Genomic DNA, 141,550 nt, shown 5'->3' with positions numbered 1-141,550 from the left:
ATCTCTTGAGGATTCTTTCAGGGTAAGCGAGTTATTCCATATTACTAGGTTTTTAATGAAATATTTATTTCTGAGTACGAACAAAATTGCTTGACTCATTTTTGAGAAAACCGTGGAGGAAAAACACCCACAAGAGTAAACTACCCCTCGCATATTTTTTCAGGACAAACGAGTTTTGCCATATTGTTCGGTTATTAACGAAATATTTATTTTTGAAATATGAATAAACTCTTTTGAGTCGTTTTTGAGAAAATCGCCCAGACAACACTCTACCAAGAATAAACTACCCCTCGCATTTTTTTAGGACAAACGAGTTATGCCATATTGATAAGTTATTAATGAAATCTTTATTTATGAAATATGAACGAAAACATTTGAGTCCATTTTGAGAAAATCACTGAGAAAAAACTCACCCCCTTAGTATAAACTACCCCTTGTAGATTTTTCTCAGATAAATGCCTTATACCACAAAATAGGGTTGCTAATTAAATATTGATTTATAAAAAAAAAGAAAACAAGATCGTTAGAGCCAGTTATGAGAAAATATCTTTTTTATTTTCATCGTACAGGAAACTACCCTTGTTTTGGGAGTAGGAGGGAAATTTAAAAAAACTATAGGAAATACTATGAAAATCTTAAACTAAAATTTGGTGCAGATAAGTTGAACGGTATGGCTTCTAGGCGAGTGCACAGAAAAGTGTAGCGAACGGACGGACGAACTGATGGACATGTATCGAAAAAGAACTTTTTCGGTGTTAGGGGCTATAATACGTGTAAATTCGTTGAAATCTCAAATTTGATTTTTTTTCGAACACCATACTTTCTTCTCTCATTTGTCACTTCAAAGTAAAAGGAACTCAGAACTACAGATAAAAGACACCTACTTTTACACATAGACATTTATTGATTTAAAACTGTTTTAGTTTGTGTCATTTCACTTCCAATTGAAAGGTTTTACAATGATTAACGGCATACCAATGACAAGACGGAAGTTTTCAGGAAGTAAATGCATTCAGAAGTCTAGACTGCATTACAGCCTGTTTTTATTTCTGCAATTGTTAACAGCTGTAATTTCGTTCAAACGCTACATGAAATAATTTTTGGTTGACGTCATTGTATTACTATTTTAGTATTGTTCTCTTCAGACTTGGTTGAAGTTTTGTCTTAACGGTTATACATTTTTTCTTTCTTATTTCATCGTTACACATAAGAACAAAATGTTATGGTGAGTGGATAGATTCGAACCTACGAACATTGAGTTTATATTCTTCCAACACTTTACCAATGGACCAAGCTTTGTCTTCACGTTAACGCCCGGTTACAGTGTTTACTACGATTTAAATAAAATGGATGGCTGTTAGAATTCCCTGCTCACATATTTCGATAAATAATTTTCATTGCTTCGTAGATACCTAGAGCAATGTTTAGATACACATTTTAGGAGAGTGAATTTTGGTGTATATAATAATTTCATGCCAGGTAAAAGCTAGATAAGTTTTGATAAAATGTTTCATATGTAGTTCTCAATAATAAGCTTGCTGTTCGGAGTGAAGTTCCAAGGTTCAGCATTGCCTAGCAGTTTTTGCTATTAATATCCCTTCTAACAATATTGGCAGTGGACAAAAGTTAGCCCGTGTTGAAGCTTTTTGCTCCTAATTTAGTTATTTTACTTATTTAAGGAATATATTGAAAATTGTCAGCAGGCACGTATGCAGTAATTTATTTCGGGAGAAGTCCGACTTCAATATTAGGATAAATTATAATAAAATTTCAAAGATAATCCTTAAATTTAGGCTAAATTTACAGAGAAGTTCGGATTTCAGAGGGGAGTCCGGACCACCTGGACCCACCCCTAAATGCGTCCTTGTTTGTCAGTAACGTTTCCTCATTTTGAAACCCTCAAAAACTTCGGATATATAAAGGAAAACGAGTTATTTTCGATAAAATATCACTTCAGAAGACGCAACAGTTTTATTGCACATCGTGGTATCCCAAGTTCACAAGGGCAAGAATTCATTAATTTTGATTCTCTGTCATTGTGCTCTATGGAAAGGTTAGGTTTGTAACATATTACTCCTACGAACAAGCATGACTGGCAGATAGGAATACTGAACACAACTCCAGAGAAATGCATGATGAACTTACGTTTATAGCTACGCTTTGGTGATTTGCCCTCAAGGTCAATCGAGTGGTAATTCAGTTCCGTCTCTGTTCTTAAGCCATGTTCGTATTACTTCGAACAGTTTTGATAATGAAAAGCATGCCTCTTAATATAACAGACTTCTTTCGCGTAAGAAATCGAAACTCAGTTGGTCAGAGCAACTAGTCTGTAAGAATTAGGTTGTTAGTTAGTTAGGAGCCCAGTACGAGTAAGGGTTTTTATTACTATTGTTTTTATCTTTTTTATGTGAGGAAAAATCAAATTGTGACATCGCGATATCAAATGTATTTGATTAGGTAGCTTTGTCTTAGCTAAACTTTAAACATCAGTAACCGTCGAAATTATTTCACCAACTGATCACTTACTGAACATTTCAAACACGTCAAACCAGTGGCATAACATGAAGGTTAACCTCTCCTCCGCAGTCCTTAGTTATGCGTCCGTACTTTCAAGGGCGGACTAAGGGCCGGGCGACTGCCCGGGGCGCCAGAGAAAGAGGTGCACCAAAACGAGCCTCAAAAAGTAAATTTTATAATGTGCTTTCTACTGACGTTTTTGGTTTATATTCTTGTAAAGTAGTGGCAATTATATGATCTTTTTCCATTTCACTATGGAAGAAGAGAGTTTCATAGTACTAAGGGGGCTGTATCGAAAAATTAAGAGATGGCATGTAGAATAAAGAGTGTTAAATAATAATAATAATAATAATAATAATAATAATAATAATAATAATAATAATAATAATAATAATAATAATAATAAATATGAATGTCTTTGGAGAGCCGAAATTATGTGAGACGGACAATGATATGTAGAGGTTTAAGATGGGTGGTCATAGAGGAGGAAAAACCAGGATTTTTCTCTCTCTGACTCTCTAACGTTAAGATTATGTGCTGAAGGTAAGAAGCATCATCATTCTACAATAGGTTGCTTTTACGTAGAGTATCTATTACTTGAGCTCTCCTCCTTCGGGCAACTTTGCTTATGTAGTAAATTCAAAACAATTTCAATTTAAGACAAATATTTATAGAGAAAATTAAACATTTAATAGGGAAATCTGTTATCAAAATATCCAAACACGTAGATAGAAGACTATGTAGTGAGAAACATTGTGAAACTATAAAATTCTCCAAATTAGAATTAACATTTACTGGAAAACATTCGTTATGCATCAGTGAGCACAGGGGAAATAATTACGAATCTGTTTGCAAACAAAAATTAGAGACACTAATGCAAATGCGACGATATTTTCTCTCTCTCTCTCTTTTTTTTTTTTTTTTTTTTTTTTGGTATCGTCATGAGTTTTACACATATGTTACAATTTGATTCTTTCCCAAGTAAAAAATAAATAAAATAACCTTAGTGATAAAAATGACAACAGTACTTCCACGGGATTCGAACCGTCTACCTTCGGTATACAAACTCGTTGCTTTATCTAAGTGAGCTATTTGCTCTCTTACGTAAGCTGAACCTGTTCTACAGTAAAGACGATTTTTCATTACGATTGGGCTAACAATTCGTCTTTTTCCATAGGTAATTTCCATTATTTGCACTATCTATACGTTAATACTTAGCATAGATTCATATATTTGAGTTTGCTGATAATGCATATAATAAGACATACTAGAAATATTTCGTTAAAATTTTCGTTTGTAGATCTAATCCACGCTTCTCTCAATGACATAGATGTCGCTGCTTCGTGTTGAACTGCAGAATTCCCTCGCGTTCTTGAAAATTTCCCACTTTAGCAGAGTTGGTAATTCTCGAGATTTCTGTCGATTTAATGTTTTTTGCTTCTAATTTCTTTATTTTAAGCTAATATCTAACACAAATATTAAAAACGGGTTTGTTATTAACCTGTCCTGCTGGGGAAACCTTCCGAAATTTCGAACATATAAAGAAAACGGAGATATTTTCAAAAAACTTCAAAATAAAGAGACGCGTCATTTATTTTGCTCATGGTAGTACATTTTGAAAAGAAATAAATGACACTCACAGACAATTTTTTTTTAAAATCAACATAGAGAATAGATAATAGGCAACGTCCAAACAAGTTTCAGATCTGAGTACCATAAATACCATATACTTTTTTTTTGAAATTTTTAAATATTGCAATTTTCGAAAATCCAGTATTTTCAACATCAAATATCTCAGGAAGCACACAAGTGAAAAACCCTAAATTTGCACAAAATAGACGATACTTGTGCAGTAACAAGTGAATAAATTTGCTTAACTAAGACTTGAGTAGTTTCTGAGTTATAAGTAGTTGCAATGATGTGAAACTCGCGATTTTAACAGATGAACAGATGTACAGGTTTTGTGTTGATAGTATCTCAAGTATACAGTTTATCGATGTTTCATCAGAAGTGCAATAAAACAGCAAGAAATCCGAGATTTGCTACTTCAATACCAGATCATATCATAGAATTGTATCTCTGACACAACCACAAATAAGATGTTATGAATACTCACAATCAGACGAATTTACTGATTGCAGTACTTCAGTACTTCCAGAATATAGCATGTTGTCATTTGCACCTAATGATACTGTAGCCTGTATTTACGCCGAGAAATGGTGGATTGGGAAAACTAAAGACATCAGTCAGGAAAATAACGATCTTTTTGTTCATTTTTCCACCCCTATGGCACAAGAACCTCTTTTAAACTATTTACGAATGACTAAGTGTGGGTGCCAAACACTAAGGTTCTCTAGAAACTCACAACCACAGAGTTCACAATTCCTACAGATCGTACTTTCAATATCAGTGCCAAACTCTGGACACAAATTGGTCAACTGTTTACCTTACTGCTGTCTTAACAGGAGTACTATAGGCAGAAAAGAAATAACAGACGCGTTTCGTTTTTTGTACAAGATATGGTTCATAAATTATGCAGTTTACCCATTTAACATTACTGCTGTGTTATTATGACTTTTGCTAGAAAGTTTATATTCACGCCTCATGGCGCTTCATGACATTAAGTCCTATTGAAGGAAAAAACTTATAACTCAGAAACTATTCAAGTCTCAGTGACGCAATTTTACCCACTTGTTGCTGCATAACTATCGTCTGTTTTGTGCAAATTTGTGATTTTTAACTTGTGTCCTTCCTGAAATATTTGATGGTAAAAATACACGATTTTCGAAAATTCGCGATGTTTAAAAATTTCCAAAAAATCAAGTATATGGTTCTCAGATCTGAAACTTCTTTGAGACGTTTTCTATTATCTAGTCTCTATGCAGAAAAAAAAATGAAGGTGAGTGTCATTTATTTCTTTTCAAAATGTACATTCCAAAATGGCCATTTCTAGCTTTTCAACCTCAATATTTAGACCTTTTTCTTTCGACGTTCTAAAGTACGTCTCAATGTGCACAGAATACAGAATGTTGTCCATTCCATTATCTTTCATATGGTTTTGGTTTGAGCTCATTATCTTTAAAACCTAAAAAGTTACAGCGTAAAACGGAATCCTCTGAAAAGTGCAAAATACGCTCAGGCGTCTATACAAAATGGCCGCTACGACAAAACCTGCGCGGCTATAAAATAAATGAATACTCGTTTCCAACTCTCTGAATATAGTACAAACTTACGTAAAAAATTAATGAAAAACTAAATTTTGTCAGTAACCATCATGGGTCGATTTCATTTGGATTGCTCCAATATGCGTGAGTCATAGCTTGTTGCAGATAAACTTCAGTGTGTAAACTATTATTTTCTCAGCTAAAATTCCAAAATGCTCAACCTGTAATGTAATCCCTTGGCAAAACTTTTAGACAATAATAATAAACAGCAATAATGATTCAAAGCACCTAGAAAACGACTCTGCAAAAACTAATCATGTCGGCTTTGCCAGCTAGTAGGTTGTTGTGCATACCAAAAGGTTAAACAAAACTGTTTACCATGCGACTCATCTTCATTTTACAAGTCTAAACATAAACTAAGTTGCGTATTGCCCAAATATCTATAGCCAGACTAAATGTTGGAACGCTACCTGTTTTACTACATAAAGCAAGCTTTGTGAACTACCACGATGAATATGCACTACGAATATACATGTTGTGAAACACTACACCTGCTCTTACATGTCACAAAAGAGTAAGTCACTTGCATTTAGGTCCGACCAGGAAAATGGGTAGGATTACAAATTCTTTGCACAATCCTCATATATGATGCAAAGAAAACACACAATAACAATTCTCAACTTTTATTTGGAGTCTAGTAAACAGTAACAGGAAAAGAAATTATTTACACATAATAACACGCCTAATCTATGTTATATTAAATTACGCCATGTTACTCAGCTCAGAAAATATCCATTATTATTATCCTACAGTTTCACCATCTGAGCATACACACATTCAACTTCTCTACACGCAAAGGATTACGTCCAATGGACAATGTTGATCCTACGTGCAGCCTGGTTATAGGATGAGTGGGCATAATAGGAAAGAATATTGCTGTCAATTAAAGTATCTGGAGGCAGAGTCTTGTATAGTGGTTCTCCGTATAAGGTACCAACTTCCCATCCTTCTACATTAGCCATTAACTTCTCTTCCTCTTCTCTGTTTCTACGTAACTGCTTCAAGAATCTAAGAAAAAAAGCCAATAGATAATGAAATACAGCGCAACAACATAATAAAAAGTGGAACAATGAAATACAAGGCAATAATCCAAAACGATTTTCTTAACATGTTTTAAAATGTATATCACTTTCCTAATTTTTAGATTTTGTTTGTATTTGTTGTGCCTTTCTTATACTTAATGTTTACACACGAACATTTTTATGTATTGCGAGTCAATCTGATTTGTTACTGCCATATTCTACGATAGACATTTCGAACAAAACTTTTGGTATTATTTAAGTATATAACCAATTAAAGAGCATACAGGATTTCACAAAATAATGCACATATTATTTATAATACAAAACGCTTTAAATAATAATAAATAATGCATATATTATTTGTACGAATACAGAACATTTAAAATAATAATAATCTCAAGTGAAACAATGATCCAAAGCAGACCAACGTTTGTGAAAAAGAAATTCATTCTGAAATCGTTTGGAAGTTTCAAAATGCAGCCGACGTGCAAAGACGGCGTAAACAGCACTTCGACAAATATTCAAATCCCACAACCACTCGTATAGAGATATGTATTTCGAAGTATATAAAGCTATGCCCGATAGGAGTAATATTCTGGAGGGTACAAATATATCGATGCGTCCACGGAGGAAGAAACAATGGTCTAAATGTTCTGCTGTTCGCCGACAATGTCAAGCGTTTTGTGTAGCAGGTATATCAGAAGACAACTTTCATCGTATCCTGCAACACATAAAATGAAAAAATTAAATTCCAATATTGCAAACTCTGAAAGATTTTTAATCTCTCTTATTGATGTCATTTATTTGAACCTTCTACAGGTAGCTATTATTCCCAGCCTACGTGTTCTATTTGGGAATAATGTTCGGTTTTATCTACAACAGGATCGGTTTTATCTACCTATCGCGATGTTAGGACGTTAAAAGCTGCAACAATGAACAAGAGAACGTATCAGCCTAGCTCCTAATATGAATACAGAAATTTTCACACACACACATTGGTTACAACCAACCTTGAAAGATTACTTAATGCAGGACCGTAACCAGACTTCAAGCTTTAGTCGGACAGGCATAATTTCGTGTCGAGCTCTGAGTGTCTTCCTCGTAACAAGATTGAAAAATACACATTGATGCTTTAGGAGTGCAGAAAAAGTTCAAACACAAGAGTTTTAGTTATGATTTCTTTAGGAAGCATATCGGTAACACTTTTAAGACTATTGTATATTTAACTAGTATCTCTTAGGTCTCTTTCACGTCAGGTATTTTTCGATTGGTTTGACACAGCTTTCCACTCTTCTCTATCCTGAGGCAGACTTCTTATTTACATGTACCTTTTTCTTCCCTACATCTTATATTATTTGGTCCGTATTCGCGGACTACTTCTATATAATTTACCTTCTACCATTCCCTCCATAACTAATAGGATGATTCCCTCATATCTCAGAATGCGTCCATCATTTTATCTCGTCTTTTTCGAAATAGTTTTTGTGTACTCCTCTTTTCTCCTTCCATTTCCAATATTCTTTCCCTTCATACCTTATTCACCCACCAAATTTTCAACATCCTTTTATCGCACCACATTCCGAAGGCTTCCATGCTCGGTTTTCCCCTTTTAGAGTTTATCCCACACCCATATAATGCTATACATATCCTGTCATTATCCTTGAGTTTTACGTCGTTGTTCCCGGTTAGAAGCTTTTGATTTTCTTTGAATGTCTCATTCGCCTGAGCTAGACTTTGCACCTTGGTTACAGCTTAATCTACTTCTTAAATAACAGAGTTCCTGCACCTCTTTCACCAGGCGACCTCTTGTTGTTTCTTCTCTTGAGCATCTCATAGCTAACGTTTTGAACTTCTGATCCTGGTGAAAATGAATTTGCTGCTAAGCACTTGTTACATTCCATTTAGACGTGCCTCTACTTTTCTTCTCACTATCTGACAACAGCGCGAAATCATCCATAAATCTAAGCGCCCATATTTTCTGTCTATGAATAATTATTCCTGAGCCACGAATGTCCTTGATTCATTACACTATCGAAAGACAGTAGTGCGTGACAAACACCCATTTCTATACATATCGTTCGTTCGACGGGAAATTTCGGTACCACAGCACCTTCCACCGATAAAAATTGAATTACTGCACGTTGTGCTTGTTTCAAGGAATATATTCCACCATCACTAACAGTTATCACGCTCTTGTCTCGGTCATACACACACACACTGACTGGGCGAACTGAATACCAATTATTTCCTAATACTCACTGCCATCTTCTGTGAAAATTTGAAACTTCTACCTCTTAAATTAACGACGCTCAATTCTCAGTCCCACTTTCCGGTGAGTGAGCTTTATAGTTAGTAACTGCATTAGAAATGCGAATGTTAAAATCTATAAATAATTTTTGCTTCTGTTAATTGGACACTTTTCAATGGAACTGGTGGTGGCCAACAGTTTTCACTGTATTCCAAATACAGTTTTCACTGTAATTGGAAATATCTGCACGGAATAAATTACTACTATTTTGCTATAAGTTAAGTAGTCTCTTATTTGTGTAAACGCATCAAAAAAGTTTAAAATACTATTTAAAAATATTAATGGAGGGTCATTCCACGTCAGTTCATCCAGCGAAAAACTGAAATGTCACCTACCGACTCGGATTTTAACGATATTTGGTACGCTTGGTCTACAATCACTAAAACTAACTTGTGCGAAATTTCAGACCTCTCGCTTAACCCGTTCCCGTTATAGTCCATCAAAATTTGGACATGGTAGGCAAAAAATTCTATTCGCGACAGCCGGAAATGGTGCATCGAAGTTTAAACTTGCCCTAGTAACATGCTGATATGAATCCTTTGAGGGAATATAAATATCCATTCTGATGCAGAATTATCTGTAGATTTCAAATCTGTGGTTAGATTTGGCATAACATCAACCTAAAGAGCACTTTTGTACAAAAGAAACTAGTAAAAAGTATGCTTGAAAAACAGCCTCGGCTAGGAGCACAAAAATAGCTCTATTTCAAAAAGTACCAAATTCACGGAAATAATTCCTAGATATTCTGAAAGAGTATGAAATTTACTATAAAATGAAGTGAAAATCGTGTCGGGTATTTGACCATGTAATGTACTACATTCAAAAATGGCAAAATAAACACTTGTCTGACGATACACAACATTTGTTGTCTGATGATACAGAACACTTGTTGTCTGACACCAGTGATTCGGATTTAAGTACCAGTACAAATGAAGTAAAAGAAAAAGCAACACACCTGTTGTAACAGACCGATTACCGGTTTGTTTACATTGGATCCGTATTGTTATGTGTACCGGTTAAAGTCGAAGTTGGTTCCCGCATAATATTACTGTGCCCAGTTTTGTTACGTGTAAGTTTACACTAATTTAATGTTAATTCGTTTTATATTGTTAGTATAAGGAATGGCACAAAAGAATACATGTACTCAATCCTGATCCTGATATGAAGTACGCACGTAAACTCATCCGGAAAGTTAAATTAAAACTTTGAGTATTATTATTTCACTTCAAACCATGTAACCGTTTCTTCACAGTTTATATAATGTTTTGGAACAATTAATATAAATAAAACTGAATATTACTGAATTTTTTTAGCTTAAAAACTTACCGAATAATTTAAAATAGCTGTGTTATTAGATTTTATTCATTTGTGAGTCATCTAGACGTTCACTTGTTACACTATATTACTGCTGATATGGCGATCCCTTTAGCTATTGCCACAAGAGGGCGTTCGAATCGCTCTACGTGAAGCTGACAATTCAAACATGGCGACTTGACAGTGATAATAATTCTTCCGTCGCCATGACGAAAGCTAAACAATTGCTTGGAGGAAGTAACCTCCTCTTTATAATTTATCGCATAGGATTTTCGGTAAGTTAGATATTAAAAATAGATATAAAGATTCATGATTTTTACGGTTAGGTTCTTGTATTGATATGTATTTATGGTAAAATTATGCGAATTATAATCAAAGAGATAATAGTAGAAACCGCGTTTATAGAGGCCTGGCTACGAGTGTATGATGACGCAGTGAATTGATAGATTTCAGTGTGGAAGAACGATGGCTTGTTAGCTCCTCCAAAAAGTTAGAAATTCTGTAACTAAAAGTGTAATTCGGCCTGTAACCTAGTCAAAATCGTGATTTAGATTAACCTGAGATGTTATTTGGAAGAAATAGATACGGAGGAGTCTAACAAAAGTCAAAATTTAGTGAAACCTTTTTCGGCTACAAGCCATCGAATGTCGTCTCCGCCATTACTAGACATATGCAGTAATGGAGTGGGAGATGTAATTTGTCGAAGTTGATTGCGGCGGCATACCGGAAAGATATTCTACGTTCGTGGAGTGTGTAGCCGGTGTACCGAAGGAGTCATCTCTCGATTTTCAAATAAGCAAGTAGATGAAATCTACTTTGCAAAGTTGGAGTTTGATCACCCAGCTCAACCTAAGGACTATTCTGTGAAACCTGCGGATAACCGGGTAACATCTTTTCTTATTTTTCTATAAACAGTATAGCAGTTCAACAAATGGCATCTTTAAGAATCAGGATGGGTAACTAAGTTAAAGGGCGTTACGCGTCTCTAAACTTGTCAATCGTCATCATCCACTCATACTACAAGCATGTATAATTGAATTACTAAATCTTATGTGTGTCTCTACGTAAATTTGAAAATGTGTATGTTGATATTAGGGTAATACTTTACTTTGTACGCACCTTTCGATGGCAATGTACCTTGAAAATTTTGAATATTTAGGTTAAATAGGTTATGTTAAACACGTTACTGAATTATGTCTCGTGATGATGCCTTATTTTGTGAAATTTTTGCTGTAGGTTAGGTTAGGTGTAATTTGTAAATGTGTGATCCATAGTATTTATGTCGATTAGGTTAGGAAATTTAATTTTGTCCGTATTTCGGTTAGGTTAGAGGAATTAATTTTGTCCGTGATGTCAAATCGAATATGTGCCTTTTGTTTTTGTTGTGTGATATATTTTGTTTTGCCGGGGTGAATGTTACTTTGGACGCACTCATGATCACTTGACGGTTTATGTTAAAATGTTAAATGCTCAGTGACGAATGTCATTTGTAAGTGTTAATGATGATGAAATTTCTTTGAGAGATATACTATTTTGGTTGGGAAACCTTTACTATGAACGCACATACGAATATTCCGTGTCTGAGAATTTAAGTATTTCGTAATTCATTTCATTTGATTCAATATTGCTTCATGATGTATGTCAGTCGTAAACATTATGATGAAAATTTCTTTGAGAGTGCTGTAATATATTAGTCGTATTTGTCTTTTAGTCGTATTTGTAATACATGCATGTAGGTTAGATAGATAAAATTTCCATTTCTTATGTATAGAACCGTTAACAATTATGATTTGAGCGTGCTTTCCTATATTTTTTTGTCGTGTGTCCCTTTAATATTAATTTGTAATGTATTTTGCATCCGTGCTTGCCATATTTTGTCGTGTGCATATTAAATACGTGTAATGTCGGTAAAATTGTATTTCGAACGTGTCTATTATTCTTATTTTGTCGTGTGCCCTTTTATAGTATCTCTTAATACATTAGTGGTTTAAAGTCTTCTTTCGTATGTATGATCTCATTGCGTTGCACCATATATTTAGTTTTGTAGGTTAGGAAAATTTGAATATAACATGTCCTCCGATGTTAATATCGTATCTTGATGAGTGCGAGTAATAGATCTGTGCCGATGCGGGAGAACTTCGCTCTGGACATACCTCCGGAGTTCGACATTACTATTTATAAAATACTATTTCGTGCTATGTTTGTTTATTTTCCGTTAGGTAGATATTTACTTTGAACGTGCCATAGTTACAGTGCGTAATTAACTGTTCGTGCCTATATATATTTGCCTCATCGAAACCGATAACATTAAAATATGTCTCAACTTGCTTTGCTCTTATGCGTATCCATCCCTCTAAGTTTAATTAGTTGTAAACAAAGATAAAAAGTTAAAATGATAATAATTCTTTAAGAGGCGTTTCAGTAATTGGACCCTGTCGAGTATATGTAGAATTTTTTTTTTTTTTTCGTTCTCGCTAGACATTTGTAAATATATCACTTTCATTAATAGTAGTGCTTTCATATTAAATGTGTTATGCGAACAATGCATAGGTTAAAGTAAAGTAATGCATGATGCTACTCATTTTTTTTTATTATTAAAAATGGAGTTGTAGTAGCGATGATATTGCCTATGGCTGAATAATTTACATGTTGTTTGATGAACGACAGGAATATGATAAGTGATGAACGCCTAATTAGAAGGGATGGATCGTTAATTCTTTGAGTAATAATAGGTTCTATATGTACTAACGAAATATGTTTGAGAATCATGTTGAAGAATCTGGATATGTTAAAGCAATATAACAATGTCATTTCATAAAGATGTTAATGAAGTATCATAGAGATACCACGATCGAGGCAAATGTTTAATGACGAATTTTTTTTTTTTTTTTTTTTTTTTTTAATCTGTTACGATGTAAATTGTTAACAAATTGGCACGAATAAATAGTCATAAAAATTTAGCTCTATAATTTCAAATATAATCTATACAATTAGAATTTATGAAAATTTTAAATTTTTTTTTTTTTCTTAAAAGCACTAATTAAGCTGAACAAGAACAATGTTGACTCTTATTCTTGGTTGGCCACAAAACAAGAATCTGGAAACTTCTGATGATAAATAATAGCTTTATCGTTGTGTCTTTCTTTTCTTTTGCTAAAGCTAATGCAACCTGAACATTAAGTCTAATATGACCTTGATTTTTTTTAATACCCTGAAAACGATTTGTTATAATTGGCGATACCATCCAGGATCTTTGATTTAATTTCGAAATGTTATCATTCCTGGAAACACATGTTTGTTATACTGTATCGCCTAGTTCTATTAATGAAGCAGAAGATAGCAATAGCAAATAGACGTGAAAAACTTCAAATTCTCACCATTGCTCCAGAGTCATTGTCCTGCAAAAAAGTCTAATGTTTTTAATGTTAGTGAATACATCAATAGGCAGGCTATGCCAATACGTAGAAGCAAGGGTACATGCTCCGTACCAGAACACAGATTAGGAGAAAAGACTACCTGAAGAAACGGTTACGTTAGTTCAAAATTTCTATCAAGGTGACGACTTTAGTCGGATACTTTCAGAAAGAAGAAATTTTGTGAGTGTTAAAAGAAATCTCCACATGCAAAAACGACTAATATTGTGCAATCTAAGTGAGCTTTATGTTGCTTTCAAAGAAAAACATCCTGACATTAAAATTGGATTTTCCAAATTCTGCTTATGAAGGCCTAAATGGTGTGTTGTGACAGGTTCAACAGGTACAGTGTATGTGTGTGTATACTGCTCATCAAAATGTAGATTTATTGTTGCATGCCATTAGTTTAAAAAACGAAGATCTTAATAATTCAATTTCACCGATGGTGTGTGATAAAAGTAATAGAAATTGTATGTTAGGAGTGTGTGTGAAATGTCCCCAGGATAGCAGTAAAATAACAGAATTTCTCCACAACAAAATCGAGGAGTACCGGGATGACGAGCAAGTGAGCTTTGCAGAGCGGTTCAATATTGATCGTAGTCAGTTAGTAGAAAGAACACTACCAATCCCAGAATTCATTATCATGTTCAGAAGCTCCAAGGATTAATACCTCATTCTTTCATTGCTAAAAGGCAGACAACTTACCTAAAGGAACGTAAACAAAATCTCTCTCACGATGAAGCCATTATATTGATGGACTTTGCAGAGAATTATGGTTTTATATTGCAAAATGAGTTACAGATTTATCATTGGACTCATGTGCCATGTACCTTACACCTTGTTGTACTTTATTTTATTCAAACTAAACGTTTCACTGAGAAATCTGTTTTATCGGATGTCTTACATCATGACGTGCCTTGTGTGTATAAAGTCCAATCTCATTCTTAACATGTCATTCTTAAAGAATAAATGTCCACATATTAAAAAAGTTGAATATGTAACAGATGGTTGTGCTGCACAGTATAAAAACTTGTCTTGTTAAATCGGTGCAATCATCTCCAAAACTTTGGCTTATCTGCTTGTTCATCTTTCTTTGCCATCAGCCACAGCAAGTCACCTTGCGATGGCATCAGTGACAGTATGAAACACTGTGTTACAAAGGCAAGTCTGCACAGGTCATTTCAAAACCAGATAACAAATCAGAAACAAATGTATGACTTTTGCAATCATCATTTTTCAAAAATTACATTGTTTTTAACTACCTGAAACTGAGATTAACAATGTAAGAAAGGTGTTAGCAAATTGTTTCCCGATTGCTCAGACTGTAGCAGAAATAAGAGCTTTTCATAAGTTTGTACCACTGCCAAATAGTTATAACAGAATGATGATTGAGTGCAGATGAAACAGCAGATTTAGAGCTTAACTTTGCACCAGTATATGATCAGTTGGAAAAGTTGGCTTGCCAGGACATTACAGTTAATTGCTTTGTAGCATGTATCTATGATAATAAGTGGTATATCGGACTAGTAGTAGAAGATGCTGACAATGCGGTTATAAATATAAAATTCATAAATCCAGCTGGGCCTGCAGCATCCTTTTATTGGCCTAGCAAAGCTGACACATGTTGGGTCCCAGTACAGCACATTTTATGTTATTGAGACTCCATCTACTCGTACTGGTAGGCAGTACCAACTGAGTAATAAATGTAAGTTATTAATTGAACAGAAATGGAAAACTGTTGCCAAAAAATGAAATGTATACACTGAGAAAAAAAATGTAGGTGGCGTTACTTAAAACGGGTACGTTACATGCGTAATTCCTGTAGTTTTTGGGCTTAACATACAGCAAACTTATAACTGAAAACGCATGTTTTATAATACTTTCCGTATAAGTGTTCCATCTATACTTATTTTTCGTATGAAACAATATAGACGGTCAGGATCTCACAACATAAATATATGAATGTGATATACGGAAAACTGTTAGATGTGATACATCCTGCTACGGCATGATGTAACATTTAAGAACAGGGTGTATGTAGCATATGGATAACGTATGGTCCATACTGATTTCTCTCGTAGTAAGCAAGAGAATTCCGTATATTTGTACAATATATCGCTGTCCGGAGAACAGATTTTTCTCAGTGTAAGCCTATATAAGTGTGTTTTCAGTGCTGGAAAATATTACAATTACCTGTACATTGTGGAAAACTGCATTTTTATTTCTTGTTTAGCTCTAAGCCAAATGCCCAAAACGATTTTCACTTCATTTATAGGAAATTTCATATTCTTTCAGAATATCTAGGAACTACTTCCGTGAATTTGGTACTTTTTGAAATATACCCATATTTGTACTTCTACCTAAAGCTTGTTTTTCAAGCATACTTTTTACTATTTTTTTTTTTTTTTAAATACAAAAGTGCACTTTAGATTGATACTATGTCAAATTTGACCACAGATTGAAATCTACAGACAATTCTGCATCAGAATGGATAGGTCTATTGCCTCAAAGGATTCATATTAGCATGTTACTACGGCTAGTTTAAACCTCGATGCACCATTTCCGGCTGTCGCGAGTAGAATTTTTTGCCTACCATGTCCACATTTTGATGGGCCACAACATGAAAACGGGCTGAGCGATAGGTCTGAAATTTTGCACAAGTTAGTTTTGGTGGTTGTAGACCAAGTGTACCACATATTACCAAAATCCGAGTTGGTGGGTGACATGGCCTGGATGAACTGACGCGGAATGACCCTGCAGGGTGTCTACTAAAATTCCAAAATGAAATTTCGTGACTTTTTCGTGGCCTTTTCCTTGCCACATCATAAAATTTCCTAATATTTTTAAAAGCGAATTTGAGTGCGAATTAGGTCGAATTTTCATCCATGCGATAGAAACGTACTTTGCTTGCGATTTGGTAGCGTCTAAAGCCGACGATCGACATTTTTGGTAGTGAACTTCGACGTTTTATAGAACAAAAAGTTTCAATTTGTACAGTTAAAAAGAATTGTGACCCAAAAGCTAAATTTCGTGACGTTTTCGTGACTTCCATGACCGTTTTCTAATTTCGTGACTTTCGTGACCGATAGACATTCTGCCCTGGAATGAAACTGTAATTTGACTTACATTTGCACATTATTTCAGCAAATAAAGCACATCAAAGTTGACTCGCATTGATCTGAAAGTATGAGTTTCCGTAACCAAATGCTTTATACAAAAGGACATCTTTCAAAGGAAATTACTTCACAACAATACTACTTTCTATCTATGAAGTGGTTATAGCCAGCGCCCTTCAGCACATTAAATGCTATGGGAGTTACTGTATATTTAACTCATCCATATATGTAGATTTTTTCTTCTTTTTAAAAGGCGTGGCACTCAATGTGTTAACGAAGTACAAAGATATCAACAGAACAGTATTCACTGCTGTAACTAATCTTGGTATCTTCTGGGTTCTACCAAAGCATTTCTGAGGACTAATTCGTTATAACTTTTATCTCTCAGTGTAGTGAAATATGTGTCACCAAAATCATGAAGAGCTTGGTAAGTATCTCGAAATGCACATTACACGCTCCGAAATAAGCACTTCTTTCGCTGGCAATGTACAGGACATAAACTGATACCAGGTGATACTGAAATGGTATTGATCTCCACTGGACATTACCTCCAAAAGAAGGTTTCTGAGCACTGGAGGATTAACGTGCATAACACGTCTCCTTGTTTTACTGCATCCTCTTATTGTTGGCAAATAAAGATTGAGCTGATTAGAAGAATGCAGATCAATAGTTATTCCAAACAAAGAGAGGCATCGTAATTAGGAATATATTTCGCATATATTCATATGTGGATCAATTGATTTGAAATCACCCAGACACTGTTCCCGACATTTTTTCCTGATTTTTTATCATGAGTTCCCTACAGGTAGATAGTCACAAAACACTGTTTGAAAAAAAAAATATATGTCAAAGTTTCTTTTCTGGCAGCCATTTTTAAAACGACGGTTGGGCAAATTTTAATAAAAAAGGATGGTTTCCGGAAACTTTAATTGCCAAGCTATTTTAAAGATATCAGAATAATTCAAAAACCAGTGTGTTCAGCATGAAATGAACTTCAGGTATACATCATTTTAATTTTTCTATCATGCAAGAGAGTCAGTCACACTCTTCACTGTAAACACTCGGAAAAAATGTATCAATCGTTAATTTTGAAGACCATTAGTCTTATGAAGGAGAAGAGACTCACTACTATGTTATTTCTGTGTTGAATTCTTATATAACTACCTTCAGTATAAGTTTTAGTCCTGAGAATCTACTCCTATTTCTTCTAGAGCTTTTCCAAAATGACCGAAAGCTTTTAAACGTCAATTTCCTCAGGTCAATATTTAAAAAGGAACTGAATGAAAACAACTAAAAATTTTACAGAATGCTGTTTATATAAATAGGAATATCTCATAAAAAAGTTATGACTGCGAGTTAACTACATTTAGAGTATTAGAGCAGTGAATTTCTGTAAAAACGCTACCCTTCTACACGCTCGAGCAGTGCCAAAGTAGCAAACTAGGACTTAAAATTATACATCTAACGACGCTTATACCGGCTTGTAGCGGGTTCCTTAAAGGCTCGATAGATGGCGGTACGGTGGTTATCGCGTGAACGGGCAAAGGAAGAGGGACAGTTGAGAGTCAGCGTTGTCCAAATGTACAGTAGTGTGTTTTCAGTTGAAAAACAAACAAGCTGGTTCGCGGAAAAAGGAGGCCAATAAAGTGGAGCTGCGTGCCGTTATACGTTTCTTGCAGGGTTTGAAAAAAAATCTGAGCCCATATGGATTTTTCGGGTTTAATTGTTTTTTTAAAGAAATATTTCAATGTCTTTGGGGTAAAAGTGTTAAAATGTGATTTATATTTCAAGATTGGGACAACTTGCAGCAATTTTTTATTCACGGCTGTTTTGAAAAAAAAAAAAAAATGGCCGTCATTTTGAAATTTTACATTGGATCGCCGAGAAAATTTATGCAGCAAATTTAGAATGTCTCGTGCTTCTACCCTCAGAATTTTAACTTGAAAGATCAAAAACTCCACCCTGCAGCGTGGATATAAGCCATTTTGAAATTTTACGTTAGTATGCCGCCAAAATCTATACAGGAAATTTAGAAAATGAAATGAAATGATCTTTGAGTTTTACGTCCCACGTGTATGTCGGCTAGGCTAAAGGAGATGGTGATGATGACACAGAATGAAATGGTGGAATGAAGAAAGTGGGAGGAAACGGGACAATCCTGAGGAAACCCACGCACACGGTGTTTGTCCACCACAAAATTCACTTGACGCGAGCTGGGATCGAACCAGGAACCCCATACACCAGAGATGAACGCACTACCACTGAGCCACCGCAGCCCTTACAGAAAATTTAGAGTGTCTCGTGCTTGTACAGTCCGCAGCAAAAAACTTGCAACATAAACATTTAAGTTTATTCTGAAACGACGAAGACTTTTGGTCCGAAATAAGTGTACAAGGGAGGATGCCGAAGTTTCTCCTGGCGTGATTCGTGCCACTTAGACGTTACGTTGATTCCCTGCGCTGTTAAGCGTAGTTTCAAAATAAATTTTCATGTTCATGTTGCAGGTTCTTTTGCTGCGGACTGTACCCTGAAAATTTCAACAAGACCAGATAGTTCACATTTTATAAAGTAAATGTTTCAAAATGTCTTAAATGAAATTTAATATCTTCCAGCGTAAAATAAATGGTTTTTTGCTGAAGTATTTACTTCCGATGCTTTGTGCGTTCAATTGCGAGAATTTCCCGAGCACTTCTTCCACGACGGTTTTTTCCTTGAAAATGCAGCTTTCTTTACTGTATACCGAAACTTCCATTAGTACGGAAGTTTGAATTCAGCTCTTGAAATAGTAAGCGTTACGTAGTGTTCGGAACTCCGAGCATTAAGCCTCTTAAATTTGACAAGAATTTTTACACTATTGGTTGTTGGAAAACCAAATTTTACTGAAGAATACTTGTGTTACCATCAAAAGAAAGAAATAATTCTAATAATTTTACTGATGTATTTACATATTTACTGGTAGTACCGGCACCTGTGACCTTAAACCCGTAAAACGTATGAGGAATAACGTTCCACGGCGTCGCCGAGTACACTATTCACGTAAAGTATTTCCTAAAATATAAAACTGCATATTTCACTTCAAATAGGCTATAAGCATAATCCATACATTAATTTGTTCTATAATTATCTCAACCTAAGGTACGATTTTTATATTCATTCAGTGTATTCAGAACTTTATAAAGGTCTTATGTTGAATTTTGTTCTATACTTTAACGTGAAAGCATCTAATTCGTTCAAGGGAAGTCCAAAATCTTATAAAAATCGCTTTCAATATAATCACCTTAGTCGTACCAATAATATATTAACAAAAGCTCAAAAACCCAGGTGGGTCCAACCCGAAAAAAACAGACGGGTTTTCCCGGGCTGGGCCCACTTGGGCAAACTCTGGTTTCTTACCGCCGAAGGTGTCGGTGCATGGGCAATGCACAGACGAATGGTGGGTATTTACGGACAGCATGCATTGTCACTGCCAGCAGTCATCAAATGGCCCAAGCAGTTTCAAGAGGGTCGAAAGACGCTTAAAGACGACGTTCGTCTGGGGCAACCCGTAGTGGCAACGCCACAAATTAATGTGCGAGTGGACGAGATCATCCGCCAGAACCGGAGAACTGCGGTGGAGGAAGTGGCGACGAAAGTGGGCATCAGTGACGGATTGGCCCACTCCATAATCACAAGCATGCTTCATTTTCGCAAGGTTTGTGCCCAATGGGTGCCCTACAGCCTTCGATGCTCAAAAAACGGAAAGAATGGAAATGTGCCAGTCGCAACTGGACAGATTCAAAGTTAAAGGTAAGGCATTCCTGGAGAAAATAATTACAGGGGACGAAACATGGTGTCATCACTACGACCTGGAAAGCAAACGTCAAAGTTCGTAGTGGCGTCACCCCACCTCTCTCCCTCCAAAGAAATCCAAATCGATTCGAACCTCAGCGGGAAAGGTCATGGCCTCCGTGTTCTTCGATATTCGAGGACTATTGCACACGGACAGTGAACGCCGCCCGGTACGGAGAGACGTTGCACAATCTCCGCAAGTCCAAGTCCAAAAGCCCAGGGAAACTGTCGGTAGGTGTGCTTTTGGTTTATGACAATGCCCGGCCGTATACAGCCAACGTAACGCAAGGGACTTTGACGTTTAAGTGGGAGCTTCTCCGTCACCCGCCCTACAGCCTCGACCTCTTCCCTTTCGATTTTTACTTGTTTGGGGCACTGAAACAAAGCTCTACGTGGACACAGTTTCCATTCGGACGATGAGATCATACAGGAGGTGACGTCGTGGCTTCACCGGCAGCCCAAAACCTTTTACCAGAAAGGCATCCAGCGGTTCTGTTACAGTGGACCAAGTGCGTCACCGCCAAAGGTGAAAAATTTCCCATACTTGTGCAGGGTGACTACGAATTAAATAAATGCTCCTTAAACTTTGAAATCGAAGATTATTAAGGTATTTGTTTATATAAATTGATCCAAAACATCCCTCACAAAAGTGAATTCTATCTAAACAACTCAATGTATGCTTATTGTACGTAACATTGACTGACGTAATTTGTTACGTATTATTTTAAAAAGTAGAATTCTATACTTTACTTGTCTTATGTTTGTCTAATATTTAGTGATGGCACTTCAAGAGTGGATAATATGATACTTTACACTTTTGAATACACCTTTGAAACAATAGAGAACCATGCGATAAAAAGTGACAATTTCAACTAATTAACCAGTAACTGAGATAGGATGGAAAGTAAACACTGTAATGTTATCTGGCTCATGTACACAAGTAGTACAAGTAGTATGATGATATGGAATTATTAGAAACTAGTTACTGTACAATCTTACATGCTTGGAATTATGTAGAGGTAGGATGTTCTGACCATTTTTTTCCGGAACTAAAACCACAATAAATAAAATAAATCAGAGGACATACAGATAGTTCTCAAAATAATGGGAAAACCCAAAATCTTAGTATTTACCAGATTAATACCTCGTGGGACCACCACAAGCCTACAGAACAGTTCTAATTTTTCATAAAATGCAAACATATAAAAGGAATATTGTATCATAGTACAGGGGACAGAGGGCACCGTAGCCTAGTGGTTAGAGCGTTGGATTCTAGTCCGCGTGGTCCCGGGAGTCACGTGAATAAAAGACGTGACGGCTACTAGGTCTAGAAAGCTCCCGATACGCCAGTTAGTGATAGGGCGACGCGGCGCACTGACCACGCGTTAGTCGCTAGGCTGGACGTAGTTCCACCAATTGCTAACAGATGGCGTGGAGCGGCTCAGGCCCACAACTTGGGCCGTCACGCCAAGTAGTTTTTATTATGCAGTAGGACATCAACAAGGAAGCAGGAGGACACCTGCTCCGGAGTCTAAGCTCTAGAACTGGTCACAGATTTCAATAATGTTATGGTCTGGAGACGTGGTGGGCCAGAAGAGATGTTGATATAAAATCACGCTTCAACAGTTCCAGCAAGGTGAAACTGTGCATCGGCAATTCGAAAATTGCGTCATAAGCGAAAACATCTGGACTATAGGATACACGTGGTCATCACCTAAAGTGTTTAGCATCACAAACGCGATGCCGTGTGTTACGATAGGGAGGAGACAGTTAGCAGCATAAGCTTCTTTGGGAGTCCACCGTACATAAATACGGTCTGTTGGAAACAAGATAGACAGAGGGCACATCGGACATATGAAGCGTCTCCACACATCTATGGTCCACTTTGCATGTTTTCGATACCATTTTATTCACGGTGGTGATCAGCTGTTTGGAAATCGCAATGCAGAAGGACGATCAGGTTATGCAACTCGCGTCTGACTGTGATTGTCGAAATAGACCGTTCCAGATAATGATACAGTTCCACCGTCACTTCTGAAGCATTCGCTCTAAGCTTCTTAGTGACAATTCTCTTCAATGCTCGCTAATCCCTGTTATTAAGGCTTGCTTTTCTTCCGTACACTATCCCTTTTTGCTGATATTGTTTTGCATGAGTTATGTAGACCATCATTCATTCTGAACATTGTTCCTCGCGACACACCTAACACACTAGGTACCTTATATATACTTGCGACACCTAACCGCGCACCGACAAACAACTTATCATCTTTGAACTAAGAGGTCACTATTTTGTATTACCACCATCTGCTCGCTTCTACATATGCATTTAATTTTATTTGATTATTTTTTCGGGGAGGGGGGAGGTGGCGTCCCCTTCAGCATCGAAGCTACATGACACGTGAACATACAGCTTAACGTGGGATCCGAAACAGGGTCTCCCACGAGAAAACATATATCTTCGGTTTATCCCTCCAAGCGTACTATAGACAATATCTAACACAGCACTAACAATTGCTAGAAGTTCAATATACATTCTAAGTGTTACCACTTTATGCATTGCAAACTACAGGTGTTTCCAATATTGTGAAAAATGTGTTTTATTTTATACGATTTTATAAGGTCAACTTACTCTCTGTCTCGTTCAGCTAATAACAGTGGCCTCAGAGCTAATCTTGCACTCCTCATTTCTACTTCCTCCATTCTCCCCCTTTTGTATTGAACATAATATGCATACATAGCTCCTACGGTCATGCCAATGAATCCTAAGATCATTTGATACCCTATAAAAAAACATTGCATACAGATAACAGTATACTCTTTCATAAAAGTTTACAAAAGCATACTACTTAAACACTGTTCTCCATTAACATTACCATCTTTAAATTACAGAAAATAATATAAATTTAAAAAGTCAAAACATAAAAGCATATGAAGGAAGGCAGATGTGTGTATCACAGAAGGAATATCTTGATGATCATTCATTTTAATTTCAATTTTGCCTTCATGCATATGACGTACATAATTCAAGTCACAACTTACTTTAAACTTACGTGTCCAATGATTACTGATGAAATTAGATACTAACTTCGGTGAAATGAACAGAAATAAATATACGTACATAAAAACTTAATGAACTCCTCATATCAATGATAATTTGAAACGGAATATACTAAATAATACCAGAACAGAATGTATGTTTCAAGTTTTGATCATAGTGTCTTAGTTTAATAAGTAATAATGAATACCAGTACTCCATTTACTGGTATTTGAAGTAAATTTACAATCTCCAGTATTTTAAAGCAATGTTTCGTGGAACTAACAATGGTAAAGTCAAATGAGTTAAATAACTTGAAAATTTTTGAAACAATAAAATTTTGGAGACATGTTTAGACTTTTTTTTTTTTTTTTTTTTTTTTTTTTTTTTTTTTTTTAAAGGACAAGGTGTATAAGCATGTAGAAGGATTAGTCAACGGTAGCTCTCTCTATCTGTCATAAGCTAACTTCATTATAAACCACTTTAAATGCAAAATTTTGGAAAAAGAATAATTCAAATTCATAGCTCACACAACTGAAGAATAATGGCAGAGTCATCTGTAGGATACCCAAAAATCAAACTCAATGTTCAGCAGAGTTGGCTGGTTTAAACCAAACAAAAAAAGAACAAAAACTGCTTTAAATCGTGTGAACTTCATAGTGACGTCTCCACATATGAAACCATCTGCATTACGTTTATCTACTTTTCACCTTTTAATCAAGGGGTCTCGTGTTCAATTCTCGGTCGAACCACAACCCATCTTTCAAGTGTAAACCAAGTAGCGATTCGAGGTGTCCCTTTAAGCGAAAGTCTTCTCCGAAATAACCTTGGTATTTCATAAGGATGTTAAGCCTAAACATACGAAACGAAACCAAATTATATATTTCTACTTGCCTGAATGCCTGTTATTTTATAAAGAAGCCAAGGTTGCTTAAATATATTGATAGAAATTGGCAAAATTTATCAACTGCCTACGCAGCTTCCAACATCAGCTTGGATTTGACCTTGTTTTAATTTTATTGAATGATATTTACATACCAAATTTGTAATTTAATACCTGTTTTAGCGTAGTAATTATGGTACGTTGACCTTAAAATTTTATATACAAATACATTTAAAGTAATAATAGGATTTTTCCAATGGCTAAGGCGGGAATTTCCCGATTTATATACAATTGTATAATGTTTTTACTTGTGTAACTGTTTATCTTTTTGTCCTTCTGAAATGACTCTCGACAATTATATTAACAACTAGGCCTATGTAAAGATCAGTACAACGTATTTTTATCAGGAGTCCTTCGTGAGTGAGTCGGCAATCGCATTTGTGACCAATTAGTCCCGGTTTCGTGTCGAAATGGACAATTTTTCTTGGATGAAACCGAGAAGCGGTCTGGATTCCGCTTTAAGCTTATGTGATCCCTTCCAGCATAACCTTGTTGTTGCATAATAACACCAAGGCGAAACAAACTAATTTTTGTCCATATCTAATATAAATACATAGAGTAAATTATTTAAAAAAAAAAAAAAAAAAAAACTAGTTAAAAATAAACGTTAAAAAAACTGGTTTAAACCAAAAAAAATTTTTTTTTTCAATAAAAACCATGGTTTATGTCAACCCTGCTGTTCAGTATGAAAACCATATCATGATGCATTTTCTAGATTTGATGTTTAGTAGACGTAATAAATTTTACATCTAAACTAAATGGAGAACAACAGCTTGTGACTTTTACATGCAGAAATAAAATGCACGGCCACCACAATACATTTTTATTGCTTCAAATTCTTAAACTAAATCATTTTATAAAATACAAAGAGTGAAAACGTGACTGACTGGACCGGGACTCGACGCGGGACCTCCGGCACACGACGCCAATGCGTTAATCACTACGTCACCCAGTCCGCTTTTCAGAGCCTCTCACTCTCGACGTCGATGCTTTCATCTCGGACCACGTGGCTTGCACCACAGATCCTTGCTGTGATTGGACAATCCTGTGTCCATATACCGAGCACCTTATGACGGTTGTAATTTCATATATCGTATACTAATGAAAGGATGAAACACCGATATTTTATACACCAGATCCTCTATAGGTTCGAATTCTATAGCACACAGAGTGAAAAAGTGACTGACCGGACTGAGATTCGAACCCCAGACCTCCGGCATACCATCCTGATGCGTTAACCACTACGCCACCCAGTCCACTTCCCAGAATAGCCTCTCACTCTCGAAGTCGGTGCTCCTATCTTGGACCACGTGGCTTGTATCACAGACCTCTGCTACTGCAATTACTATTGAAACATTTATTTATGAAATACTAACACAATTATTTTGAAAACTTCCTTCGAAGAAAATTAATCCTCAAAAGTAAACTATCCTTCGGGAACTTTTCATGAGAAATTACCTATGCCATATATTAGCGTTATTAATGAAATATTCGTTTATGAGATATTAACAAAATCGTGCAAGTCATATTTGAAGCAATTGAAAAAAAGAAGTTATTTATGCAACATTATAGGGTTATTAACGAAATAAAATCACATGAATCGTTTTTGATAAAATTATCCAAAAAGAATCTTACTCACAAGAATAAACTATCTTTTGTGAATTTTTAGTCTTAAAAACTATGCCATACACAAGTACGGGAAGTTTAAAAGAACGTCATTTTCCGTCCATCTGTGGAAGAAAAACAGTAAAAGATAACAAAATATGAATATCTTGCAATCGATTCAGCGCCGTCCCAAGAAAAGCTTCCATCTCCGTTAACTTCCTACTCAAACCAGAAGTAGTTCAAATTACTCATTTCCGGTTTCAACGTTTATCGCCATAAAACGGAAACGGTTTTCTGCAAACGATTCAGCGTCTTAGGGCAACGCACTATGACTATCCTGAACACTACCAAAGCCAGAAGTGGTTCAAATTTAACATTACTTCCACTTTCAATACTGATTTCCACAGAACAAAAACATACCGTACGAGATATCGCGATGTTGTTAATTGCAATTGATCCATTGTCCCACTTTTTTTTTTAACATCTGTTCAAACCTAAAGTAGTGCAAAATTAACGACTTCCGGTTTCAACACTTATCGTCACAAAACAAAAGTAATAACAGAGAGCGACAAGCGGTTTTCTACAAACGATTCAGTATCTCAAGAGAGCACATCGTTACAACCCGCAATATTCTACCAAAAATGGAAGTGGCTGAAATTTACTACTACTGCTCAGATTTTAATATTGAGTACTGTAAAGCAAAAGAGGTAAGATATCGAGATGCGTTTTTTAGCAACTGATTCATCTTCCCAAGAATAGGTTTCATATTCTTTATTAACCTTCTACTCAAACCGGAAGTGGCTCAAATTAACGATTTCCGATATCAACATTATCGCCATAGGGCAAAAATGGCAATAAATAGCGAAAGTGATTTTCTGCAATCGAATATAATATCACAACCCACAACACAGTACCAAAATCAGAAATTATTCAAATTTACTACACTTCCGGTTTCATACTGATTTTCGTAGAGCAAAAACGGTAAGAGATATTGAGATACAGGTTTATTCAATCAATTCTGCTTTCCTGAGCCCATCCGTGGCTCGGATTCCACGTTAATCAGTAGGTCCACGTCTCATATAGCCTCGCTGCTGAAAGGGACGTTAAACTCAAAATCAACTCAACTCAATTCTGCTTTCCATGAGTAAGTCCCATATCCTCCGTTAACCATTTATTCAATTCGGAAGTGGTTCAAATTAACAATTTCTGGCTTCAATCTCTATTACCATAGAACAAAAACAGTGACGGATAGCGAGAAAACTTTTTGGTAAGGATCCAGAGTTCTAGGAACAGGTTGTATTTTTGATATTAATCTATTGCAACCAGCAGTTATACATATACTACTTCAAGTTTTAGTACTGAATTCTCGTAGTTTGGAAATTTGTAGTTTCACACCGTGAAACGAAATCCATTTGCTTTTAGTACAAATGAGTTATGACATATTGTGAAACTATTAACAATATATTACTTATGAAATACGAAAACCATTTTTTTTTTTTTTTTTTTTTTATAGAAGAGAAGAGGGGGAAAATTTAACTATCCCTTGTGGATTTCTGAAAGAGTAAGAGATTGAAATTGGATGCGTTATATGGAAAAGATCTTTTTACATCCGTCAATGTGTAAAATTCAGTATTGAGTCTGCCACGAACGACATGAACTTTTAAAAGACAAACTATTTACGCAACAATGTAATGTTGTTAATAAAATATATATATTTATGAAATACGAACAAAATCTCCTTAGTAATTTTTGAGAGAACAGTTCAGAAAGAACCAACTCGGGAAGGTTCTAGAACACAGGTCCCCTTTAATAAAACTAATTCAATATATTTTACATATCTTGTTTTGGTTCCTTATTCTTTTCTGGTTATATATATATATATATATATATATATATATATATATATATATATATATATATATATATATATATATATATATATATATCCAGTTTTTGGATCTTTGTCTATCGTTGAAATATATTATTACCGAAACTAAGAACACTGAACTTCAATCTTTGAACAGTCCGCTATCATATTTGTTTACTTAGCCACACAAGTTACATGTAGGTGGGTTTTATACATAAAGTAAGAATAACGTTTTAAGTAATTATAATTTTAGATAAATGAAGCTGTTCTTGTTATTTCTTTGATTTTATGTGCATAAATTTTATTTTAGTTTGCCTTTTATTTTATCGAAATTCCTTTTAAATTTTCTTTTTGTAATCGGAGTCGCTGTTGAATTGTTTACTGGCGGTACGTGGTGTGTATTTATATACTGCAATTTACTGCTTTACACCTCGTTTGTTCTGAGCAGCGACGCACCTACGCTAGCTGTCGCCCGGGGCAAGAACTCGCCTTAGTACCTCCCTGACCAACTAAAAGGAAACGCTTCCCCAAATATTAGCTCAATTTTGCGCCATCCCAATGAGGGCCGGGGCATAATTCCCGTTTGCCCCTCCCTTTAGTTACGTCACTGGTTATGAGTACATTTTATAGTTTCCTTTAGTGTTCTGTTTCTTGATTCTATTGTGTTTATATGTATGTTTGGGCTTTATGGGTGTACAAAATATTTTTTTGTGGTATACAGGCGTGGTGTTCTTTGAAATTCATTTGTTCGAATGAATATATTGTTATGCATGGCCTGATGTTATTGATAGTCCTGGTTACTTTTGTTTTTAGGAAAGGTGAATTACGACAAAATAAATTATTCGAAGAATTATATTATTAACCAAAATTCATCTTGCATTGCAGGATTTATTCTACTAACATATATTCTAAAATAATATATGTCGACGGGGGAGGCTCTGCCCCATTGTTATTGTATAATGTAGATTATTGGAAGAAATCCTTTTATGCAAATGATATTTTAGTTAGTTAATAGTTTGAAATAGTTTACTTTGTCGTAATTTACCTAACTTGGACTCTGGGTGGTGAACCTGTGTTCTAGAACCTTGTCACTGCATATTAAGTGTGCTATCATATGTTTTTGTTTACCTGTTATCACACTATTGTAAATAACTCACGTTCTCACCCTCTGATGGTCGATAAGGAGTCCACGTATTAATGGCATACCATGGAGATTAATTTAGGGCCGTATTCCCCAATATATCTTGACTGACAACAAACTACTGAACGCCCACAACATTGTGACATACCTGTTAGGTTTATTCTTATTAGTTATAAATCATAATATTGTAAGCCTAATGTTCCTACAAAAAAGTATTGTTTCTGGCTACTTCAAAATTAAGCAATTATTCCATTAACCCCAGCCAGCTTTTCGACATGACAATAATGAATTACCAATAGGTTAGGTTAGGTTAGTTTAATCATCTTAGAACTTGTTTTGGCTTGGCGGGACTAGTCGGAACATAATTCCAAATTTGACTCAAACTAAGTATTAAATATTTCACGATTTTTAAATTCTAAAGGTTCTCGACACATCCCAGGAGACATCGTGACACATTAGTGTGTCGGAATGGCATTCAGTATCTTCCCAAAATCCATCGACGGCTCCGGTGGTGGCACTATGGCTTATATAGACGGTTTCAGAACAAAAGAACCTCGATTCTTAATTTGCACAGAACACCCACAAGGCTCTATCCCTTGTCAACAGGTCATAAATCTTAAGAAACAATAGGTGACCCTTGGTTAGGTACAAGAAAGGAAGTTGCCAAACGTCCTCTTTAGTCCAGATTTTTCTTTTAGATCTATCACAAAAAGTAATAACGTAATATACCTTCATTTCTCAGTTGTTTTCCTTTTTTTGTTCTTCTTTCTTGTTTCCTAACGACATCGGCTATCTGCCAACATACACCAACCACCTTATTAACAAGGGGGGTTAGGTTTCCCATTTGGTAATGCTGTGAGACAAGCTTGGTATGTTTTGAAACAGACAATATAGTGACCTATTGTAAACAATTATTAGGAATCAAATCTAAGCTAACCTAACCAGTACCAAGTGAGCCAAAGTCACAACCAAGTGATTTGATTTGGGAGAGAAACTAAATAAAACCTGTGCGTCGCAACACACCAGTTGGGAACTACTAATTTCAGGTATGGTACACTAGGATAGGATAGGTTAGATTACATTTGGACGACGACTTCCGTTAAACGTAATAACTCTGTAAACATGCTCTCTCATTTCTTGTATCCAATATTTAATGCACTATGAAGTGTAGTGGGGTAAACTCGGGAGTCACGTGACGGCCACTTGGTCTAGAAAGTTCCCGATAGGGCGTCGCTACGCTGGATGTAGTTCCACCAGTTGCTAACAGATGGCGTGGAGCGGCTCAGGTCCACAAATCTGGCCGTTACGCCAAGTGGTTTGTTTTTGTTTATTTTTACGAGAAAATTAAAAAGAATGAATGGATTGCCAGTGAGTTGCCTAATCTGCTACGAAAAGTCTCGGAGAATTAATATTACAGGCAGTACGTTTACAAACTATTCTAAACATGCGTGTATTCAGATCCGTAAATAATTAATCCGGGTTAATTCTGCATTTGGGGGGAGGGGAAGGAAAAAACTAGGTTAAAATGGAAGAATGTTTACAGAAGAAACGAGTTTTTACGGAAGGATAATTATTCTGTGGTGAACAGTATAGAAAAGCAATATGTGTAATGAAGGAACACGAAATGTTGCTGGGAGATGGCCAAAAGTAGATAAAATAATAATAAAAAAAAAAAAAAAAAAAAAAAAAAAAAAAAAAAAAAAAACAGAATCCGTTGCCGATCTATACAAATCGTGGAGTTCAATTGACCAGACGGTTATGCAAAATAGAAAATTTATGGGTAAAATAAGATGTGAAACATTTTTTGTAACGGAATGAGAGAGTGAATATACTGTAAGTAATTATTGTCAATGCACAGCATATTGAAATGAATTTTAAGTGATAGTGAAAGTACTGCACGTATGAGTAAGTGATCTTCCACTATCCTCGTTTGCGTTTGTCTAGGTCGCTAACGCGCCTGCCCCGATTCGGTTAGATAGCATTCGTGCTCTTTAGTGGCAACTTAGCATTGGAGGAATGGTTTGTGTTCTATGCACTGTAGTTTTTACGCCATACTCCCACACTGTATTTAAACTGAGCCCTGAAAGTCAATCTGAAAGTAGTAACGCAGCTCGTCATTTAGCGAATGCTCTCTAAAAAGAAATACGAAGCTGTAACCTAACCTGAAAACATAAGAAATGTCAAAATTCGGTAGAACCATCTGCTCGAGTAATGCCTTACCGCAAAGGTAAGTATAAAAACCAAACCAAAATCAGCCTATATTTAGCAAAATATAAATTTTTAGAAATAAAGTTCTTCCCCTCCCAAAAAGCAGAACTTATCCATCAATCTCTTTGTGTTTCCACCTGCCATCTATTCCTCAGGCCCTTGCATTTATCGATTGATAATGAACCAGATCTTGTGCAAGCATCTACTAAAAGTTTTTTTTTCTCTCTCTCTTTTCACGCGCTTAATCTGCATGTAGCAAATTACGGCTAGAGTGCACTTTATGCCGAACAAGCGATATTGTCACTGGATGTGGCATTGGAGGAATGGAATCACTATCACTGGAACAGGTACGGCATCGGTGTTTTTGTTCCCCCTGTTGAGAATGTTGGGTTTTGGTGTTTTAGCGCTTGATGGCGCTGATATTGTCTCCTGTGCTGTGGTTGGTTCATTTTGTTCATGTCGCTGATTGATTGTTATGTGTTCTTGACAGATCATGCTGTATGTTATTTATTTATTTTTATTTTTTTGTTCAAACATGTTTGTGATACTGAAGTGAATTCCGCAGACGCAAATTCAATGTCGGTCGAATGTGCCGTAGAAGTGGATAGTAGGTGGTATTTGCTGTTAAACTAATGAAATATTTTTGAGTGAGTGTAGCGAGAACTCTCGCAGTACTGATTCTCTTTTAAAAATTATTTCTAAGCATAAACATCCTGACTCCATTATTATCAATGACTGTTGGAAGGGGCACATGGGTTTGTATAAGGGACAGTGGACTCATACAACTGAGGATGATTCGCACAAATTTGTTGATCCCGCGAGTGGTGCACATACACAGTCTATCGAGAATGTGTGGTTGCATTTAATGAAGAATTTAAATTTAACTTATCGTTCCGATAATTTAATCCTTCATTTTGCTTATTACTTACGGAAGAGAGGTTTGCTGCTGGTCGTTCCATTGGTGAAACGTATTTCATTTTTCTTCCTCATGCTGGGTTGATTTAAAATTAGTGGTGAGTGTTGCTTTATTTTTTGTAGTTATTTTTTCCTTATTACGTTTGATTTATGGTAGTGCTTTTATTATTTATTGCTGTTTTGAATGTTTTCTTTACTGGTTCTTAAGCGGGGGGGGGGGGGGGGGTAAAAGGCAGCAGTCCCCTATTTAGATCTCAAAATTGATTTCTCGGAATAGTTGAGCATCAGTTCTCAAGGATATTTCCATTATTTGTTGCAATTGAAGAGTAAATTTTTGGTGAGTGTGGCAGATCATTTGGTTAGCAATCGTAATCTATTGTCCCTGTTGTGATACACCTTAGCTGGTGCGAACTTAGATTACGATTGCTTATTAGTTGGTCTCCAGATTTTACTTCTCGATTGCTTTGATTCATGGCATTATTTTTGGGAACTGATCTCTGAACTGCTCCGAGGAATCTGTTCTAATGAATGTTCGGCATAAAGTGCACTCTTACCGTTAATTACTTGCTGCACATTTTTTTTTTTTTTGGGGGGGGGGGTAACTTTACAATGACCGCTTCAGCTGGTATACTCGCTCAGGAACAACGAATATTATAAAATGAGTCAAAACTTACCTAACCTTAAGCTAGCACGTTCCTACCCTACCCTACTATCTTACACTACCAACTCTACGGGAAGGTTCTAGACACAAGTCCCCCCATATAAATTAATAGCTAAGTTGGTTCTTTTCTGTAGCAACGTAAAAAATTTAATTAACATAGTAGGCTTAAGTTTAGAGTTGCCCTTCCAGTTTTAAACCTACAAAAAAGCAGTAAAAACATTAAAATGTTCAGTTTTATTATACAGATCTATAGTATAAGTAGTAGTAGGAGGAGGAGGACGAGGAGTAAGGGTAGGGGTAGTAGGAACAGGTTAGAAGCCCCGCAGGGGTTCGTTGGGTTCTGTTGTCGACATAAAATGGGCATGCTGCTGAATCATGAAATCTTTCGCGTCTTGCAAATAGTACCAATTTCCACACCCCTTTCCTAACTTTACTACCAAACTTCCACATCTAAACATCATAAGAATTCCAAATCATAATTCCTTACCTCATTTCTCCTGTAAATTTTCCTTTTTTTTCATAAAAAACGGAGGGGTAACTCTAAACTTAACCCACATAATATGCCGAGCGAGCGTTAGCGAGTGTTCTAGAACCTTGCCCTACTCTACTATAGTACTTTTTTTTTTTTAAGTATTATGATGTAGCCAAAACCCTCCATTTTCATGTTGGGCCAATCATGACCAGAACAGAGAGAGCTTATTTTAATGAAATTATGCGGGAAGGTTCTAGAATACAGTTCCCCCTTTCCTAGATCACTAGATTGGTTTATTTCTGTACCAAAGTTTATTTAATTCACATAGTATTGCCTAACGAGCGTTAGCGAGTGAAGGAGGGTTAAAGCTCCACAGGGCACATTGTTTTCTATCTTTATTACAGCTAATTGGGAAAGGAGACATGTGTTCTAGAACCTAGTCAAATTATGCACTCTCGGTGGGAAGGTATAACAGCTTTTTCAGGCCATCCATGGAGATGAGGTTTTTCATGCGTTTTCCTCATTCATTCCAGATAAATACCGGAATGGTTCGTAATATAGTAGCCCGAAGCTGCATTCTTCCATTTTCATTTCTTTCTAGTCCCAATTTCTCGAGCAGTATGATCGCCAAGGATCACCATACGTAACGGGTAATCATGGCCATAGCTGCCGAAAGCTCAGAACATAATTCCAAATCATAACGAAATTATAACTAACGGATCAAAGTAGTAGCCAAACGTTATCAATATGTGTAATATATATAATGCAGGGTGGAAAAAAATCATGATTTTTTTAATAAAAATCATTTTTGTTGATTTTTTTGATTTAAATCGATTTTTTTGATTTAAATCAAATCTTTCTCCTGGTATAATACAAGTCGCGAATTGAAGATAAAGCATTAGGAATTAGTATTAAATGCTAATTATGCCATTTAAGTGAAAGTATTGGGGTTGAATTTTGAATTATCCCCAATCGTTAACCTATATCAATCCCAAACAATGTTTCTTAATCCTTTTAAATTATGGCTCTTTTTAAAGGTAAATTATAGACTTTCAGTCAAGCAGCTACATCACCATCCCTATTTATCCTGGGATCATGGTACATGCATCACTCTCTTTAGAATAGAACAGTCTTTGAAACGGTAACATTCACATTTCCTTATCATGTCCCTGAAGCGGGAAATTTTGGGAGTAATCGGAATTTTTTTAAACTTTTTTTTTTAAATTTGGTCCCCTCTGGATACCCCTGTGTTACAGCACGGATCTCAAAATCAACTGGGAAATGCTAAGGGGTGTATGTGTGTACAAAATTTCAAGCTTCTCTTTTGAGTAGTAAGAGTGAGGAAACTTTTTAACAATGAGCTAAGAACATTCCCACAATGCCCCAGATGACCCGGATTTAATATAAAAAATTTCTCAGACATCCCTATTTATTGTAAGATCATGATTTGTACATTATTCTCTTCAGAATAAAACAAATTTTCAAACAGTACCCTTCAAATATCTCCATCATGTATCTGGGGTGGGTAAATCACGAAAAAAGGAATTTTCTGTTAAAAATGTCTCTTTTTTTTAATACCTCTGTGGATCCCTTCCCCTGTTTTAAGGCAGAGATCTGAAACAAATCTGAAAAATACTGAGGGGTGCACTGAGTAAATGTGCAAAATTTTAATCTTGTAGGTGCAAAAGTAAGCCCGTGAAAAATAATATTCCCCAAATACCCCAGATTCCCGTATAAAACAGGATCTCAGGTAACAGTTTCCTGAGACATCCCTATTTATCCTAGGAGCATAGTACGTACATCATTTTCTTCAGAATAGAACAGCCTTTCAAACGGTACCATTCGTATGTCTTCATCTGAGACGGGAAAATAACGAAAAAAGCTATTTTTTGTTAAAAATATCCTCTTTTTTTTTAACTTTTTGCCCCTCTGGACCCCGCTGTTTTCACGCAGAGATCTGAAAACATCTGAAAATTATTAAGGGGTGCACCGAACGAGTGTGCAAAATTTCAGTCTAATGAATGCAAAATGTAACCCGTCAAATAATAATAATAACACCCGTAACAAAAAATATCTTTTTAAATTTATGACATCATCACATACTATGCCTCAACGCAGAAAGGCATGGCAGGGTAGGCAAAAACCATTGTTTTTATTGAAAAAAAAAATCAGTTTTTTTTGTTTAAACCTGTTTTTTTTTGGTTTAAACCAGTTTTTTTTAATTAAATAATTTACTCTATGTATTTATATCACATATGAACAGAAATAAGTTTGTTTCACTTTGGTGTTATTATGCAACAACCGGGTTGTGCTGGAACGGATCACATAAGCTTAAAGCGGAGTCCAAACCGTTTCTCGTCTCTTACATCCGAAACATATTGTCCTCCATTTGAACTTGAAAACTGGACTAATTGGCTACAAATACGATACGTCTGCCGACTCACTCACGAAGGACTCCTGATACGTTGTACTGATCTTTACATACTTTTAATATAATTGTCTAATTGTCAAGAGTCATTTCAGAAGGACAAAAAGATAAACAGTTGCACAATTGAAACCATTATACAGAATTACATATGGACAGTTTCAAAATACTGCAGAGTACAGAACTAATTTAGTCCAAATTAGTTCACTACGACTTTGATTAGTCCAAGTTAAAGAAATACAACGACTTAATTTGCATATCAGTAAGAAAAGTGAATAAAAATTATAATTGAATCGGTGAGTAGAAAAAGGAGAACATTCCAAAAATAAAGGATAACATTCCACGATAAAAATTTATCTATAACTAAATATCCAATTCCATTACGTTTTTGCAATTTTGGGAAATGAGAGGTCTTAACCAACGTTACAAATCTCCCATACATATATTTTACGTAAGCAATGGTATTTCTGGTAAACAGTTTTACTTTTCGTTTTTCAAAAGTAACGTGTTGGGGAATATTCTCTTTCTTCTACTCACCGATTCAATTATTTGAGTCGACTTTGGCTCTGACCCATTTATACATAAATAGATACCAAAGATATTTCTGATTTCAGTAAATGCCTCTCGGGGAGGTTGTATGACCCCCCTTCCCCAAAGTACGATATTTTGATGTATATTATCAATAGTAAACATTACTAAAACGATACAATATTTAGAATTTTCCTTTGATTGCAATTGCATAACAATAATAACAAACTATTTAAAAAATCACAAAAGAAACATTCATAACCTTACAAAAAAGTTGCTTTTATAGTATAGGGCTAATTTCTTTGAGTAATGAATGGGGAATTTAAATTTGAATATAAGAGGAATAATATGCGGGAGTGACATGCGATAACCCACTAATGTGTGTGTTGAAGATTTTACGAAAACTTACACTTTTACAAACATTTTTCGTTTTTTGCATGGTTTAAACCAGCCAACCCTGCGTGAAAGCATGTGTTCTAAAATGCCTCCAGCCTTACAGAAAACGAAGTAAAATGCCTTATTGGTACTTTTTAAATTGAATAATGAAGATTCTACCATATCACCTAAAAATAGGTGATATAATTTAAAAGGTCAAGCATTAAGGAAAAAGTACAGCAACGTTTATCAAAAAGACACTTTTTTTTTCACAAAAGTTACTGATATTTGGCAGGGCCTATTTTTAAAAACTCAGAACCAGCTTGCGGCATGAAATACATAAATTTCGCCTAAAGTTAAAAAATTACAAAAAAAAGGGGGATAGGACTCCTCTAAATACGCCCTATTATCTGAAGACAAACAAACCGACACGCACAAAAAAGAATTTTCGTCTTAAATGTCAATGGTGATTTCCCCGTTGGAATAGTTAACGATTTTAAAACCCAAACCCAATGTTACGAAAAGAAGAAAGAAGGATTCCTCCGTTACCTGTTCAAAACGGGATTTTCCCTAATCATCCTCTGCATGACACTTGTTTTCATACTATACTGTACATTTGAGTCTCATTGTATTATGATTATTAACTTCCATAATCGAAATAACAGAACAGAAACGGGATTTTACTTATTTTCATTTTAAATTAATTTATTTAGGAATTCGATTTAAATCAATGATTTTTATTTAAAAAAATCAAGTGATTTAAATCTTGATTTAAATCGTGATTTAAATCTTGATTTAAATCGTGATTTAAATCAGACTGATTTAAATCAATCCACCCTGATATAATGTATAGTGCAAAATGTTAATGAACTACTCTCACCTGTAAAATATGTTTTAGCTGGTATTCTTGCATATTGGATAGGTGAGTAACCTCCTTCCGGAGGTAGTTCTTGCGTCCTGGCAGCTGTTGACATATTCATTTTCCATTTTGCTTTCCGAAATAAGGGATAAACACACTGCCGTAAAGCTGCAGACATCTTGAATAACTTTTCAGCAGTATTGCCAGATAACATTAGCAGTGTGCCTAATACTCTCCTACGGAAAATTAAATGCACAGAGTGGTCAATTCCATAAAGGATTGCGTTAACTCAACGCAAAAGCTGTGCAGTTTTACTATACGGATCCACAGATTGTACAATGTCCCCCAAAATTAGGCAATCTTTAATTTGCCCATTTTATGTCTATAACAGAACCCAACCTACCCCTGCGGGGATTCTAACCTGTTTCTACTCCTACTGTAACCCCTACTTATACTACTACTTAAACTATGGATACGTGTAGTAAACTGCACGGCAAAATCTATGTTATAGTTTGGGATAATAGAAAGCAGTTACAAATGATATTTTAAGTTTTGAGTTGCGTTGCGCTCCGCAAGGTTTGCGAGTACTAATGCGTGAAAAACTCCTAGGAAAAGTAAAAGATATGTGTGATAATATTTTTCTTAATAACTCATCTTTCGTGTCCAATGTTAAAGGTCAGATTTAGGCAATTTTAGCGCCTTGTTCAATAGCAGTATTCTTTTATCCTCTAAAAAGATAACAGGGCTTATTCTGCTGCATACCTCATAAAAACTGAGGAGCGTAACCATGCCCAGGCTGGGATACTAATGAGGGCGTTAGACAAGTCTACCAAAAGGGGACTCATAGAAACGAGCAAACATTTCATATATCAATATCACCAAACTTGTTTTAGTAACACAATTAGCTAAGCTGTGAGAACCTCTTTACATCAGAAGCACTTTTCAGTTCTTGTAATAACATTTTTGGCAAACAAGATGAAGCTAATTATACCAACAAACCAATATAGCATTTTATAACACAGTAGACACTGATTATCCTAACACTGCTCTAAAATACACAGAAACAATCAAATTTATAAGTAAAGATTTTTTTTTAAAAAAAAAGAAAACTTGAATTGTTTAAATTGCATCATAATCGATTGCTCTCAGCTTCTGAAAAGTTTTTTTTTTTTTTTTGCAATAAATGAATAGCGGCAAGAAATAAGCCCTATTTTATCTTACCAAATAGACCTACATGTTAAGTGCTTTACTGACAGTAACCTACTATAAATGTTTTATCTTATAGGTACCTAACTTTATACCATACTTTTTTAAAAGTAATTGTAATCTTTACCTGTTCACTGCCAGTAGTACCTGCACGAATTTATTATTCAAAACAGGTTGACAGAAGAATAAAAAAGAAGTAAAATATCTATAATGTGGTGTTTCATAAGGCGCCTTATATATAGGGCGCACTGTAACATTCACAGGTTCTTTTCCAACAGTCACAATATAAATTTATTATACAAATCTGGTATACGGAAGAATTAAACCACTTATCTATAATATGATGTTTAGCAGGGCGCACTGTTCCCTTCAAGGGATTTTACTAACAGAAACTGTATGCATTCATTTTACAGAACTGTGATATACAGAAGAACAAACAAAATTATTTTCTTTAATACAGTTTCGAAAGGGCGCACTATATCTTTCACGGGTACTTTATCAACAACTGCAGGAATTTATTTAGATTTGATAGATAGATTAAATCTTTTAAGATTTGAATATTAATACATGTTTAACCGCATGTTTAGTCACCTAATAATCTAATTGGGTGTATTTGGTACAGATTTAGTTGTCCTTTTTTTAACGTTTGTTGTTTATCTTCTTTAATAATGTATGAAATAAGCATGTTAATATTGTCAGGCAGTATGTCTGCTCGATCTGCTATGGTTAGGTGAAGGTGATCGTATAATTGTATATGTTGACTCTGGCCTGTGTCTCAAGGTGACCGGAATTTTCACTTGCGAAAACGGGACGCATACAAATCGGCTAGGGGGGGATATCTGACTTCCAGATTAGATTTTGGGACTCAGCAGTGTTCTCAATTTACAAAATACACAAGTAAGAGTGATAACACACCATTTCTAACTTTACGATGTGACAACAAATAATGGTTCCCGATTGCAAGTTCTACCCAACATTTTTTTTAAACTAGTTGAACACTCATAATTCCCACTCAATTCCCACTTGAACCACGAACACTCAATTCCCATTTGAAAATCCAGAAGTTCTAGACACGGCTGACCTTCCCAATGAGTGTTGGTACGGAAGAGAGTAGAATTTTGCATTGACGATTTATATTTTGAATAACAATTACGAGACACCTTGGTCATTTTTACTTAAAAACGGGACATTTAGGCGTCCCGTTCGAGAATCAAAAAAAAAAAAACAAAAACGGGACAACGGTTGGAAAAAAGGGACTGTTCCGGCTAAAACGGGACGTCTGGTCACCTTGCTGTGTCTCCTCTCCTGTTCTTGATCACAAGGCCGATGTGTTGAAATTTCTTTTGGAAGTGTGTTGGTTTCTGTAGTGGTTAGTTGTTGGTTGTTGATGATGTGACAAATAATACCCTCTCCTTATTTCTTGTGAAATTTTAAAACTATATTCCAGAATTTCTGTGGAAATTGTCTCGTATACATGTTTAGATTATTTCGTAGCATTTGAATTTTTACTCTTTGTAGTTCATAATGTCCTTTGTGATATATGTATTGATAGGGTTTATTTCGCTTTTCGTATGTGGGTTTTGTCTGTTATATTGTTTCGTTAGCTATTGTTTTTATTGTATTTTTTTTTCTACTACAGGGTGATAGTATTCCTCCAGTTGAATCTATTCTCGTGAGTGATATGAATTTGTGATGTGTTTTAAAACTATATATATCTGCCAGGAATAGGCTCTTTACTAACGAAGTATAGTTCTAGTATAAAGGGGTAGTTATAAAATATATCCCCCTCCACTTTCGTTTCTTTGAGGTACAGCAGACACTTTCATCTTGGCATTCGGCTACTAGATTTTTTTTATTTCAGTTGAAACCTGTCTGAGCGGCATATTTTTAACCACGCTCGACCCTAGCCATAGGAGATAAATACGAGGTTCTGATTGGTTGAAGTTACCCGTTTCTCATTACGTAACGTACATATAGCAGAAATCAAACGCCTGCTGCCGGTCCTCGTGGCTGAGCATGCTAGCGCAACAGAGTAGTAATGATAATTACTTTTGGCGTGGGTTCAAACCCGGCGCAAAGAGTTTTTTTTTATTTTCATAAAACTTTTATCATTAAAATAAGATGAAAATAATACTCATTTGCCCTTCTACGTAATATATAATGCATAAAAAGTGATTTATTTGCGTTATGAAACATAGCTGAGCAAATGGCAGCGAGCGAAGAGAGTTAGAAGCCCCGCAGGGCTCGTTTTGTTCCACCTTTACCCCATGATAATACCACGTGACATTACGTCACACTTGGATGATCCAACTGTGACCAAAATGCATACTTTTTTAGGGTAGCTCTTGAAAAAAGCCTCATGTTGTTACGAAATGTAACCCAAACATAATTACGTTTTTATTTTTTTTATCAACACAAAGTGACAACTTTCTTCTATTGCTATAATACACAATGCCTGGACCACAAGGTTTGGACAATGGCAAACTGCAACCAATCAGAAACGTGTATTTATTTCCTATGGCTAGGGTTGAGCGTGAAAAATATGCGTCTGAGCGGCTATCTCGTGTGTTTGTCTCTTCTCACTTTACTACTTGAGGAAGGGAGAGAGTGAGTAAAATATCATTAAAAGAAATGGTTCAGCAATCGGAAGCGGCATGCTTCATAGGCGGGCTATACACTATAGGATAGATCCTAGGAAATCTCTTACGATTTGTCCTAGAGTCAAAATCTCAACGTGTATGGCATTAGATCGCATGTCATTTCCTGTGTTCTGAACAATCCTATGAGATTTCTCTTGTTTAGAGCATGCTCTATTTCGGAAAGAAAATTCGTAGGATTTCGATTTAAGCGACATCAGGTGAGAAAAAGTGAAAACACAACTGATGAGGTATCGTCTGATCGTACAGGTTAACTTTAGGTGTACCACTCGAAATAATTGTTGAAAAATTATAATTTATCACTGTTTCCTAAATTATTGACGTTAACCGACATGAAAATTATTCACATAGCATAAATAAAATCCCTCAAGAGAACCATCACAAGCAGTTGATGATAAACTACAATTCTTTTACGATTTGCGTACAAATACGGGGTCCGGATATATAGCATAAAAACTATAGTGCAAAAAACGCAAACCAAGTTGTGCTAGGTGGCCTCTTGAAACTTCGAATGCTATCTAACAGTCAGGGCAGGGCGAAGCCGGGGCCCGAGCGTCAGTCAGGGGGTGCGAGCGAAGGAAGCAGGCGCGTCAGTTAATGTAGTGAAAACGAGTGGGTTTCGGCAATGATACGAGTTTGAATAGCAATTGTCATGATATCGTGGTGGTAGCGCTCCACTTGTAAACATAAACTATAGCTTCTGTAAACTATACAGAAATAAACCGGCGGTGGAAAATAGTATCACCGGTCATCTTTCATATGCATTCACTTAGGTAAATGTTTCGCAGAAGGGATCCAAAAGTAGGCAAAACATACAAAATTTACAGGAGAAATGGAAGATGCAAGTACTTAGACCTAACCATATCTAACCTAATGAAATTAACTAACTTAAACTAACCTAATATTAATAGAAGTATGCGAAATTCTGTCACTTTTTGAAAATTAGCTGGAACCATATACTAATATAATCTAACGTGACATAACCGTAACTAACCTGAACCATCCTAAACTAAACTAATGTAAATAGAAACTACCGAAATTGCAACATTTCTTAGAAAAATTAGCTGGACCCTTTCTGCTAAACATTGTCTCTCACCTATTTTATCCGTCGTTAAAACATTTATAATAATTTTACACTAATAACCCTACAATTGTAAACAATATACAGCTGTTTTACTTTGTATTTAATTCTGTTGTCTGCAGAAATTTGATCCTTATAAATATATCTTTCCATGCAAAGTATTAAATTTTATTTGTAAATCTTGTAACAAGTGGTACACCAAAAGCATTCCAGCACCCTTCTGACATTTATGTTCTTTTTCAGAGGTATCCAATTTAAAAATATAACGCCTGTTATTAATATCAGTGGGATGTGCAGTATGGTTAGCATAGTAATTCTTCAATTTTGTACTTTTATTAAATAGAACTATTTCACAATGTTGATAAACGTGATTCGGTCAGACAGGAAAACTCTTCACGTGTATGGCACAAAAAGGGTAGGATTTCCTACAAGATATGTCATAACATTTTTCCGAAGATAAATCCTAAGATATTTCCTAGGATTGATCTCGTGGTGTATAGCGCGCCATACATATTTCTTACAAAGGAAATTCTTTACACAAAGTATAAATTAATACTGGCTCTGCTTCTTACTTGGTAGTGCAGAGAATTGACTCTTTTTGTGAATATGTTCAGATAAATATTGCAACGTTTCTTACTTAAATCCCCTTGAAACAGGGGCGTCATTTCAGACTTCGCTTGAGGGGGGCAAGAGCACCACCGACATAAGACTTTCACGTTTTGTACTGGTATATTAGTAGACAATCAGTTAAAGTATATGCAAGGCCGGATTTAGGGGGGTTCAAAGGTGCACGTGCACCCTCCCTTCGTTGTAAATATACACTACCTAAAATGAGAAGCTGGCAATGAAAATAGGAACACTTTCCGAAACTTTCTGCCATTATTTTTCCGTTTGGAGCGTAGAAGAAAGTAGAGCTTTGCAAAAGCTATATATAGTTTAAGTGTTTTTTCTAAAGGTTGAAGGAAAAGGATTCACCAAGCAAAACAATATAACATTTGTCAAGTACGAAAGAAAACAGAAGCCAGGAGGAGAGAACATTTTTTCCCCTGCATAACACTTGCGACCCTCTTTGAAACTTTCCTCCGTTCTATGTATCAGTGTTCTTAGGGGTAAAGAATATTGTCACATGTCACTTTGAAGAATTTCAGTGTGATTGGTTATTTTGGTAGTTATTGGTGTACCCCCCTAGACAATCCTGGATCCGGCCCTGAATATATATATTCCTCAAACTCTTGGGGGGGACAATTGCCCCCTCCTGTCCCCCTAAATGACGTCCCTGTCTTGAAACGAAGTGTATCATGCGCGCCGACTATGTGGGAGCTCCGGGGATCAGTAGTAGTGGCCCCCGTATGCCCGAATGACTCATCCTCACTCTCTTTTACGACCGGGATTTTTGAACTTCGTTCCCTTTTACGGCTAAGATGAGTGCTTTGGTACCTCGATTCTGATTGGCTGAGAGAGGTCACGTGACGTTAGGCCCCGCCCACGCGGGAAATTCAAATTTTCAGGTCACGTGGTATGACGTCATGAGTCACCCTGCGGGGAAATCCCTCATTCTCTTTTATGACCGGGATTTTTGAAATTTGTTCCCTTTTACGGGTAAGATGTGTGATTCTGATTGGTTGACAAATGTCACATGATCTTAGACCCTGCGATATTTGAAAATTCGTTCCCTTTTACGGGTAAGATGAATCCTTTGGTACCACGATGCTAGAGGTCACGTGATCTTAAGCCCTGGGATTTTTAAAATTCGTTCCCTTTTATGGGTAAGATGAGTGGTTTGGTACCTTGAATTTGATTGGTTGATAGCGGTCACATGATCTTAGACCCTGGGTTTTGAAATTTGGGTATCCTCTTTGATGAGTGCTTTGGTACCTCGATTCTGATTGGCCGACAGAGGTTACATGATCTTAGACCCGCCACACGGTGAACAGGTCACATGGTATGACGTCATGTTTTACCCTTGCGAGGAAATCCATCACTAATTCGTTTCCTTTTACGTGTAAGATAAGTGCTTTGGTACCTTGATTCTGATTGGATGATAGAGATCACGTGATTTTAGGTCCAAGGATTTTTGAAATTAGGGTATCCTTTCTGATGTATACTTTGGTACCTCGATTCTGATTGGTCGACAGAGGTCACATGATCTTAGACCCGCCACACGGTGAACAGATTACATGGGAAAACCCCTCACTTATTTGTTTTATTTTATGTGTAAGATGCGTGTTTTGGTACCGCGATGTTGATTGGTGGATAGAAGTCACATGATCTTAGCCCCCACCCCCAATGCTAGACATTCAGAGTGCTATGACGGCGATCCATCCTAGACCGGGATTTTTTTTTTTTTTTAATGGTTATGCGTAAAGTTCCCATGAAGGGTTCAACCTCCTCCTTAAATAACCCTTTTTTTTGGTATCATGATATTGTACTGAAGTTTACATTAAATATTATCGTTCTCTTTGGCAGATAAGATGATTCTTACCTTGATGGAGATCCTGTCCTTGAATTAGTAGCCTATGTTTCTGGAAGTAACAATGGTGAAAGAGAGGTGTCGCTTGTAGATTTCTTATAACACATTGTTGTGAGTTTAAGCGATTTTTAAACGCTCAGTAAGCGCTTCATTAATGGAAACAGTGTTGCCAGATTTTTCTTACCTAAACTGCTCCGATTCTTTTCGAAACGGTTCCGCAGAGTACAAGAAATTTTAAACGAAAAAATTTTTCGAACTAAAAAAAATTTCAAAACTAAAAAAAAATTTTAAACAAAAATTTTCAAACAAAAAAATTTTGAAACAAAAAAGTTTCAAACAAAAAATTTTCGAACCCAAAAAAAATTTCGAACTAAAAAATTTTGAAACAAAAAAGTTTCAAACAAAAAATTTTCGAACCCAAAAAAAATTTCGAACTAAAAAATTGAAACAAAATTTTGTCGAACTAAAACATTTTTTAAAACAAAAGTTTCGAACTAAAGATGTAAATCACATCTAAAAATTTTCAAATCAAACTTTTTATCGAACTAAACTTTTAAAATTTTTCGAACTAGAAATTGAAACCAAGTTTAAGAAAAAATCCTAAGAAATGTTTCTCCAGGAATCGAACTCAGGTCTTTCAAACCAAAGATGTGTATGCTAACCGCTTAAATGAATTCGGTTTTAATCGATCTTGGTGGGTTTCGAACCATGGTCCTTGAAAAGGATACACATATACTTTAAGAAAATAAATCTGACAGTGTAACGCTTCTCAAATCAAACTTTTTATCGAACTAAACTTTTAAAATTTTCGAACTAGAAATTGAAACAAGTTTTAGAAAAATCCTAAGAAATGTTTCTCCAGGAATCGAACTCAGGTCTTTCAAACCAAAGATGTGTATCCTAACCGCTTAGCTATGAATGAATTCGGATTTAATCATGCTTGGTGGGTTTCGAACCATGGTCCTTGAAAAGGATACACATATACTTTAAGAAAATAAATCTGACAGTGTAACGCTTCTCAAATCAAACTTTTTATCGAACTAAACTTTTAAAATTTTCGAACTAGAAATTGAAACAAGTTTTAGAAAAATCCTAAGAAATGTTTCTCCAGGAATCGAACTCAGGTCTTTCAAACCAAAGATGTGTATGCTAACCGCTTAAATGAATTCGGTTTTAATCGATCTTGGTGGGTTTCGAACCATGGTCCTTGAAAAGGATACACATATACTTTAAGAAAATAAATCTGACAGTGTAACGCTTCTCAAATCAAACTTTTTATCGAACTAAACTTTTAAAATTTTCGAACTAGAAATTTAAACCAAGTTTTAGAAAAATCCTAAGAAATGTTTCTCCAGGAATCGAACTCAGGTCTTTCAAACCAAAGATGTGTATCCTAACCGCTTAGCTATGAATGAATTCGGATTTAATCATGCTTGGTGGGTTTCGAACCATGGTCCTTGAAAAGGATACACATATACTTTAAGAAAATAAATCTGACAATGTAACGCTTCTCAAATCAAACTTTTTATCGAACTAAACTTTTAAAATTTTCGAACTAGAAATTGAAACCAAGTTTAGAAAAATCCTAAGAAATGTTTCTCCAGGAATCGAACTCAGGTCTTTCAAACCAAAGATGTGAATCCTAACCGCTTAGCTATGAATGAATTCGGATTTAATTATGCTTGGTGGGTTTCGAACCATGGTCCTTGAAAAGGATACACATACACTTTAAGAAAATAAATCTGACAGTGTAACGCTTTCGTTCGTGGATTAAAATAAAATGCTGATAGACTTCTTTGTGTGACGACATAGAAGCACATATGATTGAAAAAATGCAAACGTCAGCGGATCGCATTACTTTTTGTTTTACTACGAACGTGTCAGCATGATTCATGGAAAAAAGCAAACATTGACATTCTCGTATGGAATATGAGGAAAATGAAATGTCGTCACAGTTACGACAAGTAGTGACATGATCCTGGCAGAAGGGAATTGGCATCGGAATTGCGATACTAGATGTTGTAACTATTGAGAAACGTGAATGACGTCACGATCGATTGTTACACATCGTTTTGGTTCGTGATTCATGACAAAAGCAGCGAGCGTTTTGATTGGTTCGTTGTGATGTCATTTTATAAATTTCCTCGTTTCTGATTGGCTGACGGTGACATCGTTTTCACAACGACCTAAATAAAAATCTAAATTTCATTTTTCAAATCCTACATCGCTCTCAACTGTGAAGTGAAGAAGATCTGCTTTTTTAGAAGTGTCTTCATTTAAGCTTTACTGCACCGACTTTGTGTTCATTGAATTTGAGGTAAGTTCAGTGAGATTTTATTTTTCACACAAGATTCGAAAATCATTTTTATTTTATATTTGTGGGAATGGATCACTCATACACTGTTTTACTTTTAGTACGAAATATTTAGACTATGAAGAAATTAGTGGAATGGGAAAGTGGGAGTACGAATCAGGAACCTCCACACATTAGAAGTAAGCACGATAATGATATGGTTTAGCGTCCCTTCAGCGAGCACCCGTCGGGAATTGAACCATGGCCAGAAAAATGTGTGCGCTTAGTTTTGAAAAGAATGCATTACAAAATTTCTAAAACTATGCCTGAGAATAATATGGTTCGATTCCCTTTGAAAGCATTAGCGGCCCCTTCAGCTTAACGTGATATTCGAGCAACCGCCCGGGATTGAACCAAGGCCAGAGGCGTGTACGTCAACCATTTAGCTTAGTTTTGAAAAGAATGTATGATAACGCATGAGAATATTAAATTTCAAAAAAGACTTGACAGCGATCCGATGTGGAAAGCAAACCCCACCGAGGATTGAACCAGGACCTTCCACGTTAGAAGCATGTACGCTAACCGCTTAAATAAAAAAGAGTGCATGAATATTTGGTTAAAAGATTTACGCTATACAGATTTTGTTTTGACAATTACGTATGTGTAACGTTAATGGTTGGTGAATCTCTTCAACTTGCAAACGCATCATTTAAAGGTCGTTGTGAGTAGAAAAAATGCTTACGCGTACTTTATCACATCTCAGCACTGATGAAACATTCATTCATTTCATGCATTCTTTTTATTACTATAGAATCGTAGGTCAGTTACATGCTGATGTAATGGTCTCGAGTTTGTTTTCCAGTATGACAGCAATAAAACACTCATTTCAGTAACATAATTATTTAAAAAAAAAAACTTTGATTTCTAGTACACGTGCTTTCATAATGAGATTCTGAACGTCACCGCCAGGGAATCAAACTCAGGACCTTTACATGAATTGTTTAGTTAAGAATTTATCATGAATGTTATGATTTCCCGTTTATCAGGTGATTAAGATTTTTCTTTCTTCTTTTCTTTTGTAGTAAATTCACGCTGCTCAATTCCTTTTTCCATTACACATTTGTTTTACCGTACCTGCTTGTTTGTTTTCTCCTTTTATTAACATGGCCGAATCGGGTTTTATTGTTCGCAATGAAATCACTCGCCATTATAGACGATTTAACATTGAGGGCAGAATGCTCGAAGTTCAATTTAATGCACCGCCCGTAGGAACCGATATCATACAGTATGTACACAACAGTTTCCAAGCAATGCTAGACCATTTGTTAGCCAATGTCGACGATGAGGCGATGGTTGGTTTATCGGTAATATCGCCACGTAACACGAATAAACCGTTTTGGGTGAGTTTTCGCCAAGCACGAAACTTGACACTGGAAACGATGTGGGCCTCGTTCGAAAGAGTGTTACAAAGTAACAATACATTTCTCCTGCACGAACCATTCACGGTTCATTTCCATCGTGTCGATATTCCACGTGGCTATGGCGGTTTGCGGCAAGGAGTACTTCAAAATGAAGAATTGTTACGTTGCAAAAAAGGGATTGTACGTGTACAAAATCAAGATTCAAGGTGCTTGGCGTACGCCCTTGTTATTGCTATTGGCCTGAAAAAATACAAGAATGTAGATGTGCAACGTTATAAGCAGTATCAACGCCAATCGAAATGTGTTGTGGACCAAGAAGTCGATGCGTTATGTGCAAATGCAGGAGTGAATTTGGATCATGGTGCCAGTGTAAATGAAATTCGACAATTCCAGGCATACCTCAAAGAATATAAAATTACAGTGTATACTAGTTTCACAGGCCGTGACATCATGTACGAGGGACCGAACGATGAAAATCGCACTCCCATAAATTTGATTTGTTTGGCTGGCCATTTTGACATCATCCAATCTTTAACTGCTTGTTTTGCAACCAAGTTCTACTGTGAAGCGTGCCATAAAAAGTATGATCATCGTAACAGACATGTAAAAAATTGTCCTGTAACGTGCTCCAAATGTTTACAGAGACCACTATGCGACAAGAATCAAACGCTGATATTATGCAACGACTGCAATCGGCAATTTTACGGCGAAGAATGTTTTAATAATCATCGTAATATTGTATATCATCAAGGGGAACCTATATGCAAAATGGTGAAGCAATGTACTAGATGTTACAGAGTATATTCTTTTGTGCATACTGGACAACGACATCATGATTGCAATGAGATCTTTTGCAATGTTTGTAAGAAGATTGTTCCGGGATCCCATCAATGTTTTATGCTTCCTGATCGACAATGTTTGAAACCTGGTGTTCCTTCACTCATGCACGCAAAGAAAGCCTTATTGATATTCTATGATATAGAATCTATGCAAGACACGAATATTGGCGATAATACGTATGTACACATTCCAAATTTATTGGTTGCAGAACAAGTATGTTACGCATGTGTTGAAAACAATAATATCCAGCAGTCTTGCAGTACGTGTGGTCAGCGCCAGCATATTTTCCAAGGAGAGGATCCAGTTTATGATTTTCTTCAGTACTTGCGGGAACGGCGTCCCAATATAAATAGGATTTTCTGTGTCGCTCACAACGCTAAGGGCTACGATGGACATTTTATTTTAAAGGCTATGGTAGAACAATGCCAATGGAGACCTGACGTCATATTAAATGGAACCAAGATACTGAGTTTAACCTTGAATAATCTGACGTTCATTGACTCGTTGAACTTCCTACCTATGGCATTAAGTAAATTGTCAAAAGCGTTCAATTTACCCGCAACCAAAGGCTACTTCCCGCATTTCTTCAACACCAAGGAGAATCAATCGTATATTGGACCACTTCCAGAAACGAAGTATTATGGTGCAAATGAAATGGCCGTCGAAGACAGAAACAAGTTCATGCAGTGGTACAACGATCATCGTAATGACACGTTTGATTTTCAGAAAGAAATTCTCAAGTATTGTATTCAAGATGTCAATGTACTGCGACAAGCATGCGTTTCGTTTATGACGTCATTTGAAACAGAAACCAAAGTGAATCCCTTCTTGGAGACGATCACGATTGCCAGTGCTTCTAATTTAGTATTCCGCCGGAATTTCCTTAAACCCAACACCATAGGAATTCTACCGGCACATGGCTATCGATGGAGAAGTACCCAATCGATCGCTGCAATGCAATGGTTGGCCTACATTGAAAAAACCGAAGAAAAACAAATCTTACATGCGGCCCGACAAAAAGAAGTGTTTATTGCGGGATTCCATGTTGATGGTTACTACCAAGATCCTGAGACGTTAGAGGAGCACGTCTACGAGCATGCCGGCTGTTTTTACCACGGGTGTAAAGTATGTTTTACTACAGGCCGTAATCAGCCCATCTACAGCAATCCAGAAGACACCATGGAATTCCGTTATGAACGAACGCAAAGAAAAAATGCAAGACTGCGTGAATTGGGGTACATTGTACATGAAATGTGGGAGTGCGAATTTAATCAGTTCTTAAAACAAAATCCTGCAATGGCGATGTATCTGAAGAATCACCCGTACATGAACCGCAGACCATTAAATCCAAGAGATAGCTTTTTTGGAGGAAGGACCAATTGCGTGAAATTGTACCACCAAGTCGACGAAAAAGTTGGGGAAGTAATAAAATATTTCGATATTGTCTCGCTTTATCCTTATGTAAATAAGTGTGCTAAATACCCTGTAGGCCATCCACGAATTTATCTACAGGGTGATGAAAATATACCACCAATAAATAAAGTCAATGGTCTAATCAAAATGACGATATTACCAAGTCGCCATCTTTATCATGGTCTCCTGCCTTACCGATGTAACAAGAAACTACTCTTTCCACTGTGTGCTGCGTGTGCCGAAGAAATGAACCCAGACCCTACAGCAACGTGTACGCACAACGATCAGGAGCGATGCCTCACTGGAACATGGGTATCATATGAAATCCAGAAAGCAGTAGAATTGGGATATCAACCAGTGGAAATTTTTGAAATTTGGGACTATGACATTGAACAATATGATCCCACCACGAAAACAGGTGGCTTGTTCACGGAATATATCAATACATTTTTAAAATCAAAAATGGAAGCGTCTGGCTGGCCTAGTTCCTGTGTGACCGAAGAAGACAAATCAAAATTCATACAAACCGTCCTGGAGCGTGAAGGTATTGCATTGGATCCGACCAAAATTGAAAATAATCCTACACGAAGAAGCTTATCTAAGCTTTGTCTTAATGCTCTTTGGGGAAAACTTTCGCAAAGATCAAACTTTAGCCAGACCACAATTATTGATCGGCCGGAAGAATTTTATGAAAAACTCACTTCCCCCGACATTAAACTCCATCAAATTGTACCCATCAATGATACGATGTTGTATGCGTTCTGGGAGTACAATGAACATGTGCCTGTTCAAAACCGAAACACCAATGTCGTGTTAGGTGCATTTACAACATGTCAGGCACGTCTGGAATTGTACAAGTACCTGGAAATGTTGCAGGAACGTGTTTTATATTTCGACACGGATTCTGTAATATTTACGGAGAAGCCCGGGGAGCCAACCATTGAACCTTCAACGTACTTGGGATGCTTATCGAATGAGATAGAATCTTATGGACCACGAGCATACATCAAGACATTTGTCAGTGGAGGACCAAAAAATTACAGCCTAGAAATATACAATCCGGATACCAACGTCACCAGTTACATATGCAAAATTAGAGGATTTACATTAAATTACAATGCAGGACAACAATTAAATTTCAACACGCTAAAAGAAATGATTACAAATCAATGCCGTGGACAAGTCACCATCACTATCCCCCATAAGATATGCAGGACTAAAGACCATACCATCGTCACACGAAAGGAAGAAAAAATGTACAGTATCCAGTACACAAAACGTCGATTTAAAGAAATCAATTCCTATGATACGGTTCCGTACGGGTACGTTAAAAAACAAAAGATGGAACTGGAAAAAGAAGATGAAGAAGAAAAAACTGTAAACACCCAATAAGGCCGCCATTTCTTTTTTTCCTTTTCCTTTTTCCACTCCTTAACCACAAAGCAGCAACACCAAGAAGAAAATGAAGTACCCACAAGAGTTTATAAACCATCAACACAACCATCAGTGGAAGAAAATGCAGTTATCTCGTATCCAAGGAGGAACCTTGACCATAAAGGAGCAACACCAAGAAAAATGCAGTACCCAGAAAAAAGTTCGTAAACCACCATCAGTGGATGAAATGTACCCGAGGAGGGGGAAGATGAGCCTAAGCACATCCATCATTTACGAGTAAGTTTTATTTCTCTCTTATCAATATTGACTCATTTTTATTGTTTCAGAAAAAGAAATTCTTAAAGTAATCCGTCGTTTCTTCTTTTTCTTTACAGGATACGGCTACAACATTCGAAGATGATGATACGTCCAATATATTCATTAATTAGATCCTGTATTTATTATGTTAATAAACATGTATAGGAAGAGCACATACTTTTCGTTAAAATACAACAAGTTGAAAAAAAAAAAAATGTGTTTTATTATTTCTTGAAACCCTGAACACTTGTTTTCAAATCATGATAATCTTGAAAATTTAAGGTGGAAAATATATTCAAGATTTGGTTTACACGATTTTGTTCGAAAAAATAATTAAAGAATTTTTTTTAGTGTCCAAAATTTGATTTTTAATTTAGTTCGAAAAATTTTTAATTTGAAAATGTTCAAATGTGGTTTACATCTTTAGTACGAAACTTGTTTTTAAAATTGGTTCGAAATTTTTTTAAAATTTTTAGTTCGAAAAATTTTGATTTGAAAATTTAGTTCGAAAGTTTTTAGTTTAAAATATTTTTTCGAAAAATTTTTAATTTTTTAGTTCGAATTTTTTTTGGGTTCGAAAATTTTTTGTTCGAAAATTTTTTGATTTGAAAATTTAGTTCGGAAGTTTTTAGTTTAAATTTTTTAGTTCGAATTTTTTTGAAATTTTTGTTTCAAAATTTTTTAGTTCGAAAATTTTTTGTTTAAAATTTTTTAGTTTTGAAATTTTTTAGTTCGAAAAAATTTTTAGTTTAAAATTTCTTGTACTCTGCGGAACCGTTTCGAAAAGAATCGGAGCAGTTTAGGTAAGAAAAATCTGGCAACACTGTTTCCATTAATGAAGCGCTTACTGAGCGTTTAAAAATCGCTTAAACTCACAACAATGTGTTATAAGAAATCTACAAGCGACACCTCTCTTTCACCATTGTTACTTCCAGAAACATAGGCTACTAATTCAAGGACAGGATCTCCATCAAGGTAAGAATCATCTTATCTGCCAAAGAGAACGATAATATTTAATGTAAACTTCAGTACAATATCATGATACCAAAAAAAGGGTTATTTAAGGAGGAGGTTGAACCCTTCATGGGAACTTTACGCATAACCATTAAAAAAAAAAAAATCCCGGTCTAGGATGGATCGCCGTCATAGCACTCTGAATGTCTAGCATTGGGGGTGGGGGCTAAGATCATGTGACTTCTATCCACCAATCAACATCGCGGTACCAAAACACGCATCTTACACATAAAATAAAACAAATAAGTGAGGGGTTTTCCCATGTAATCTGTTCACCGTGTGGCGGGTCTAAGATCATGTGACCTCTGTCGACCAATCAGAATCGAGGTACCAAAGTATACATCAGAAAGGATACCCTAATTTCAAAAATCCTTGGACCTAAAATCACGTGATCTCTATCATCCAATCAGAATCAAGGTACCAAAGCACTTATCTTACACGTAAAAGGAAACGAATTAGTGATGGATTTCCTCGCAAGGGTAAAACATGACGTCATACCATGTGACCTGTTCACCGTGTGGCGGGTCTAAGATCATGTAACCTCTGTCGGCCAATCAGAATCGAGGTACCAAAGCACTCATCAAAGAGGATACCCAAATTTCAAAACCCAGGGTCTAAGATCATGTGACCGCTATCAACCAATCAAATTCAAGGTACCAAACCACTCATCTTACCCATAAAAGGGAACGAATTTTAAAAATCCCAGGGCTTAAGATCACGTGACCTCTAGCATCGTGGTACCAAAGGATTCATCTTACCCGTAAAAGGGAACGAATTTTCAAATATCGCAGGGTCTAAGATCATGTGACATTTGTCAACCAATCAGAATCACACATCTTACCCGTAAAAGGGAACAAATTTCAAAAATCCCGGTCATAAAAGAGAATGAGGGATTTCCCCGCAGGGTGACTCATGACGTCATACCACGTGACCTGAAAATTTGAATTTCCCGCGTGGGCGGGGCCTAACGTCACGTGACCTCTCTCAGCCAATCAGAATCGAGGTACCAAAGCACTCATCTTAGCCGTAAAAGGGAACGAAGTTCAAAAATCCCGGTCGTAAAAGAGAGTGAGGATGAGTCATTCGGGCATACGGGGGCCACTACTACTGGATCCCGCACCCGCGCAAATAATGTTGTGGGTTTGGCGCACCCACAAGATTTTTTGTTTAGACCCTAGCCCGTTTCTCTTGTGTTTAAGTCATCCGTGATACCAACTAAGTGCAGCCCCAACTTACCCTTATAATACCGGTATATTTTACTTTATCAAAGCACAGGTCTTTATGACAGTGTTCATAAAAGATTTTAACTGAAAATAAATCAATCAAATATCGAAACTTCCCTGAAAGCATATATGCTAACACGTCTCGCTATTGATTAACACCCACATAAATTTTGGAAAGTCGGCGCTGTTGAAGTGTATTGTAGGTATTTGTAGTAATTCGAAACTGTATTGTTTTTATATCAACTAGTTGATTCGCCAGAGCCTTTAGCCTGTGCACAGAAATAGTGCATTATCAAAAAGCGACACATCAAAATACGAGCGGACAGAGAATACATTGAATTTTTATTATTCTTGCTCTGCATCCACGAATGAAATGAGAGTAGTTGTACTAGCTAAACTATTATGCACCAAACACATGCAATTATATTATTAGGTGATTAAACATGCGGTTACAGAAATATTAACGTTCAAATCTAAATGTTGTTATGGAATTTGTTCTATTTTAAATTGAAACAACAAGTTCTTAACTTGTAATTAAATCTCACAATAGTTTTAAACCGGCAAATTGCCTGCACAATTTAATATCCGATAGCACAGGTAGCGCTATCTGTCAGTTTGACTGTCTTTTTATTATTAAGATTTGAGTGCGCATATATTGAAAAGCTTGCCGTTTATTAAGATATGAAGCATTGATATAGGGTGTGTTTCGTATATATAATGTTATTTACCATATTTAATATAATTTCGGATAGCACCACGTTACATTTTTATACACGAATGCAGCTAAAACTCACGATAAAAATAAAGAAGAGAACGCGTTTTAAAGTTAGTGCGTAAAGTTCATTTGATTTCTGGCATAATTTAGGAAAATCTAACATAATTTAATTTATGAGACAGTAGAGAGTCTTCAGTGTGCTGACCCTAATATCATTGCCAGTTAAACAGACGTACCGAGTTTACTACTTCTGAGAGTCTAGGTCCCACCAATAGTTTCTATATCTTGCTGTTTCCGCCCAGGAACACAGAAATAAATAGGACAGCTTTATACAAGGTGGTCCAAAAGTGTGGAAATTCTGCAAAATAAAACAAATGTAACAATATAGATGGGGGAAATGTTTGAGAATAAGTGGAAAATACACACACACACACACACACACACACACACATATATATATATATATATATATATATATATATATATATATATATATATATATAGGCGCTGACTTTGGAGGGCAGAACACTTTTGAGGGTGCACCAATAACTACCAATACATTTGAATTAAATTTGAGTTTTTTAAATGTCTTTAGGCATCTGTGATGTGAATGATGAATTCCTTTGGAAATGCTAAGTGTCTGCTCTCGATGAATTATTTTCCTTCAACCTTAAGAAAATTGATTTAAACTATTGATTTTGCAAAACTCACTGTTAGCTTCTCAGAAACTCTACCGAACCGTTGTATTGGTCGTCAAGGAGCTGGCGACTTAGCAGGTCTTAGCTGGCCTCCACGGTCACCGGATTTAACACCCTGTGACTTCTTCCTGTGGAATTTCGTTAAAAGCAACGTTTAAGTACCACCCCCTCACAGAACCTGGAAGAGTTTAAGAACCGGATCCGTACTGCCATAACATAAGTGGCGCAGGACATGCTTGCCCGAGTATGGGAGGAATTTAAGTATCGATGTGATATTGTCCGTGTCGCTGATGGAGAACATATTGAACATATGTAATTTGAACTTGAGAGGTTCGTAAATGTGTGTGTAAAATTTCATATTCGTATGTCTTAAAGTTTAATAAACATATGCATTCGAAATACGTATATTCTTTTTGAAACAGGGTGTATTTGTGTGTGCTGAGGTTTGGCTTTCTGACTTCGTCTTCCTCAGTGACAGACCACGCATGGAGCTTGAGGTTGACACACCAGCTATGAGGCCTACAACTAGTCCTCACTACCTTTAACTTTTCGACATCACGAACACATTATTGAGAGGAGAGTACGAGCCTTAAGGATTTATCTTATATGGAAATGAGGATGCAAAACAGGTATGAATCGTGTCGCCTTCTTGGATACAAGACCGTTTGCTTATAGTGGCTCGAGAGATATTGAATCATATTTGTTCACGAGCAACATCGACGAGAGGAAGAAGGATGACTTGTATCTGCTCACGAAGGTACAGTAATATCTCTGAATCAGTACAGTGACAACGCCAGACTTAGAATATTATCCAAATCCCTTTACTCCTTTTCTGTTATGCTTCACTTTGTAGAAAATGATTTGTGTTCATGTTTTATTTCACATATTACTATTGAACTACATCTACATTTTACATTAATGTGTATATGGTAATTGATATTGAATAACGTGTTCATTCATCTTCCAGCTTTCAAGTTTGATGGTGGAGAAAAAATCTCCGAAATTTAATTATTTTATGCTAAGTGTGGTCTTCTTTCACAAAAACATAACAGTAACCCATCCTGTTATACATGAGATACCAAACTTCCAAATTTTCACTAAGTCATCAAACGAACGAAAGGGCAATTTCCATAGCACCTCACGATCAATCACCCATTCACACATCAGAAAATTGCTGATCAAGGTACTCACGGACACAGGTGTCGTAACGGAATTGAGCGCCAACGTGCTAGAAAAACTTAGGAAATGATGCATTCTCCGTCAGCAGTGATTGCAAGAAATTATCTTCTAACATGCACCGATAACCTATCACCGTTAGAGTCCTCCGATGAAGAATGAACAACCTACAACGCCAGTCCCCAACATGCCTAACAGATCATACCCTTGTATGGAACGCCTGCCTACGAATGCACCAAACCAATATGGATCATTTTCCGACCAGTACTGTACGTTTTGCTTGTTAATCTCGCCCGACACACAAAAGTTTGCCTCTCTGTAAACAATACATCAGAATGTATGGTTTTGTCGTAACTGCATTATGGACCATTACGCAAATTACAGACGACGATCTGGATCATATTCTACATGGTGTTGATGAAGTTGCAGTTTATAAGGTTGCCACTTATTCACTGACATAATGCACATGACTAAGGTGTGACTAATCCACTTTCACGAGCTGCGCTACGTGCGCTTCTCTTGGGACTTTTAATGAATGATGCCACCACTACTATAGTTGTCGCCTAGTCTCCCTCCCTGTGGTCTAATCATCTTGGGTCGATCTGCCACAGATCCGGTTTCTTGGAATTTCTTCAGCACTTTAAACACAGTAAAATAGCTGATGGGATTCCTTTCCGGATGACCGCAGTTAAAATCGTCTGCAATCAAACTGGTCCTTCGTTCTACAGAGATAAGCACGATTTCAATGCGCTTCGCATGCGTCAAGGCAGTCTTCTGCTAGTAAGTTCCCTGCAATGATACAAAGAAAGTCATAGCATAAATAATAGTACTATTCAATTTCTACGAAAATTTGCTATTAAAACGACGTATTGCATACTGTATTTTCCATTTAAGACAGCTGTGTAAAATTCAATATGACGGACGTTATTGTGATGTGTCCTCTAGCATTCCTCTCCATCCCTATTCCCCACTCACATTGTTACTTTGATTATATTTTGGAGCGTTTACCACTTATTAGCAGTGGCGGCTAATGCTAGTGTTGCAGCGTTGGGCAACGACCAAAGTATTTCAAGAAAAAATATTATTAGCAATAGTAGTAAAGAACATAAAAAATACTTTCTAATAATCCCATATATACTTTAAATATTTTTTTTTACTTCTGTAACTGTCCGTTCCGTTAATCCGTTTTAAAAAGCGAAAAATAATCCGTCCCAGAGTCTCTAATTTATATTGCGTTGCAGCGAGCATACAGAGACCAGATTCCTTCAGCGCGGCAATTGGAGCAAATGTTAAGTCTTCTTTCTCCTATCTCAGAAGTTAAATGATCTGGTCGTTGCAGTGCTTCTGCAACACAGCACGGTTTCCAGTGAACAATAAGGTTTTTTGCACTAAATAAGATTTCTGAATTTTATTTCACTAGCAACTAACAAATGGAATTTTTTATGCATTCATATTTTTAATTACGGGACTATACTGAAGCAAATCAATATAATGACAATTTTAAAAAAAAGTGATTGCAGAATTACAAAATAAGAAAGAAATATGTAGTAGAGCAGAAAACAAATGAAAGTATATCCCATTACAAGTTAATTCTTAGCTAGAGATGCAAGGGCTCGGAAAAAACCCGGCTTTTTTGGAAAAAAACTCGTTTTTTTCTGCTTTGCTTTTTTGCTTCGGAAATTTTGGGCTTTTTTCAAAATACTGCTTTAAATTGATAAAACAGACTTTGTATCGCTTCTTTATAACACAAAAAATCATTTAATTAGTGGTTGATGCTGATAATAATATAAAATAAACTATGAATTTCGAAAAAATATTTCAAACAATTTTTCTTCAACATATTTACATTATGAATTCCACAGGATTAACCAATGTATATAATAAGAATTTTTTAACCTCCTATATACAAAAGTAAGCAGAGTTGGCAAGAACCGTGGTTGTTTTTGAAAATGCCAAAAACCCGTTTTTTGGGGATGTTTAAACCAGGCTTTTTTGGTTTAAACCAGGCTTTTTTGACTTAGATTTTTTGCTTTATGTATTTATATTACATATTCACAGAAATGAGTTTGTTTCGCCTTGATGTTATTATGCAACAGCGGGGTTATGCCGGAAGAACTCCCATAAGCTTAAAGAAGTGCGGTCAGTAAATTTCTTAAGTTGAGAATCTCCCGCCCTAGCCATTGGGAAAATCCCGTCATTACTTGAAATGTAAGACAATAACGGGAAAATCCTGTTATTGCTTTGCGTGTAAAATTTAAAGGTCAACGTACCACAATCAGTACGCTAAAACTTAGGTATTAAATTACAAATTTAGTACCGGTACGTAGATATCATTGAAAGTCCAATCCAAGCTAATGTTGGAAGCTACGTAGGCAATCGATAAATTTTGCCAATTTCTATCAATATATTTAAGCAATATTGGCTTCTTTATAAAACAACACGCATTTAGGCATGTAGAAATATACAATTTGGTTTGTTTCGTATATTTAGGCTTAACATCCTTACGAAATACCGAGGTTATCAAGGAGAAGACTTTCGCTTAAACTGACATCCGAACCGCTACTTGGGTTACGCATGAAAGAAGGTTTGTGGTTCGACCGAGAATTGAACATGGGACACCTTGATTAAAAGGTGAAAGGGAAATAAAACTATTGCAGGTGGTTTGATATCTGGAAATGTTACCATGAAGTTCACACGATTCCATTTTTCATTCTTTTTATTTTTGTGGTTTAAACCAGTTATTAAAAAAAAAAAAAAAAAAAAAAAAAAAAGTTGGTGTAAACCAGCCAACCCTAAAAGTAAACATTCCTCTTTAAAGAATACACAAATAACTAGCAAAATAGTATGTAGTATTTTTACTTCAAAATATTCCATACCCTCTTTTTGAAACAAAATAAAATTAAAATAAAACATAAGAGAAATACTTAGATTTATATGATACACTTAAAGGCTGCACATCTAGAGCTTTTGGTTCTGTATATTCTTGAAATTCTACAGTTAAGTTTTATAGAACCACCATCACAGTTTACCCAATCCTCAAGTTTTCTGAATTTTTCACAAGAGGGATTCAACATATCATTACGGAACTCCCCCCCCAAAAAAAAAAAAAGACTACGGAATATATTTAAGTTAAGCTAAATACAACTGCACAACAAACATGACTGAGTGATTAGCTTTTGCGCTTCTATCGGGAAGTCCGGGATTGAACCAGCATTCGACCATTCTGACAAAGCTTTTCTTCATTCCATCTGTGAATGTAGAAATAGTGCGTGTACTGTGAGTTGGGCGACTTCCTTTTTTATTGTTTTTAAATCGTTATTATTACTAATTACCAGCAGTGACGGTTTTGCGAAGGTTAGGGGGGCGGTCTTTCGGACTGAAGCCCGTTCCCCAAAGTTACGGAATGTCTGCAACAAACTAAATATCTATTATTTACGCCTTTACTCATAAACTTTAAGCTCCCGTCAAATAAAAATTACGAATGTTTAAAAAAACTAAACATTAGTAAGAAACCCTTCCCAAAATACTTTTCTAAATCCGCCACTGATTCTCAGTATAAAATGATTTTTAAAGTTGTATCCGGAAGATTATTGCTAAACATATAAACGAAACGAAATATTAGTTATGCCTGTACTCATAAACTTCAAGCACTTCCCAAATAAAATTAGGACTTTTTAGGAAACGAAACAATCAGAAAAAAACCCTCCTAAAGCACTTTTCTAAATCCGCTACTGATTATTTGTATACATTGGTATTCAAGGTTGTGTCCGAAAAATTATTGCTAAATCACTTCACAGTTACAGTATAACGGAAATGTGGAAGTACGGTTTGACGGATATATTGAAAAACGTACGCTTTGACGGATAAATAGAAAAACGGGCAAGTTTAACTTTTGCGCTAGAAGCTAGAGTACTAAAAGCTCTTAGAAATGAAACACGGATGACAAACTAGAGAAGAAAAAAGATGTCGATAACTCAAAAGTTAAATAGCCTCTAAAATTACCTTCAAATACTACATTCTTCATGTTAGCTTTAATTCGTAAAACATGTGCTCCATCCATCTTGATGGTGAATTTCAGAGCGAAATATCACATTCAGGTCATGGAATTCTTATCTAACTATAGAATATACTATAAGAAAGCTATTTAGATAGAAAAATCATGAAGTTGAAAAAAGCCAAAATTTCCAAAATTCTCGTTTTTTCCCAAAAAAAGCCGGCTTTTTATGTGAAAAAAACCATCGATTCAAAAAAGCCGGCTTTTTTGCATCTCTATTCTTAGCTTATATAGATAATGAAAGCTTCTTGTATAGCAATTTGTGAACCAAATATTAATAAGTCAATATATAGAATCCCCCCCCCCTCAGTGGATAGTATTTTAGTATATACATATTTCTTTTATAAAGTAAGTATATTTTCTACTCTTGATAATTTCCACGTAAAATTGTATGATAGGAAACGCCACATTGAATTTAGGACTAGTTAGCAATGCTCAGGGGCATAGCCACGAGGAGGGTCCACCGGGTCTGGACCTCCCAAAAATTTCGAAACTTGACTAACATTTGTAGACTTTCCTAACGAACTATACTTGTTTAACAAAGAAACGATTGATGTAGGCTAAATATTTTATTTTACGCCTCATCATGTACTCTTTCTTTTCTTATAAAAATAATCGTTTTATCATTTTTCTAAAAAATATAGGTGAAACTAATTAAGTATCACTTATCGTCTTTTCGGGTGCAGTATAAGGTAGGTTCGATATTACATGGACGTATTGGACCTCCCTCAAATACTTTGGACCCCTCCCAGCTAACATTTTTGGGCGTAGAACTGACAATGCTGTTTGTTTTGACATTCTTTGATTTTTGGCTTTTTTTTTTTTTTTACATGCTGACTCTACACCTGGCGGGTTTCAAGGTTTGTTTTCCAGAACGTATGACATTGATAAGCGTTGTTTCGCCTCAGGTAGAAGTATATTGTGTTCATCGTGCATTGCGTAACAACCAAGACGGATGATTTGGAATGTAGTTTTTTCTTTTACGCATATATGTGTGTGTTGATATATGAATATGTGACATTCGCAATTCAAATACCAGCACCCCTTTTGTATCAGCTGTTTTAGTTATTAGTTATTAGATTTAATTATATTGTGTGTGCTTTAATTCTGTAAATAACCTACAAATTCTTAATGAATTGTATACCATGACTTCCGTAAATAACTTACAAAAAATTTTCCAGCTTGCAATTGAAGAAAAACTTGCAATTAAGGCTTAGACAAAACAAGCAAAGGGCAATTAAGGAGAGTGGTGGGGAAAAATCCGGTTTAAATTTACAGGACATCTTATAGCAGTAATGTTATTTGCACTAGATACATTTCCACAATTTATTTTCCTAGATAAACTGTAAATAAAGTGTGTTCAATGTAAATTTTTTTATAACACTGATCTCTGCTACGAACTCTCTTCAGTCTACGCTGAAGAGGAATTTGGATCACTGTCAGGGACTGAGTTTGCTAGAATGGATTGTTTGCAATAATCTAGAAAAATTATTTAGTGAATCTACAAAGCTTCTGAAATTAATATTAACTGTATCTATGGCATCAGCAAAAGAAGGAAAGCTTTTTTCCACATCAAAAAGAATTGATACTTTCAAGTAATAGAATGTCTCAAGAAAGGTTATCACCATTAGTTATGCTTTCCAGAGAAAAAGACCTGACAATAAGAATACCAGAGTTTAACCAGCATGTATTAGGCAGATTTGCTCCAATCAAAGAGAGGAGAATGAACTTACTAATTAAATTCGGTGATTAATTGGATAAAATGTTTTTCATTTTTTAAATTTCTTAAACAAAGAATTTTATTTAATTTCACATGTCACATAGCATTTGCATCTAAAGTTATGCTGATTAGTCAATGTGTCTACTTTATATCTTCTGTCTCCGATCGTTCGTACTGCAACACCCAACCAACTATGCGTCAATCAAATGTAATGGTCAGAGGCCACTGTCAGATCAAGGTCATAGGTCACTTGAGAATTCATTTGACATGATGAGGTATGGACATTGCGTTATTTTCAGTGTATTCAAATGGGTTCTAAAGATGACCTCTGAACTTGACACTTGATTAACGCATATTTGGTCGGCTTGAGACATAGAATCATACCATACAGCTTTCTCTTTGTTATCACTTCGATTTACGTTTTATTAAAGGCTCCTTCAGAATTTACCATTGCAGTTCCATAAGAAAAAAATCGAAATTTGATCTTTGACCCTATATCTCTTTATTACAAGTGTCATGCTTGTATGACGAAACAAAACTTATGTCCTTCGTCTAAAGTTACACCAAATTGCACGGCTTTACCTCATACCACCTATGAAATTGACACACGAATTAATCAACCCTCTGTGTATATATATATATATATATATCAGCAAACTCCCAATTAATAACTGCACCGAAAGACACACTTTCTTTTAGCGCCATAGTAATTTATTTCTCTTCAAAACTATGCATGGGGATTTCTGAAACATGACATTTTGTTCATCTTGATATCAGCTATCCACTGAAATATGTATCAATTTTAGTTAAAAAGAAGTAAAGTTTGAAAGTTAAGTACCTATCCAGTTGCAATGATGTGAACAGACTTTGGGGGAAATGGCTGAAATTCAGCTCAAATGTAGATTGTATATTCCAAAAGCAAATTGTCTTAAAATAGATGGAACATAATCAAACAAAGCACAAAACATTAACATTAATTTCAATGGAAAAGCAATTAGCAACAAATAATTCCTCCACATATCTCAAAAACCAAAAGAGGGAGATGGCTGAAATTCAGCTTAAATATAGAAGAAACTATGTAGAATCCATATTCACAAAACAAATTGTCCTAAAATAGATGGAACATAATCAAACAAAGCACAAAACACTAACATTAATTTCAATGGAAAAGCAATTAACAACAAATATTTCCTCCACATATCTCAAAAACCAAAAGAGGGAGATGGCTGAAATTCAGCTTAAATATAGAAGAAACTATGTAGAATTCATATTCACAAAACAAATTGTTCTAAAATGGATGGAACATAGTCAAAAAGCAAAAAACATTAACATTAATGCCAATGGAAAAGCAAGCAACAACAAATAATTCCTCAAAATATCTCAAAAACCAAAAGAGGGAGATAACTGAAGTTCAGCTTAAATATAGAAGAAACTATGTAGAATCCATATTCAAAAACAAATTGTTCTAAAATGGATGGAACATAGTCAAAAAGCACAAAACATTAATATTAATGTCAATGGAAAAGCAAGCAACAACAAATAATTCCTCAAAATATCTCAAAAACCAAAAGAGGGAGATGGCTGAAATTCAGCTTAAATATAGAAGAAACTATGTAGAATCCATATTCAAAAAACAAATTGTCCTAAAATGGATGGAACATAGTCAAAAAGCACAAAACATTAATATTAATGTCAATGGAAAAGCAAGCAACAACAAATAATTCCTCCACATATCTCAAAAACCAAAAGAGGGAGATGGCTGAAATTCAGCTTAAATATAGAAGAAACTATGTAGAATTCATATTCAAAAAAAAAATTGTCCTAAAATAGATGGAACATAATCAAACAAAGCACAAAACATTAACATTAATTTCAATTGAAAAGCAATGAACAACAAATAATTCCTCCACATATCTCAAAAACCAAGAGGGAGATGGCTGAAATTCAGATTAAATATAGAAGAAACTATGTAGAATCCATATTCACAAAACAAATTGTCCTAAAATAGATGGAACATAATCAAACAAAGCACAAAACATTAACATTAATGTCAATGGATAATCAATGAACAACAAATAATTCCTCCACATATCTCAAAAACCAAAAGAGGGGGATGGCTGAAATTCAGCTTAAATATAGAAGAAACTATGTAGAATCCATATTCACAAAACAAATTGTTCTAAAATGGATGGAACATAGTCAAAAAGCATAAAACATTAATATTAATGTCAATGGAAAAGCAAGCAACAACAAATAATTCCTCAAAATATCTCAAAAACCTAAAGAGGGAGATGTCTGAAATTCAGCTTAAAAATATAAGTAACTATGTAGAATCCATATTCAAAAAACAAATTGTCCTAAAATAGATGGAACATAATCAAACAAAGCACAAAACATTAACATTAATGTCAATGGAAAATCAATGAACAACAAATAATTCCTCCACATATCTCAAAAACCAAGAGGGAGATGGCTGAAATTCAGCTCAAATGTAGAAGAGACTATGTAGATTCTATATTCTAAAAGTAAATAGTCTTAAAATGGATGGAACATAGTCAAAAATACAACGTAACATTAACATTAAAGTCAATGGAAAATCAATTCAAAAAAAGAAAAAGAAAGAAATCGTCCACATATCTCAAAAACTATAATGAGATGTCTAGTTGAAAGCTTATTGCGAAGGCATAATGAAGAGCTTAAAAACTGTGTAGCACATGAGGTAAATATGGATAGAACATTGTCAAAGTTTTTTTTTTTTTTAAATAAAATTAATAATAATAATTATTAATAATTATAATGATAAAGTATGCATCTTCTGCGAATTACACAGGGCGCCCCACGCGGAAGATTATGCTTGGAATATACCAGATCTGGATTTGGAAGCTGCAGACTCGATTTAGCATGCAACGTGACTTTTGATCTGATCAGATGATACAGTCTGATACTTATGGTAAACAGGATAGGCCCTTTGGGGTATATCTCAATAACCATACTATGTTGTCACCTCACTAGTGTTATAGTGAACAGCTTGATGATGGCTCACATTTCATCACATCAGTATCAACTTCATCTCAATAAGTAGCGTGGTTCTCGTATATCAAATTTTAGTCCTTTTTGATTTTCTCGAAAACTATGCATGAGCTTTTAAACTTACCCATACAATTTTGTTCAGCTTAATGAGATTTATCAACTGATATATGTCTCAAGATTGGGTTTGTCCTGTTAATCTTTAATAATAGTGTAGAATAATTGTATTTTCAACTTTTGTTTCTTTCTTGATGCCAGCATAGGGTGGAGATAGCGCAATAAAATAAAATGTGAACGAAAGCCTGTGGGTGCGATATGGCAGAGAGACAAAACAATGCGTTTTATAAAAGAAATTCTCTTGTTTGTTTGCATTTTATTTTTCGAAATTGAATAACTGAAACGCATGATTTGTTGCTACTCTTTTACTATAAGTAAATATTAAAAAAAAAAAAAAAATCTATTCAGGATTGAAAGCGTTCAAATTAAACCAATAATTTAACTTACACAATCTTTTTTTTTTCTTTTTTTAAACAAAAGATGTTACTCAAGCATCTTTTATTGCAAGTGAATAATGAATAAGTTCCCGCTTATTAGAGACACAAACACACTGGTGGAAATGCATTTAAGAACAACCAGAGTTCTGTTCACTTATGTAAGTATAGAACTAGGAGACATGAAAAGTTCAATGAAATATTATTCATATAATATTGTTTGTGCATTTTATGGCATTATCAGGGCTCATGGTGGTCTGGTCTCTTGTAAATAGTTCAAAAGTGACCAAAAGCACACGAAAAATTGACTAAAAAGTGACCAGAATCTCATCATGCCCCCGTTTTTGTTTTATCAATTTCTCTATCACGTCTCTGTTTGTTGTTTTGTTTCATCAACTCTTCTTTACTTCTTCTTTCTGAGCTTACTCCTTTCTTATGTTTTCTGAATATGCTTTATAGTTACGGTAAGCAGACTTAGCAGATGTAAGTTGCTTCTGAGTAAGTGGAACCAGTTCTGGCCTACTTCCGAACTTCTTCATACCAGACATTATATGTAACTTAGCATTGAGAGTTCTCAAAGCCATGAAATATTCAAATTCATCATATACTCTTAAGAACAACATACAAGAAGCATAACACAAGACGAACATGATGAACCACACAAACACACACACACACACAACGTTGAACGGAGCGTTAACTATTACGAGAGAAAACTAAAAGACTATTATGATAGAAGAAAGAATAGACACAGAAGGGTTCTCAACCCCATCTTGAGAACTTAAGCATTCACCAACGATCCACTGTGCTTTAGAAAGAATAAAAGCTGAAGTGAGAATAAAGCTGACTGTATAACGAGATACTTTGTATCGGCTCATAATTACATATATCTCGGGCAGAAAGTGCTTTTACACAAGCACTATACCTGTTATAATGTTAATTAAAAATAATAAAAGAAGAATGTTTTAATATATAAGAAATATACATTATTGTCTAGTTGGTTGCTATGTCGTAGTTTATAGATACTCAGTTAACATGTTGGATTGCAAGTCGATTTGTGTGAATATACATTAAAAAGGAGTCAAAGAATAAATTATTTAACATTCATCATGGACTTGTAATTTCATTAGAAAAGGTGAGCATACTAGTGAATATAACTTCAGAAGATATTTTAAGGTGAAAACGATTATTGCCACTGAAGATATAACTGAACCAGGGTTAACGACTACCTTTGGTGAGTCGTTGTAAAATTTTTGGTTTACCTCACCCGGGAATCTTGTAAATTCATATCCCGAAGTATAAGTAAGGGTGAATTTACCTTAGTAAGAAAGTTCATGAATACGAACTCAACTATTCTTAGAAGTGGTAGAGTAATTACAAGACAAATCATGATTGGTGAGACAGTAGAGAATGAAACTGTTGATGATGCTAACAACGGGCAGAATATAGCTCCTATTGCACCCGGAATGTTGACATTAGAAGACCGAATTCTACTAGCATTACAGCGACAGGAACAACGACTAGAACAAAATTTAACTCAGATGTCCAAAGAGTTAAAACAATTGGTACAGCAAAAATCCGAAGAGTTGAATGGACGATTAGAAACACAGTATGAAGAATTGGGTAGGCAGTTAGAACAAATAGATAAAAAGTCCGAAGAAGCGAAACAATCTGTAATACAAGCTGTGACAGACATCACGTTACAATTCGACGAGAAGTTAAAAAGATTATCTGAAGATTGCAAGGATAATTACAATCATGTAATCCAAGAAGTTAATATTGTAAAAAAAGATTTTGAAGTAATAGAATCTTCTGTTCGTCAGCAAAAGATTCAGGTGACAGATAATTCTAACCAAATACGTGCAAATACACAATTGATATCTACCTTACAGGAAGAAATCAGGACGTTACAGATTAAAGACAATGCATATGACAACAACATGGTTAATGATCGTTTGGGGTTCCCTCATTCACAAGAGATGACCTCGCATTCACCCGAAGCAGATCGACAAGGACCTTGCGCTATCTCTTCTTCAAGTAATTCATCCGATGAGGATATTATTTTGGAAAGAATTCAACCAAGAAATACAGATGGGCGGAAAAGAGATGGTGGAACCACACATAACGCAGTAGGTAGAAATTTTCACTCAACACGAACACGAAACGGTGAAAGAAATGTAAAGTTAAGTGTAAAAATGAGCGAAATACGTGCTATGAGTAAGTTTAGTGGTAGATGTAATGAAAATGCTACTTCTTTTCTAGAAAAATTTCAGGACGAATGCAGTATAATGTGTATAGATAAATCTCAATATATGAAATTAATCCCTCATTTATTACTTCCACCGTGTTCTTTATGGTTTAAGGCAGTACGTGAACACGTCAACACATATGAGGAATTCAAGGCAGCGCTGATTGCAAATTATGAGAATGACTTTCTACTAGCAAGCAGAGACGCTACGATTAGAAATCAACCTTTTAATCCTCGCTTGCACAAATCTGTTGTTGATTTTGTTGTGAATACGTATAATGAATTAAAAACCGTAAATCCACTACAATCTGAATCTAGAGTGATCGCATCTATTCGAAATTTACTACCGTTTAAATTACAACAAATCCTGTTTTCTACGCAATGCATGAGTTTTAATCATCTATTGATGCTTGTTCAATGTTATGAAACTCAATACCAGGCACAGAATCATCAAGCGGGAGTAGGCAAAATTAAAAACAATTCAGATAACTTTAGATCAGTACCAGTCCGGAATCTAAATATCCGTAATGTAGACGATACGGAACATAACCTAAATCGAGTAAATTTAAACAATCAGAACAATCAGAATAGGCAAAGATATGATGGGAACACACCTAACCTAACTAATCGTGACTATAATTATGTCAGACCATTTAACCAAAGTAGACTCAAAAACAGACGAAATACATGGCGAAATTCTAGAAATACTGTAAACTACATTGATAGACGTAACCGTAGTTCAAGAGATGGCACTTCGTATCAAAATCAAAATAATGACACAATTCCTGTACAGAATAATAATGCGGGACATAATCATGATTGTGCGGTACAATGTACTTTATTAGAATCATATACAAGTACGAATCTAAACTGATTGCAGTTGATGTGGTAGGGGTTAAACCCATATCAGCTATTGATTCTTGTGAATATTTATGTGTGAAAATAAATTTAATTTCTTTTTTTCGTTCACTTGAACATAGATTATTATATCTACCATACGGGAAGATGTTAATGTTGTTATTGATTAAAAACAAAGGTTATTTATATTATATTGATTTATGTTGAAACTTTATTGTCAAAGATTATATTCGGTAGAAGGTTCATTCTATTAAGCTAATTATCCGACGACTGTACTCATGTGTAACCTTATATGATATTTGGATAAGATTCTTTTGTATCATGACGCCTTGTTGATATGATGTATACTTTAAAATACCATCTTACGTAATTGTTGTATAATGCGCCCTGGAAAGAGCAAACATCTTTTTTCCCATGACCGTTTTTAATGATGAATGAAATCGTTGACCATTGTAATTTGTGTTTTAAAATGTAATTATCTCTTACACTTTTGATTTCGCATCCTTCGTTGATTGTATTAGTAAGCGACGACATTTTTAATGATAAAAATAATAATAATGGAATAAAAGTTTTATTATAAATGTATTTATATGAAGGAAACTTAATGAAGTTATATATGAAGGGCGATCAAAATGTAAAGAATAGCACTATTCTTATGTCATTATTATAAACGGACCAGTGGTTCTTAAATATAAAAGTTAAGCTCCATTGTAACTTTTATATGTAGTCCCTTTATCGGGCGACATTTTATATAACGAGATACTTTGTATCGGCTCATAATTACATATATCTCGGGCAGAAAGTGCTTTTACACAAGCACTATACCTGTTATAATGTTAATTAAAAATAATAAAAGAAGAATGTTTTAATATATAAGAAATATACATTATTGTCTAGTTGGTTGCTATGTCGTAGTTTATAGATACTCAGTTAACATGTTGGATTGCAAGTCGATTTGTGTGAATATACATTAAAAAGGAGTCAAAGAATAAATTATTTAACATTCATCATGGACTTGTAATTTCATTAGAAAAGGTGAGCATACTAGTGAATATAACTTCAGAAGATATTTTAAGGTGAAAACGATTATTGCCACTGAAGATATAACTGAACCAGGGTTAACGACTACCTTTGGTGAGTCGTTGTAACTGTTTCATATATGGCAGCAAGTACTGAAGCTTTCAGAAGAGTAATGAGTAACAAGTTTCTGCCTTTTTCCATTTATTTTTATATTTTTCTTAAAAAACTGACAATGCAAAACATAAATCTCACGAAAAAGTCACTTTACCTCCGAAAAAAAGTCACTTTTAGTGACAAATTTGGAAAAAAGCAACTTTTAGTGAGAAATTTAAAAAAAATCTTTTAGTGACCAACTTGGAAAAAAAAGGTAACTTTTAGTTAAAAAAGTGGCTCGCTATGAGTCCTGCATTATTTATTTATTCCATCATGCTAATGTTCTTTACAACACTGCAGTGTTGGTACACCCACCCATCTATTACTTCACGATAACTGCTGGACAAAATCGTCCTTCTGAATTACGTTTTTCGCAAAAGACGGTTAGAACTATTATCTCTGCCGAGTTCGTTAATGGAGTCAATCTGTTAAGATATTCACGGGTAACGGTCACTATCCATATTCCATATATAAAAGTACTTCGTGTGATCCTCTTTACTGTTTTTATTAACAGTGATGTTTCACTAATTTTCATTACAATTAATTAATTTTCTCCTACATTTCATCTCTTAAATTTTACATGAATTTTTATAATTTTGCAATTCTCGTTGCGCAATAGTAAAAATTGCTATTTTTAATTTTTAAACAATTGTAGACTGAAAATAAAATCCGTGCTAAGAGCCAAAAATAGAAAAGTTCGGATTAATGTAAAAATATGATCTATGTGCCTAACACTGCTCAGTTAAAGTCGGGCTGTCTAGAATATTCACTGTGGAAGTAGTTCAAATAATTGTCAGAAGAATGTGCGTGGGCCTATGTCTGAAGTAAAATCTGGGCTCTTTACTCAACATTTTCATTTTGGCACTTAGCACGAGTTTATAGTCAGTCTACAATTAATTTTTGAAGTTAATTTACTTCTAACCAATAGGCTAATATTAAATTTTAAATTAAGCAGTTATTGTTTCAGGGTCTTAATATTTAATTTCCGTCAGCAAAATTTTTAAATAATTTTTCCATTATGAATCCAAGTCAATGACATCATAAGTGAATCAGTATTTGTTAAAACAACGCCAGTCACTATTTTAACGATTATGATTTTGACCCCTTTTTAAGGAATTTGGGTGAATAGGAATATCATTTACTAACAAAAACATATGTTTTCTTCATTCGTAAATCTTGGTCTTTCAAGGTTTTCAAATCTAAATAACAGCGGTATTCATACGAACTCCAGAAAGCAGAAAAAATGAAAATCTGTAGCATATTGACTGACGTTATATTAACAAATACCAATTCAATTGAATTGAAGACTTACTCTTTCAGAATGAAAACCTATCGACAACTATTCCACTAAATGGTATTTACTACGCACTAAATAATCACATAGAGAAATTTTAGGATTAATTTTGTTTCGCAATGTTTTGAAAAATATGGAAAAGTGGGACCACGACTCATGAGCACCTAGACGTAAAAATTTTGCAAGGTATAAAAAAATTGTTGACATCAAACTTGGACAGTACAAAAAGGCTGTCCAATTTGCCATACAGTGTCCGTTCACCTGCTATTTCCATCGTAACTTGTGAAATTTGCTGCATGCTGATCAGAATGTTGCAAATTTCCCACACTATCTTTTTACATGTATTTTATTTCATATAATTTTGGTCTCGTTAAAACAAGACAGTGAGAAATTTTTGAGGCGAGACAGCAGGGTGTCTATCAAGTTTCATTTTCAAAATTCCAGTATATTCAGTATAATTATAAGCAAAATTCCAATACCTAATATAATGATTTTTAAAGGTTCTTTAGGAATAATCACTCTTGGTGATTTCAGGTTTGTAATTGTTTTACCATCAAAAGAATATTTTTTAAAAATAAATTTAGTTAGCCTTGATTTTTTTAAATACAATGATCTTTTAACATTTTTAAAAGGGCCTCCCAACTCCCCTCACAGCCCTCCACTCCACTCTTTGCTTTAAATGTCTAATTACAAAATTTATACAACTCTTACTTTGGAAAAATTTACAATCTCAATAGATACAAAATTGTTTCTAAGACTATTAAAACAATTACAAAAAAAAAAAAAAAAGTACTCTTGACAAATTACCAGTTTCATCATTTTTCCAGTATGTGGATCAAAATTCCAGTATATTTCCAGTATCAAAATTAAATTCCAATATAATTCAAGTTTTTCCAGTATCAGCAGACACCCTGGACAGCTGTGTCTTGTCCACATACTTACAGCTGAGTTGTAGCTTCATTCTTTAAAAAGATGAGCGATTTGGTAAAGCTTAGCAGAACATGGAAGATCTAACTGTGTACTGTTTTATTTCCGTAAAATACAGAACAAACGTTAAGCTTGTGAACAAAAGAACAAACGTGAAGCTTGTGAACAATTCGGTAAATTTTACGGCTACAACACATTACAAGAATGTGTCAATGCCAAAAGATGGTTCACGAAACTCCATTCTGGCGATTTTGATCCCAACAACGCTCCTCAGTCAGGGAGGCCCATCGAAGCTAACGATGGCAAAATCGATCGAGTCAAACCTACGTCACAATACGAGATATTGAAGAAACATTGAATCGTTCGCGATCACCTGAAGAAAAAGTTGTCTCAGTGTAGTGGTATTTTAAAGGCGTCATGTTCTTTTAACTAGTACAGAGAAACCAAAAAAGTCAATTCTAATGTGTACAATTAATTCTGAGTTAAACCAATTGGACAGTTTGAACAAATCATCATTCAGTAACGTCATAGAGCTCGTTAATCATAAATGAGTTGTTCCATCACAACAAGAACCATCATAAATTATTTGAGCTTGGATGAAAAGTGTTGCCACATCCACCATACTAACTCTACGCCGTCAGACTTCCAGTTCTTTCGCTCTCTTCAAAACTCACTGCATGGCATAACGTTCATCAATTCAGATGAGGCTAAGAACCAGCACCTTGTTCAGTTTCTTGCCGATAAAGAGAGGTCCTACTCAAGAGGAGTTATTAAGCTCACTGAAATATGCCAAAATAAGCAAAACGGGCAATACGTTATTATTGCAGATTTCAAATGATAAGCGGCATGGCTTTGAGTTGGCTTCACGCGGCGTCCAATTGGCTTTGAGCGGTGTTGACAATTCGCGACAAGCAGTCCTGCACGCTGACTTCTCGCGCTACTGCGAATCTTGACAATACCAGAGGCGCTTATTAGAAATATTGTATTAGCACATCAACTGCTCACTTTACGAAGTAGAGAAAAGAGTTACGAACACATACGTGAAAACTACATCTTTTTATGTCAACTGGTTGTTATGATACACGCTTTTAAAGGTTTCCATATAAAACAATTAGTAAAACGAGCGATGAGTCCCGCGTCTAATTTCCAGTGGATTTTTCTTCAATTTGGAAATAGAACTTAACTTTTATTACAGAATAATCATGGGTGTAACCAGCAGGTTGTTCTAGGGGAACATTACTTTCAGGGGGAGGAAAGCTTTTCACACATTTAAAAGAGAACAAATGATCTCTTTCAGAATATGAAAGCATTTTAACTCACCATACATACTATATACATGTTATATTTTCACGATGTTACCTTATCAAAAGACGGATCTTCACAGTACTGAGTTGAGAACCGGATTGTAGATGAATCAATAAGCTATTCATAAGAAAACAAATGCTGTTTATAGCAGTCTGTTTATCTGACTTTGTGTTTATATGGGTTAAAATAGTAAAGAAAAAAAAAACTCGAAAAAATATCAACTTAGATATTATTATGCAATAATCTAATAGAGAGTTCATACGGTGTGCTCCCAGTTAGGGAAATGAGAATATAAAGCATATGGTTAATTTTAGTTGTTTTAATTAGGTACAGAAACCGTATTGATGATGATTGATTTTTTTTTTTTTAATTTTCATATTTTATTATAAACGTCCCTCATTTGCACTAACTATTAAATAAGTTTATTAAACACATACCACGAACCTCATTTTGGAGTTGGAAATAGTTTGGAAAGACAGGGCCCCTTGTTCCCCCGTGGCTACACGCCTTTGGAATCTGATTCATTTATTTATAAATATTATATATATATATATATATATATATATATATATATATATATATATATATATATATATATATATAATATGCCTAACATCGTAAGAACAAAGTATGGGAAGTTCGTAATATTGTTTTGGAATTTACTTCGGGATAAATTCTTCCTTATTCGACAGAAAAAACGCAGTATGTTTTTTTTTTTCTTTCTTCACGTTTCACTACCTTACTTATATGCGACCACTTATTCCCTCTTTCTTCCTCCAGCAGGGATTCAAAAGCACCAGGCGTCTGAATGGTGTAAATTATCGTAACCCAAAACAAACTCGATCAGATGGACTTGCTTAGGAATCAGACAGATTGTTTTTGTGTGACCTAGACCAAGCCCAAGAATGTTATTTGTTATGAAAACTGAGAAGGAAACAAAGGGCGAGTTGTGTAGGAACGTAACTTCTCTTCTAGCACAAATAGAATTCATCAGTGTTTGGGTTACTTTCTTTCGTAGTAGTTAGTTTCTTCTCCAAAATTATAGTTGACAATGTCTTTAAGCAAACCGAGTACAAGTGCGGAGCTTTCTTAAAAAAAAAAAATAAATAAATAAATAAATAAAAATAAAAAATAAAGTGCTATGAAATCAGGCTCGACGAATTATTTTTTGTTTACATTTTTTTTAGCCCATGATAATAAATTTATAAGACTCAGATTCAGACAATGACGAAATATTAACTGACATAGACGATAGTGAAAGTAGTGTTGAAGACGAGGGTTTAGCATATCCACTGGAAAAGTTAATAGGTAAGTAATTTAATTGCTATATATACTTCTAGGATGCACAGTCAAAATTCTTGAGTTTGCTGGAATAGTATATTTACATTGCGAATAATGTTGCCAATGTATGTGTCATAATCTCAACTGGAGGAAGAGCGAGAAGGGAAAGGGGAGTCCATGATCCGGCAACACCGCGCGGAATATCGCGCACCATTGGCTATTGCCCGTGATGCTTTACATCTGAAACACACACTAATTACTCTTTTCTTTATATAAATAAATAATCTTTGAAAACAGAAAAAAATGTCAAGACTTTTCCGACCACTCAATATTCTTATTTCCACTTTCTGATTAAAATTGTACTATGCTTCTAAAATGTGTAACTGTCTATCCATTTTCATATCTTTTATAACAATTTTCAACATAGATTAGAAACTTACAGCATTCCTAATTTATTTGTTGCTGTTAATACCCTAAAATAAATAGCACGATTAAAATCTTTGTTGCGTTTTCTGAAATTGCCTTATTTAACATTACGACATTCGTTAACAGGTATCAAATAAAAATAACACTTTTACAATAACAATCACATGTATTTCATGACGTGATGATACAAATGTTTTACTTATAACGAAATAAAAATGTAACATTGAGAAAAGTACTGGAATATTGTACTTTTTAATACTTATGAAATAGTCAACAAATAAATCAACAACATTAAAAAAAGTAACTAAAAGTTGCTTCAAACAAATGAGTAATAACTAGAAACATTACCACACACGAAACTCAGTTTTCACCAACCAGAAAAATATTATAAATGCACAGTATTGGAGATAAACTATCGTAATTCTATATTCTCCTGCAGTTCACAATTTATTACATATTAATTCTGCAGTTTGTGAACACGAATCCTCGATATTTTCAACAAAATTTACAAAGAGATGTTTATTTAACATCATAACAAAAGAAGAATTAATTTTGCATTTTGCCAGACGAAGCTTAGTCATTGGAGTGTGTCTAAAGAAAATCTAAATAGGTAATAGTTTTACTAATATATCACATTTACTCGAATATAAGCGCCCCTTATGTTTCATAATGTACGGAGTGCTTACAATCGCATATACCTTTCTGGACAAATGGTAGAGATATCTGTAATATTTTTAATTGTTCTTTCTTTGTTTTAATGTTTTTCTTCTTTCTTTCTTTCTTAGTATTTTCTTTTTACGCTTTCCTGCTTAGTATTTTATTTTTATGATTTTTCATAAGATTATTTTAATATTCCTATAATTCAGCTTCGTATTTTACTTTTACGACAAAACTAACACTGAATATAAGTTCAAGCACATTTTTCAGACCGGAAAGACCACTAACAAGTCACTGTTTTTGCAGGGTGATAACGCGTTGATCTCGTAATTGCGTGAATTTTCTGTAATGACCTTACAAGGGCTGCTTTCACTCGCATACTGATTCACAAAACCGACAAAATTTTATTTTTTGGGGGGACCCTAATATTCGAGTATATGAAATTTTTTTTAGATCATTCAATTATAAACTTACAGCATTTATTGTTAATATGGTAAGATAACTGTAATCTTTTAGCACAAGTACAAAATCTCCGTTTCATTTTCTTAAATTGCCTTATTTAACTTAAGGCAATTACAAATTTCTCTGACACGGCTTGACCCAATGGAAAATAACATGTTTCAGAAATACTTATAGAATCATTTTCATCCATACTTACACCCCACTGCTATTTTATATTTCATTTTAAAACATCACAAAATTTGTTTCACCTTACAACACGAAGAAATATTAGGTCAAATTATTGAATGCTTTGCACACACTATGTAACTAAGGCATTGGCTTCATGAGCAAATTAATATTTCATAACATACTGTTTATTTCGAAGAAAAAAAATCAATCCCATTACCAAAAGCAAGCCACTTTGTAAAAAGGTTGTCCACTAAAACCATTAGAATGTCTACTAGTACTCACATTATGGTAAAAAAAAAGAAATATTTTACAATTCAGCGTACGATTCATTCTTCTTTTCTTTAATAACAAAAAGAACCCACGTTCATGCTCTCTTTCTATCTTTTTTGGTATCATTTTAGTTATATCTAGTTGACATTACTGAAGAATGCTTTTGTTGAATCAGAGAAATAGGCTGGTTGAATATTCGATGGGCAGGCGAAAAATAACTTGTTCATTCTACATGACAAAAGTAGTCCTTGTCAACCGAGCAAGAGTATTCTCGTAGAAAGCGCCTCAATTCTTGTAAAACTTTTCTTTCTTTTCATAATGGCCATATTGAAACAGAATTTTTACTTTCCAAAATATCTTTTCGATGAAATCAATTTACAGAAATTCCCTGAGGTCTTAGACATTTCCAGAGTATATGACAAAATAAACAGGACTTTTCTTGTTATCTTCACAAATATCCTAGCCCACACCTAACAAATAAGTAAAACTTTCTGTTTGTGAATTTTCCAATTTCAAACAGATGATCAGTGAAAACGCATGTTTTATCATGCATAACATGCCCACAGCTCTCAGCTCTTTAATTTGTGAACATTATTCAATGCGAACAGTTTTTATTATTATTATTATTATTATTATTACTATTATTATTATTATTATTATTTTTACCAATGTATTTGTAACAGCAGTGGATATGTCAAAAGTCTAACTTACCGAGTACAAGTACCGGACTCACTGACTTGGTCATTAAACATACAAATTTAAATCACAAAAGCTATTACAGAAATAAGAGTATATTTTCTTTTTTAAATAAGTTAAATCTTAAAGTTTGTTACTGAAGAGAAATGTGTAACAAGGCAACAAGAAAGGAAATGGAACACAGAAAAATCATAAACTTTTTCAATTATAACCCACTCTTCAGGCATTTTCTCAGAATACACATTCACTTTTACCATCCATACAATGAACTCAAACATGAACTAGGTCGTTACTTCTGAAATGAGCAATATGTTGAACAAATAAAATCTCTGCCTTAGAGATCTAATCATTTCGCATATGAAACAGATCATTCAAATATACACAGTTATTAAAATAAACATTTTAAAATCATAAACCACAGCTTATTGGTGCAGTTGGCACCAATTTTTACTGAAAATACATTCAGAAAGGAAAGGATTAAAAATTCAGCTCTTTTTGCTCTGTCATAAACGAAGCATATATAACTTAGAATAGGATTCCAACTACTCGACGGATTTTAAACCTATTTACATCACATGGATAAACAAAATTACAGGCCCACTATACAGTGCATTCAGTCAACTAACAATGTAGTATTTATTACTAAAAAAGACAACTAATACAGCGGAAGCAAGTGTTAAAAAAAGAGGTGGACTTTAAACATACCAAAGATACTGAATTACAGATGTATTTACGTATACTATATTGCTAGTTTTCATCAAATCTATTTGCAGTAAAATACGAACGACAATGTTGATACACATAATTTAAAAAGAGCTAGGCATTCTTAAATTATTTTGAAGCATTGGCTACTTCGATGATTTGTACCATAAAACCGAACTTCTATGTTATAAAAATACACGAAGTCGGCTTCATTATACAATCATGTGAAGAAAAGAAAACTTTTCTGTCTCTCTTTACTTTATGCTAGGTGAAGCTGTATCAAAGGAAGGCTCTTTTGTACATAATTTACATATTAAGAGTCTTCATCCCGGCGAAATTAAAATACCGCTAATTTTACAGTAATTATGTGATATCTTCAAATAGATAAAAGATAATCGAAATGTGGAACAAGAGCGCCCTAGGCAATATTATTTTACATGAGAAACCGTTATCACGACTCATTTATCTGCTTTCGATTTGGAGCCATTTTGAAAATCGGCATTTATTTCGCGTTTCTAAACAGCTGAAAACGGAAAGCCACTAGGTGACTTGTGATAACGGTACCTCACGCAAAATAATATTGTCTAGGGCGCTCTTGTTCCATATTTCAATTATCTTTTATCTATTTGAAGATATCACATAATTACTGTAAAATTAGCGGTATTTTAATTTCGCCGGGATGAAGACTTAAAATATCCTATCTACTACTGTGATTAAGTTTTTATAAGAAAAGATGGTGTATACGTTTTCAAACAAGACTGGACGTAAACACCAAAAGCATTTAAATAAATCTTATTAATTCATCTTTATATAATCATACTTTTCATTTAATGATACCTCACTGTTTTAAAATTCATTATCATGAGAGAGGGAGAGCAAAACCCTAATTGCCTCAAAAATAATAATTTGTAAATTACAGTGAATACATCAAATCTGTGCTTCAAAATCCAATACTTAAGTCGTGTAATTGTGCAGGACTCTTTTGGACACTAAAAATTGCCTCCTACAAGAAAATTACCCCAAATTATTTTGCCCATAATTAACAAATAATCTTAAGGTATTATGTCCTTGCCTATAGCTGAAAAGAATTCGTTTCCGAAGACTTGCTTAGATTTTTTTTCAACAATATATAGTCAACTACAATACAAACAATTTATATATATATATATATATATATACAATACACACACATACACACACACACAAGAGTATTATCACACAACCTAAAGTTTCTTTTTTAAAAATAGCACGGATTTGAAACAAATCTATCACAAATCTACTTGTTCTCAAACAGATATTCTTTAACACGAAACCATTTCTCTTTTTTAAAAATGCATATAGGTGTTGGTGATATATTTTGATTCAAGGACACTTGTCCAATAGAAAGCAATAATACCAAGAAAATATCCATTATTATACGTCAATTGTCACAAAGGGATTGTACTTCTATTGACACGTAAGGATTCTTTGTGATGACGATTTTCTATACAGGTTTTCTTCATAGCTGCCAGCATTTGGTGTGGCCCACTGGAAAAGCTGAGAAATATTCTTCGCAAGCGATAAGATTTAAACAACTGTTCTTTTTCAATCAATGCATTTTTGATTTCCAACTCTTTGGACCTAATCGCTTTACACGTTCTTTGTACATGTGAGACATCATGGTGTACATGGCTGTAAATAAAAAAGGAAAAAATCGATTACATGAACATAAAACTTGTGATATGCTACTATTTTTTAAATGGTCTATAAAATAACCTTTGTAATCAGTATAATTGTTTTCTACATATATCGATTATTTATTGATTTTAGAAAAGCTTACGACTCGGTTGGGAGAGAAACATTGTACAACACTCTTACAGAATTTGGAATACAAAAAAGGCTAATTAGATTAATTAAAATATGTTTAAATGAATCCCAAAGTAAAGTCCGGGTAGGAAAATTCTTGTCCACAATCTTCCACGTCGAGAACAACCTGAAACAAGGAGATGCGTTATCGCCATTATTATTCAACTTTATTCTGGAGCACGCTATAAGGAAAATCAAAGATAGCAACCAGGGCCTAGAGCTGAATGGTATTTACCAGGTTATGGCGTATGCTGATGATTAAAATTTAATACGGGATGAGAGGAGAACAATAGAAAGAAATGCAGATCTTATTAAACGCTTGCAGTGACATGGATTTTGAAGTACATGCAAAGAAAACTAAATACATGGAAGTTCGTCAGGATCGTAATATGGCAAATTATGGATGCATTAAAATATCCAATAACTTTCGATCAAGTGAATACTTTCAAATATCTAGGATCAATATTAACAGATCGAAACCATATTCACGAAAAAATTAAACGTCGATTAAGCACGAAATTCGTGTTGTTATTCAGTTTAAGATCTCTTCTTGTCGCGGATTCTGTCGAGGAATCTGAAGCTTAAAATATATAAAACGATAATCATACCTATTGCTCTGTATAGTTGCGAAACATGGTCGCTTACTCTGAGGGAAGAACATAGACTGAAAGTATCTGAGAACAAGATCCTGAGACAAATATTCGGACTCAACAGGAACGGGAATGGTGGCAACTTCATAACGAGGAACTTACATAATTCATACTATTTACCAAACATTGTTAGGGTCATTAAATCTAGGAGGCTCGGATGGGTAGCCAGAATGGAAGAAAGAAGGAACACTTTCAAGGTCTTAACTGAAGTTCAATCGGAAAACGACCAGTAGGAAAACCTAGGCGCAGATGGAGGACAATATTAAGATGGATCTCGCAGAAATAGGAATACAAAGTAGAAATGGATCCAATTGACTAAGGATAGAAATCAGTGGAGAGTTTTTGTAAACATGGCATGACACTGATTAGTTTTATAGTGCCATAATCAACATATGCAGAGAACGTGATCTCACCATATCAAAGAATGGCATACGATGTGCAAAATGGGAAAGGGGAAGCGAGGAGTATGGTGATTTCTGTAGGGCAGAAACAAGTCAAGCCCCGTCCTTCCATACACCTACTATCTGGAAAGTGGAGGCTCTTCATCATAGGGAAGGACTCAGGTACACAGAAAGGCATTGCAAACCATGTTGAAACCTCGAAAGAGACGTCCTCTGCATGCAGAATTGCACCAAATGTTGACTGCTCTACGAACACCATCTAGTAGGTGACAGGTTGAAATACGTTCTCACACTGAACAAGTGAACGCATATGAATTTATTCAATGACAAACAGGCCACGTGCAATTTTCTATAGTCTTAAAGACTTCCAAAACTGATACCGTGAATGTAGGGTAAGTTTTGGCAAGATTTATGATCATTGCTCATTTCTATTATAATGGTAAGTTCAAGACATACCGTGTCGTCTATAATGTCAAGGTGATTTCCAATTATTATCAAACTAACATCCTGACTCGAACTTATGGCCATGACGTTTCTTGTCTGTATGGGAGAGGAAATCGGGTATGGCTGCATCAAGACAGTGCATCCAGTGATACCTCTCATTATGGTCCTCTTCCTTCAACAAACTGAAAAAAAAAAACCCTGGTATCTGTAGCATTTCCTTCACCCACATTTTAGTAAAATCTCCGGATTCCCCACCGATGGATTATTTGTCGTTGGTCTCCTAAAACGGGTCTTAGCACAGCGAACCATTGACTGTATGTCGATAGAGTTTATATCTAAAGTAAAAATTCAGTTCCTTTTTAGGAGGGAGAGGATTTAGTATTCCTCAACCATTCCCCCATAGTGTGTGAAAGATACACATTTTTTAAATTCCTACTTTAATGTTACTTGTTTTATCTTTTCAGAGCTGAAGGACTGCGCTTTACGAGCGATGGTTGTGTTGGCCTTTATTTTAAATGGATATGCTGATTCGAAATTGATATATATATTAAAACGGCCGTTGGGTTTCTGCATATTTTTGTGTAAAATTCATTCTTCTTCTTCAATAATATTAAACTGATTGTTTTCTGTTGTTGATGTTGATTTTGAGTTCAATGACCCTTTCAGAAGCGAGGCTATATGAGACGGGACCTACTGATTAACGTAGAATCCGAACCATATGAGCTCCCGCTGAGAATCGAACTCGGGTTTCCCACGCCAAAGGCGCGTATGCTAACCGGTTAGCCACAAAGGAACTCTGATTGTTTTCTTCTTTTTTCATTGTCACTAAATCATATGATACATACTAAAGACATTTCCCAAATATAATAATTGCGTTTCATTTTTGTAAATACAGAGAAGTCATTCATATACCTATAATATTTGGTAAATTACGTTCATTTAGTCTGTTTTGGACTGAGGAACACATTATTTGCCAAAAATGAAGCGAGTTTATCTGTCAAAGCAAATCAATCATATAGCATTACTCTCTTAAATTTGAAATGGGCCGCCATGGCTTAGTAGTAGAGCATTCATCTCTGGTACACGTGGTCCCCCAGTCTGATGCCAGTTCGCACCATGGACTTTGAGGTGAGCAAATGCCAAGTGCGTGGGTTTTCTCAGAATTTCCCCGTTTTCTCCCGCTTTCTTTATTCCGCCATTTCATTCACTCTCATCATTACTGTCTCTTTTAGTCAACAAGGTGTAACCGTGGGATGTAAAACTGAAAGATTTAATACATGTTTGAAATTTGAAATAACACAGACTCGATTTTATATATATATATATACTGAACTGCTAAGTTTAACGAGATTGAGAGAGATTATTTTATTATTGATAAATATGCAATCTTATTAACCTAGACCCAACATTACACTTATGTGTATTCAACAAAGAGTAATTTCTTATTTCTGTTTTTTTTTCTTTTCTTTTCTTTCTTTTTTTTTAAAAAATACGAAATTACTGTTGTTTACCAGGTACCTAAAATTATTCTCAAACTGTATGAATTTTTTGATAAATCATGGACTAAGATAAACATAAGGATATTTACTTGATATCGCAGTTTTGAAGAAAATATCACTTTTTTTGCATTTTCGGCGACGTATATATATGTAAGGCAGTTTCAGAAAAAAATTAAACTTTCTGGGACATGGAGAGGAAGATAAAATCAAAATATGATGGGGCTGCATTTGAGCGCTACTTACTAAAAGATGCGCCCTGCACATAAGTAGCACGTAATCTCAATTTTCTTAGCTTCTAGGCGCCTTTGCTTGGAAGAAACTTGTTCGGGAATTATTACATAATATTTCAGAAGGAAAGTTAATTTTAATATAAGAAACATAAAATAGAATCTTAGGTTAAATCTAGATTCAAGAAACTAATACAAAGATAGGACCAAAGTTTCGAATATATTTGGAAATTTGGTTTGTACGGTAGTTCAGAATTTGGACAACCTTGCGTAAAATAATAGCCCTGTGCACACCAGACGAAGTGGCAATTTTCACGACGTTAGAGAATAGCGAATACTAATTAATAGGCCTAGACAATATATCAAATTTTTTTCCTGTTATTCTATCTTTCTTTTAATCCTTACTCTGGCTGAAGGAGAATGAGATGATTTGGAACATGGTGTCAAAAAGAGTTGCTTCATTTCAATGTTAAATTCGTAATCTGTTCTTCCGATGTTACAGAATTATATTACAGATTATATGTTTAAGGCTTACCTGGGAAAAACAGAAGTAGAAGATATATCCTCATCACTGACGGAAAATGGAAAGCAAAATTCCAACTATTTGGAAGAGAAACTGTAAACCTCTGTGTTTCTTCAAAATATGGAATGTTCCTGAAAACAAATGCGCAATGATATGTAACTAAAAATAATTCTAGTGAGAAACATTTTAACAAATATTCAAGTATCAATACCGTTTTATTCTTTATTCTTTTATTATCATTCTCGTCCTTTATCTGTAAGCATTTTGTGTATGTTTTCGTCTGTTTAGCTGGAAATTCATACAAGCCTGTCGCATACTTCAAACTAAACTAAAATTAATCATTATCTTTAGCGCGGAAGACCCTGGTTCAATTTCAGGTGGGAGCTCATGTAGTTTGAATTTCACGTTAATCTACAAGTCCACGACTCGTACAGCCTCGCTGCTGAACGGGACGTTAAAAAACTAATCAACTTACCAACCAACTAATCAATAATTGCTAACAGCTGGTATAGGATATATAATGAATAAATCAAATATTAAAGATCTTAACTTGCATCCTGGCAATTAAAAATTTTATGAAACAGTTTTGATATTCTCTGACATCTTTATCAATTTTAACTTCTATTCGCTGCTAAACAGGTACGTACCACATGTTAATAGTTTAGTAGTGAATAGACGTCACTGATAAAGGTGGCAGCGCACACTGAAATCGCTTGACAGAATTTTTATTTCCTTGGATACAAGATCTTTCCATTTAAATTAAAACTATTCAACTAAGAACAGTTTGTATGGCGACGTGCGAAGCTGTTATACATATATATATATAAACATTGGTGCGCAGCAATCAACCGTAGTCGGATATTACAATTAAGACTTAAATTTATCGATTCAGCAAGATTATTTCACTGGTATGAAAAATTAAAGAAACAAAGCAAAAGTACGGTATTTCGTTGCGAATATTGTACAAGTAGCACACCAAATAGTACAAAACAAAAAGCATATTAACACTAGTAAAACAACGAACTAAAGTAAAATGTATACTTTTAATACTAAACTGAATTTTGCGGTGATACCAAACTGCCATACAGGTTCCACTACAGAGATCAACATTCAGAACGGTTATTAATGGGACTCATGAACTAAAACATTCTTCGCCAAAGGCACTTTAAGCTCCCGCAGGTCTATAGAAGAAGGACAACGGTTACACGCTATCCGTCTGTTTAAGGCTTCCCACATATTCAATCGGATTTAGGTTGAAAGGTTTAGCTGACATTCAATCCAAGCAATATCCTCACCGCAAGGAAGTCATCGACGGATGCAGCTCTATGTGCACGGCATTCTCTTTCAAGAAAACGAATTCAGAACGAACAGCAGTCCGAGTATCTCCGCGTTGTCAGAGCATATACGAAGATACGGAGGTCAGTACCGCCCTATACCAGCATATCACCACCTCCATAGTGATCTCTCTCTCTCTCTCTCTCTCTCTCTCTCTCTGATGTTCGAAAGGTAGCATCCTGTGCCCGGTCTTCGCCAAATAAATACACATCGGGGATTTTTCTGTAAGCTGAACCTTAATTCATCTGTTTAAAAAAAAAAAAAAAAAAAAAAAAAAAAAAAAATGCAACTATTGAATCCAGGCCCATTCACTCGTAGTGTTCATATTTTTTTTTTTTTTTTTTTTTTTTTTTTTTTTCTGTGTTCAGATGTACACAAATTCCCGTAACACAGGCACCTCTGCCCATAGAGACATCTGAAGTTAGTTGATATACGGATAAGTTGGGTGGCACCTAATAGTTAAGATTAGATAGTGGTCATTTTGTGAATTTGTGGTTCTTGAATTACCTTGGCAGACCCTACCATTGTACCACCTGTCCATTAATACTGTCTCCTTAAGCAAGACAACACTCATCGAGATATTTACGGCTCTGAACAGTTCTGCCTGTATCTCATCTGTCTCCATTCGACCAATCGCTCTTCATTTCAGAACATCTCAATGTCGTCTTTTAGTCACGATTATATCAAGCGAGCATCACGAACTAGTATCGAACAATCAACCAATTCTCACAAACATTTTCTAGATTGAACTGGTGCGCTGATTATCATGCAAGAAGGTTGTGGGTCTTCACTGTAGCTTTGCTCACTCTGAATATACTGTTCGTATGTCTTTTCTTCTGTTGATACCCGTACATACCCTACCAAATAGTACTTTTGCTAATAGTAACAGGTTGTACTAACAGTAACCCTAATGTTAATAGCAGTAAAACTTATATTTTTAAAAAATACGATCTGTTTATAACTTAACAGTATGATTTAACGTTTTCTACACAGCTTCTAATTTTGTGAGCACTTACCTTAAAATTATTATGCCTTCACACAAAAATCCAAGAGGATAGAGTGGTATCCAAATTGTGTATCGAAGCCACGTCAGAAATGCGATGTCTTTTTTGTACAAATGCAACATGTAAAATGGATACCTAGTGAGGAAAAAAGGTAGTATGTTACAATATAGAAAATTCTGTTTTCGGAAAACATGCTAATTAAAAGCTTATACATGATATTACAAACAACTGAGAAAATTGAGATAAAAAACAACTTTACTTATTATATAATTTTGGATTCAATTTCTGCTGAATCTATGGGTGGGAAGACTCGCTTTTTATGACGTATTCTTTCCTTTTCTTATTCGCGTATGAAAAAAAAAGATAAAGTTGAATACACTACTGAACTCCTGTTATACTCTTTTCTTAAGGACATAATGCAATCATTAACAGAGATGCTGAGTTTTGAGTAGTATTAACTAACTGTCGACAGGCAGAAGAAAGAAAGAAAAAGAAGAAAAAAATATGAGATGATATACGGCATTTCGGATAATAAGGGCGAACTCAACAAAAATGACGTTCACACTCAAAAATTACATTTCAGGTGTCCGAGTAATAGTACTAAACTGCTCTGTGACAGTTTTCGTACCTATATGGATAATTGGTGGAAGTGGTTCCTCTTTTTCTTAGAAAATACAGTTTCATCAGTAAATTGACGATTATTTTGACTGTACAAAGTGCATCTGCAGGAAAGAAGTCTTTATTGAGTTCGACCTTACTACTTGAACGCCTCATACGAAATAAAATGACATTTTTAGAAAATGATATCATTCACTTTTACGTCCCACAATTATGCCGAGAGGTTAAAGGAGACGGTGATAATGACAAGTGGAATGAAGAACGTGAAAGGAAAGGGTAGAACCCCAAGAAACCCTAACATGCGGTATTTGTCCACCACAAAGCTCCTTATCGCGAACTGGGATTGAACCAGGGAACCGAAGCATCAGAGGTGAACCACCGCGTCTCCATGAAACTTTTAATTTTACGTCCAAGCTATACCCTTTAGGCTGAAGGAGCCGGATCACTAATAGAAGTGGAAGATTATGAAATAGTTGGTGATATGAGAGTACGGAACGAAACGAGAGAACCCTGAAAAAATCCATAGACAGGATTCTGTCAATCACAAACTCGCGTAGCCGAGGATCGAACCAGCCATCCTTCACACCGGGTGAGTGTTTAATTACTAAACTACCGTGCTCCTCAAAGCGTCACGCGATGGTCGTATTAGCCATACAATTTAAGTATCCACTGTATGTATCTACCAATTTCGCGAGATCATGCCATGGATGCCATTGGCTTATAATGGAAACGACCAGTGCACAATTTTGAGTCGAGTTGATTTTGAGTTTAACGTCCCGTACAGCAGCGAGGCTATATGAGACGTGGACCTAATGATTAACGTGGAATCTGAACCACATGACCTCCCGCCGGGAATCAAACCCGGGTCTACCACGCTAGTGCACAATTCTGTCATCTGCAACATCATGAGTAGTGTTCAATTTACAACGGAGATGGCAGTGATTTATCAAATCTACGTAGTTTCCGGAAATATCACCGTGGTACTAAACTTTGTTTAACTGACACACTTTCGACAACTTACTTTTTGTGACCGCAATTTCCCTGCTTTCTTCATATTACACTAAACCCAACGGGTTTCCCTAGCTTTACTTCAGATTTATGTTTGTATTATATTTCTCTTTCTTTACTTCGGTGATAAACACAATTCACAGAAATAAAATTAGATTAATACAGTGCCTGGAAATAAAAGTCAAATTAATAAAGGCAACTGGAATTATTCCAAGTAGTCTTGAAAAACTATGATCAGAAATAAGTCATCGTATATGCTTATGCAAGATCTGCATTTATTGTTACTATTATTTAATAAAATTGCAAAGCCAAAATACGAGTGCGGACTTCATGCGAATTTTAAAAAACGGGCATTTTTCCGTCATTGATTTTCGATACATCTTTCTGGTCGGGTATTTCCTCAAAATCAGAAAAGTAGGTACAGGAAAGACCTGTCTGGACTGCCTTTTGTTCTCATCTGCTGTCTGATAAGAGGACTGCTGACACTTGTGTTGTGACTGAAGGACACTTGCACGAGCGCGTACGGCAACGTCTCTACTTTGTATCGAGTTTCTGGAGCCAACTGGAGACAAACTAATTGATTTTTTAAAAATAAAAAAGGTGTATGTGTTTCTTTTCATTTTCTACGCAGATAAAATCACCCTCCATCATAAGTAAAGGGGGAGGGAGAAATGAAATTTTTAAGTTTTACGTCCCACGTTTATGCCGGTTAGGCTAAAGGAGACGGTGATGATGAGATATGAATGAAATGTGGAATGAAAAAAGTGGGAGGAAACGGAAGAAGCCCGAGAAAACCCACGAGCACGGTGTTTGTCCACCACAAAGTTCACACGGCGTGAAACGGGGAGGGGTAAGAGTGATATTATATAACAAGAATAAAAGTACGAATACCCATAATTTATATTTTTTTCAAGCAGATGAAAGCTGCGATTTTTAGGGTGTGGATATTACGCGAGCGTACGAAAGCCTAAATAGATGGATATATTGTACAAGCACATGGAACTTTGCAAGCTATATTATATTTTGCAGATCATATCGTTGAAACTTATGGAACACAACACCATACAACTCTATTATAAAAATGTTATTTGAGACTTGTGTGACTCTACTTGCCTTGCTTTGCCTGTCCTGTTTTAGCAACGAGGCTATGTAAGACCCGAACATATTTAGTTTAAAGTAGAATTCCAACCAACGTAATGCGTTCAAATGCTTGCCTACTGGGAATTGAACCTAGTATCATGCGCTAGCCACTAGACCAGAGGGAAGGGCAATACTTCTCTACTCCACTAATGATAAGTTAGATGTACTACGAGCTTGTTTAAACCGTTGAACCTCGTAAATAAGCAGTAGCGAATCGAACAACTTTCTTCACACTTCTCACTCATCCAAAATTCCAGTAAATACCAAGTTCTCCTTGGGAAGTGGAGGTTTACCTTATAGCCTTTCGATATTCGAAGAAAAACATTTCATTTAAAAAAAATAATGATGCAAATGCATTTCTTTATACACATTACTGAAGAACTATACTGAGAGATGTCATACTTTTAGCACCCTCAAATAAATATGTTTTCGTATTTACTAATATCCCCTTAGAGCTCTTTAAAATATTACTGAAGATGTGTAAGATGATAGATTAACCCAGGGGACACAAAACCCTGCGTGTGTGCATATGTTCGAAGGGATTTTTCTTTCTAGTCTTTACCAAACTTCTCGCATTAATTACCCATCACCTGTTCGTTTTTATTTTCATACGAAGTTTATCATTACGTACTATCCAGTCCACGCACCAGTATCCAGACGGTAGACTAACTAGTTTTACGACCCACGGATATATCCTTTACGTAAAGGAAGCTGAAGACTAATAGAAGTGAATGATTACGAAAAATAACTAGTGGAACGATATCACCAATGACCAGTGGGGATGATAGTAACAGAGGAAATCTATGGATGCGATGTTATCCACTAGAAACTCATATTATATGAGGTTGGACCGAGACCCCTCGCACCACAAATGAGCGCTCTAGCACTGAGCCACCGTGCCCTCATAGGTAAATTTAACACAATGATGAGATATAAATTACCGGTATCAATACAGAAAACACCAAATATAGAAGTACATTTCAAAATATCAAGATATGTGAATGCCTATTATTATTAAACTGAGTACATAGACTGAAATCCTAGAATATAATACTACCAATTCTGTATCATTTCTATAGCTATTTCATTCGAAATTCGACTAGAAATTACCAAACCCTCTTTTCTTAATAATGTTTTATTATAATTAAAATTCCACTTACCTAACTATTTCACTTAATGACCATACGAAGAACAAGTAAAATACCACTGGTTTCGGCTGCATTCGAGGTTCAGCTTCCAACATGCAGAATACTATAAATGCTCTTCCGCTCACCTGTAATGAAAGCAGACGGAAGTAAATAAATCAAGATCTGAGGCCAGAAATCACTGAAATTACAATTTCTGCTTTAATAGTTTTGCCACTGTGTGCTTATATACGACAAATTGTCGAAATATACATATTCTAACAGAACAACAGGTTTCAGGGAGTCTTTGTAAATACCTCTTTGCTTTTCTATACTTCTTTGTTGTTTTTCCAGAGAACTATAAGAACTGACACACAAGTCTGAAAATTTTACTCATCTGACGAATGAACTAAAACCTACTTTAAGAACAAGAAAAGACAGTGTAAGCAAAACAAAGTCAAAAATAAAATGAATCATATATGGTATATGCTATTGCTATTTTAAAAGCTTTTTCACTATTATCTTAAACACATGAAATTAAAATAATATACAACGTGAAATTTTCCATCGTGATTTTTATTGGAGACTACTAAAACGGGAGGAGAAATAACAATAAACTTGTAGTCTGAAAGAATGAACAGTTGTCTCAAGTGATGGTTAAGAATAACAATACATCTGGCAAACATTTAATATCGTATAACCATTTTCCATTTTCTTCAGGTGGAAAGAAATGTTAATCTCTTTAAAATTAAGAATTTATTCCAATATTTAACACTCTTACTTTCACAATTAACTCGTGATTTAAATTTACAATTACATGATGAAACCTGAAGATTCAAACAAAAGCTTTACGTATACACAATACATCGACATCTTATATTTATATTTAATAACACACATCTATTCAGTACATTCAAAGCAATGATACGATTCATTCAAAAGATGGTTTATACTATCAACTATGTTCCTACCTTTTATGTAGATCTGGGTTCGATTTCCGGTGAGAATACGAAAGGTTTCGGTTTTTAAAATAAGCTGTAGGATCACGTCTCAAATAATCTCAGTGGTAAAAATAGGTAGTAGTGCCCACGCAAACACATTGAATGGTAAGCACGGTAGTTTCAACTGTACTAAGCCAGAATTTATACCATGAAATTGTGAAAACAAGATATCAATAATTTTGTAAGAATAATACGTGATTAGTAGTATAGGTAAACTTTCGGTACTACTCCAGCTTTCTTTCATATAAAAACAGGGTGTCTACTGGAATATCAGAAAGTAAATTCATGACTTTTTCATGACTTTTCATGACCTTTTTGTTCAAATTTTCATGACCATGGCGATAAAAATTTACCATTAGTAATAATAAACCCCTACCATCAGTGGTGCATCGGAACTATGCGGGTTGCTAGTCTTAAATATCACTTATTCTGAATCTTAAAGAAAGAATCTAAAATTCTGCCGCCTTGTGCTCGAGCACAGAATAGCACTTACCTAAATACGGGCCTGCTCTTACCAGTGAATCACTCTATACTGTATTTGAAGTTTTAATTCTGAGTATAATTATCCATGTAGCAGAAATTTGTCTGAAATTAAGCACTCAGAGAACTGCCCAAAGACAGAACAAATTATAAAAGAAATTCGTTTTAAAAACATAGATCATCAAATTTAAAATCTGCAAACTCAAACGAATAATATTATTTGCATAAGTCTAAAGGGCCAAAAACACACAATTTACATTTCTTAGAAGTAAAGAAATAGCAGATCAGAAAGTTGGACAGTAAAAAGTTGTTACTATATTACAGAGACTAGAAGATGAAATGGGGAGCAGCTAGGAAGACAGTAAAGTACCAGTTAGCCAGCACTAACTGGTGGGGGAAATTCTCACAATTACTGACCTGACACAACTGTTTCAGTACATGCAGTATGAGGTATAAAAGAATGAAGTATAAAAATATACTCTGAGATTTCAGATTTTCATGACCAGTTGGGTAAATAAAGGACTTTTTCATGGCTTTCATGACCACTAAGCAAAATATATGACTTTTTCATGACTTTCATGACTTTCATGACCAGTAGACACCCTGAAAAACATCCTCTTGTACTCCCAGTTTCACATAGTAGTATTTAATTCAGCATTTTAAGATGGTATGCCCCGACGGAACAACTGGTGCGTCCAGATAAAGTTAACATTTTTAAAGAAAAGTTTATATCTTTCAAAACGGTAACAATGACTATTTTTTGTTACTTCATAGTCAAATAATTGTAGTTCCGTAGGTAATGTTTCTTGGAGAAGGGAGGAGAAAGTTAATTTTTTTTAGGTGTGTCCCTGCATCAACACCAGACAGTCACCGCTGCTCATACTTTCTTAGTGAAACTGCTGTACGGCCGAGATTTCTTCTGTAACAAATGACTATTATTTATTTGTAACTTAAATCTTTCAAGATAAATATAAAGCAAGGTATTTAATACTCAAGTATTTAGTACAACAAAACTTTTTTTCTTTCTTTTACCTGCAGTAAGGGTGTAACTACATTCCCTCTCGTGTAGCCAAACATCGGATGCAGGACTTCCAGAAACTGCATCAATTGGCAAAATTTCAAAGCCGAACCAACAGCTTCGTAAGTTCCTTCCATTGAGTCTATAAAACATAAGGGAAAACAAAATTATGTTTGCACTTAAAGAGTAAGTGAATATATATTACGAGCCAAAACGCCACCCGTTACTTCTTGATTCGGCTGTTGGGCTGACAAGAGATACGGAAGCACAGCAGAACCGCATTCCATGCCGTGATAGAGACCTTGCTCTATAAGTTAGTGTGATGCTTATGCGTAGAATGGGGAAGGTGAACGATATATGAGAGTTTGATAGGGGCTAGATTGTGATACCCAGATGACTGGGAACAAGCATCTCGGAAACAGCGCAACTTGTCACGTGTTCGTGGTTAGTTCTTACAAAGGTGGGAAAAGGGCACTGAAACCAGCACACCAAACCAGAAGATATGGGGCGGCAACACTTCATTAAAGAAGTCGTAAGTCGTAGATGGTAAAACAGGCAAGAGTACAAAATGTAGCACAATTTACAACGCACTTTAATACTAGTGTATCTGCACTCACAGAAGTTTACCGTGTACTTAGATATGGGCCTCCGCAACCGACGTTCCATACGTGTACAAATGGTAACCGCACGGCATCGTCGATTACGACTGGAATGGGCACGTGTCCATTCTCATTGGACCACCGAACAATGGCACAACGTTGAATGGTCCAACGAATGACGATATTGTTTTAATCACATCGATGGCCGGGTAAGGATCTGTTGTCTTACAGGGGGACAGCTGTTCGAGATGTGCACAGTAGGCCGGTGGTAGCTCTATTATGATTTGGGGAACCATTGTATGCCCATCCATGAGTTCGGTAGTGCATGCAGAGGGAACCATGACGGCTCCTAGTTATTACCAGTTCACTGCTGACCATGTACACCTATTCATGCGGGCCATATTTCCAACTGCCAATGACATCTTTCAGCAGAGCAACACTTCGTGTCATAAGGCCAGCGTTGTGCTGGAGTGATTCGAGAAGCACAGTGGTGAATATCAAATGTTGCAATAGCCTCCAAAGTCACCCAATCTAAGCCCAATTGCATATGTTTGGGATGCCATTAAACGTCAAACTTGAGCTCTTACGCTCCTGCGCGGAGTTTACAGGAATTAAATGACTCGTGCGTATGTGTGCGCGCAAATATGGTGCGCTTATAATCTAGCCACCTACCAAGGCCTCATTGCTTCCATGCATAACAGCATTGCTGCTGTTCTGCGAGTCAAAAATGGACATAAAATATTAGGCAGGTCAGTGATCGCCAAACTGTCGATCGCGAGCTTCTAGTAGTTCACGGGGATATTTTCGGTAGATCGCGTTGACGCTCCCGGTTGGCTAACTTTGATTTCTCTACTGAGCTAACCCTAACGATAGGGAATGCTGACGACAACAACTGCTTGTTTCTCCTGCGCAACTGTCATTATCAGCCTTATCTCACGGTTGACTGTATACGCGTGGGGATGTGCACGTTGTTTTTCGTGTGTATATTAGACATAGTTTTATTTCATATTTTCTAGAAAGGTAAGTTTATAGGCAATAAACAAATGTAAGATTTTTTTTAAAAAAAAGTTGGTAGTTCTTTTGGTTGGTAGCTCACAGTAGGATTTAAAAACAGTACGGTAGCTCAGAAGCTTCATAAGTTTGGTGACCACTGAGGTAGGTGGTCATAATGTTTTGGCTGGTTAGCACATAACTAAAGTACTTAGTAACGCATACTGGATGTTCCCAACTTACTCAACACAATTTGAAGGTACAAAAGATGCAAAATTTATTTACAGACGTACTTCGATTATCGCGATTCTTGTTGCTACGATAGAAACCACAATAATCGAATTTGCGATATATAATGGTTGTAAGATTGGTGGTCACTGATAAGAACTTTCCAAATCTATTAATTCAATTTTAAGCGTAAGGTAAAAACAAAAAGTGATATACGTATTAAGTAAATGAACGTTGATTTCGAAAATAACAGTTTTGTTTCATCTCAGGACTCATAGTGGTCTGGTCTCTTCTAAGTAGTTGAAAAGTGACCAAAAGCACATGAAGAAGTGACCAAAAAGTTACAAAAATCTCACCAAAAAGTAACTTTAAACCTTGATGCCAAACTTAGGGATAAATTGAATTTTACATTTTTTTTCTTTTTTTCAACCAAACTAGGGCCGGGTGGATTATAGCTGAAATAAGTAATGTTTTAACACGTTAAGATTAAAAATTATTTCCCTTAAATTTCTCAGCTAATAATAATAATAAGAAAAGGATTACTTGTGTTTAGAGGTTCATTATTCATTACATACTTTGCACGGTTTTGTATTTCAACTTTGTTCTGGATGGGGTAAGGCTAAATTTCTATATTTTCATTATGTGCAATAATACAAAATTAAAATATTGTAATTAATACATACCATCTAGATGACCATTTAATGGTAATAAAATTTTGCGTTGTACAAATGGTTTGTTACAAATTTTGTCTTGGTACCACATGGCTGGTAAACGTAAATATTGCTTTGGAAAGAATAATGGCTGAATTGAGAATAAAGCTTAGTTCACATGTGGCAGCAAGTACTGAAGTTTTCGGAATAGTATTAAGTAACAAGTTTTTGCCTTTTTTCAATTAATTTTCATATTTTTCTTAGAAAACTGCCAATGCAAAACATAAATAAATCACACGAAAGAAATGACTTTACCCCCCACCCCGAAGTAACTTTTAGTGAGAAATTTGAAAAAAAAAAAGTAACTTTTAGTGACCAACTTGAAAAATGTAACTTTTAGTTAGAAAAGTGACTCGCTATGAGTCTTGTCATCTTTATACATAAAGAATACATAAGTAAATACAATTATTGTTTCTTATATAAAAATTGGTGTCGAGTTATATGGTGTATTTTTGTTTTGTTTTTCTTCACATGAAAAAACTCAATAGCAACGGATGGATGAAATTTCTATTTCCTAATTTCACTCATATCGGGTCTCGTTGGATAAAAGCAAAGCTCTACAAAAGCGCTATCTGCAAGCAGAGACTCAAACTAAATGTAGTTCTTCTTGTTAATGTAGTGGGCTATATTTCGCGGCATTGATAATTTGAATTTGGAGCCCAATAATTGGAAATTTTGGTATCAAAATAGAAACAGCGGTAATCTAGTAATTCCTTATGTTGCTGAGACCTTAGCTATTAAGTTACAATTCCAGAGACTAATTAGTGTATTAGTCTTTCATACGCTAATAGTTATAGCTACAACAGAGAAAGTATTGACAGATTATAAACTATTTATATTTTAATCAACAGATTCTTTTTCATTAATCTTGGAAGCCTGCTGACTTCAATTTCTCACGTTAACTGAAAACCCTTCTTATTTTCAAAGACTCTGTTTTATTTTGCTACGAATACGAAAGTAGCCGGTGTCAAAACGTAATCTAATTAGTTACCACGTTTCTGCTAGCTTTGCTAACCATGCTTGCAGTAAACATTACAGAATAAGTGACCAAAACGGTAGACGTAATCAATAGAATTGTTTTCAGTCATCTTTTTAATAATCTTCTTAAGATGAATAATCGACTTAAAATTTCTTAAGGAGTATTGAGGATTTGTTATACTAAGTCTATACTTAATTCATGGGCTTTCGTACGCCATAGAAATTTTTCTGCGCTGAACTTATTTACATAGAAACTCATATTTCGATTTGTTGGAAGTTAATCTTTATGTTATTTTGAGGGACAAACTGAATATTCATAAAGAAATAGATATAATTAAGAACTATTTTTATCATGTCAATTTACTGCCATATATTGAACTGTAATGTAGTAAGGATGGTAGTATTGATATTTAGTATTATACATCAGTATAAAAACAACGTTTCTTGTAAAAGATGAGACTCAATCTAATCCAGAGCACATCATTAACAATTTATTCATGGAATATTTAACAATAATAATAATAATAATAATAATAATAATAATAATAATAATAATAATAATAATAATAATAATAATAATAATAATAATAATAATAGATGTTTTTTAAAAAAATGAGGTGTGACTCTTAATGCTCATTATGTGCTCTACGCCCCCAATATAATATACGAAATTTAACTTGCCTGTTAAAATATTTCAATTTCGAAAACTTCTTCTTAAATAGTACACAACTGAAGATATTCGTAGCTCGACACAAAAATATGGTTTGAGATAATACAATGTTTTCACACTGAGGATCATTAGGTCATTTCCTCATATTATGTTGTTGTTTTCAGTTAATGTCCCTCGAAATTCCAGACGAAACAATCTGTATAGGAATTAAAAAGGACTATTTTTTCTCATTCGCTCTTCAGTTCGTCTGATACTGAACACATTTGAAAACTATTTCCTTAAATATTTAGGTATTTACACTCCCTTATGATAAATAGTGACGCACAATTCATTTAAGTTCACACTTAGAAAAATGCTAAAATAATGGAATTTTTAGCCATATAAACGAACGAAACTACTTCCACTTCCTTTCGTATCGTAATTGGTCTCTGATCCGAATTATTTTGGATAATGCTTGTTATATAATATACGACTAAAACATGTTTAAATAAAAGCAGTAAAATTAAGAGAAAATGAGAATTAGAAACTTACCTGGTCCATCACGGAAATATCTTATACCCATTACTATCATAATATACAGAAAGCCGACGAACTGACTCAAATTGTAGAACAAAAGGTACACTTTCTTAATATCCTCTGAAAAACAAAATAAATTTAATGAATTGTTGACGGTGCTATTTACAACTTAAACACGTGATTTTTTTTTTACAGAATTACTGTCGCTTATACAAATAAAATATGTAAAAACCTTTTCGTTAGATCCATTAATAAATCTGACAATATCAAGAATTATACTTCGTTAATTTTAGGTGTCCACCATATACAGACGTGGACAAATTATTAGCAATTTTTGAAATTCACGCAAATTTGTTGATTTATTCCATTTCCTAAATCCTGTTGAAGAGAGCTAGTCAGTTTTGAGACACCACATGATAATGTTATCACTGAGCAACATTTCTAAGTTGTTTACGAATTCATACACGACAGCTGAGTCACGATTCATCCAGTAATCTGACGCAATATGGGGACACACGGTTTCTAGACGAGGAATGTTTGAACGGCGGAAAAGCCCTGGGAGCAAGTAAACTGGTCTTTGAAGGTAAAATCGCTGATAATGTTCAGTGAAAAGCCTTTCTTGATAGGAAAAGAACTTACTGATGCAGTTACTTGTTCATTTACGAGTGTCTTGTGTGCATGGAGAGTGGTTTAAGTGTGATTTTGAGTGTTTGAGGAAATGAAATGAAATGAAATCTTTGAGTTTTACGTCCTACGGTTATGCCGGTTAGGCTAAAGGAGACGGTGATGATGAGTAATGAATGAAATGGTGGAATGAAGAAAGTGGGAGGAAACGGGAGAACCCGAGAAAACCCACGCACACGATGTTTGTCCACCACAAAGTTCACTTGGCGGGGGCTGGGATCGAACCCGGGACCCCAAGCACCAGAGGTGAACGCTCTACCACTGAGCCACCGTGGCCCCTTTGCTTGAAGAGGATTCTTTGAATTGTTGTGAACAGTGGTTAAAGATGTATCGCCAAAGAAACGAGCGATAATTCGAAGTTTGTTGAACTTGAAAAGCATGTTCAAGTTGGAGATTAGTAGAAACATAGGGGTCAGTGCATCGTATATTACAAGATTTGAAGAAAACTTAAGGGGATCTGGTACCTCTTCGTTTAGGTTTCTAACTCTCCATTTGATAACATGTAAAATTTAATATGGTAATTTCTAACAAAGTATTGCAGGTAATGACTTGAAATTTTTAATACAAATACACAAGACACATATAAATCCAACCACGGTCTCCAATTTACGTTACATGCGTTAGATTAATTGCAATATATTCTTCAGTAAGTTTGGCAACAGAGAATAAAAAGTATGCTGCAGAGGGGAGAGGGCTGACCATCTGTTTGCTTGTTAGCTGCTTTTAAAAGGACGCTCTTACCAGAAAAATCACGTTGTGATTCTCACTTCTCAGTGGTTAGAATGGTCTGGACTGTAAGAGCCCCAAACCACTTCTTTCTTCCTTTCACGGTTTGTTTGTTTCTTCCAGCCCCTGCAGTCACAAGAAGACAACTTGTTTCGGAAAGCATTTTGAATTAGTAGCAAAAAGCAAAACTGAATGACACTACGGACGGATTAAAGGGAGGGGCGGTCACTCCCTCCGAGAACATTTGAATACTTTGAATAATCGGAGTAAGAAACTAGAAATTGCGTAATCTAATAAGAAAAGTTTGTTGAGGTATACAGATCAAGACGCATTTCAAGTGTTACAGTATTGTACTCTCCTCCCCTCCCCTCCCAATTCCCTTCTGAAGAAGTTCTCTTTTGTTTCTCTGTTCCATATTAGCCTTTACACTTACACTTTCACTATCCAGTATTGATTTTGACTATACCATCTGCACAGCAAAGCGAGTAAGGTTTACGAGTCCTTCCGGCGCCCCTTTTTAAAAATTGTTAATTATAAAAAAAATTATCGAAAACAATTCATCTCAACGATAAAGACTTATATGCAATCTAAAATAAACTCGCCGCCTGTCGCGTATGCTAGCGATCTAATATATACGAATAGATGAAAAGTTAGTTTGAAGCCTTATGTATTGTTTTTCTGTAAATAAGTCCGAATTCATATTTGTTTCTATTGTTGCATCGACAAAAGTGAGTGCCAAATCGTTTTAGGCTCGTTGGTCTTTGCGAGGTCCTTAAAGATGCAAGGCCGTGGGCAGTCGCCCACCACTTGAAACGCGTCTACACTAGAGGTCTGCACGTGCTCGGGCCTACAAAGCATGCATCACTTCGGGCCCGGGAGGGATTCGGGCAGTAGCGTCATTTCAGATTTGGCTTGGGGGGGGGGGCAAGACCCCTTGATATATATAACATTTCGCGTTTTTCACTGACTTACTACTATTCTATTGATAAAATATATATAAATCTCAAACTCAGAGGGGCAAATGCCCCTCCCTGCCCCCTAAATGACGCCCCTGGGTTCGGGCTGTGAATTTTTAAATATACAACCATATTTCTCGGACTTTTTCTGGCCTAACTTTGTAAATATTGTGTAAAAAGATACAAATTGCACCTTTCTTTCTGGAGGACTTCTGCAAAATCAAACCTCGAATTGCCGTAAATAAAAATACAATTTTGAATTAATAATTAAGTTTTTGTAATTCGGACTTATTTCGGGCTCATTTGATTATCACAGAGCTCAGTCCGGGCTCGGGCCTAAATACTAAGACATTTCGGACTGGGGTCGGGCCTCACATTGTAAATTCACGGGCCGGACCCGGGCTGAAAATTCCGGCCCGTGCATACCTCTGCTCTGCACCCGCACACATTCCTTCCTAGTCCAGAAAATCTCCTCCCCTCCGCATCGTCAATAATGGTAAATTTGTTCCTCGTATATTTGCTTATTATTGTAAGAGAAGTTCAAACCAGAACTCTAAAATTTGTTCGTTCTCTGGGGTAATGTGAGTAATGCAAATTAAGAAAGATATGCGTAATATACACATGTCAGAAAAACTTGATATCAATTTGAATAGACCTTGTACGTAATGTTTATTTTAGAAATAATAAACTTATGCAAATATATCGAGACAACTGAAATTTAATGCTAAATAGTGGCGAGTCAGCCAGAAGGGGCGTGCACTATTCAGTTAGTCAAAGAACTCGTAGCTTGAAAACTACTATTTAAACCAATATTGAATTAGACAAATTTGTAAAAAGTAAGATAACCATAGTTGGAAGTAGTATTTCTTTTTAGAAGGAAACCCAGAAGTGCATTCTCGATAAAATTTTAATAATAATAATCAGTGGCGTATTTAAGCCCCCCCTGAAATCTTACTATACTAAAGTATATGAAATATCTTGCAGAATTTTCACATTTTCAGGCAAAGCCCACCAAAATTTAGCAAAGCCCCCCGAAACAAAATCGTAAATACGCCACTGATAATAATAATAATAATAATTTAATAATAATAATAATAATAATAATAATAATAATAATAACTTTATTTTCAGTGCTGTGAACAGCTCATTGGCAAAAATACAGCACTATGTTAGGACTATTATACAATCATTTAAAACAGACCAGAAAATTTGTGATATAGAATGAATATTAGTAGGTTAAGACCCTTGTCAGAAGTTTAATATATTCACATTACAAGATTAAAGCTGATTATAAAATAAGATTAAAATAGATACAGTCAATATCATAAAATACTATTAACAGAACTATGGAAATTAAAGTTTCATTTAACTATCGTTAAAATAATGAGTCAACTTTGCTTAAATTTCGTATCTTCTATGTAAAAGATCCTGGTTACCTATTGTCACATTTCCACATAAAATATTGGTTATTTGAATAAAATGTTATAAATAAAGATTCTAAAGATATAGAATAATAATAAAATGAAGGCCTTTGTCGTGAAGTTAAAACAAATTAATCTTTGGAAAAAATATAATTAAATAAAATAATTGCTCTATTGTTTCTCCCAATAAATGTTCATTTTAAACTGTTATAAGACATTGTCACTCTTCTCAATATTTCGCGTTTTGAATTTAGTGCTACCAATGTTGACTGACTTCTTACACTATAAACGGCACTCTTATTCCTATATTTTCCAAGCAGTAATCGCTAATATATTTATTATCCAATACCATTTGAATAAAGTATTTATCCATAAAATTTCTTCTTTCTGCTAGAGATTGAAGTCCCCAAAAAGTTAACCAATATTCATACTCGTGTGAATAGTAGTCCTTTTTCATTTTATAACATAGTAGTCGTATAAAACATTTCTGTACTGCTTCAAGTTTGTTAATAAGTATATTAGACAAGCTGTTCCAAACGACTGAACCAAATTCAAGTTTGGATCTAACACGTGTCTTACATAAGTACACATAAGAACTACCATTTAAAAAATCAGGCCATTGATTAAAGATAAAACCTATGGTTTTTCTCGTTGATTGTACTAAATCATTTATGTGATTACTAAATTTCAATTGTCTGTCATAAGTAATACCAAGATCTTTAATTTGCTCTACTTTGTTTATTCTTACTCCATGAATATTATATTTACTGACAAAGTATTGAGTTTTATTAGTAAATGTCATATATCTAGTTTTTCCAGAGTTAATAGTTAATAAATTATTCTCGCACCAATGGTTTACTGCATCTAAGTCTTTCTGCAGGAGATAATTATCATACTCATTATTAACTATTCTAAAGAGCTTTATGTCGTCTGCGTATAATAGTATTTTTGAATACCTTACTTTTCCTGGTAGGTCATTGATGAATAGAGAAAAAAGAAGCGGACCCAGGGGAGACCCTTGAGGTATTCCCTTCCCTATTTGACCTTGAGTAGATGTTACCTTGCCAATTTTTACCTTAAAAGTTCTATTTGATAAGTAACTTTCAAACCATTTAATATAAGACAGTGATAGGCCAATGTTTGATAATTTATTCAGAAGTAATTTATGATCAATAGAGTCAAAGGCCTTTGACATATCAATATATATAACATCAACCTGTAAATTACTTTTTAGTGCAAAGTACGTAAAATCTGTAAAATGAATGAGATTCGTTGCAATCGATCTACCTTTATAAAAACCATGTTGCATATCACTTAAAACATTCTTTACATTAAAATATAAATGTTGGTGTACGATTAATTCAAAAATCTTAGAGAATGCACTTACCAAACTAATAGGCCTATAATTTTTAACATCATATCTATCACCAGATTTGTATATTGGCATAACATATATTTGCTTCCATTTTGAAGGAAATACTCCAGTCTTTAACGATGTGTTACATATAATAGCTAAATTTGACGTTATTTCATTACTACAGGCTTTAATGATATATGGAATGTTATCAGGCCCAGGTGTAGTACTTTCCTTAATTTTACTGATTGTTTCAATTATTTCTTTTTGCGTGAAAGATGGAGTACAAATGGGTACATAATTATCATTTTGTCAGTTTCAGAACCTTACATTTTTTATTCTGGTTGGAATCAGAATTAAATGAATTATGAAATACAACTTTAAAACATTCTGCTATATCTAAAATTTCTGACACTGATGTATTATTATATTTTATCTGTTTTGGCATTTGTTTGTTATGTGATTGTTTGAATGTTCTCCAGAAGTACAAACTGTCATTACAAGTACTGTTCTCTAACGTTAAAAAGTAAAATTTTCTAGCCTCTAGATATTTCTTTTTGTCCAACTTTCTTAAATCGGAGTACCTCTGATACCATATTTTATTATTTGATTGTTTGGCCTTTACAAAATATTTTGTTTTCTTATTTATTAATGATTTAAGGTCTCTATTCATCCACGGGTCCTTATATGTCATATTATTATTATTATACAGTTTCTTTGGTACATGGGAATCGAAAACTTCATATATTTTGTCATACAAATTTTCAGACATTTTATCTACATTGTTGGTAGGATCATTAATTTCATTTATTTTCTTTATTCCGTAATAAACCTGCAAGAAATCAGCTTTTTTGAAGTCATAATTACTGGTCTGTTTTGTATTCTTTTTTGAGCTATTGTTTCTTATAATATTCCATGAATATACAAATGGTGGGTGGAAACGATCGATTTTAGTTAATGGTTCAACATTAAAATTAATTGTACTATTTTCTATATTCGTCAGCAACAAGTCAAGTACTCTATCTTTATTTACGGCATCATAGGACTTACTTAGCTGGTTTAATTGGAGAAGGTTGCTTAATTCTATTACCTTTTCTGCTTTTTTCTTAGCATAAAAATTGCTATCAGTTACAGTCCCTGTTTTCCAGTCAATTCCTCCAGCATTAAAATCACCTAATATTATAAAATTACTTTTTATTGTCAATAAGTAGGAACACAACTAATCACAGTAGTCTATAAAATTGTTTAACGGTAGTGTAGGTGGAAAATAGTGTAAACATAGTAAAAGTGTTTTATTGTCAGGGATTAAAATTTTTAATATTATTACGTCCAACCTATCGTCAGGAACTTGTATCATTGTATACGAGTATTTATTGTTTATTAAAATCATACACCCACCTCCCTTAGATTTGTTTTCTAGTGTCAGGTTCCTATCTTTCCTAATGATATTGTACTTATTTGATAATTGTACGAAATGTACATTTGTTTCCTTTAGCCATGTTTTTGTAATACAATAGATATCGTAATCTTCACAATTTACTTCGTCAGTGAAAGACCGTTCTTTTGTATTAATACCATTTACATTTTGATAAAATAAGTGCAAGGTACTCATATTTGATTTAAGCTACAAAGAAAGACAATTTTATTTACCTGACTTTTCTACCTTTTCGCTCAATTCATTTTCAGTTTCTTCTACAACTATTTCACTTTTTAGACGACCCATAAAGCTAGTAAACAATACACCATCAGGCCACACATTTGTATTACATACAGTATCAAACTCATTTTCTTGTACACTTACATAAAATGAAGAGTAACTATTATGTTTGGTTTTTAATTTTACGCACTTCCCAACTTCAATATTTACACTTTCTTTCACGAACTCACTAACATCATTACAAGAAACAGTTGGGTCAAGCCGTGTAACGAATGAAACAGCCACACGAGAGGGTTTCTTATTGACCTTTAGCTTATCAGTGTTCATTTTTCCTTTCATTAAATTGGAACGATTTCTGTTAGGTAGACCTGACTCATGCATTTGGTTTGTTTCTGTCTGTCTTGCTTGGATATTACGCTTCGAGCGTTTTGTAACAACCTGCCATTCACTTCTGTCTGTCTTGCTTGGATATTACGCTTCGAGCGTTTTGTAACAACCTGCCATTCACTATCACCCACACTTCTGTCTTCTTGTGATGTGCTGCAAACTGATTCATTGACCTTCCTGGTTGTGTTTATATTTTCACTTTGTACACCGTTTTGTTTGTTTGGCGATGGACTATTCACTACCTCAGCAAATGTTTTAATTTTATTTCCACTCAATATTAATTCACTCAATTTTATATTTTCTTGTTTAACTGATATTATTTCAGCTCTCAATGAATCATATTTTTCATTCATGTCCTTTAATATTGATAACACTTGACAAAGTTTATTTTTCATTGTGTCACAACACGTGGAACAATTTACATTATTTCTATTTAAGACTGTACCTGCATTTTCATCATCTTCATAATCACTTATTTCAGAGTCTGAATTCTTGCTCTGGCTGTTAATTTGTGTCCTAATATTCTTCGTCAGTATGGGGGTGACCATTGTGCTGTCGTCCCTGTTCCTTATACAATTTTGACATTTGTACGTTGATATACCTTTTTCTGAGTACATATCGTACTCTATACGTCCAAATTTTAGACAATTTTTCACGTGAAACCTTTTTGCACATAAACTGAATGCTAGTACTAATTGTTTGCCAAAAAATGGCTTGTCACACAATCCACATGCGTCTTCAGACGGCGCCATCTTGAATAATAATAATAATAATCATAATCTTCCTCACTTTAATCATAGGTTGATGGGCAAGAAGGAAATTTTAAAACTTTTCTCTCCCCTGGGAGAGCTGTTTTATAATTTGATAAGGTCTCTTCTTCGTTACTGCATCTATCCTTGGTCGGGCCGCGGTGGCTCAGTGGTAGAGCGTTCACCTCTAATGCATGTCGTTCTTATTTCGATCTCAGCTCGCACCAAGTGGACTTTGTGGAGGATAAACACCATGTGTGGGGGATTTCTCAGGGTTCTCCCGTTTCCTTCCACTTTCTGCATTCCACCATTTCCTTCATTTCTCAACATCACTAGCTCCTTTAACCTACCAGGCATAACTGTGGGACGTAAAACTTATAGATTTTTCTATACTTGGTCTTCCACTTCCTGGTTTTTCTTCTGCCTTTTCCTCTATCAACACGGTATGATCTGAGTGTCGAATAAGATAGGTAAGCATGCTCTTTCTTCTCTTTCCTATTATCTTCATGATCTGTCGTCCTTTACTAGCTTCCTTTAGTACGTCTTCATTCCTTCTTTTATTATTATTATTATTATTATTATTATTATTATTATTATTATTATTATTATTATTATTATTAATCTTTCTACGGGTACATCTCACTTTTGTGGCAAAATTCGCCCATTCTAAGGTTTTAAACTTTCGCTCTTGATTATAAAAATTCATTATACATTATAAAAGTCTATACAAAGAAATGTATAGGTCTGCATCTTATAAATAGTATACACACATTCTACCATTATAAAAATAGTATACATCTTACAAAAATAAATTATCAACGAAATACCTCACTACTGTCAAACAACATTTGTACTGTGTATATATTTATATTAACTATATAGAATGTCATGTCTTTTAATCACATGGCTACCCAGCTTGCCTCACGACGATGGGCAGACGCCAATAATTTGAGTATTCTAGCAGGGAATCGAACCTTGAACCAGGCGATCAAGAGTCGAACGCTCTAACCATTAGACTATGAAACCCCATTGAATGACTATAAGGTTAAAATTCAAATGATTCTACAACAATTATCAAAGAAATATTTCACTACATTTCTAACACTAACGACATTTATACTGTTGATACATTTATATTAATTACTTTATGAAAACGAAACTATATATCTGAAATTAAAACGACCCTACAAAAAGCATCTTTTCCCAACAAAATACTTTACTATTGTCAAACAACATTTATACTCTGTGTACACATTTATATTAATTACACTATAGAAAAGAATAGAATGATTATATGCTTGAAGTTAATTCATCCAGAAAGCAATTATCAATAAAATATCTTTAATATTGTACACTGATTACATGTACTGTACACTTTGTATATTACCAATACACTAATGTCTGAAAATTGAATAAAAATATTGTATGTATGAAATTATTACATTGACCCCACAAAACCAATTTTTGCCAAGTCTAATACCATCTTTCAAAGACATTACTTTTAGTTTTATTACAAAGTAGAGCATTTATAGCATCTTATACGAGAACAATATAGAACTTCTTATTATGATAAAGTACATTTAACACAAATACGTTATTTAGATACAATATTTTTGTTCGTTCCAAATTTTTAATACAAACTACTGCTGCTGTTGTCTTTTTACATTTACTGTCTTCGAGTTTATTTTTGTTTGTCGAATCTGACACTGAGGTTCACGACGGAGAGGAAGTGACTGTTCCAACCGAGAATCAACAATTCCAGGGAGTATGACTGCTATTTCTATAGACAGCCGACAAAAGGGCAAAGCTGCCCAAAACAAGTTTTTGAAAAAAAAAAGGAAAAAAAGAAAGAAAATTAGAAAGAAAGGATCAGAGGCGACATTGGTTTTTAGCCTGAAGCGCTCATAAATCACTACCACGTGTCGCGAAGACTAGTAGGGCTAGAGGTTCCGAGGGCTCTCAATTCCTTCAAAAAGATCTATCCATATACTATATACAGCATAGTTGCCAAACTTACTGAAGGATATATTACAATTAATCTAACGCATGTAACGTAAATTGGAGACCGTGGTTGGATTTATATGGGTCTTGTGTATTTGTATTAAAAATTTCAAGTCATTACCTGCAATACTTTGTTAGAAATTACCATATTAAATTTTACATGTTATCAAATGGAGAGTTAGAAACCTAAGCGAAGAGGTACCAGATCCCCTTAAGCCGTAGGAATGCACTGTCACAAAAACGTAAAGGTGCTTGTGGCCGAAAGTAATCTCTATCAGCTTACACAGACAGACTGCTGGTGAAGGAATTAAGAAAAAATCGTCGAGCAACTTCCACATAATTACAGGGAATGCTCGCAAATGCTACTGTTTATGTTTCATCGAGAAGTGTTTGTCGCCGATTGTTTGAGAGAGGGCTGAAAGCTAGGCGTCCAAGAAAGAAACAGAAACTGCTCCCGCCGATGGTAAAGAAACTGTAGTAATGAGCTAACAATCACCAGGATTCGACTGCAGATGATTGGGGAAAGATGGGTTGATATTTTATTTGTTATCTGAGTGTAGTAATACGTCACTTAATTTTTCATTTAAGTGTAATTTGATAAATTGCAACTGTGCAAGTTGCCTGTATTATTGAGTATTGAACGAGTAATTTTAAAGTCATTAAAACATGGTCACTTGTTCACAGGTTGTATTCAGTGATGAGACCATATTTTCTGTAGAAGAGGAGACCTCCTAGTATGGGAGGAGAACCGAAGGCGAAGTCTTTAAGGCAGACTGTTTAAGTTAAACCGTGAAATATGCAACACGAGTGATGGTATGGAGCTGCATTAGTGAGAAAGGAACTTCACGTCTCTATGTAGTAAAAGGAAACATGAACGCAGGGCAATATCAAAAAATCATCAAAGAACATCTTTTGCCACAGTTGCGTGAATCGTTTCCATCTAGGGACGCGATTTTTATGCATGATGGTGCGTCATGCCACAAGGCTAAGACTGTTTCCAAGACTTTAGAACAGAAAGGCGTCAGAGTCCTTCCGTGGCCTGGAAACAGCCCAGATACGAACTCCATAGAGTCTCTGTGGGCCTTCCTAAAGAATAAAGTAACGGAGCAGCAACCAACTTCGAGAAACCAGCTGATAGAAGTGGTGAATAATGTATGGCACGGTGATTTAAAAATAAAGAACTTTTGATGTACATTAATAAACCAGATACCAAAACAAATCCATGCACTATGCCAAGCCAAGGGTTTTCATACAAACTACTGAAATACTGTAACAGGACGTAGAATGTAGTGGGATACAAAATTATTCAGATATTAAAACGTTTACATACGTATTCTTTTTTTAATTTATGATTTTCTTCAATTTTCACGTGAAAATCCTAAAATTGCCAATTGTCCACGTCTGTAACTACTTTTAAAAGTCTACGTAACTACACATAATAACCATAATTACATTCAACATAGGCCCAGATCAACGTATTTCCAAATGTTATTGTTTTTAATACAACATGGTCGCACAACAGGGATTTTTGTTTGGTAAATATATATACGGTGTTAATGGACTATACCGACAATCTCTAAGAGGTGATTCCTCACATCACATTAGGAAAAAAGTCATATGGGTCTGTAGGGAAGAAGTCCGTAGTTTCAGAGCTAGGGCTCTCCAAAAGCGTTGAAAAAACTACACTACAACAAGCGTTGTTTAGAAAATGAGAAACTGTGGACGAAACGTCCATATCAGCGTAAAGGGAGTCACACATACACCACCAAAAATGTATATTTCAGCAATGTGCAATGTGTGGGCAAGGAATTTCTTATAGAGCATATTTTCCAGACGTGTTCCTAAGAAAATTCTCAGAATGAAAGATGGGTCCAAAGTAGACAAAAGGTAAAGCTTGACAGTGCACTGAACATGTAAGAGAGTGTTATAGGTAGCACCAGTAGTATAGGAAGTCGAAAGTGTTAGGGGTCACCAGTTTCGCGGTTCCTCATGTTCGGAATCGCATGCTGCAATATATTGTTTTACGCTAAGTAAAAAAACGTGAAGTATGAAATAATACATTGTTACGTGCGATTTGGAAGATGAGGAGCCGTGGAACTGGTGGTCCTAACACGTCCAATTTCCTTCCAAAGCATTAAGTGTTCACTACTATTAAGGCTTGCCTTTTGTCTATTTTGAATCCATCTCCAAGGCAGAGAATACCCGAGAATTTTCTTGGGATTATGTCTGGGAATTATGCTGCATATTGCACTTCTTGATGGCATACGTGTGACTTCCTTTAAGCTGATATGGACCTTCACTCCATAGTTTCTCGTGTTCTAAATAACGAATATTGCAATGCTGTTTTCCCACCGTTTTGGACGGCTCTAAAACTACGCACCTCTCCTTACAGATTCAAATGAACTTCTTTCTTATTTCGATCTGAGGAATCACTTCTTACAGTTTGTAGGTATAGTTCATAAACGCTATGTATAAACAGCAAACTCTCGTTAATTTGAACTTGGATAATGCGAAATATTGGATAAGTCGAACGATAACTAATTTCCCTTGAAAATTGTATTGAAATTACTGGTAAAAATCATGGGTAAATCGAACTTTTGAACCTCCTGTTTGGATAATTCGAAGTAATTCATTATTCGAATTTTTAGTGTTGGAATGTTGCGAACAGAAAAGTGTAGTTTTAATTGGTTTTCAGTTATCCAGAGGCAGCTTCGTATTGATACATGCACACAGTTACAACCTCATAGCTCTTCCGAATATACCAAGCCCAACGAATGTATGAGAACACCTTTCGGTACAAATGAAGAAACTGATTGATGGCATATCGAAAAGCACGAATCAAAACCCACATACTGAGCATAAGTACTCGGAGGAGGCGTCACTGCGGTGTTCTTAACTTGATCGACGGTGTCTAGGTAGGTACACTGCTGGACAATATGAACATCTTATAAGGAATAACACTAATTAAGCATATACATAATACACATATGTGAGTGTGTGTGTGTGTGAAAAAAGGACAATGTTCTTGCTTATATATTGAAATACATGCTAGTTAATGATGGGAAGAAAAAGAACTCTTTAATGTTAAAATTGTTCGGCATGTGCATATATTATGTAGTTTTGATATACTTAAATGGTTATTATTCACATGAAACAGAATGTATTAATCATGTGGATAGAAATATTTTGGTCGTAGTTTCCTTGGTGTCAAGTTTTTATAGATATTTTACCATTACGCAAATAAGCTATAAGTTTACGTGTCAATTGTCTATATAACTGCAATCAAAATCTGCTAGTAAACATATAATAACGTGTTTCACCAGATATGTGGTTAAAGAATGTGAATAAATACAAAATAAAAACAGAACTTACTGCTTCTGAAACAACTATATACACATTGTTATTAAACTCAAAAAGGGATGAACTCAATGGAGAATATTTATGATGATAATGATATTCTGCATTACCTTTCATGTAGCCCAACTCTTCTTTCTTGAGCTTTTCATATAAATCTGGATAGTCGCTCATTATATCCCTCTTCTCTTCTTCATCGTCTAAGTCTTCCTCTGATATCCATTTATCGAAGTCAATCTGTAAAAGAATGAGCACACGAATGACACACAACGACTAAACATCACGGTAAGAGAAGGGAAAGCAAAATTTGTGCCCTATACTCCACCTTGACACTTTCAAGATCGCCAGAAAAATGATACAGAACACAAAGTCCATGAAGTCCACGTGAAAATTAGTCAAAGCAAAGCAGTTGTTTAATGAGCACGGCTGCAAGTAGTAAGTTCTATGAATTCGAATGGAGCATAATAATCGATGTCGAAGAAATAAGCCATTTAATATCAAAGGTAGTAAGTTTTCCGAGTTTCTGAAATTTATGGTGCCATACGGTGGATATAGTCAGCATTATATTGATATACGTATTTCAGAAATGGCCTTCGCATTTGATCTGTACGTAATGAACGATCAACAGACGTGCTGCTGTATGAAATCACAACCAACGTGAAAGTGAGCTGATCGTAGTACGAAAGGACTGACTGTCTCCACCTGCATTTCATGGACTTGGTTTCCAAGTATTCACTAACGTTTCCGATACCCACTACCGAATTTAACGACTGCAAAGGACACAAAAACAGTAGAACTGAACAGTGTAAACAGCACGTTGGATAGCATGATCTGAAAAATCAAGGTCGCGATGATAGACGCATTAGAGTTCCATGAATATCTCATGAAGCGAAGTACCCTACTTCTTTACAATGTACCGCGTATATTAAACTTGGATATATAACATCTTAATTGGTTCTTTTCGTTTACTCGGTGTGCTCCTAACAACATGCAACATGTGGAATGTAATGGATTTATACCAACAAAACAAAGCACTGTTACAGCTTTTAGGTTGCACGGAGGAGGTTCGACAAGAACTACACTAACTTTACTACTACACCTTGACCCCCCTCCTGAACTACTTCATGATCCAAAGATAAAACCTCCTGGCATATATATTGACACGACCGTGAATTAAGCACCATCCGCTGCTGCTAAATTCATGCATTGCACGTTACGTAGCAGGACATCCTTATGAAACAGTACCAGCACCTGAATGCATTGTCTCGATCTGTGGCTGCACGTAAACTACAAATAGACGAACTCGTGATTCAAAATTATTTCAATTATTTTATTTCTCATGTAATCCAGTTTTAATTTCCTTTTCATTTAAACAAAAATAATAAACATCGATGAGATATGATGATAGAGTTAACTGGTTCTCTACTCATTGCATACCCATGAATTAAAAAAAAAAAAAAAAAAAAAAAAAAAAAAAAAAAATTAGAAAAACACTTAACATCTGGTATTGTAGATTAAAGATTTGTTTTCGGTAAATTAATGCCGTTTACTTTTCCTCGAATTCAAACTAATTTCAATACATACTTTACATTCCAAAATGGCATCTACTTTGATGCTTCACAGCTCTTCCTCTGTTCTTTATTTCATCTTTCTGTTCTTTACTTTCTACTTCTCATTAATAAATACACAAAGCACCCACTGTAAAGGAAAGTAGACACGTTGAGTTGAGTTGATTTTAGTTTAGCGTCCCTTCCAGCAGCGAGGCTATATGAGACGTGGACCTACTGATTAACGTGGTATCCGAACCACATGACGCTATCTGCTTAGCCACGAGGGAGCTCAAGTAGCCACGTGATAGTGTTACTACGCTACAAGTAAGTAGAGTTCAGCAGACTCCATCTACTTAAATCTAAATGCAAGAATAGATTGACAGGAATGCAGGAGAACGAATGAATAATTAATAGACAGAAATTCTGCATGATATAGAAAAAAGAATTTAAAATTAACGAAGAAATAAACAAAATAATAAATAAATAACAAAAATTAAAAAAAAAAAAAAAAAAAAAAACAGTAGACAGACAGTTAACAAAATAATGGAAACATCTTAACAAAATGCAATTTACCTGATTAGTACAGCATTGGATCAACTTTGGCCCTTTTGCTCCTTACATTTGACGTGCACAACTCGTGAATGGTTTCTAGAAGAATAATGGACCATTCTACTGCAGGAAAAAATCTTTGCAGAACTTGCTGCTCTAAAATTGACATACATGCTCAATAATTTCACATTGAGAGATGAGCGGACCAAGAGAAGTGTTGATGTTCATCCTGGTGTTTCTCATCCTCTCCTTGTGCCTTGACACTGTGTCGTTGTTACGAAACATCTGTGTTACAAAATTCATCGGTTCTAAAATGTCCACATGATCACTGGTATTGTTCTTTGAGAGTAATAATACGACCAACGGAATACTACTGAATTACATCCCATACCAAAACATAGCTACCGGTATGTTTCACGGTAGAAAGTAGGCAGTCAGGATGATACGCCTCTTTGTGCGTCCGCCATTTGTAAATTCAGCCTGAGGTAGAGCGCTCACCTCTGGAACGTGAGGTACCTGTTTTGATCCAAGCTTTCGCCAAACGTGCTTGTCGTAAAAAAAGGTCCGTGAGTGTTCTCGGGTTATTCCGTTTCCTCCCATTTTCTTGATTCCACCATTATATTCTATCTCATTACCACTACCTCCTTTAGCGTCAGTGCATAATCGTGGGACTTTAAATTTAGAAAAGAAAGGAAGAAAAGCCTGTTATTGGAAACGAGAATGATAGCTCATCGGACCAACTTATTCTCTTCCAAATCATCAGCAATCCATGTTTCATGTTCTCGGCACTATCTTTCTCGTGCTACCGAATCGGGAACAGGTCAGAGGTTTCAAAATCACCACCCAACTGCCGCTATTGAAGTTATGGAGCTCTCGTCGGATTGTAAGTGTAGAGACAGGTCGTTCAAAATGTTGACTGAGTTAAGCTGCATTACCTCTACGGTTCTTTGTGACAATCTAATTCCAGGTTGGCGATTCCTCTCACCCAGGCTTCCTCTCTTCTATGATATGACTTTGCACGAGTGGACACGTTTACTCTCGATACACATAACACACTGCAGTCTTGTATATACTTCCATCAAGTAATCGAGCACACACAATTTACTCTCTTTGAAAATCGGAGAGGTCTTTTATTTTGCAATATCAATGCCTGACCTAATCCACAAAGGAACCGTACTGCAGCGCCTCGCGTATTGTTCACTATCACCAAACAGGGGAGCAACACAAGACAATCGCATTGCACCAATAATCAATGTTACTAATTCATGAAGATTACGTGTTGCAATCAAGGCTGGAAACGGAACTCCAGAACTAAGGAGGGCGGTCATTAGTAGACACAGTTTAATCAGGCGTCATGAGAACAAAAGCACAGGAAGGGGGGGGGGGGGGGCGGGAGGTGCAAGTAAATTTTAGTCTCTAAAAAATATGTCTCAAGAAACGTCTCTTAGAAAAAGTCACTAAAATAACAAGTCATTATTGAGACTTGGTACAACTATTTCATTTCTAGAATATTCGAAAACACACCTGGTTCTGGATTCATGCTATTTGTGATCACTTGACTACTTTGTTGAGAACCGGTCTCCTTATGTTCTAAGAGTGAACTAAAGAATAAAACCAAAAGTTCTTCGTATGAATATAATTTTTTCCCCTTCTTTCTTTTTCGTTTTTTCTTGAACTTTTACTAGGGGGACGCCATCCCTTCATGCCCCCCCCCCCCAGGTTGCAGTACATGCATGTTTTTAATATTTTGATAACTATATCTCTCTACATATTTTACCAAAGATTACAACTTTAACTAAAGAGTTGAAAATTTGGTACCACATCATACCAACTGCATGTATCTAACCTAATCCAATGCTTTTTCTTAAAACAGAAAATATTCAAAAACTATTTTAAAAATTCTGTTTTTAGAAATAAATAATAATAATACCTTCAGCCAAACTGGCTTCTGTGGTTGAGCAGTAACACGAGGCCAAAATCCAGTCTTTTTCTTCCTAATAGTAAAATCCACTTCTCTGTCTAACACACGATATTGACTGGTCTGAAATAGAAAAGAAAAATATGAACAGTGATAGCGTCCGTGGGGTTCTTTTTCACTCAGTTTTTTCATTCTCCATTTTCTTTGTCTACGGAATATACAGAGAAATACTGATTTAGGTTTCATTTCCTTTTTGCGAGATATAAGAGGATCAATCTAACAAATTGAATACCCAATTCATTATCAGCTTGAAAGCATTTAATTATTTCCTATTAGGAGTCCAGCAGTATATCTCTTCAGCAGTAGGGTGACACATTAAAACTAAATCCTAAAGAAGTTAAATATGTGCGATGAAGTCTAAAAAGTGGTAAGTTTATAAAAATCAATAGAAACAGGAAGCTGAAGTAAAACAATAATACAGAAGATACGTGCATTTTCTAAAATATCGAAACAAAATGTTCCAGGTGGTATCTCTGTTTAATATTATATATAAACCCTCTTGTTACTCAGAGAGGATCTTTTATTTCTTTAACTTCTTTGCACAAAATTGGCGTATGCATCAATCACCTTATATCAGTTTTTATCCAAATTACCAAAATCTATATTTAATGACAAATTTGGAGTTTGATGAGGAGATTACTAAGCATTTGCCTCCTGATGAAGATTAATTCTTATTCTGCCTTAAATGTTTGGATAGTTCATGAACAGAGGTATCACTGTATTTAGCATTTCCTTGATGTTCTCTGATTCTAACACAAACGTTTATTTTCCTCGTATCAGTGTCAGTCTACAGAACACCAAAAAAAGGATTGATAAACTCATGACATAGCCCATTAATTAACGAAGAAGCTTCTGTAATCCGTGAAATTTTTCTCAGAAATTTTAACAGCAATGAAAGTTACTTTGATGCTTCTGTCGGTTACAAAAGAACTGCACTTATTATATTTCTTTGTTTTCATTTATTTGTTACAATGGTACTCAATTTTATAACGATTTCATCTTAGAATATCTTCTTATTACCAAAAAAGTCTACAGCTAGCTGAGGGTTAGAGGGTGTTTCATTATATTCACGTTTTTTAAAAAATCCCGAAGATTCATCACTTTACATTAAAAGAAACTGTAAGTATGCAGCAAAGTAATATTCAAAAGAAACTAGTTTGAGTACGAAATAAATAAATAAAATAAAATAAAAATAATGTTTTAAAAACTTCTACTTCTCTTCAACAGACCAAATACCACTTAGTTATTGAAAGGAAACCACACGTTTTGTCTTAATTTATTATACAGATTTATTGTTAAATTATTATATTCCTTATACTACATATTTTCTTCTTTGTTTCTTAATACCTTCCTCCTTTTCCCATTTCTTTAGAATATTTGTCTTCTTGTTCGTAATGTCTTCTCTTAGTACAGTTATTTGCAACATACTTAGTTTTTCCTTCTCATAAACACCGTAACGGAAGAAATAGGTGTTGTATCGATTGATAATTACAATAAACTTTGCTGTTTGTACGATACTAGAAAATGACGATGGTAAAAATTCAATCAACAATAGCGCACTCAGGATTGACGAAATGATAACCCTTCTTCTATCGGCTCAATGATATTATTGCTCAACTAGGTCCGTTGTGCAAAATTGTTTCGAACAAACTCTCGACGTATGATGGGTACACAAACTTCACTGTGCTGTTTGTATTGTTGATAACTCTTACGTAACAGACTTTCATGTGAATACAGCAAATATAGGTAATACCACAATTTGTTAGCAACATCAGTGGACTACCTCAATTCGCTCTGAATACGGCTGAACGCTACTTCGTACAGCATGTGTGTACAATGAAACGACTATTACTACATAAAACATGAAAAAGCAGGGAAAATATTAGCTTACATTTACTGATTTAAGTAAACAGATATATACTCATCAAGCTACTACTTACCTCTGGTTCAACTGCAGAGAAGAAGTCCAAAGCAAAACTATAGTTATGAGGTCCTTTAGCACCACATCCTTGAGCACTAAACTTGAGTTTTTTCTCATCTAAAGCTATTTCAGGACACTAGAAAGAAATATTTCATTCATAATAGCATTATATTAACTATGCATATGAACAGTGGATCACCTACAAAATTGTTTATCAGGTACTTCACATAATAATAACCAATTTTAAGAAGTGTCAAATTCAATACGTCCTCACTTATCATCAACTTGCCCGCAATGCCAATTATGTTACTTATAGGTAAACCATGACGCCACTTCTACACCATACAAACTTGGCGATGAGCTTAAGTTGTAGCCACTTGAGTAAGAATAACTTGGATAATATGTTGAAAGTGACTTTACCTCATGAATTCAGACTACATTACATAAACCCGCCATAGTATACTTAAGGAATAGGGTAAGGATGCAATATCAGAATTGAAAGTTCGTTAGATGTTCGGAAAAGTACTATTGTCCTGGGGAAACAAACCTGAAAAATCAGGATAGCCACACAGCTTTTTGTCAGGAATAATGATGCTTTCAAAGCAAATTCTTGCATAATTATTAGAGATAAAATAATAATAATAAGCCGAACATTACCACATTGGAAAAGCGAAGAGGTTCAATTCGTGTATTTCACATTAACGAAGCATGAGGAACGAATATGGTTTGAGATTTAAATCTTCCCCAGAACAAAAAAATTGATCTGATTGCATTAAAACCAATGATGAAAAGTTACAAATAAATAGTAACCGTAAGAGCCATGGATAACAGCTAGATTCTCATAAACTTCAGCAACAACACCCTACAAGTTTAACTGGTAATCACGTGACCTATTCACTATACTGTACACTACCCACCTATTCCTGAATGGTCATTAAAACATCACCTGTAACGCATTGTAAAAATATTGAATAAATGTACCATCACTGAAAACGAATTATTTCAATCTTCTCTGTGATAGTGCCGAAACAAATGCAAAATAAAAACTGCACACGAAATCCTAATGCATCCAACATACTCTACAAACTTGGCAATAATGTATTTCTATCTTTCTTGCAGCCGAATAACTACCTAAAGAGCAGAATTTTCAGAACGAAAACGTATGCAAAAATCATACTGGTTTATTTTGAACTGGCGAGGAAATGATTCATCACTAACAAAGATGTGAAGCTTCAGAAAGAGTCCATTTGGATGAAGCTATGTCTGCTGATATCTTGTATTTCTATTTAATATTACATTCAACATCGGACATCATTTTCCAAATAACTTAGCATTTATTTGGTCTAGGAATTAATTCGTGCGGGTGGACAAGAGATGGCGCAACGAACGGAGCGTCCCACAGTTCCGTGTATCCACACATGTGTTGCAAACCCCTGCTGTCATCGCGTATCGTTCATAGTATAGGGCAGTGGATTAAAGCGTCAACAACACCAGTTTGTAGTTAAGTGAACATGGCGCAATTTGTGCCTGATAAAGTGTTTTTGCGGGGTGTCCTGCTGCATTACTTTAACATGCAGAAAAGTGCGACTGAAAGTCATCGTATTTTGGTGGAAGTGTATGGTGACCATGCTCTAGCTGAGCGAATGTGTCAGAAGTGGTTTGCACGGTTTAGAAGTGGTGATTTCGGCTTGGCAGACCAAGAGCGAGCTGGACAGCCAAAAAAATTTCAAGACGAAGAATTGACAGCATTGCTCGAGCAGGATTCGTGTCAAACGCAGGAACAACTTGCAGCAGCATTAGGCGTTGATCAAACAACAGTCTCCAAACGCTTGAAAGCCATGGGAATGATTCAAAAGATGTCACATTGGGTTCCACATGAATTGAAAGACAGAGACGTTGAAAGACGAAAAACCATTTGCGAATTGCTGCTTCAACGACAGAGCAGAAAGGGGTTTCTGCATCGAATTATTACGGGTGATGAGAAGTGGATCCATTACGAGAACCCTAAACGAAAAAAGGCCTGGGTGAAACCAGGTGAACCAGGTCCATCACAACCAAAACGACATATTCACTGTGCAAAGGTTATGCTGTGCATATGGTGGGATATGAAAGGTGTGGTGTACTATGAGCTGCTGCAACCGAGTGAAACTATGAATGGAGAACGTTATCGACGACAATTAATGCGTTTGAAGCAAGCTCTGGCCAGAACACGACCAGAATGGGAGAACAGACATGATAAACTTATTGTTCAACATGATAACGCTCGCCCACATGTCGCAAAACCGGTCAAAACCTATTTAGAAAATGTCGGATGGGAAGTTTTACCCCACCCGCGTATTCACCAGACGTTGCTCCTTCGGACTACTACTTGTTCGATTGCATGAACAACGATTTGATTGGACAGCGGTTTACTTCTTCAGAAGATATCGAAACATGGGTCTCTGACTGGATCGCTTCCAAGGATGAGGACTTCTTTCGCCACGGAATCCGTACATTGCCTGACAGATGGGCAAAAGTGGTGGCTAGCGATGGACAATATTTTTCTTAAGGTATTTATGTATTTTGTGTTTGTACTACAGCTTCAATGTGTGCGTACCAACCGCACGAATTAATTCCTAGACCAAATAGTATTTTTGATAGCTTTACATACAACCATACCTTTACAATTTACAAAACTACTGTTTCACTATTATTATCATTATTAATTAACAATTATTTAGACAATGTTAGCGTACTTTTCAACAAAATTTAAAATTTTATTTCGTATTTCTGGACTAAGGGATATACTTGGGTAAAGTAATTACCACTTAATTTTCGACAACACTTATTTTTACTATAGGTGAAATTGTACCAAATTTCATAGTAACAATGTAAGACTAGACGAAAAGCACCGCTCTTAAAGGTGAAAATGTGGCTAGACTGAGGGCAGACTGGCAGCGTAATGATTAAAGCTGCACTCTGCTAAGCTGAAGATTCGGTTAATTATCCAAATCAACAAACTGACCGGTTCAATATCCAAGTCTTCTCTCTTTGAAAGTCAATTTCTTCAACAGTTTGTGTTATATAACAAATAAGTACAAGTAGAACATTACCTTGACCTCCTTCAGATCAACCTTCAACGTAACAGTGTTTTCTGTTTGCGCCCAATACACAAATGGACTCAACATGGTGTTTCCTGATACCTAAAAGGAATAATAAGCGTGAAATTAGTCAGTATATAATACGAGTAATATAAATTCATACACAAAAGAGCCATTTTAAATAACTTCCCTTAAGCTACATGATACATCTGAAAATATGTTATTGCCTCAAAGAGAATTTCGACAATATTATAATCGACGTGTCAATTTTGAATGCCGTCATGTTGTCAAACTTAGGATTGCAGATACAAAAGAATATGAATTTAGCCTAACTATTCATGGCTACGTAGATTTTTCTTTTCTGGATTCTTGTCATAAGTAAAGGAAATAAAAAATTGCAAAGAAAAAGAAAGCAAATACTACTCAAAGTCAATTAGTCTCTTAGACAACTGATCAGGACTAAGTGCCTGAGTTCGAGGATCTCGCATTTAGGGTTAACTCCCTTGCAAAGTCGTGTGATTGTCTTTTTATTAAAGCGGCCAAACCGCCCGAAAACTTGTGTGCGGCTCATAGCAACCTTCTTGAAAACCCGTTGAAGCATTTCATAATCCTCCGTTGCCGATTTTTCAAAATTACAAACACACTCTTTGTTCCTTTGTTCCTGCCATAACGATTTCATACGCGGCAAACGGGAACAGTTAAGAAAAAACAACACTACAATCAAACGTTAACCTCTTACGTAAACGCCACTTTTACAACTGATTTGGGAAGGTTTCTACTAGACCTACCTACTCTACTACGTCTAGGAACGACCGGGTGCTTTTAATTCGCTTTCCTTTGGGTCTCCACGTCGGATCTGGTGCTTATTTTAATGAATGTGATTGAATTATTAATTGATCTTGAAATAATGTCAATTATTGGTAGGAGAAAAGTATTTCCAAGAGATTTTACTCTTGGAGACATATGGATTAGACAGAGACATAGTTAAAAACCATGTGAAAGTGCAGAATTTAATAACTGATATACTAGATATACTATATATGTTATAGAGTATATATATTATAGTATAGTATATACTCTAAGGGTACTTTCAAATATCTAGGATCAATATTAACGGACGAAAACCATATTCACGAAGAAATTAAATGTCTACTAAAAGCAGGGAATTCGTGTTATTATTCTGTTCAAAATCTCTTGTTGTCGCGAATTCTGTCGAGGAATTGGAAGCTTAAAATATATAAAACAATAATCATGCCTGTTGTTTTGTATGGTTGCGAAACATGGTCGCTTACTCTGAGGGAAGAACATAGACTGAAAGTATTTGAGAACAAGATCCTGAGACGAATATTCGGACCCAAGAGGAATGGGAATGGGGAATGGCGGAAATTTCATAATGAGGAATTACATAATTTATACGGTTTCCCAACATTGTTAGGGCCATCAAATCTAGGAGACTCAGGTCGGCAGGTCATGTAGCCAGGATGGAAGAAAGTAGGAACGCTTTCAAATTCTTAACTGGAAGACCAATTGGAAAACGACTATTAGGAAGATATAGGCGCAGATGGGAGGACAATATTATCGCGCAGATGGATCTCGCAGAAATAGGAATACAAAGTAGAAACTGGATCCAGTTAGCTAAGGATACAAGTCAGTGGAGAGCTTTAGTGAACGCGGCATTGAACTTTCAGGTTCCACAGGCCACATAGTGAGTAAGTAAGTTACTTAGCTTGAGATATTATAGAACAAATTAATGTATGTATTATGCTAATAGTCTATTTGAAGTAATATATGCAATTTTATATTTTAGAAAATACTTTCTGTGAATAGGGTGCTCACAGACTCGGCGACGCCGAGGAACGTTATTCCTCATCCGTTTGACGGGTTTAAGGCCACAGGTGGCGATACTACTAGTAAATATGTAAATACATTAGTAAAACTAAGCGATTTGTCACTACTCTTCAAATAAGCATTCTGTAAAATCAACCCCAGCAATAGCGTACGTAAAAATTCTTGTAAAATTAAAGAAGCTTAATGCTTGGAGTTCCGAAGATTACGTAACGCTTACTATTTCAAGTGCTGAATTCAAACTTTCGTACTATGGAAGTTTCGATGTACAATAAAGAAAGCTGCATTTTCGGGAAGAACTCGTCGTGAAAGAAGTGCTCGGGAAATTCCCGCAACTGAACGCACAAAGCATCGGAAGTGAATACTTCAACAATAAAACTATTTATTTTACGCTGGAAGATATTTAATCATTTAAGACATTTTGAAATATTTACTTTATAACATATGAATTATATCTTTGTTAATTGCTTTAAATTGATTTTCGGGAAAGAGCCGTCTTGCAACAAGTGCTTGGGAAATTCTCGTAATTGAACGCACAAAGTATCGGAAGTGAACTTCTACTATAAAACCATTTATTTTACGCTGGAAGATATTTATTTCATATAAGACTTTTGAAACTTTACATCTTTGTTTTAAATTAATATATTTGGTATTCATATTTGGCGAACTGAGCTTCCTGGGATGACTCGATCTACGTTTGTTCGTTTGTTTGCCTGTACCACACACACTACAGGGTACGAACACGAAACACTAAATTTTCTGTACAAATTTTGGCGGCGTTCCAACGTAAAATTTCAAAATGGTGACTACTTTTCAAAATAGCGGGTATTCACGCTACAAGGTGCAATTTTCGGACTTTCAAGTTGAAATTTTGAGAGTAGAAGCACGAGACATTCTAAATTTGCTTTATAGATTTTTTGGGCAATCCAAAGTAAAAATGGCGGCAATTTCCTCAAAACAGCAGTGAATAGAAAATCGTCGCAAGTTGTAACAACGTCAATCTTGAAATATAAATCACATTTTAACACTTTTATCCCAGACATTGAAATATTGCGAAAAAAATTAAACCCGAAAAATAAAAAAGCATACGGGAGCAGGGGGGTTGGTTTTTTTTTCAAAGAAACCCGGGTTTTTTCAAACCCTATTTATTGGTTCAAATATGCGTAATTCAAATATGCGTGTCGACTCAAATTTCAATAACAATTTATTAAGTAATAAAAATAAAATAGAAGTACATTTAATAGTACAAAGTCTGGTTATATAATAACGCGAACTACATATTTGGAATTTTATATTAATATTACACAAAGCATGGCTCAACTAACATGAGTATCAACTAATACTCATTGAAGTTACTTAATAGTCATTAAACCTCAATGCCTAACATGCAAGGTCCCGAAGTGTTCTAGTATGATATAAAAAGACAGTGGATCGGAAATAGTACAAGCGCCGTCCGTCTAGAATGTGGTGAGAGAGAGGGAGAGTGAACAACAAAAGGATAGTAAATAATAATGAGAATAAATAAACCAGATAAAAATGAACAAAGTTGGATCAATTTCATGAAAACTAGGAGAAAATCACAAATAGGATGCGAAACTGAGTAAGTGTGAGAAAATCGTTCAATTCTTAAATAAATCTGAACTCCACCTAATTTTCGGTAAAATGAAGAAAAATATTTAACGCTAAGAATCAACTGATCTAAATCGAAACAGAAGCGGCTCTGACCGAGACCAATTCGAGAGGTCCCAGTGGATCTGTGTTAATGGTCGCCAGAAACTATTATTTGGCAGAAAATAAAATGATTCAATAGAGAAGGGCTGGCAAAATTTCTAAATTAGAACGTTACTGTTCGCGCCTAAAGATCAACTTTCCAAACCGACAACATGAGAAATGAATTGGACATCTCCGAACTCCGAAGATGCACAACCACATCGCGTCCAACTTTAACATGTTGATGTTCAAGTTTTACATGTCGAGTTGTGTCTGTCGCAGAAAGGGTGAGGCCGAGAGCGTACTATTCCTGAAGATACACTTGCCCGTGAGGGAAGTACCTTGTGTTATAACCTAGCTTTCCGGTCCTATTTCCGGATTTAAACCGCAGCGGGTAGTCCTCGGGCTGAGATGTTTGCGTCTCTTAAATAACCAACGGTTAAACATGGGTAGAGATGCTCAAACTATCTTGAAGATTTTGTCTCGTGAAAAGACCTTGATGCAACCTTATCCAATAGACAGAAATCATCAAAACATTAAAAACAGGGCAATACTTATGGTTACGGTTTGTTAATTGCAGTATGCCTCATGTAGCTCGGCGGTCAAGCCTGTTAAATAGTACACAAAAATACTGTGTTCATGTTACTTAGTTACTTAATTATATTATTCTTGACATGGAATAAATACCTGTTGATTTTATATAAGAAATTACAACTTTATGTACATTTAGTAAAGTCCTTACTTTAATAAGAAATAACAAAGCATGGTCATATTCAGCATCACCACTAACCGTTTCCAAATAAAAGCAGACAGATACCTAACGTAGCGGAGCGGCGAATGTTCGAGTATTAGGAATTAGCGTTACTCACAGAATGAGATGTTTCTGTATTATGCTTAAATATAGGTCGAATTATATCACAAATAAAACTCGACTTATTTTAAGTTACTAACCTCTTTCTTTAACAAAACACAACAATTCTTACACAAAACGGTCTTCTCCAAGCTTTTCAAAGAAAGATCTACTTCAGTAAGACAGTCATAAAGATAATAAAGATCTCAGAACATTTCTCCTTTGAACCTTCACAGCCGCTTTATCATTGTATGCAAATAAAGTAACTATGACCTTCTCACAGGAACTTGCCGAACTTGTACCGTCTGTTTAGAATTATTAAACATATAACACTTTCTGCTAGAATGGCATGAAATTATACTTTTAAACTACTAGAGTAGTTACTGTTAATTTATGCACGTCAATGAACTGTTCATTTATTCCAATTTAACCAATTTCACTATAACTAAGCATATATAATGCTATCATTTTGTTTTAAAACTATTTTTATATTCTGCACATTGTTTGAAATGTGTTTAAACCGACTTATGTTAGCTGCAAGTCATTTGGTTTTTCCGCGTAGTCACAAGTGCAATCACAGACCATATAGGCCTAATGTTGAGTGCTAGTGCTCCAACGAACTGTAAACATGGATTTTTTCGGGACACCAATTGCTTTCACTTCAGCAGCACTATTTGTATTAACCATTTTAATGTTTATGAGCTCTATTATCCTTAACTTATTTTGTCCTTTTGGCGTATCTCTTACTCTTCAGCATATAAAACAACAAAAACAGAAATATTGAGTATTTTTAAATTTTCACTTATCAAAATTGATTTATTTCTTCTTTCTCTCTCTCTCTCTCGAGAACAATATCTATATCTGGCCTGTTCGCTATTATGGTATATGGATATTATTTACAAGAATGAGTCATAAATCTTCCAATACTCTGACACAACATATCTGTCTTTAATACAATTATAATGAAACAGGTTAACACTAAAGTATAGCCCCTCATGTTGGACTCTCTGCAGCCACCTTCCTGCATGTTTCTCGATTCCACTCAATATCATGTCTTGTTCCTAGAAGCAAAGAAGTCACACTCTGCTGTTTCCATCTCCTACTAGTTGGTGAAGCATCGTGATTTCAGGAAATGCACTATGGGCTGAAGCAGGTGGTAATTCGAAGGAGCAATGTCTGGATTATATGCTGGCTGTGACATCAGTTTGATGCCATCAATTTCCTGCATCTTTTGCCGCTGTTTTCGAGCCGAGTATGATTTAGCGTTATCCTGTTTCGGTAGAGTGCGCTTTCCGTTCACCAATGCAGGATATTTCTGGCGTAGACCAGGACATATCCGCTCCAATTGTTCAGAATAAAGGTCAGCATTGATGGTACGATCGTTAGGAACGAACTTGAAGTGAATTACCCCTCGTAGTTCCACCACATACACACACATGACTATGATCAAAACGACCCTGTTTCACGACTGGTTCTGGATGTTGGCTATTGTTCAACCACTGTTTTTGCACATCCGGATTTGAGGAAAAAAAAAAACTTCCATCACTTGTGACGATCCGTTTTAGGTAACTCTCACATTACGCCGATTTTGCAGCAGTTGTCAGCAAATATACACTCTCCTCTGGGCCTGTGGCAACTCTTAACGATTCTCCGAGTTGCTGAAGGCAACGACTACAGTGGATTGTATCATGATGAGTTGATATTGACAATCGTTGTGTGTTAGTGGATAGATTTTCTCAACAGCATATCGTATGACCTCAGAATCTGTTATCCTGAGGAGGCAGGACCTTGGCTAATTTTAACAATCTGCACGATATTCTGTATTGTGGTTCACTGCACTTTCCCCTTTCGCACGACAAATGTTTCTGGCTCCTTGCGCAGTGCTGTGCCCGAGTTCGAACTCATAAAGTCTAACAGTTTACTATCAGACTTTGTTGAACACTCATCGTCACTGCCACTAAAACTGACGAAGATATACACGGAATGGTGACTTCCATGTTAAATAGTTTGCTTTTCACACTGCATCTTGGGCCAGTTTGATCTTGTACTTTTACGTCGATCCAGGCGTATAAATGCGCCTCCTTGTATATGCGTGCATGTGTGTGCCATGAGCACATCATGGTTTAAATGTAATTTCAACATGCCAATAACCCACAAAACGCTATTCTTTTCTTTTCTATATGACACATATTCTTTTCTTTTCACCTGACAAATGACGATAGATACAGATACGATTATTAATTTCACAAAACACCTAAAGGATCTACGCAGTCTCATCTCTAAGTAGGTAAACACGAGGATTTACTAAAAGTTACATTCATCTTACTCAATGGATACTGACTAGCAATTGCAATAAATATACTGCAAGTTCCCCAGAAAAGTTTCGAATATGTATTGAAAAGAAAACACACCCATAGTTTAGTAAATTTCTGTGCACCGTGCTACCAAATCTCTTACAACGTAGATTATAAATAAAAGAGCTTAATGACGATGATCCGCTCATACATCCGCCGACAATATCCATCCTTCACTAGATTAACATATTTATTTATTTACTTTCAGTTTTACGTCCAACGATTATGCCCGGTAGGCTAAAGGAGATAGTGATTATGAGAATGAATAAAAGAGTGAAATGAAGAATGTGGGATGTAAAGGGAAAACTCCAAGCAAACACACACACGGTGTCTGTCAACCACAATGCCCACCTGGCGCGAGCTGGGATCGAACCACGAACCCCTATACAAGAGGTGAACGCTCTACCAGTGAGTCAGCGTTTCCCCTTATTTATTTACTATATTTATTCTTCACTAGATTAATGTTAGTAGTTTTCGGCTTAATTTGATAACATTTCACAATAGGTTTTATAGAATTTCCCTTTTCTTACGCAATAGACCAAGGGCCAAGGGGGTGATAACTCCCCCCCCCCTAGGGAGCTTTTGCCACTTATTAGAAATGTTCCTTAGGGTCCTTAGAATAAAAAAATAGTTGCTGGTCAACATATAAGTGCACACCTGGGACCTGGGTCCTTAACCCTTTAGCACCCGTGTATATTTACAGGCATCGATGGGATCTCTTTAAATGACCATAGATCAGACCGTTAGTGCAACACTAGAACAAGTTATACTTCGATCGATTTGTAAGGCAGTAAGCTTTCAGTTTACGTTATGAACGGAACATTTCTATGTACAAAGGAAAACTAACTGAGGGATATTTAAGAAAATTTCCCCTAAAAAGTCCCTTCTCGCGATTCTTTTAGTTATTACGTAGCAACACTGCTAACTAGGTAAATAATAAAATGTATTTAGGTGTTCTGTTTTATGTTCAACTTAAACTGAAAATTTTGTCTTGATCCATTAAATAGCAGCAGAGGAGATATGTATTTTATAGTCTTCACAGGGCTCGTAATAATGGATTTTCATGGAAGTACGAGTATGACTTTGTGTCAATGTACAGTTATTACGTGGCAACACTGCTAACTAGGTAAATAATAAAATGTATTTATGTGTCCTATTGTATGTTCAACTTAAACTGAAACTTTCGTCTCGATCCATCAAATAGCTGCAGAATAGTCTTCACAATTTCCATAAAAATTAATTTTCATCGAAGTATGAGTATGACTCTGTGTCAATGTTTCGTTCTATTTTTCTATAGAAAACAAGTAATACAAATTATTTTAGTTAATTTTCTCATTCCCTATATTATGATAGGTTCCCAGTACCGAGAAATCCACCAGGAAGGATTTATGATTTATTCGTCCATGGTATAATATAAATAATTTCAAAGCAATAATTTTACTGTTTTGCGGTTACATTATATTCCTTTGAAAATACTTATTGTTGTTCTATTCTACAACGAATACACTTCCAAACATGTCTGCTGGTACGTGAAGTTATCAAACAACTCTCGAAGTTATTGCGTATGGCACTTATTCTTATTATATGTGCACACAGATAATCGCACTTAATATAGTATGTAATATGTAGTTTTTTTTAATTGCCGTAATATCAAATAATTTATTATATTCTTTGTGTTCTTGTATATCGGTAGGTTGATAATAGTAGCACATTCGCCCTGAAATCCACGTGTTCTCAGTTATTCTCTGGAAAAAGAATAACAAACAAAAAGAAGCCAGTCCGACAGGCGACAATTGCAACAAACACAACAACAAACAAACAAACAAACAAACAAACTAAAAAAGGATTACTGTTGTGAAAAATCGAAAATTCTGTGTAATACACTACGCACAAAACGAAACTGAAAGGACGACAAAATTCATTAAAAAACTTCCTTAACTTTCAGGTCAAAGTACTGAGGCAAGAGACTGACACTGCAAAACTCTACCGCTTAACATCAAATTGCATCCGAATTCCCACAGAATACGACATAAACAAACACGGTCTATCCCTGGGACTACCAAAGTTTCAAAAAATAACCACGATTGCCAAGACAGTCTGCTGAATCATGTGTGGCGGAAAATTGTACACTCTTAGTGGATAATTCACCATATTTGGAGCGTACTGCTATACGGCAGTATGTAGCAGACATCCTGTTTAACGAGGAGCAGTGCGTATTTGGCCAGAAATAGAGTTAAAATTAGATCACGAAAAAGGGAAAGGGTGTTTCATGGGAAACTCTAGTGACATGTGTCACTAGAATAGCCGAACGTGTCATTAAAGGAACACTTATTCGATAGGAAGACGAATCACTACTGTTACAGATTCAAGAATTGGATTTTATGGCGGCCGAAATGAGGTACCACAACTTGTACCAGATCGTCGAGCTGAAATTGTTCATGGAAGAAACATACCTAAAGATAAATTTATTGAAGGCACAAGTGCAGGTATGTCAGTGTTTTAGTTATTGAAGCAGCTTTATTGTTACTGCGAGCTTTTATTATTCACCATGGACAAGCGTCACTTACCACGGTAAAATTGCTACATGCCATGAGCTTAGACTTACATCATCTTCTTTTTTCTAGTTTATATCTATCCTTTTAGCTGAAAGTAATAAAGGCCCAAGTCTTCGGAAAACCGTGTCTCCAAATTTTTAACGCAAAATGTTTGTTCAGCTGCTTCAGGTGTACCATGGTTGTGAAAAAAGATGCTCCTAGGTATAACCATCAGATATCTCACAAGCAGAACAGAATTAATAACTCTACTCAACCATACGTGCCACTCATCTTTATATTCACAAATATTTAGATTATAAACAACAGTGTATGATTGTGTCGCCGAAAGCGGTGATGACCTCCAGCCATCAGTCATAAACTGAGCTCTACCCCTTTTGATGTGATAATTTCCGAGGATTTGCATATCACTTCCACTTACAAAGGTAACTATAAACTGCATGAGAGATTACGTAAATCTGAGCTCTTGGAACGTAGCACTCCCGCCGTGGGCTGCCACGAAGGAACTCACACCTGTTGGTGGTGATTAAGAATAGCTTGCAGTAACAGTAAATCTGTTTCAATAACAAAACTCTTAGTCATACTTCACAGACTGTGCCTTCAATGAATTTATCTTTAGGTATGTTTCTTCCATGAACAAATTCAGCTCGACGATCTGGTACAAGTTGTGGTACCTCATTTCGGCTGCTATGAAATCCACTTCTTGAATCTGTAACAGTAGTGATTCGTCTTCCTATCGAATATATGTTCCTTTATTGACACGTTTAGCTATTCTAGTGACACATGTCACTAGAGTTTCCCATGAAACACCCTTTCCCTTTTTCGTGAACTAATTTTAGCTCTATTTCTGGCCAAATACGCACTGCTCCTCGTTAAACAGGATGTCTGCTACATACTGCCGTATAACAGTACGCTCCAAATATGATGAATTATTTACTAAGAGTGTACAATTTTCCGCTACACATGCTTCAGCAGACAGATTTAGCAATCGTGGTAATTTTATGAAACTTTGGTAGTCCCAGGGATAGACCGTGTTTGTTTATGTCGTATTCTGTGGGAATTTGGATGCAATTTGATGTTAAGCGCTGCAGTTTTGCATTGTCAGTCTCTTGCCGCAGTACTTTGACCTGAAAGTTTTTTTTTTTTTTCTTTTTTTAATGAAATTTGTCGTCCTTTCAGTTATGTTTTATGCGTAGTGTATTACACAGAATTTTCGACTTTTCACAACAGTAATCTTTATTCTTGTTGCAATTGTCGTCTGTCTGACTGGCTTCTTTTTGTTTGTCATTCTTTTTCCAGAATAACTGAGAACACGTGGATTTCAGGGCGAATGTGCTACTATTATCAACTTACAGATATAGAAGAACACAAAGAATATAATAAATTATTTAATATTACGGCAATTAAAAAAAACTACATATTACATACTATATTAAGTGCGATTATCCGTGTGCACATGTAATAAGAATACGTGCCGTACGCAATAACTTCGAGAGTTGTTTGATAACTTCACATACCAGCAGACATGTTTGGAAGTGTATTCGTTGTAGAATAGGAGAACAGTAAGTATTTTCAAAGGAATATAATGTAACCGGACAACAGTAAAATTATTGCTTTGAAATTATTTATATTATACCACGGACGAATAAATCATAAAACCTTTCTGGGGTATTTCTCGGTACTGGCAACCTGTCATAATATAACGAATGAGAAAATTAACTAAAATAATTTGTATCACTTGTTTTCTATAGAAAAATAGAACGGAACATTGACACAAAATCACACTCGTACTTCGATGAAAATCAATTATTATGAAAATTGTGAAGACTATAAAATACATATTTCCTCTGCTGCTATTTGATGGATCGAGACAAAATTTTCAGTTTAAGTTGAACATAAAACACAACACCTAAATATATTTTATTTACCTAGTTAGCAGTGTTGCCACGTAATAACTAAAAGAATCACGAGAAGGGACTTTCTAGGGGAAATTTTCTTAAATATCCCTCAATTAGTTTTCCTTTGTTCACAGAAATGTTCCGTTCATAATGTAATCTGAAAGCATACAGTCTTACAAATTGATCGAGGTATAACTTGTTCTATTGTTGCACTAACGGTCTGATCTACGGTCATTTAAAGAGATCCAATCGATGTCGGTAAATATACACGGGTGCTAAAGGGTTAAGGGCTCCAGGAACCAAGTGTTGCACTTATATGTTGACCAACAACTATTTTTTGATTCTAAGGACCCTAAGGAACATTTCTAATGTAGTGGCAAAAGTTCCCGGGGGGTATCACTCCCTTGGCCCTTGGTCTATAAGTCTTTTTCGATTTTCTTGCATATTTACTCCAAATATGTCTTCTCTAGTCGACATACAGTTATGTTGTTTTTAATTGGATTATGTTCCATAAAATTCTTGTTCTTTAATTTATTCCTTTCTTGAAACAGTTCGAAAATATTTTTGGTTATCCAAGGTTATAGGTTTTAGTTTCCCCACTGCTAATACTTCTTTGGCGATGGTTAAGCCTAATTTAACACTGTTCCATTCTTTAACTTTACTAATTAGTTTCTTTGTAGCATTTTAAATTCCTGCAAAATCTATTTACCTTTGTGTAAGCACCATTTTCTACGATTAGTTGTTTTTTTGTTCTTTATATCTAAAATACAGTAGGCTTCAACGAATATATCGCACCATTACTACAAAAGTGCCACAACTCAAAAATTGTCGATTTTAAGTTATGTATATATTCGGATTAGTGAGCCTGCCGTCTATTCGCCAATATAAGAATCATGGCCCTAGCTTTTCGAGAAGCTGCACGAGAGCGCTAGTTTCATTAGTGAATAACATTAAAGTGAATGTATTACCAATACTTTCAAATGCGATTTAGTCAAAACTAAGTTTTTTGAGTTGTAGCACTTTTGTAGTAAGGGTGTGATATCATGACTACCTACAGTAACACCAAGGTAGCTGTGACAGGATTTTAATTGTTTTCTGTATCTTTGCTTAACTATATTATAATATATCACATATATCTTTATTACTATCACCAGGTGCTTTGAACTTATGTCTTTCCTTAGGTGTTTCAAAACAAATCTTATTGTTATTACCTTGCATACTCAAAATTCCAGCAACCTCTCGGGTTCATATTTCCCAATTCAAATATGCTGATATGCTTCCAACTCTCAAGATATCCATCGATACACTGAAATCACCCTACGAAAGACATTATCTTTCTCTTTTACCATTTCGAGCAAGTTTTCGACGCATTCATAGATTTCTTCTATTTTATTATCTTCTGTTCATTGTTGAAAAGTCCACTTGTACTAATAACTGTAGGATGTAAGATTTTGATAATGAACAAAACAAAACAAAAGACGGCAACTCAATTTTGACCTAATCTGTCACTTCAGCTATGAATGACCCCGAAATTTTCTGATCTAAACTCACCGTTCTTGGCTCATCTAGTTACACACGGCTATTAAACACATAACTGCTCAGACTATAAAACATGATTTTTCTTTCGTGTTATAATATAAAAAGAAAGATGAAATGAAATATTATTTCTTCATTTAAATTGATTTCTCAAATATTTTCCTAGGCAAGAAGATGTGAAAATTTCTCTCTCTCTTTCGAGGATAGAAACAAAATTAATAAAAAATATCATCTTCCAGCTCTCCCATCACTAGTTTATTGGTTTAGAGTTTAACGTTCCTTTCAGCACCAAGGCTATGCGAGACGTGGACTTACAGTTTAACCTGAGCATAAGCTTCAATCAGAACTAGAACCAAGTATCCTGCAACAAAGGCACGTACGGTATTCCTATATCCACGAAGAAGCTTTCTTTACTTGATTATCATTCCTGGCGTTAAATCATTTATTTATGAAAATTCCAGATACAACTGAACGCCGGTCCACACTGGAATATCTAACAAATCTATCCTATCACACTCCAGCTTTTATAGATCTCTAGGAAGTTGTGGAAGATTTTATACTATTTCAGAAGATTCAATACACTGTCATTCCGTACTGAACGTATGGAACACATTTATAATAATAACTAATAATAATAATAAGAAGAAGAATGACATTTCTATGCTGCTCCTTCACTGTGTTTTTTAAGGCCTGTATTTTGATTGCTACAGCAGTGAATTTTTGTCAGAACAGAACAGAAGGCAGATCTGTATTCTTCTATGCAGATCTTCACATAGTTGTTGCAACTAACAGTGGTTATGTTGTATCGAAAAAAAAAAAAAAGTATTATTATTTTAGCGTTCTTGTATGAGGTATCCATAGGTAGTTATTTATCTTTTAGTGAACAGCTCCTGATCCATTAATATATGAGTATACTAAACCTATTGATAATTTTTTTTTCGTAAGTATTTTGACATCCTAAAATTTTTGTTATTGACTCGTCTGCAACAACAGGGATTTTAACGTGGGAATATGCTTCAATAGTGGAGCATTGTTACCATCTATTTACGAACTGCATACATATATCAGGCTTTCCAATGCTGATGGAAAAAATATAGGAAATCACGACGGGAAAATATAGGAGGTTTCGTGAAGCTGTGAAAAAGGAAGATTTCAATTATTTACTGAAACATTTTGAAAGAACAAGGAACAAAGAAACTCATATAACAATATTTCTACCTATTGGAAGAAACATTTCAATTATCCAATAGGTAGAAAAAAAAAAAATCACATGGAAACTGCACCAATTGTTACTGTATGTGAACATACATTCTACTCTAAATATAACTAAATGAATGATTATAATTATCTCGTTGCAAAATTTTATACGAATTTCTTAGTGTTTGCGTACGTAGCTCACAGTCCTAAGCAACGACCATAAGGAATGTAAAAAGGATCTCATCAGAAAATCCGTGTTTTTAAATAGACGTCTCCAAGATGTGACTAATTTAATCACTTGCAAGATCCTATCATTTTTATGTCATTTTTTTAAATAATATACATAAGCTGTAAAAATAAAAAAAATAAAAAAATAAACCACAAAAAATATGATACGAAGAATTGGTTTGTTAAGTATCTAAATACCAATTGCATACAGAACTTAGTGCATTTACGGAAATATATACAATAGTAAATGTACCAGTGTAACTTAGATTTTCTTCAGTGCCTGAATATGCTTATTTGCCATCTTCCGTTTCTCTGTTCTGCTCGTCTTGAATTTTCTGTAGTTCATTCATCTTCAAGGATGCGGTCTGGATCATTGCCTGGACAACACTGACGTCAGCCATGTCCTTTTTTGATAGCGCAGAAGATACTCTTGTCTGAGCATCTTTCATCAGTCTAGTAGCTACTTCCATTTCCTTCTGTACAGTTTCGTCCATTTCATTTAATTTCTTCAGAGATGATTCACTCTTTGAAACTTCCTTTGATACAGCTTCTTGCTTTGCATTTCTTAACGCACTTTCTTCTCTGAAAATCTTTGCCACTGCGGCCTCTTTGGATCTGCACTCTTTTAAGTAAGTTAATCTTTATATTTTCTCCACGCGTTCTGCACAGCATCTATTAATGCTGTTATATTATATTCATAAGTGGAAGTAGCAATGCCACAAAAATATAGGATGATTCGTTAAAATATAGGAAATATAGGAGTTTATAAGAAGAGACGCACATATATAGGAAAAATAGGAGAATTGGAAAGCCTGATATATTTCACTTTAAATATTAATGTCAAATTGAATTAACATCCTGGAATTTGGGAAACTTGCAGCAACCACAAATCTCAACAACATTCATTGATTTCGTACCAACTCACCATTAAAAAAAAAGATTTTGTTTCATTACAGATTAAGAAACAGTATTGCATAAGGATGTAACTTACGCATACGCTTACCTATAACAGTGAAATAAAGAACCTCAAAACTGAAAGCCGATATGACGGAATCCTCCATTAAAAAAAAAGCACTGTGCGATGACAAGAATCAAGAATCAGACTTCTTTCTTTCTGTTGTGAAGTGTTCCAAAACAACACTGAACAACCGCGTGACATAAGACAATTGTTATGAATGTATGATACTAATGGGGTTAACGCCGCAGATAGCGGTCCCAAAATAATAATAATAATAATATATATATATATATTATATGGAGAAAAAAAGAATCAGACAAATTGTCAGCAAAAGACTTACAAAAAAAGGAAATAAACGTCAAATAAAATATCTTTCTCCATGTGCCAGTTAATTATGAATCGATACATTTGAATAATTATATACATACAAACGAAAAAATGTTGCATTAAAAAAATACACTTATGACAATTACAAACGCACAAATCTCTTTCCTCTTTTGTTTTCTATTCTTGTACGGCCAAGATTTGACCCGGAAGGTACTACAAACACTTCAATTAGAACGAGAAATTCTCTATTTTCTCAACAGTATATCTGGATAATTACTCACATAAAAACGAAAAATAATTGTATTAAAAAGAAGATGGGGAACTACTTAGTTCTTGTGTATTCATTGGAAAAAAAAAAAAAGAAAGAAATGAAATATTTGTTTTACGTCCCACATTATGCCGGCTAGGCTAAAGGAGACGGTGATGATGAGAAATGAATGAAATGGTGGATGAAGAAAGTAGAACCCGAGAAAACCCACACGCACGACATTTGTCTGCCACAAAGCTCATTTGGCGCAAACTGCGATCGAACCTATGACCCCATGCTCCAGATATAAACGCTCTACCACTGAGCCACCGCAGCCCGTGTATAATAGAATATGTATACTAAGTAGGAATACGGCTTTAAATAAACATACACAATAAAACTCAATTTTACCCACTGTAACCCACGGCAATAATAATAATAATAATAATAAAAAAGATTTCACAACCCTCGTATTGATGCGATAGTACGTAAATAGGCAATAGAGCTTAATATGTAAATGTTTCAAACCCACAGTCTTAGCATCTAACCCAGGACATGTATACTGCAATAACGGAAAGAAAAACAAACGTACAGAGGAAGAAAATGAAAACGAAGTTGCATCTTAACCTTATGTTATTAAGATTTACTTTATTAATGCAGCAAGATGTGCATGAAGTGGGACAATCTTTTCATGTCGAAAAATCATCCCCTGATTATTCCTGAAAGAACCATGAAGTTTCTCCTACACACAACGGATGTGTTTTTATGCCACATGAAGTCCTCCTCCACAATCCTTATGTGTATACCCGCCGTCGGTAACGTGCCTCTCCTCAATTCCCACTGGCATGGTGTGGCCTCGTGCTGCGCTCCAGCCTCGACTCGGTTAGATGCAACTCATCGCTTTTGGTAGCCACTCAGCGCAATTTGATTCGTGCTTCATGCACTGTAGTTTTTATGACGTATCTCCACATGCTCCATTTACACTCTGGCCTCCTAACGTAAATATGTACCCATTAATGCAACTCCTTTCTTAAGGAACACTTTCTAAGTCAGTAAAGTGGATATTTGGCGGAATAATTATCCAAACACACAACAAAAACTTCTGGCTGACATCGTTCACAAATTCTTAGTACCAGTTCCAGGCCATATCTTCCATCGCAGTGAGAAGGTAAAGATTCATTGTTTTCGTTATTTTTCAACAATGCATAGTGTCCAACACTTAACTGGGATTGAGTATAGCCCGCTCCCCCCAGTGACTTTTAAAGAATCATAGTCATTCTAACGATTCATACTAGTTCATAATGAATCGGAATCGCATGTTATAAAGATTTAAGATGTAAATCTTGCGGTAAGGAAGCTTTAGTATAAGTAGTAGTAGTAGCAGTAGTAGTAGTAGTAGTTAGTAGCAATAGTAGTAGTAGTAGTGGTGGTGGTAATTATTAGCAATAGTAGTAGTAGTAGTAGTAGGAACGGGTTAGAAGCCCCGCAGGGGTTGGTTGGGTTCTGTTCTCGATATAAGTAGTAGCAGTAGTAGGAACAGTAGTAGTAGTAGTAGTAGTAGGAATAGTAGTAGTAGTAGTAGTAGTAGGAATAGTAGTAGTAGTAGTAGTAGTAGTAGTAGTAGTGACTCTTCCAGTTCCGGTGACAAAGAACTGGGGGAGCGGGCTATACACAAGCCCTTAACTGTTTAAGGTACTAATTTTGCACAGTAATACAATATAGATGCGTACGTATTTAGAGAAGAAGAAAGAAAGTATGAAAATACAAATATTTGTGATTAACTGTTATGAGTGAAGGATTGAAATGAAACAAGAGTAATCGTAGGTAGGGTAAATTAAAAGAACAGCTAATAATTTGTAATACAACGTTGAAAACAGGTTCATGCGGGTGTCATCCGAAGGTCACCATCAGCAAAAGATTAGCTCTGGTAAAAAGTGAAAGAATTTGACGTAAATCAAAGTAGAAGGCATGAATAGGGGAGCAACAAAATGAGTATCACAATCAACGAAGGGAAGAACAAATGCAAACATAGGTAGCACTAATAAGGTGTGCATTTCAAATAAAATTGACTAGAATTAGTGGCCGCCTAGTGATTTTATTGTGTGTTATTCGCCTGCCTCCGCTCCCTTAGACGTAAAACTAAGATTTCAATTTGTCTTAAGTCCCTATACTCTCGATGATCATAAAATAAAGTTAATCCTCTCATATACACATCCTTGTGTAAAGGGATTTTCTTTTATTCGGGGGAGGAGGAAGGAATTTGGAACAATTCATCCTGAGAAAATGCAATTTTTCGCATTACGTCGAGGAGTGGAAAACCGTACGAGCAATACAATGAAATAAAACGTAACACACACAAAATACGATGAAAACGAGTAACTACATGAAAGATAGCACCATTCCTTACGAAAAGAATCGACTTCATCTCGAAGTTGAAGTACATATAGTAATTTATATTGGCAGAAATATTCTAAAATTACATAATTTTTGCTTCAAAATATTTTATTTTGTTATGATATTACTTCAGAGACCGACAAATGCTAATATAGGGGTACTATGTAGGTTACTCATGTAAACATTAAACACATATTAATGAATAACTTTGAAAGAAATTATCACCCTCTTTCTAATTTGAATCTCTAGAAGTACTTATACTTGCGATATGTAATATAAAATGTATAAGCCTATTTCGAGATGCAATTTGGGTATTTAGTTTAAGTTCTAATTTAGTGACACCTATGATCTATCCCAATGGTGAATGTCATTCTCATAGTTGTATTGACATTCAAAATAGACAATCCGTCTTTCAACTTTTGACGAACTGATAGCAAAGTATTGAATTTGTAGTCAAATATTAACCTACTTAACAAATTGAGTTATTACTTTTGTGATAACAATTGTTTTTCAGTTACTTGCCACAAGCCGGTAGAATGAACAAGCTAGTAAAATGTCAGAACCTACCAAACACTAAATATTACGATCTTGAATTAACCTTCTTCTAATTCACTGGCACCTTTTCATATTTCTGTACATACATATACAAAACTATTCCAAATACCACAAACTTGCATGAAATATATGCTTACACATACCACATGCAAAAAGGTAGCAGTGAAATTGCAACTTTCAACTTTGTTATATACGGAAGTGTTTAACCTCTTGCCTGACAAAAAGTTGATTTTTAATCCAAAGATACATCGAAAACGTCGAAAGAGGGGACAATAGTGGACGATTAAGTAAATTGAATTGCGTGATGAATTTGAGACTAATTGCATTAAATATCACTTGCGATTTGTAATTTTGCGTTGCATTGCAGAAAACTCGTACGGTACGAGACTTCGGAACTCGAAAAAAAATCCAATTTCGGAAAAATTCTAAATTCGGATTTTTTTTTTTTTTTTTTTGCGGGTTCACTCTATCAGACGGTTCTACCAAATAAAATTTATAGGTAAAGTACGATGTGAAACATTTTTATGAAGGAATGAGAGTGTGGATATAAGCAAGTACTGTCAGTGCACAATATCGAAGTGAATTTTTAGTGATAGTGAAAGTATCGTATGTGTAAGTGTGCTCTTTCACTATCCTCATTTATACCTATACCCCTGTCGCTAACGCGCCTGCTCCCTATGGACGCACCCCCTCGCTACCTCTCGAGCCCCCTGCTGCGCTCCTTCCCTGACTCGGTTAGATAGCATTCGTGCTTTTTATGGTCACCTAGCACAAGTTGGATCGTGTCTTATGCACTACACTGGAATTGATGCTACTTGTCCTTTCTGACAATTGCTGCACGCACATGGTGCTCAATGCTGTGTTACCAGCTTTTGTGTCGGGTATTGAAACACGAAATTATTCACTGCAAGTAAATCTCAGTTTCATAAAAATTAAATGACAAAACAGAACTAAAAAGAATGCTCTTAATAACCACTACTCAAGTTGACATTCACTAAAACAATGTGCATTTGTTTATATTCAAATTGACAGCGTGCGAAAAGGGTGGAATGTTTACCATTGCAGAGCAAGAGAATGAGCCACTATCATTGGCTGAACGTGCTGTTGCCATAGAAACAGTTCTTCTTGCCTGATTGTTATGACCACATGCAGGAAGGAAAAACAGAGGAAAGCATCTGCCAGTACAAGTTGTATCAAATAGACTGTAGTTTTTATGCCATACGTCCACACTGTATTCGTACTGAGCCCTCCTGATGTCAATGTGCATGTAGTAGCCCTAATTGAGCTCCTCATTTCTAGTGCATGCTCTGCTAAAAGAAATACAAAGTTCTAACCTAACCTGAAAATGTAAGAAATGTGTCACAATTTGGTAGAAATTTGCTACCAGTAACAGTCTCTAAGAGTAACAGGAATACCCCAGCAAGCATAGGCGCGCACAGAAGGGGAAAGAGGGGGCAATTGCCCCTCCCTGGATTTTCGAAAAAGGTTAACATTTATAGGCTCTTCTGGTGAAAATAGTATACTTTTAAAAACAACATTTACTAAATGATTAGAGTAACAAAATTTAGTCAAACCCATCCCCAAGATTTTAATCTACTTCTATCCCCCATGTAATGTTTCATGTTTTTTCAGTAATAATTATATTCAGCCTGATACTGCATGCAGAGCCGTAGCTAAGGGGGGGCCAGCGGGGCGCCCGCCCCGGGCGCTGACAACAAGGGGCGCCGAACGAGCAAGGAGAAAGAAAAAGTTGTGTTGGACATGAATAAAAGACGAGTCGCCCCCAGAAAGTATTGGCGCCCTATTAGATCAATATTGCTGTTGGTTATCAATGAAATACGTAGATTTCTTAAAAATTTTGTTGCTCGCTTCGCTCGCAATCCAAAAGTTTAAATAAGTCACAACAATTTTTTACTTATTACTTAAAAGTTATAGATGATTTCTTAATGACATGTGGTATACAAGGTGCCGACTAATGACTTATAGTGTACGCAGGAGCATTTTCAAACTCAGAAACGAGCAAAGTCGTGTTCGGCGTTTTGACAGTGATGAGTTTGCTTAGTTCAAAACGTTTTTCTACCCCTGGGGGCT

General features: G+C 35.3%; 2 protein-coding genes across 6 annotated transcripts; both read right to left on the bottom strand.

Annotated features, from left to right (window-relative positions):
* Positions 1-6,348: 6,348 nt before the first annotated feature.
* On the bottom strand, positions 6,349-37,981 carry ND-B16.6 (NADH dehydrogenase (ubiquinone) B16.6 subunit). Its single transcript, XM_081733742.1, has 3 exons — positions 37,797-37,981; positions 23,372-23,522; positions 6,349-6,749 (listed from the first exon to the last, which is right to left on the bottom strand). Exons 1-3 carry the CDS (start codon positions 37,951-37,953, stop codon positions 6,542-6,544), a joined length of 516 nt encoding a protein of 171 aa, XP_081589868.1. The 5' UTR covers positions 37,954-37,981; the 3' UTR covers positions 6,349-6,541.
* Positions 37,982-76,624: 38,643 nt separating this feature from the next.
* On the bottom strand, positions 76,625-140,585 carry Hacd2 (3-hydroxyacyl-CoA dehydratase 2). Of its 5 annotated transcripts, none has more exons than XM_081733737.1 (11): positions 140,517-140,585; positions 120,821-120,910; positions 117,748-117,864; positions 115,760-115,870; positions 111,844-111,967; positions 98,457-98,561; positions 93,765-93,892; positions 91,288-91,400; positions 87,374-87,496; positions 85,035-85,153; positions 76,625-81,104 (listed from the first exon to the last, which is right to left on the bottom strand). In XM_081733737.1, exons 1-11 carry the CDS (start codon positions 140,568-140,570, stop codon positions 81,022-81,024), a joined length of 1,167 nt encoding a protein of 388 aa, XP_081589863.1. In that variant the 5' UTR covers positions 140,571-140,585; the 3' UTR covers positions 76,625-81,021. The 5 variants fall into 5 exon arrangements, with proteins under 5 accessions (XP_081589863.1, XP_081589865.1, XP_081589864.1 ...); XM_081733739.1 differs by lacking the exon at positions 140,517-140,585 and adding an exon at positions 139,603-139,765; XM_081733738.1 differs by lacking the exon at positions 140,517-140,585 and adding an exon at positions 139,472-139,659.
* Between the last annotated feature and the right edge of the window lie 965 nt (positions 140,586-141,550).

This window comes from Thermobia domestica, chromosome 12 (genome assembly GCF_964235325.1).
Source record: "Thermobia domestica chromosome 12, izTheDome1.hap1.1, whole genome shotgun sequence".
NCBI classification, from domain to species: Eukaryota; Metazoa; Arthropoda; class Insecta; order Zygentoma; family Lepismatidae; genus Thermobia; species Thermobia domestica.
Note: the sequence above shows the minus strand (reverse complement) of the source record. Positions and strands in the feature narration are given on the sequence as shown.

Excerpts from the sequence above, each read along its gene's own strand:
- ND-B16.6 (XM_081733742.1), bottom strand. The coding sequence starts at position 37,953 with ATGTCTGCAGCTTTACGGCAGTGTGTTTATCCCTTATTTCGGAAAGCA. Across the intron at positions 23,523-37,796 it reads AGCTAAAACATATTTTACAG|GGTATCAAATGATCTTAGGA; the intron begins GTGAGAGTAGTT and ends GTTTTTTTATAG. Across the intron at positions 6,750-23,371 it reads TTAGCTGAACGAGACAGAGA|ATTCTTGAAGCAGTTACGTA; the intron begins GTAAGTTGACCT and ends TTTTTTTCTTAG.
- Hacd2 (XM_081733737.1), bottom strand. The coding sequence starts at position 140,570 with ATGGCAACAGCACGTTCAGCCAATGATAGTGGCTCATTCTCTTGCTCT. Across the intron at positions 120,911-140,516 it reads CATTCTCTTGCTCTGCAATG|GTATCAGGAAACACCATGTT; the intron begins GTAAACATTCCA and ends TATTCCTTTTAG. Across the intron at positions 81,105-85,034 it reads TCTACTTCTGTTTTTCCCAG|CCATGTACACCATGATGTCT; the intron begins GTAAGCCTTAAA and ends TTTTATTTACAG.